Below are 112,163 nucleotides of genomic sequence, written 5' to 3' on the forward strand. Positions count from 1 at the left end.
TTTGGGGTCCAGTGTGGGTCCAGTTACTACTGATCAGCTGTGTCAAATGAGCTACTTGCCTGCTAGGCAACTCTGCTTCTGTATCTGCGAAACAGGGCTGATGATCTGACCTCCCCAGGGTGAGGATGAGCAATGAGGTGCAGAAAGATGTAGCATCAACCTGGGGGAACAGAAGATGCCTCATCCCCGGGTACCCCAGGGACCATCGGGGGGTCTGGGCTTCCCAGCTGGCTCAGTGGTAAAGAACCCGCCTGCCAATGAAGGAGATGCAGGTCCGATTCCTGGGTTACGAAGAGCCCCTGGAAAAGGAAATGGCAACCCATTCCAGTGTTCCTGCCTGGCAAATCCCATGGACAGAGAAGCCAGGTAGGCTACAGTCCATGGGGTTGCAAAAGAGTTGGACACGATTTAGCAATTAAACAATTTCGGGGCCTACCTTTCCTGGGATCAGCATCTCTCCTTTGGGGATTCTGTGTTGGCACAGAGGGTGGCAGGTTCCCCTGTTGGCAGCCTTCTCCCAGATTGGGAGTCAAGGAACTTGACTCGAATGTCATTCTCTCTCAGCAGGACCTAAATAAGCCATATCACCTCTCTAAAGCTCACTGGCTCTTTTGGCAAATAAGAGCACTTCATTAAGAGTCCTCCAGTTGATAACAACAGTAGTAATAATCACAATAGCTGCTTCTGTGTATTGCATGCTTACTCTGTGCCAAGCGCTCTGCTAAGCCCTTGACATTCAGGAGCCAATTTGATTCTCCATCAACCTTGAGAGGCAGGGTCTATGAATATAGACCCATTTTACAGATGAGGACCCTGAGGCACAGTGAAGTTCAGTATCTTTTTCAAGATACATGGCTGGTTAGTGGTGGAGGCAGAATTTGAGTCCGAGTATGCCCAGCACTTGCTCTTGACTGTTCCACAGCTAGGACAGTCTGGAATTCTGTGGGTTCCATGTTCACACGTCCCCACCATGCTGTGGCTTCAAAAGGGACAGCAGGGTAAGGATGAAGAACACAGGTGTACCTGGGCACTCACACCAAGCCAGCCTGCCTGGGTGTTTCCTTCAGTGGTTTAACTTTCACTCTATACCAGATCTTTTGCTCAACTCTTCATATGCATCATTTAGTTCTTAGGACAAACTTATCAGGTTAGTGCTATTCTACCCATTTCACAGAAAGGGAAGTTGAGGCCCAGCAAACTCAATGGCTTCCCCAAAGTCTTACAGGAAAATTCAAACCCAAGTCTGCCTAGTCCCTAAATGTGTGCTCTTTCCACCTGTCCCTTCCTCAACAAGATACCAGCCACACTGACCTATGCTCTCCCTCTCCTGTCTCCCCTAGCCTCCAGCTGCGGGGCCCCCATCTTCCAGCCCAACCTATCAGCCCGTGTGGTGGGAGGAGAGGACGCCATTCCCCACAGCTGGCCCTGGCAGGTAAGCTCACTGCAGCGGGCGTGGGAGGCAGGGTGGAGAGGGGCGTGGGGAGTGGGCCCCTGGGGGCTGACACGGCATCCTTCCACATCCCCCCCCCCCAGATCTCCCTCCAGTACCTCAAGGATAACACGTGGAGGCACACCTGTGGCGGCAGCCTGATCACCCCCAACCACGTGCTCACAGCTGCCCACTGCATCAGGTGAGCCGGAAGTCACCCAGACACCCCGCCCATTGCCCTTCCCGGGCACACACTCCAGACACCAGGACAAGCAGGCTACGCATATCCAGTAACTCAGTTGTCCATTTATTCATTCAATGAGTATTTAGTGAGCGCCTACTATGTGCCAGGGAACGTGGCAGTGAAAACACAGTTTGTGCTCTCAGGGAGCTTATTACATTCTAGTGGAAGACAGTGACAGGCCATCCAACAAGTAAATATGTAGCAAAATAAGTGGTAGTGAAGAAAAACAAAGAAGCAGGGAGAGGATAAGAAGTATGAGGGGTTCTATTTTAAATGACATGACCCGGGGAAGAGATCTCTGAAAAGGGCATGCTTGAGCCAAGATCTGAAGAAAATAAGGGAAGAGATCTCTGGTCTGGAAGTAAGGTGTCACAGGTGGAGAGAAGAGCCGATGCAAAGGTCCAGAGGAAGGAGTCCATTTGGTATGTTTGAGAAATAAAGTGGAAGCCAGTGTGGCAGGAGCGGATTGTGTGAGGGGAGAGGAGGAGGTGGCTAGAGAGGAATACAGGTGAGATAATGCAGGCCAGCAGCAGTGTGGACTAGTTCATCCTCACAGCATTCCTGGCAGGTGAGTTTTAAGATTATCTCCACCTTACAGGAGAGGAATTGAGGCCCAAGCCTGCCCACCCAGCAGTCAGAACGGACTTGACTCCAAGACCAGGGTCCTTACCCCGTGCCCTAGGAAGGGTCAATGGGGTGAACCATGCCTTCCCCCAAATGAGTCCCACAGTGATCCCGAAGCTGCATCACCAGAGCCCCAACTTCCCTCTCTACCCTGCCGACCAGTGGGTGTAGGACCCTGACTTGGCCCCCTTGCTCTGTCCAGCAACACTCTGACCTACCGTGTGGCCCTGGGGAAGAACAACCTGGAGGTGGAGGACGAGGCAGGCTCCCTCTACGTGGGTGTGGACACCATCTTTGTCCATGAAAAGTGGAACTCCTTCCTAGTTCGGTGAGTACCCAGCTAGCCATCACATGGCCCCTAGGGGCAGCTCAGAAGAAGAGGGGGTCCCTGAGATGGAGACAGAGCCTGTCCCTGAGCCCCATCCTCACCCTGAACGGCCCACAGATGATGACTTTACACAAAATAGCAAAATGCTAAGAGGAGACGGACACCCCTCCCATTCCCATCATTGACCAAGGGGCTCCAGAAAGTACACATGGAATAAGAATCACGGGGCCCCCATGGTATGTTACCTGAAGTCTGTCAGCCAGAGGATGAGCCAGCACTCCCCATTATTGATGCTTACTGTGCACCTGCCCGCATTGCAATAAGCACTTTACATGCCATCTCTTATTTAATCCTCACAACAGCCCGAGACAAGAACGCGAGGATCAGAGAGGTTAAGGAATGTGTCTCAGGTCACACAGCCCACTAAGTGGCAGAACCACAAGTCAAAGTCTACCTAGGGTTGTCCGCTTTCATTCGGGCAACACGGAAACATTAAAAATGGAATCTGCAAGTATTTTTACAGTCATAATTCCCAATTTGCTTTAGCTTAATTTCAGCTGATGCAGTGGTTCAATGACAGTGGCTCAGAAGGCTTCTGCTCTTGTCACTTCTCTGTTAAGGCTGTCGTGATGTGAAGACACAAGTAGGGGAAGAAGCTCCACGTACAGGGGCAGGCGATGGAACTAGAAAGCAGATCATTCGTTCCCCAGCATCTGTCCACCAGTAAAACCCGGCAGTCCGGGTTGTGTGACCCCTGGTCACCCTTGGCCTGACTCCCAGCTCCCAGGCCAGGCCTCTTGGCATTTGCTTGGTGCACCAGGCCCTCCTAGTATTCACCACCTCCACTTTGGATTCCAGCAATGACATTGCCCTTATCAAGCTGGCAGAGACCGTGGAACTGAGTGACACAATCCAGGTGGCCTGCATGCCAGAGGAGGGCTCCTTGCTGCCTCAGGACTACCCCTGCTATGTCACTGGCTGGGGCCGTCTCTACAGTGAGTATAGCCCCTGGCACATTACGAGCGCCTTCCTGGAGGAAGCAGCTCCCACAGTAAGCATGCCACCCACATCTGCCCACCAGCTTCCTTCCTGCCTTAACATTTTCGCATCTTCTTAAACTGTGTAATGATGGCTAATATTTATTAAGCACATGCCATGTGACAGACACGCCAAGTGCATATAAGGGATGCTATAAGGATTAAATGGACTAAAATTTGTCAAGGACTTAGAGCAGGGCTGGACATCTACTAAATGCCATGTAAGTGACTATTGAATCAATGAAACTAACCATTTTGGCATAGGAGATTAGATTATATACCAAGTATATTCCAGTGAATGGAATTCTCAAGTAAATTCCAGCTGAATTTAAAGGTTAAATGCAAATAAATGAACCTACAGAAGATTTAGAGGAAAATGGAGAGCAGTACTTGGAAAATTTGGGGCTGAGAAAAATCTTTTAACATGTGACTCCAAAGGTAGAGAACTACAAGGAAACCATTGGCAATTAAAACCCCAGAACATAAATTAAAGATAAATGGTAGTTATTTCTTGAGGGTTTTCTATGGGTTGGTTTTACCTTTCCGACCCTTTGAAGGGTCTCTAACCCAGTTTGGGACCATTGGCTCAGAGTCTTGCCTCTCAATAAAAGGCATGTGAGTATGTCCCTTAAAGTCTTGCCGGAATTTGCCTGGCCCGGCCCAGCCCCATTTAGCCCTCTGCTCCCTGAAGGCCTGGGGCCAGGGCTTCCTGGGCTGCCTGCCCAGTCACCACCCATTCTCTCTCCAGACAACGGCCCCATTGCCGCCGAGCTGCAGCAGGGCCTGCAGCCCGTGGTGGATTATGCCACGTGCTCCCAGAGAGACTGGTGGGGCACCACGGTGAAGGAAACCATGGTCTGTGCCGGGGGCGACGGAGTGATCTCAGCCTGCAACGTGAGTGTCCAGACTGCGCCTCAGCCCTAACGCAGAGGGCCAAGTGCCAGGGGCAGGGAGGAGAGCAAAGGAGTGAGAAGTGGGGAGACCCCATGAGGAGCCCTCTCCCTGGGGGGAGACTGAGTCCCAGTTGGGGTCAGGAGACTTAGGAAAAACTTGTCACTGTTCCCCTTCCCCTCCCCCACCAGCACTACCACCAGAGCATGAAAGCTGAATGTCAGTCTCTGGATCCGAGTTCCAGTCCCACCCCTTCATAGCTGCATAACCTTGGGCAGGCTGTTCAACCTCTCTGAACCCCAGTTTCCCCACTATAAAATGGAGCAACAGCAAGCACAGGGCTGCTGTGAGGACTAAATGAGTCTGACACATGTAGAAGAGACTTCATTCAAGTCTGGGCACACGTTCCGACATACCGTCAACTCCATTGGTCCAGGGAGACAGAGGATTCAGGGAATCTGACACAGAAGCAAGAAGCACCCAGGGAAATCAGAGACTGTCCCATTTTTAAACACAGGACCCTTTCCCCATTTCCACTTTCCTCACTTTCCAGGGTCCCCTACACAACTCCCAGCATCTTCACCTCTCTGGACAGCTCAGACTCAGGCAAGGGACACTGAGGCACAGAGAAGGTTCTCATCATCCCAAGATCACACAGCAAACCAAGACTCAATCTGATACTTTAGGGCTCCCCTAGGATAAAGGTCAAGTCACTCCCAAACCATATCTTATCTGCCTCCCTCACTATGGACAAGCTGAGGCCAAAACAGGAGGTACCAAGGCAGAGAGGCCAACTCCATGCCCCACTCTGACCCGACCCTGTGGCCCAAGCCTCCCTCTGACGCCCACCCCATCTGGTGCAGGGGGACTCGGGCGGTCCCCTGAACTGCCAAGCCGAGAACGGCAACTGGGATGTGCGAGGCATTGTCAGCTTCGGCTCCGGGCTGGGCTGCAACACCTTCAAGAAGCCGACGGTCTTCACCCGTGTGTCTGCCTACATCGACTGGATCAACGAGGTGGGTGCACCTCCCAGGCCTCCTTCCTCACTGCCCACCCCTCACCCCTCACTTGCCCTTCCTTCAGTTGTTCCTCTACTCATTCCTTCACTCATTCATTCATTCACCTGCTCAAGAAGTATTGATTGATTTTTACTGCACGCAGTCTTGAATCAGCTGCAGTAAAGGAAATGGCCATTGACTCCCCAACCCTTTGATCCATTTGCTTCAGGAAACACTTCTGTCCCAACCCTAGGCTCCCCATCAGGGCTCCCAAAGGTGAAATATGGCCCCAACACAGGAGAGGGGGTGGCATGGATGACTATCTGTCTTTTGAGGAGGGACAGGGGGTCACTTTGGGAGCAGGCAGTGTCCTGAGCCCACTTGCATGGTGGTGGGAAGTGCCGAGGGGGCCAACCCTGGGGGCAGAGGCAAGCCTGGCTCATTAAGGCCTGGTACTACCTGCTGTGCCCTCTTGTTCCTTACCCCCCGGCAAGACTCATGCCGCCCTGAGTCCCTCACTGTTCTCTGCTTCTCCAGAAACTGCAGCTGTGATTCATTCCCAGGAGCCCAGGCCACAAATCCCAACAACCACAATAAACCTCTCTCCCCCTCAAGCTGCCTGCTTTCTTTTTTTCTTTAATTTATTTATTTGGCTGCACTGGGTCTTAATTACAGCACTCGAACTCTTAGTTGCAGAATGTGGGATCTAGTTCCCTGACCAGGGATTGAACCTGGGCCCCCTGCGTTGGAAGCTCGGATTCTTAGCTCCTGGACCACCAAGGAAGTCCCCTGCCTTCATTCTTGATTCTCATGTCCCCTGCGGGTTCGGAAGCTCTCTGGGAGCTGCCCCTTCCACACCAAGGATGCAAAGAGAGGCCCCCTCATTCAGGCTGGTTTGGCCTTGAGGGGGAGCTGTTGGAGGTGCTGGGGGAGGAGGCTCTCCCAAGAGGCCACCTGGTGCCTGAGGGGACATGAGTTAAGGACACACCAGAGATTTGCACCCCCCCCAGCCCCGCCACCACACACACACACACATCTCATAAGCTGTGAACCACCACACCCTGGTCAAACAGCAATGGCTTCCACAGTAGTCACAGCAGGTCAGAGGTGGGCAAGCTTGCGCTGCACTAGACAGGCAGGGAAACTGAGGCCCAGAAAGGAAAAAGTTGAGCCTAGTCACAGGAAGAAACGACCAGTAATGCACAAAGAGGCTCAGTTTAGGCTCCTCTTGTCTTGAGGCCGCCTGGAGGGCACATGGGGTCAGAAAGGTGAGGGACCCAGTTTCAAGTTAGGTGGATCCAAGTGGGGCCCCTGACCCCCGACCACAGTGTCCCTAGTTTAGGGCACTCCTGAGGATCGCCAGGGCTCCTAGTCCAGGGCTGATCTAGGAGGGAGGTGCCCCCACCCCTACCTCTAAAGTCTTCCTAGGAAAACCCTCAACTAGGATACCTCTGGTTGGTCACTGAGTTGCCCAGTTTCCCCATCAGACTGGTTCCTGGAGGTGGGGACCATGACCTCCCACAAAGCCAAGCTCATTCTCAAAAAGTATTTACTCAACAAGCAATGGAGGCTACAAGAAGCCCAGCACCAACTCAGCCCTGGGAATCCAGGGAGAGTCCAAACAAGACCCCTGTTCTGCAGGAGACAGACCCATAAACAGATCATTGAGGTCACTGTATAAATGTGAAGGTAGGAATACAGTCCAGGAACACAGATAAGGGACACTTAAACCAGTGTCAGTTGGTGAGAGGAGTCCATGACAGCTTCCTAGAGGTGGTGATACCCCAGGCTGAGTCTTCACATTTGAACAGAACGTATCCAAGCACAGAAGATGTTGCTGGTTGCTTGACCCAAGGGCCCCCTGGTCCTGCTTGACCTCCTTCTTTTGCAGTTGTCTCTATATTGGAAGGTAGATGCACTAAACATTAATACTATTTGTCCCCAAGTCCCTTACGATTATAATAATGAAGTAATAACTAACACGTACTGAATATTTTGCTATGTGCCAGGCACTGTTCTATAGGCTTTACATGTATTACCTCACTTAATCCCCAAAACAATCCTAAGATATAGTCTATTAATATCATCCCCATTTCGCAGATGAAAAAACTGAGGCTAGAGATGTTTCATGACTTCCCAAGGTGATTTAACCAGAAGGTGATGGAGCTGGGATCCAGACTTTGTTAATCTGGCTCCAGAGCCCATGCTCTGGATCACCAAGCTCTACTGCCCTGTGATGAACATGAATGTGGATGTGATACCTAGAGCTAAAGCAGCCATTTTGTGGCCAAGAGAATTACAGAGATATAAGTTCATACATCATCAAGCTGCAGATCTGATGCCAGCAACCATTTTCTGAATATCAAGTTTTGTGGGAAAAAATAAATTTGCATTTGTTTTAAACACTGCAGTCAGGTTTTCCATAACTTGCAGCTCAGAACACACCTAACTGATACTCTTGGGGATATCATAAGGGGTCACTACTTTCCTGGCTAAGGGAAGGCCATGAGCAAAGTCATGGTGACTGCTCGGGAGGATCTCGAGGCAGCAGTTTCTGCTAGAGCATAAGGCACGGAACATGGATAGGGCGACCAATGGTCCTGGTACCATCCAAGAGCTTCACATACTCGACCTCATTTATACAATAATCTTGACAACCTTGATAATTATCCCCCTTTACAGATGAGGTAACTGAGGCTCAGAGGGGGTTTAAAAACTCACCGAAGGTCACACAGCTAGTAATGGGGCACCAGGACTTAAACTCAGGTGGTCTGACTCCAGAGTCTGTGTGACTAACAACCATGTAATTCTGCCATTAATCCCCAACTCTCAAGGATCCTCTCACACAGATTCCTCTAAAGGCCATGCCAGGGAGGGGTGGAGGCTGTGGGTGTGCTGACAATCCTGAGCAAAACTGGCAATTTTGAACTCAGATAGAAACCTGAGGAGAGAGTTATTGCTCACAGATGTTCACAAAGGCCTTCACCAGCTGTATCAGCTACTTCCAGCATTATTAATAGTGCTTGATAACAACCAACCACAAACTCTCAGTAGCATCCAAAGACAGGTATTTATTGCTCACACACTTGGGTTCAGCTGGGAGTCAGTTAGGTGGCTTATTTTGGCTAACTGCCGATTTTGGCTGGAAACACTCATATGTCTAGGGGTCAAGTCTGGTTTTGATTGGGGAAGCTCAGCTCCACAGGGCTCTCTCTCATCCTCCTCCCAGGAGCCCATTGCAAAATTGCAAGGCAAATGGCATGGATAAAGTGAGAGGTGAAGAATCAGAGCCATCCTGGAAGTCTCTCATACCCTCACATTATCTAAGACACAAATTAATAGCATGAAATATGGCAGAGCAGAAAGGAGGATATTTATTGGCTAACAAGCAGTGACAGCAGCTGAGTCACCTAACCTCTCCGAGACTCAGTTTCCCCATCTGTAAAATGGGCACATCTTCCACCTCCCTTTGGAAGCCAACAGAAGCTTGTGACAGGCGGCGTCATTACTACTACTGACCTCATACCTGGACCCCCAGTGGCACATCTCCCCTCTGCCTTTTATTCCTTAGGAGGGGGAGCTGTATTCCCAGCAGGCCCTGGTGGTCAGTCCCCTAAAACTCACTCATCAAGTAGGAGCACATATCTGCAAATGTTCACATGGTGATAGGCCAGGGGGCATGTAATGGCAGAGAATAAGCACAGAGCATCTTCCCAAGGCACCGATTTCCTATGAAGATTGTGTGGGAAGAAAAAAAATGCACGTTAAGATAAACCCAGCTGTGTGATGAAATAAGCTGCAAAATTCAGATCAAGCTTTCCAGGTGAAGAATGAAACTTCCCAGACATTTGCTGTTGTGACTGCCACATGCTAGACCCCAGATCATTAATCTACTGAACATCAGAGCCTGAAAAACAAATCTGTTTTGTAAATAAAGTTTTCCTGGAAAACAGCTATGCCTATTGGGCTGCTTTTTGCAATATAACAGCAGAATTGGATAGTTGTAACTGAGACCGTATGGCCAATAAGCCTAAAACATTTGCTGTCTGGTCATTTGTAGAAACAGGTTGCCAACCCCTGATCTCCTCAGATTCTTTGATGGTAAAGTTTGAATAATTCTGTGCTATTCTGATATCTGAGGTCAGCAGGTCTCAGGACTGAAGAGTGAACATTTTATTGCACATTGACAATTCTCAGTGTTCTAAGTGAATAAACTATTGTTTAACTCTAACAACAACCCTAAGAGCTGGATAAGATTTTTATTGTTCTATTTGATAGGTGAAGAAACTGAGTTAGAGATGAAACTTGCTCTAGCTCAGGTCTTCTCAAATTTTAACAAACAGGAGAATCACCTAAGTATCTTGTTAAACTGCAGACGCTGAATCAGTAGGTGTGGACACATGAGTCTGCATTTCTAACCAGATCCTAAGCTACGCTGGTCCAAACCACTCTGTGAGCAGTCAGGATCCAAACCAGAGTCACTACCCAGAAGCACGGGGCTGCAAACCCAAGTTTCTAACCCCTGGGCACTGGATTTCTCAGAGGAACCCTTATAAAGGAGTCCTAAATCTCATGAGAGTTCACGTCTGCACCTCCATGGCCCCACTGAGACCTCAAGGACAGCCCAGTTTAGAACTTCACAGATTGCCTGGTTGTCCATCAACATATAAATGGGGACTGAGCCCCAGTGGGAGGAAGTGGGCTATAAAACTCATCTGTTCTCCCAGCCTCCATTCCCTCTCCAGGAACCTGGATTACCTCCATCTGGAGCCTGGTACCCAGATTCAGGGGTAGGACTTGTCCTCCAGGTCCTAAACCTGTCCAATCCACACTTGCATCCCCTCTCCCACCACAACCATTGGTTCAGAGATGGTCATGTGACCTGAGGCAGGTCCAATCAGAGAGAGTTACAGGACTTCTGTGGGAACTACCAGGAAGCTCTCGCTCATTCCCTGATGGGTTTGAAGATGAGTGATGTGAAGCTACAGCAGCAAAATGGAGGGGGTGGTTTTGCTCTCTAGAATACGTTCAACAATGAGTAGAGACACTTCTGGTTGTCACAACTTGGAGGAGGAGGGAAGAGACTACTGGCATCTAGTGGGTGGGAACCAGGACTGCTGCTAAATATCCTTCAAGGCACAGGATTGTAGTTCACAGGATTCTGGGTCTCATAACAAAGAACCATCATCCAAAATGTCAATAGCGCCATAGTTGAGAAACCCTGGACCAGAGATTCTGTAACCCGCTTGTCCCCATAGGACAACCCGGAGCTCCTACAGGCCATGTAATGGAGCCTGAGAGTGGACTCTCACAGTGAAAAGCAGAGACAAAAGATAGAGATAACCTGAGTGCTGGGGACATCACCAGAGCCCTGGATCCAGCCATGCCTGAAACCAGCCCTGCTCCTGGGCTTTTCCACCTTGTGTCCCAGTGAATGATTCTTTGGCTTAAGCCTATTAGATGATGATTTTTGTCACTTCCAAACCCTCCCATAAATGTGATGAAATAGGCTGGGCATATGTCCTTCTCTGTGTTTCATTCATAAATAGCCCCAAGCCAGAGGACCTGTGTGACTTGCCCAAGGTCACACAGCAAGCCCATGGCATGTGCCAAACCAGTATTTGTTCAGTGACCTCCTACAGGAAAATCTTATTTTTATAGTAAAATAAACACAGATACATGGAACAGAATGGCATATTCACATTAATTCAAGATAAAATAGGAAATTTCAGAAATAGTTTGTTGTTGTAGTGACTGCTAGACTACAAACAAGAGTCCAAACTGTTAAAGAAGTTAGGGATGGAGTTGGGACTAGAACCCAGGTATTCTGACATCTAGTGCAATGGGATTCTACACCCCAGGCTCCCTCACCCTCCTCATGATTCTTGGCCAATTAAAAATTTTTCTCACCCATATGACAATCCTGTAATCCAGGCCTGGATTGTTATTTAGGAAACTCAGGCCCAATGACTTGTCTGTCCAAGCTATAACACTCAGTTCTGACTCAATGAGGACTTGAACTCAGGTCTTAACAGTTCAAGTCAAGTCCACTCTCTGCTCTGCTTTTCTGGCTGGGCAAAAGGTAGACCCTATGGTCACAGGGCAGGTCTGTCTCACCAGAGCCTGGCCTTCCTGGAACTGTGCTCTGACCATAAGCGAGGAGAATGAAGTTTTAAGGAAGAGCAAGAACGTCCATCAGGAGCCCTCACTCCTTTTTTCCACCCATGCACCCTGCTACCCACCAAACACAAGGGGCTTATTGCAGTACTAGGAGGACATCTGAAATGCCGCCTTCAGCATCCTCGAGTAAAGGAGCTTGGAAATCAGACCAGCCTATGTTGGAATCCCCCTTGTGCCACTTTAGAAGCTGTGTGATCTTGAGCAAGTTCACTTTACCTCTCTGAACCTCAGCTTCTTCATTTGAAATATGGGACCTTTTGCTAGATTTCATAAGACTTAGGTTAGGTAAGACATGTGAGTGTATCTGACATGTGTGTTGGGTGAGTGTCAGCCTCCTTTTCTAAGAAGTTCCTGCTTTGACCTCATTTGGAAGTTACTGGAGAAGTACAAACTGCTGTGGTCCTAGGAGGAGATGATAAATACTCTTGAGCCATCCCAATAAAGCCCTCCACAGCTGCCCATTCTGGGGCTGCCCAACCCCAGAATGAACCCTGAACCCTGCTGTTCAGGTCTAGTTTGTGCTTCTCCCACATAAGCACATTTTTCAAATCCTCACCACATCATTGCAAAACAGACTGGGCACGCATTTCTCCCCTTGTTTCATGGACGAGCAGGCTCCAGGCCTTGAGACTTCTGTGGCTTATCCTAGGCCACCCAGCAAGCCAAGGTATGGCCTAGAACAGGCTTCCTCAACCTCGGTGCCACTGACAATTGAGGGGGAATCGTTCCTCGTTGTAACAGGCTGTCCTGTGCCTTTGTGGGATATTTAGCAACATCTCTAGACTCTACCCACTAGATGTCAACAGTACCCTACCCCAAACCGTGACAACCAAAAATGTCTCTGGACATTACCAAATGTCCCGTTGGTGGATAATACCAGCACCATTGAGAATCACTGGCCTAGAACTGTTTGTTTAGCATGCAACCTAATGTTTTCTATGAAAACACAACTCCAAGGGCCAAAGTTTTTCTTCTTCTCATAACGTATAACTTAATCTGTTGAAAGCGGATAGAGCCCATATTTCAACATTCACATTTGGCATCTTTTTCCAAGTATTTCCAGGGTGTCAATTAGGGAAAATGGAAAAAGAATATTGGACACATGCCATTTTTCCATTGGGCTTTGAGAAAATCCCCATCTTGAATTTTCTTAGTATATCTCTGTCCGATAAGCCCACTCATAAAACCAGGGCCTTAGCCAGGGCCACACATATCGGACTCCTTACGGACACACCATGATCAGGGCCTTACTGCTGTCTACGTTGGTGGCTGGAGGTAAGCCCTGTCGCCCAGAAGCACTTTTCCAGCCTCCTGGTGGAACTGGGGATGGGACCTCCCTGCACCCACTGGGCTCAGTCCTGTGGTTGTAAGAAAGCTGGAGTGAAATTTCAGAAAAGTACAACAAAGGGTAGGACTCTACAGCCTGTAAGGATTCTTCCAGAACAGGGATTCTCTATGTGGGGGTTGGGAATTCAGGAAGTGTGGGGTAAATTGTTTGGGTCACTGCCTCCTGGGTTTACAACCCTTTCTCTTTCTACAGCTCTCAGCTGTGGGGTCCCCACTTACCCACCGCAACTGTCCAGAGTGATTGGAGGTGAAGATGCAAGGCCCAACAGCTGGCCCTGGCAGGTGAGTCCCCCATACTCTACTTCTTGCCTCCCTGTCCTTACATAGGTAACATCATAACATGTTATGATGTTAGATACATAACATCACCGCAGGGTCTATTGCACTGGCAAAAATGAGGATTGGTGGAGACTCAAAGGGGCAGATGGGGGAATTCAACAATAAAAAATACATTTCTGTGCCCTTGGTCAGCCTTGGGGGTGGAAGGAGAGGGGCCGTCTCTAACTCGGATAAAGAGCTGCCCTAGCCCACACCCATCCACACAAATTCACAAATACATTCTTTCTGTTAACCAATCAGATGCTTGCTTACAAATATACTGTTATCTGATGATCCATTCATCACTCTCTATGCAAATAGTCCTTGCTTTCAGGAACCAATCAGTGCTATTTTATGCAAATTAATTCTTGACTACAGGCAAATCAGTATTACCAATAAAGTAAATGCCTTCTTACCTTGAAATAATTCTAACAATAAGGTGACTAAAAATGCTGGGTGGGGCACAGGCACAAATTACTAGGACCTGTTAGTGGTAGGACTCATGAAAGAAATATGTTAGGCTTATACTGACATAAATAAATATAGTAAAATCTCTCTTATCTGACATGATTGGGATTGAATAATAGGTAAAGAACACGCCCGCCAATGCAGGAGACCTGGGTTCAATCCCTGGGTCAAGAAGATGCCCCAGAGAAGGAAATGGCAACCCACTCCAGTATTCTTGCCTGGGAAATCCCATGGACAGAGGAGCCTGGTGGGGCTACAGTCCATGGGGTTGCAAAGAGTCAGACATGACTTAGCAACTAAACAATGAATCAAAAGATTGGTTATAGATAAATTATTAGAAATCACACATATCCTTTAAACATTTACTTTAATTGAAAACTTGTAAATACACATTTAGTCACCAATCTATCTTATATAAATCATCCCCACAATATATCATCTGTAATTCCATTTCTTTAAAGTAGAGTAACTGACTATGAGATACTCAAGAAGCAATCTGACAGTCCTTCCAGATTGTGATGACCTTTTTTCCTCAATTTTTCAGTTTTTTCATCTATGCCTAATTCACAGCAATGTTTTAAAAGGCATGGTTATCTGGTCTCTTCCAAGCACTTACCTTAGTTTCCACGTAAACCACAACCATCTTTTAGAACTCATATTTCATTGGCTACATATTTAATTAATACACATAATTACAATATGAGTGCAACTGGCATACGCAGGTTTGGGAGCAGAAGGGTTGAGTGGGGTGAGTTTACAATGTAAGTGAGTGCTCAGAGTGCCCCATGCAGCCATCAGTAGGTTTCATGGAGGGAATGAAACATTCATTCATCTTCCCTTCAATTAGGAGAGCTTCAGTCATAGATAGTGACAGACAATTCATAATTTATGTATTGGATTGGCCACAAAATTCACTCAGATTTTTCTATAAGATGTTACCAAAAGAAAACCCAAACGAATTTTTTATCCAACCCAATACTTAGCTCTGTGTACTTCTGCCAGTTCTTCTACTTTTCTCACACTCCCACAATATATTTTTTCTGGGAAGTTGGAAGAGAGGCCCTATACCTCCCCCCTAAGTAGAGGTCACCCCTGTGCTGAGAATCAGTCAATGCTGCCTACCAAAGTATCTCCTCACCCTCTGGACCATTTGCTCCACCTCTGTACCACTTGCTGATACAAACGTATCCTTGCCTTGGGAACCAATTGATGCTAGTCTTAGAAGGGTCTCACTAGACTTCCTGCTTCTGCTTCCCTAGGAGATTTTTTTAATCAGGATGGGTGGGGACCAGGGTGAGGCAAACGAGGCACTCACTTTGGAGGCAAAAGTTAAGGAAGCACCACAAAACTCAGTAACCAAAATGATTTTTTAATGCAATGTTTTTTAAAAATCAAACTTTATCATAATGAACAAAATATCAAAATTTTAAACAAATATAATTTGCTCTGCATTGGCTGAGAGGTCTCTTCTGTTCCACACTCATCTCAAGATTATGATTCTAGGTCACAATCCACTAGACACAGGAAAATAAAGCGCTAGATGATTTAAAATTAAAGTAGGGTGTGTAGGACTTCACTGGTGGCCCAGTGTTTAAAACTCCTCATCTCCACTGTAGGGGGTGTGGATTCTATCTCCGGTCGGAGAATGAAGATCCCACATGCTGCAGGGCATAGCCAAAAAAAAAAGAAAAAGATAATAATAAAGTAGGATGTGTAAAGTTTCCACATAGATTCTGGAGCCAGACTATTCATGCTATGCCACATACTAGCTGTACAAGTGAAGCAACTCAATTTACCTTTCTCAGTGAGTAATATGAAAAATATATGGCACCGCTCATGATGTGGACCATGTTGTACAACTTTCTATTCACTGCCTTAGTTTATTCATCTGTAAAGTGGGGATAATAATAGCGCTTCATGAGATCACTGTGACTGTGATGTGAGCTTACTGACACTCTGAGCTCAGAACAGTGCCTGGTATATGGTAAGTGTTCAAATTATTAGACATTTAAAGTGTTAGCTATTATGATTATTAATCATCCCAAGAGCCCCAGACAAGCATTATAATCCCCATTTCCTAGACAAGGTAACTGGGGCTCAGAAAAGGTATATAATTGCCCTAAGTGACCCAGTTAGCCTGGGGGAAAGTGCAGCGTCAAATTTGGTTTAACCTTTGCTCTTGTGGCCACACTTTGCTGCCCACAAATTATATGTTTACACATTACTTCAAATTTTCACATCGGTAGGATGATTTCAGCCTATTTGGAGATTTTTGGGGTGGGGCATCCTTTTAGGTATCTTTGTAATTTTGTCTAATTTTAAGCACTGTTTTTAAAAAGTCAGTTAATCTAAGTCCCCTTAATGTGAGGCAAACAAGATGTCATGGGGATAATCAGAAATGATGTTTGGAGAAAGCAGCATCAGTCCTGCTTTCCCTCCACAGGAACCGTGGTCAGAGCAGGCCACGCTCTGCTGCCACCTCGCTCCTTTCTACTTGGCCTTGGCAGGGACTTCAAGGGGAAGGAAGTGGGACAGCTGCCACAGAGACCCAAATGGTGCCAAATGCAACTACCTTCAAGCTCCAACCCACACCTATTAAACTATCAAATCTAAGTGGAAACAAGTTTTTCCTTAAAAAAAAAAAAAGGTTTAGAGTCGTCAGGGGTAAAGTACACTTAAGTATTTTCATATTCCTATGAGTGGATTTAGTCTTCAAGGAAAAACTGAAGAGCAATAGGCGACAAGTTCAGCAAGAGAGACCAGACACTTGCCCTGCTGAGTCCATTTTCATTCATTCACTCATTTTCTGATTAACTCACTTGTTCAATTCATTAAGGACCCACTATGAGACAGGAACTGTTCTAGGCACCTGGAATACAGCAGTGGAAAGAAAATTCACAGAGCTTATATTAAAGTGGGAGAATGAGACTATCAGCCATTGAATGTGCAAATTCATAACATCAGGTGATGATAGACACTATGATGAAGAATAAAACAGGACAAGAGGAAAGAGCTGTGTGTGTCCATATGTGTGCATGGGTGTGTAAGGATATGCGTGTACACTTGTGTGGTCACAGAGAACCTCACAGGGAAAGTAACCTTGAACACAAACCTGCAGGAAGTGAAGGAGAAAGCTATGCTAATACTTTAGAGAAGAATAGTTCAGGCAGAAGGAATAGCAAATGTAAAGGCTCTGAGACAGAAATGGGCTTGTTGTGTTTCCAGAACCTCGTGGAGGTCAGTGTTGCTGGAGCAGAAAGGGGAGTGAGAGCCTGTAAGGTGAGGGTGGTCATGTAGAACCTTGTAGGGCATTGTACAGTTTGGGGTTTACATCGTATGAGAGTGGAAGCCACTGGCAGGTCAGAGCAGAGGAGAAACATAATTAAGCTCACATTTTAAAAGATCATTCTGCCCACTGTGTTGAGAAATGGGGTGAGGAAGGGGCCAGACCAAGATCAGGTACAATACATAGGAAGCTACAATAATAATCCAGGTGAGATGTGAAGATGATGGGGACCAGCAGTTGAGGTGGTAGGAGGGAGGCGTTCTGTCCACATATTCTGGAAGTAGCGCTGGTGGGATTTGCTGGTGGGTTCGAATGAGGCACATGAGAGAAAGAGAAGCATCAAACTCACTGCCAAGAGTTTTGGCCTGAACAGCAGGTACAGCTGGTTTGCCATTTACCAAGACAAGAAAATTTAAGGAAAGCACAGATTCAGGGAGTGAGCAGAAGGGATCAAAATTTTGCTTTACACATATTAAATTGGAGAAATATGTCCTGAAGAAATAGCTCCCAAGAAAGGAAAAATCCCAACAACTCGTGCTACAGAAAGATGTTCAAAACAATTCTTGGAATTCCCTGGCAGTCCAGTGATTAAGACTCCCCTCTTCAAATGCAAGGGGCGTGGCTTCCATCTCTGGTTGGGGAACGAAGATCGTACATGCCCTGCAGCACAGACAAAAAAAAATTTTTTTAACTAATTACTTCTTAATAGAGTTTTTATTTACATTTTTGACATTTTGTTCATCATAGATTTTTTGTGTTAGTTTTCTAAAGATTATTACAATGTTATGTAGCTGGATTAGCGTTTCTTCGTGCCCCCTTAGATTTTGCACCTGAGGCGAGTGTCTTGCTTGCTCAACTTCCCCTGCCCCCACTCCCAGGGCTGGGATGCTGCGAGCAGAGGGTCCAGCCCTTTCAGCTATGGGATCACCTGTGCTTCTTCCCAGGTCTCCCTGCAGTACAGCTCCAGTGGCCAGTGGCGTCACACCTGCGGAGGGTCTCTGATAGAACAAAATTGGGTCCTGACAGCAGCCCACTGCATCAGGTAATTGCTATTCCCCTGTCTCCCCGCCCGCTCACCCTACTAGCCAGCACTCGTCTCTCAGTTAGAGCCCAGATGGCCCAAACCACCCCATATAAAGGAGCATCGCACATAACCATTTCCTTGGCCAAGAAATATGCTCTCTTCGATCTACAGTTCAGTCTGTTGGTCAGGTGATAGACCCATATATATATATGGATTGACCGTCCTGTGCAGGGCACTGAGGGGGACTATGGGGAGGGAGGGGCCCATTTTCTGCCCTTTTGGGGCAAACTAGATATGGCCTCTGGATCTGGAACTGGGTTCACTTGAGCTACTTGAATGACTTCTTCATCTCAATACCATCACCCGCAAAAAAGCAGGTAACAGCGCTTGCAGTAGTTGTAGTTGGGATGCTCAGTCGTGTCTGATTCTCTGCAACTCCATGGACGGTAGCCTGCCAGGCTGCTCTTTCCATGGGATTTTCTAGGCACGAATACTGGAGTGGGTTACCATGTCCTTCTCCAGGGGACCTTCCCGATCAGGAATCGAATCCGTGTCTCCTGCATTGGCAGGCAGATTCTTTACCACTAAGCCACCGGGGAAGCATCCATGGGTATTCAGTGTGGATTCAATGAGATAATGCATTAAACGGGCCAGCATAGAGTAAGTGCTCAATAAAAGTGAAACTAACACCATTATAAAGGCCCACGGGGAAAGGAAAGGCTCTGTGACATCCATTGCTCACCTGTCCTCTTCCTTCCCTCCAGCCTCTGCTTAGCTTACCCAGGCTGGCGCTCACTGGAGTTTCCACTGGGCCAGTGCGACACTCTCATTGTCAGGGGTGGTCCCTTCTCTCTACCTAATTTACAAGTTCTATGAGGTGGTGGGGGAAATCACAGAGGTCTGGGATTCAGGAGTCCTGCTTCTAGCTCTGAGTTGACACTAATGAGCTGGAGAGTAAGACTTTGGACCAGTTAGTCCTTCCTAAGCCTCAGACTGGCTTCCTAGGTGATTCAAGGGTAAGGAATCCGCCTGCCAAGGCAGGAGACGCAGGAGATGCAGGTTTGACTCTTGAGTCAAGAAGATCTCTCCTGGGGAAGGAAATGGCAACCTACTGCAGTATTTTTGCCTGGAGAATCCTGTGGACAGAGGAGCCTGGCAGGCTACAGTCCATGGGGTCACAAAGAGTCAGACACAACTGAGCAACTGAGCACGCACACACGCATGCAAGCCTCAGGTTCCCCATTTAAAAACAGGAAATGAGTTAAACTAAAAAAAATGGCCTTGGGAACTTCTCTAGTGGTCCAGTAGTTAAGACCCTGTGTTTCACTGCAGGGGGCACAGGTTCTATCCCTGGTTAGGGAAGTTCTGCATGCCATATAGTTGTGGCCAAAAAAAGATAATAAAATTTAAAAATTAAAATAAAAAATGCCCTTTAAGTTAAATGACTGAGGTTATCTGTATCCATCTCACTTCCCCTATAGTAATATAGAGCTTATATTATTATAACTTTTATTTTATATTATAGTTTACAGTTGGTATAATGTAGTTGTAATTACTGTTTTGTTGTAGTTATTATGTTATGTTGTAACTAACCGATTGTCCCAAGGAAAGAAAAATTCCCAGTGCCAACTAGTGGCTCTTGGAGCAGGAGCTGGCTCGGGTCCCCCAGCACTGTCCAGAGCTTGGTGTCTAACTGGTACATTCATTGGGGTGTCCCAGCCCATAGGGCTCAGAGAGAGGAAAGGACAGCCCAGAGCTCACCTTCCCTGCCCGGCCCCCTCTCCCCCAGCTCCTCCAGAACCTACCGTGTGGTGGTGGGCCGGCAGAGTCTCTCCACCGTTGAGTCTGGCTCACTGACCGTCGCAGTCTCCAAGTCCGTGATACACGAGAAGTGGAACTCCAACCAGCTCGCCCAAGGGTGCGTTCTGTCTGGGTGCACTTTGGGGGTGGGTTGGCAGGGACACAGACTGGGGGCGGGCTATCTCACAGAAAGCAGTGGGTGCTGTCCCATCCTTTGCTCCTTCTGTAGGGAGGGGGGAGAGGTTCTCAGCCCCAAAGAGGCCTGTGCTGGCATGTGACTGGGGTGGCGGGGGGAACCTAGATCTCCTGCCAGTTAAGTCTACAGCGTTCCGGTCCACCCCACGCACTCACTGACCATGGGTTTATTCTGTGCCAAACCCTGAGGACACAGAGATGGGTCTACAGGCCCCACGACTGGGAGTGGAGTCCATGAACAGAGTGGGACATGGTCCTTCCTGCCTTCCTCCACCCTGTACCTCCTCCTAGCAAGATCTTTTAAAAACAAAGACTCCCTGATACCCTGCAAAGCAGCCTCGGTAACAGACACAGGAAGCTAGCCAAGGGTCCAGAGCTCTGCAAAACCCTAGTGATGGTTCCCTGACCAGCAGGGAGACTCTACTCCCCAACTCCTTAGACGAACACATGCCACCCCATGCTCACCCTGAGCCTTTGGTGACCATCCCCCCACCCATGTTCCACATACCACACAGGGTGCTTGACGCACAGAGATGCACAGGTCACCGCAGCAGCTCTCAGGGAGCCCATGGCCAGAAGTGTGGCTGCGAGGCTGTGCGGGGGGTGGTTAAGGAGCCTGCTGGCTTAGATATGAATAACGACCATGTGGCATTGTTGGCATCTCCTTACCAGGGACACAAAGTCATCTTCCATTTTCCTGCTTCCCCATCACCATCCTGGAACCTAGAAGTATCCATCATCCTCTCCCATCCCCCAAGAGCACGTCTGCAGTTCCAGAAGGGCCTTTAGAAAGAAGTACCCCAGCCATCTCTTCAAATTTGCGTAATTTAACCACACACAAGGCCTCTTCTGCAGCCCAAGATGCCACTCTTGAATGGCTGCCCAGAAAGCTCACTCACCAAATCTTCCAATGACTCTGCATTACAGCCCAGGAGAGAGCAAAGGATGCCCTGTGGCTGGAACTCCCTGCGCTCTTTCATCTGGGCAGCCTGCTGTGGTCCAGCACTGTTGACGGCTCACAAAGGATGCAAGGAGTCTGTGAGTCATAAGTCAGTCTCTGCCCCCAAAGGGACTAGTCAACTAGATGAAACACACAGACAAGGCATTGGAAAGCCATAAAACGACACGGAATGTGTCCAGAGAAGCTTTAAGACATGGGAAGGAGATGGCTGGGCAGAGAGTGGAAAGAGAGATTTTTAGCTACATATGGCCTCTCCATGTGGCCTTGGCTTCTTCATAGCACAGAGGTTAGGATCTAAGAAAAGAAATCTTGAAAGATCATACAGAAGCTTCATCTCATGTCATGACTTAGTCTCAGAAGTCACATGGTGTCACTTCCTAAACATCACAGGCCCCCCATCCCCAACCAGGGGGAAGAAACTGAGACCCCCAACTCTCAATGGACAAAGTGTCAACATCACATTGCAACAAGCACCAATAGGTGGGAGATCTCATTGCAGCCGTCATGGAAAATGTGATTGGCCAATCACTAAAGGTTTCCTAGACAAGGACATGAAATTCAGGGATAAATCTGACAGCAGACCTCAAGGTGGAAAAGAGAGTGAAAAATAAAGGCAAAAAGTCATTTCGGTCTGAACATCTGCTGTTTTCTAAACCAAACACAGGAAGTACAAGGCCAGCATGGACATCACCAAGCAATCATGGATTTATTCCCTTGCTGATCCTGGAAAGAACTTCAGAGTCCTTGTCAACACAGCCTGCCGGGCAGCCACAACAAATCCATCAGAGTGGACTTTGCAAGACAGACCTACTTGACCTCTCTGTTTTAAATAGTCCCCTGAAAGGCCTTTAGGAATTTAGGGCTTCAAGCTCCACCAGGGACAAAATACAGTCCTGGGGGGACTTCTCCAGTGGCCCAGTGGTGAAGACTCTGCCTTTCACTGCAGTGGGTATGGGTTCAATCCCTGGCAGGGGAACTAAGATTCCACATGCTGCTGAATGTGGCCAGAATTTTCTTTTTAAATGCAATCTTGGGGTTTAACCATAGCTGCTCCTGATCCCTCATAACCCCAACAGCAGGAAGATTCATCATCAATCCAGCCAGGGATGGGGTTCAGTGATCCCAGCTGGAGCTAGAATCAGAAATATAACTGGGACAGAACCAGTCAACCCTCTGGTTATGCTCTGCTTCTTTTCCAACCCAGGAACGACATTGCCCTGCTCAAACTGGCCAGCTCTGTCCCCCTGACTGACAAGATCCAGCTGGGCTGCCTGCCGCCTGCCGGCACCATCCTGCCCAACAACTACGTCTGCTATGTCACAGGCTGGGGAAGACTGCAGAGTAAGGGGGTGCTGGGAGCCCCATGGCTCCCAAGGGAGGGGCGATGTCACCCCGGTTGAGTCAGGGGTTTTCTCTCCGCTCATTATCCAAGGAGTCTGGAAGAAGTGCCTGCTGCCTTGGAGAAGAAGGATAGTGTAGACAGATAATGCCTTCCCAGGTGGCTCAGTGGGTCAAGAATCCACCTGCAATGCAGGAGACGAGATGCAGGAGACAAGCGTTCATCTCCAGGGTCGGGAAGATGCCCTGGAGGAGGGCATGGCAACCCACTCCAATACTTTTGCTGGAGAGTCCTATGGAGAGAGAAGCCTGGTGGGCTACAGGCCATAGGGTCGCATAGAGTTGGACACAACTAAAGCAACTGAGCCTGCACACATGCATGCACATAGACAGACAAGAATTCAGAATGCCTGGGTTCAAATCCCAGTTCCTCCACTTATTTGCTGTGTGGCCACCAGCAGATTGCTTAGCCTTTCCACGCTGAAGTTTCCTCATCTGTAAAATGTGGATAATAACAGGCTCTGTATCACAAGGTTGCGGATAATCCGTGGGAAGCACTTAGCCCAGTGCCTGGCACATGGTGCTCTGTGTTAGCTGTTGTCACTGTCGCCATGACTACATGACATCTGGCAGAGAAGTCCCTCCTATGGCCCAAAGCCAGGGCCTAAAATAGCATTCACTCCGTGACCTCAGGATTCTACAGCTCCACAAAGGTCCCTGGGGTCCTCATCAGAGTCTCCCCTTCCCATCTCAAACCCCACTCGTCATGTGCCACCTTACCGTGCCACTCATGACTACGTGTGGGTCTCCCTCTGACATAAGCTCTAAGGGTCAGAAATCCAATGACAGTAAGTCACCAAGAAGGAGCAGAGGACCTGCCCTCCCCTTGGGAAATCACCAGAGGTTTGGAAAATTCCAGGAAGGCCCATGCAAATAAGTGACTATTTTTTCTCATAATGACAAACCTGTAAGTGATATTTTTTTACAGAGGTACATCGACACACATACACTCAAATTGATATCACTCTCTTGCCTGGCTTATCTGCAGAAATAGGACCCACGGACACTTAGCAGAAGTGAGAAGTGGAGATGTATCTCTTACTTATTGAGATACAAATTCAGCCACTGGTTCATTTATCAGAAAACACCCAGGCAGACTGTATTTCACTGAAGGCAGCAAGAGCCAGGGAAGGGTCCAAGTGCTTGACTTTATTCCCAGCTATGTTGGCCACTAGCTGTGTAACCTCAGCTCATTGGCTTAGCTGGAGTCAGGTGTTCACCCCTGCACCAATCAGCAGTGGCCAATCAACTGTAGGCAAATTGGCTGCTTCCATGGCAACCTATGGCTGGAAGGAAGGAAGAGGGACCAGAGAAAAAGGGGCTGGGCAGAAATTTCAGTAGGTATCCCCTACTTGCTTTTTCCCTTTGTCCCTGTAACACCTTCTCTCTTGTCTCATGCAGCCAACGGAGCTCTTCCTGACATCCTGCAGCAGGGCGAGCTGCTCGTTGTGGACTATGCCACATGCTCCCAACCTAGTTGGTGGGGCAGCACTGTGAAGACCAATATGATCTGTGCTGGGGGAGACGGCGTGACCTCCAGCTGCAATGTGAGTCCAGGAAGTCACCCCCCCACCCCAACAAAATGGAGCTGAAGGTGGGGAGAGTCTTTCGGGGTCCTAGACTCTATCCTCACACCTGCTGGCAAAAGTGCTAGGAAGCAGCTTCACATGTTTGAGACCCTGATCTTTGTCCTTGCAGTCTCCAGAAAAGATGTTTTGAGATTCTCCTTGTAATAGTGTCTACCCTTTCACTGCTGGAAAGTCCTGCCTTGAGTCCCATTGAGGGCTCTCATTACTGTCACCACTCTTATTCTTTCCTCTGTGTAGAAAGAGAGACAAGGGGACCTATTTGCTGAGTCAAGACCTTTCTGAGATGATTTCAAGTTTATCTGTTGAATTAACCCCATTCATGATGGTTGCTTCAGGGTAGCTACCACACAGCCTTTCTAGACACACCATCTTAACCAACAGACTTGCTATGTGGTGGACTTTGCAACATGAGCACAAAGCAGGAAGGAGCCTCATGTGTCCTTCAGATCACACTGGAGACCTCTACTTTCTGCCCATGCAGACCGGCTCCCAGGAAACTCCCTCAGTGGGAGGAAACTCCCAATGGTGGTGGAGCGCATGAATTTCTAACTCAGGGACACATCTCAGCTCCTTCACTTACTGCCTGAACAACCTCAGACTGAGGGGTTTTTGCTTTTCTCTTCGGTGAAATGGTGTGTGTGTTAGTTGCTCAGTTGTGTCCAACTCTCTGTGACCAAGTGGACTATAGCCCTCCAGGCTCCTCTGTCCATGGGATTCTCCAGGCAAGAGTACTGGGATAGGTTGCCATTCCCTTCTCCAGGGGATCTTCCTGACCCAGGGATTGAACCCAGGTGTCCTCCATTGCAGGCAGATTCTTTACCATCTGAGCCACCAGGTAGCAATACTTACCTTGTAGATTTTTGTGAAGATGAAATGGAATAAGGCCTATAAAGTGCTCAGCACCATTCCAGGCACCCAGAAAGAGCAAGGGCTAGTTATGGTGCCATCTTGAGCTGTGACTGCAAGGGCTGGCCTCGGGGAACTTGGCGACCCACATGGAACAATATAAATACACTGCCAGTGTGTAAAACAAAGGCTCTGAAGAGCAGCCCCTGCCCCGCCCACCCCCCTGCCCAAGCCCCTAGGCCGCTCCTGACACAACTCTGCTCTTCCCCAGGGGGACTCCGGCGGGCCACTGAACTGCCAGGCAGATAATGGCCAGTGGCAGGTGCATGGCATAGTCAGCTTCGGGTCCTCCCTCGGCTGCAACTACTACCGCAAGCCCTCCGTCTTCACCCGGGTCTCCAACTACAATGACTGGATCAGTTCGGTAAGAACAGGACAAGCCGTGAGCCCCAGGGCCCTGCCCAGCCCCGGCCCAATGAGGGCCATGCCCACCTATGTTCCAAGAATCCCCTCCCTCCTCCTGAGAGCTAGAAAGTGCAGGCTTGGGCAGCCTCCACAGGGCTCCCCATGGGCCTTCACACTTTCTGTGTAAGTTGAGTGCAAGGCACATAGAGGATAGCTTTGTCCAAAGAGGTTGAAAATAAAGGTTACTCCTCCAGCACTAAGAGTAGTTTTCCTAGGATTCATGGAGTATTTTACTTTTCTTTATCTATGTGTAAGCCCAGACCCTACTGCCCAATGCTATATTTATCTGCAAAGCCCCAAACCCAATCATTTGAGTCCCCCACAGCCTTAATTGTTGGAAACTAGTCCTTCTAAAGGGGTTCCCCTATATTTTTAGCAGTTAAAGAGCAGTGTTAAACCTTAATGACCCCGATTAAGTGACACATAAGCATTAGTTACCTCCACCGTAACTGTACATTTAATTTTATGTAGAACCTCTGATGTAAAATATCATTGCAACTTTCTTAGATAATTACAGGAGAGGTAAGAGATTTTCAGAGGCAAAAAGACTTCTTCTTGAATTCAGGAAAAGAGAACCAAACCGTTTTTTAAAACAGCTGAATCACATGTTCTGGGGTTACATGTGTGCTGTGCTGTGCTGTGCTTAGTCGCTCAGTCGTGTCTGACTCTCTGCGACCCCATGGACTGTAGCCCACCAGGCTCCTCTGTCCATGGGTATTCCCCAGGCAAGAATACTGGAGTGGGTTTCCATGCCCTCCTCCAGGGGATCTTCCCAACCCAGGGATCGAACACAGGTCTCCTGCATTGCAGGCGGATTCTTTACCATCTGAGCCACCAGGGAAGCCTTGGTTATATATTCAAAAAGCCATATCTGTGTTAATGGGGAAAGATCTATTATAGGTTATTTTATAGCCCAAAGTAACAAGACTAATATATGTTATTTTATTAGCGGGTAGATAAAATTTTTCTAAATGTAATCAATGCTTGTTTATAGTGGTAGAATTTTTCATTAAAATCAAACAAGTTTAAAAAGTAATAAAAATAAAGCAAAGGGTCCCCCAGATGTTCTGTAGGGTGACCAGTCATCTCAGTTTGCCCTGGACTGGGAGGTTTCCTGGGATGCAGGACTTTGTGTTTCAGACCAAGACAGTCCAGGTAAATGGAGCTGAGTTGGTCCCACTACAACTGCGACTGTGTCCTGTGAGCTCAAAATCAGTTCCTCACAAACTTCCAAACCAGCTAAATTCCTATTTTTTTTTAAAAAACAATGGATAAACATTCATTTATAATGGAAACCAGAAAAAAATTGTATTAAAAAAAAAAAACAAGCACCAATCTTGGGAGCAGCCATGGATATAATCAATGGTAGGTGGAAACAGCCAAAGCATGGAGAGATGTCACAAGAAGGGCAGGCCTGGGGGGTACCTGGGGGAGGGATTAAGGTGTCGTGCCTGATGATGGATGTTTGGGAGAGGCGGGGAAGAGGAGGACACTGTGCTGATTGGGGTGCTGATTGGGGGCACTTTTACTTTTTTCCTTTCTTGTTTGCGCTGGTCTTCCTTGCTGTGCGCAGGCTTCCTCTAGTTTCAGTGAGCTGGGGCTACTCTCCCGTTGTGATGTGAGGGTTTCTCATTGCAGTGGTTCTCTTGTTGCAGAGCATGGGCTTCCATAGATGCGGCACATGGGTGTAGTTGCCTCTCGGCATGTGAATCTTCCTGGACCAGGGATCGAACCCATGTCCCCTTGCATTGGCGGGGGGCACAGCATTGCCACCACCTCAGTTTGCTCTTCTGTAAAATGGGACTTCTAGATCAAGACTCACTCACTCTTTTAGGAGCCAGAACAAGTGGGAGTTGTAGGGTCAGAGCTCTCAAAGACGGGAAAGTTGGCATCTGATTTCATTATTTTAAGTTGAATTTACAGAGAGCTGTTTAATTAAACCAAACCAACACTCCATTATAAAATCAAATATGACACCACAGCCGTGAGCATGCGGTCCCAGGAGGAGGACAGCACTGTCCAATGGGCAGTGTCAAAACAAGCAGGTGGCCGTCTCCGAGGTTTCCCATTAATACTTGCTGCTCCTTGCTCATTTGTCTGTCTGTTGGCGTATCTTTTGCCAACAAGTGGTTATAGGCACCAGAGGTTCCTCAAAAGTTTGTTAGAGAAAATGTAAAATCAAGAAGAGAGTGGCCATTAATTTACAAGATTTTTTTCAGTCAACTGGGGAAAAGCTATGATCTCGTCCTGGCAGAGGAAAACCCGAGTCCGACTTTGGAGGCGCCACCAGCATTTCAAAGGAGCCTGGCCCACGATGGATTAGATGGGAGGATAAGTAGGGTGTTTTCCAGCCAAATCTGAGGATGCTCTCCAGCCCCAGCTGCTGTGTGAGTCACCAGGCAGCTGGCCCTGGCAGCACCTTACTGGGAGCAATTGTCCTGTCTTCTGGTCCCAATATCAGCTGTTCCCAGCCACAGACACACGCATAACAGAGCAGGCCTCAGCTGAAAGCCTGATGTCAGAGGGAATCAACAAGGCTTGCGAGGCAGCTGGGCAGGGGTCCTGCGTTCCCGGGACAGCAGTCAGGGTAGGCACTTGTGCCCATGACAGATTCCAGGAGCAGCAGAGCCAAGCTGCCAGCTGTCCTCTGGGGGAGGCCACCCCGGCAACTGCAGAGGGGCCAGTGGGACCTTGCGGTGGTCCCAGCCCGGGGGGCACACCGTATGCAGCCCGGAGTTCCAAATCCAGACAGGTGACAAACAAGGTCAGGAGCTGCAAAGTTGACAGGAGACAGGTGGCCGGGGGCGTTCATCCTTTCAACAGATACCAAATGAATCATCAGTATTCACCAGCTTTATTTTTATTTCAGAAGGTAATACATACTCTTGGTAAAAAATATGAAAAGAATATAGGAGTGTATCAAGTCAAAAAGTAGACACCCTCACTTATATGACACCTGCAATCCCCCCATCCACACAACACTTGGTGTGTGGTCTTCTTGATTTACTTAGGTTCATCTATAAAACATTTATATATGTACATATAAACATGCTGTCTTCTAACCAAAAATAGGATTTTACTTCTCATACTGTTCTGCAACTTGGTTTTTTCACTTAACACCGTATCGCACTATACATGTGAGCCCATATATATCTATTCATTCTAAGTAAGATTCCATAGTATGAATATAATGAATGAAGCTTTCATCTCTTTTCCTATTTTCCCCTCTCACATGGCTGCAATGAACATCCTTGGACATACATCCTTGCACTGGTCAGTCTCTACGCTACACAGATCCTGCAGCATCAAAGGATCATGGAGCTGGCACATTAGAATGTTTAATACATGCCAAATAGCTTCTGAAAACGGGTTACAGCCCCTTCTATACTGCCTAACAGTGCCTGGCAAACAGCAGCAATTGTTAACAATTTCGGGTCTCTCAAATCTTTTGAGAAACAAATCACATCTACAAACATGCCCATGAGTTCCCAGCCCTACTCCACCTCCGCCCTGAAGCCCAAACTGAACTGCTGGCTAAGACTCCTTTTTTACAGGAAATCCATTTAAAGCTGTGATGACATCTTTTCTCCCAAGCACCATTAGAGCTCCTGGGGAGAGCTGCTTCAACTCCAGCTGCCTGATTCACACAGGCAGTGCAGAGTGGGGAGGGAGAAAGCTGGGAGTCTGCACACAAGGCTCTGCTCTGTTGAGTTAATCTGATTATTTTCTTGTGTGTCCTGCAGGTGATTGAAAATAACTAACCACCAGAAGTCCCTGGGACTGTTTCAGACTTGGAAAGGTCACAGGAGAAAAGTAACAATAAAGTGACAACTACTTGAATCACATCTTGGTGAGAGTCTTATTAGCAAACCCTACTCATGTCTAGGGCCCTGAAAGCAAGAAACAGGCTCGGGGTCTTTAAGCTGAATTTACAGGCTCAGCAAGTGGGTGGGGGATGGGGGGTACAAGGGTCCTGAAGCCAGGAAGACACAGGCTGGACTCAAGAAGGCCCAAGTCTGGCCGTGTCTCTCCACTGGTTAATTGTGTTCCGTGGACAAGTGATTTAACTTCCCCTAACACACGGCTCCCACCCCAGTCACTTCTTGGGATGGGGTAGGGGGTTCAAAAGAAATAAGAGCTAGGGAAATATTTCCCAAATATTTCCCAAAAAGCCACAGTCTCCTTTATATAAGAAACAATAAAAAGTTAGAGCAAAATAAGGGGGAAATGGGTGAAAGAGAGTCCATATTCACCTTTTTATTTTTTTAAAGAACACTGCAATATAAAAAAACTTGATAATTTTTAAAATTTCATTTAGGATTTATAGATTCTAGCTCTTCAGATTCTGGTAGCCCTAAACTGATCTAAGAGAGATGCTGGTTTGTTTGTAGCCAAAATTTCCTCAAGATCAGTGGTTCTCCAGTAGGGGTCTATGAGGAAGATTTGGCAATGTCTGAAGACACGTTTGGTTGTCAAGACTCAAGAGAGGTGGGTGGAGGCCAGGCTGCTCAACATCCCACAGTGCACAGGATGGCCCCACAACAAAGGATTCTCTGGCCCCAGTGTCAGCTGTGCCGAAGCTGAGAAGCCCTGATGTAGAGAAAACACAGGGGTCACAGGCCCCAGCCACTAGCCATGAATGGGTCACGGGCAAAAAGCCCCACGACGTCCACGGCATTCTGCTCCTCCTCCTCCATCGCTGGTCATCTGGCTCCAACTTGGAAGCTACTAGGACTGTCTGCCACCTGTGGGGAAAAAGCAGACCCCCTACAGGCTACAGAATCCTCCGATGGATATCGGCCACAGTTGTAGGAAAGTCCAGGCCTTAGCCACAGCCAGAGCTGGAGCAGGAAGGTTTCAGGGTGAACGGTAAGGCAGGGTGAGAGGTCCTGATCTCAGTATGTTTTAAAGAAAAGTTTTTTCCGGAGGAAATTAAAACAGCCCGGGATCTGTTTGTAAATTCCTTTCACTGAAACAGCATTAGCGACCTGTGAAAACACAACCACAGGGAGGCCTGTGAGCTCTCTCCACTGAAGGAAGAATTCCAAAGCGGGGCTGTGGGGAATGCGCACCAAGTCAGAACTTTAAAAACAACTCTAGGGACTTCCCTGGTGGTCCAGGAGTTAAGACTTCGCCTTCCACTGCAGGGGATGCAGGTTCGATCCCTGGTCAGGGAGCTAGGATCCCACATGGCTTGTGGCCAAAAAACCAAAGCAGAAAACAGAAGCAATGTTGTAACAAATTCAATAAATACTTTAAATATGGTCCACATCAAAAAAGTCTTTAAAAAAATAAAATAAAACAAAAAATAGCTCTGGCTGCAGCCTTCTTGAGTGTGTGTATGTGTATGCGTGTGCTGGGCAGGGGGTGGAGATAAGGAACAAGCATCTCAACTATAAGTTTAGAGAAGTCAAAATTCACCATAAAAATAACAAAATAATGCCATTTGCAGCAATATGGATAGACTTAGAGATAGTCATACTGAGTGAAGTCAAACAAAGACAAATACCATAAGTGAAGTGAAGTTGTTCAGTCGTGCCCGACTCTTTGTGACCCTGTGGACAGTAGCCTACAAGGCTCCTCAGTCCATGGAAATTTTCCAGGCAAGAGTACTGGAGTGGGTTGCCATTTCGTTCTCCAGAGGATCTTCCTGATCCAGGGACTGAACCCGGGTCTCCCGCATTGCAGGCAGATGCTTTACCGTCTGAGCCACCAGGGAAGCCCATATACGCACTACTATAAAATAATAACCAATAAGAGCCTACTGTATAGCACAGGGGACTCTACTTAATAGTCTGTGATGGCCTATGTGGGAAAAGAATCTAAAAAGAGTGGATAAATGTATGTGTAACTGATTCACTTTGCTGTTCACCTAAAATTATGAATAACACAACATTGTACACAACTATACTCCAATAAAAGTTTTCTAAAAAGAAAATTCAAAATTCAAAAATTCACAAAATTCAAGTCAGATTAAAAGGTCTACATGAAGAAAAGTTGAGAGAAGAGACCAGGCCCAGGAGTTGAGCACATTACTTAACCCTGATGGGCCCCCAACTGCCTGTGAGATTTTCTCCTCCACGGCCATGGCTCATGGCACCTCTGGAGTCCTGCCAGGGATGGCCCTGCACCTGCTTTTCTCCTCTCCTCTGCTCAGCAAAGCTGAGCCAGAGACTCCCCAGGAGAAGGAGTAGTCGGAGCCCTCACAGCCCCTTCTCGTGGCACAAAAAACCTGAGCAGAGCAGGAGGGGACCCCCCCACATGTTCTGAGCCCGTTGGAGGAGCAGCCACTCTGAGTGGGGCATTGTCCAGCCGTGCTTGGCTATTCTCACTGGGGCATCCCAAGTCGGGAGATACTAAAGGGATTCCTGATTCTTGAGGGTCAAGAGTAAAGACTACACAGAGGGGCTGCGGGTACAGGCCTGCAACCTGCCATCAGGGGCTGTGCTCGGGTACTGGGCCATCCCATGCTGGCAGTGAGGACTGGCTCCATCAGTGGGGAGTGTGAGAGGTGTCAGCCTGGCACCTCAGAGGCCAGAGAAGGCTGTCTTTGGCATAATGAGCAAATGTCACTGCAGGCAGCGTTGCTGTTCGTTGTTTTAGTCACTTAGTCGTGTCTAACTCTTCTCAAGCCCATGGACTGCAGCTTGCCAGGCTTCTCTGTCCATGGGATTCTCCAGGCAAGAATACTGGAGTGGTGTGCCATGCCCTCCTCCAGGAGATGTTCCTGATCCAGGGATCAAATCCGCATCTCCTACTGGCAGGCATATTCTTTACCACTGAGCCACCAGGGAAGCCCCACTACAGGCAGTAACGTCGTGCATTTACAGAAGCAAAAGCATCAACCCTCAGGGCAAGCCTTTGGCTTGCAGAAGAAATCTCTGGCTTGGGCTTGGGGCCCTGCTCACCCCCACCCTGGGGAGGACACACTGGCCCTCCAGCAGCCTCACCCTGAGGAGGAGGGTCTGAAGGTCCTCACAGTGAGCCCACTGCTCAAAAATGCTGTCCAGGGTCTCGATGTACCAGGAGCCGCTCTTGGTATCCCTCCAGGAGACAAAGCCTGCAGAAAGAGAAAGGCTGAGCTTCGCTGGGGAGCCACCCTCCCCACGCAGGTGGGCCCACCCCCAGACCTTGACTAATGTCCATAGCCCCCCAGAGCCTGCATCTCTGGGCTCTGCGTGATCTTATTTCATCCTCGCCACCACCCTGTGACTTTGGTTAGGGTTATTGTTTTCCCAACAAGGCAATCCAGTCTTGGAGAGGTCAAGTGAGTCTTCCAAGGGATAAGAAAGAAGGAAACAAACATTTGTCACACCTGCTGTGTGCCAGACACTGGGCTCAGCAGTGGGCCAGCCACCTTGTTAAAATCACCATGATGATCCCCAAGGTACAGTTAATATTCCCATTTTAAAGATGAGAAGACTGAGGCAGGGCCAGGACAAGGGTGAGGAGACTAAGGCATACCGAAACAAGGGTGCTTGCCTCCTTCCACTGTGCGTTCTAGGCACCTTGACTGCCTCACCCTGAGCTGAAGCTCAGAGAGGCAAAGTAACTTACTCAGGGTCACAGAGGCAACAAAGCGGCAGAACCAAGACTCACACCCAGGTCTTTCCTTCACAGCGCTGCTGCTTCCAGGGCAGATGAGGGGACTTGCCAGCTAGAAGGACGAGGTCTCTGGATCCGCTCACCTGGGAAGGTGGAGTAGGACACCAAGATGTCGCTGGGCGTGGGCAAACTAGACACGGCATCTGGCTCGTCAATGGAACGTGGGCCTTCCTGGAATGGGGTAGCATCCGTCTCAGGGTTGCTACTGGGGGTCTTATCTTCAGGGGAAGTGGACTCCACCTCAAACCCGTGGTCTTTCTGCTCTGCAGGAAGCGGAAACAGACACAAGTTGTCAGTGAGACACCCAGACCAGGGCTCCCACTTCTCCGAGCCACCAGCCCTGAGAGGCCTGATCCCCTCTGGAGCCAAGGGCCTAGTGCAGGGCCAACATGAGCAGGAAGCCTCAACAGGAGCTCCACTTTTACTAAAACAAAATTTTTACATGTTCATTCAATAAAGTGGGGGCAGGGGGGAGCAAGAATGCAGACATTTTAAAAACAGCAAAAGAAACCAGTTAGAAGGCATACACGTCAAAGAACTGGAAACAGGTGTTCAAACAAGAACTTATGTAGCAACGTTCATCATATTATTCACAGCATGCAAAAGGTAGAAACCACTCATGTGTCCAGGGACAGATGAATGGAGGTATAAACATCCAATAGAATATTACTCAAGCTTAAAAAGGGATGAAATACTGCATCATAATACAATGTGGATGGGCCTCCAGAGTAAACTTTCGCCAAATATCAAAGGCCACATGATATCCTGTTTATATGAAGTATCCAGAAGAGGCAAATCCAGAGAGAAGAAAGCAGATTAGCTGTTGTTAGGAGGGGGAATGGAGTGACTGCTATCGGGTATGCAGTTTCTCTGGGAGGAAAATGAAATGTTCTAGAATTAGATGGTGATGGTGTTCCCACAACATCATGACTGTACTGACAACCACTGAATTGAACAATTTTAAACAGTTAAAATGGCAAATTTTATTTTATGTCATTAAAGATCAAGTCACAGGCTTCCCTGCTGGCTCAGTGGTAAAGAATCAGTTTGCCAATGCAGGAGACACAGGTTCAATCCCCAGTCTGGGAAGATCCCACATGCAACTGAGCCCGTGCACCGCAACTATCGAGCCTGTGCTCTGGAATCCGGGATAACTTAACTACTGAAGTCCAGACACCCTAGAGCCCAGCTGTGCAACAAGAGAGGCCACCTCAATCAGAAGCCCATGCACCACAACTAGGGAGTGGTCCCCCACTCACTGCAACTGGAGAAAGCCTGTGTGCAGCTACAAAGACCCAGTACAGGCAAAAATGAAAAAATAAAAACTCAAGTCACATCAGGGAGTTCCCTGGAGGTCCAGTGGTTGAGTTACCACACTTGTATTGCAGGGGCAAGGGTTCGATCCCTGATGGAGGAACTAAGATCCCACAAGCTACACCACCAAAACGAGAGAAAGAAGGCACCTAAAAAGAGCTTCAGTAAAGACAGGCAGAGGGTGGAGGGGCCCAGAGGCTTCTGGAGCAGGCGGCTGTGACCCAGTCTCCCTTGCGAGAAGGGAGAACAGTCCTGCAGGGAGAAACGGCACCTATCAGGCAAGTCCCAGGGCAGGAGAGCGGGAGGGTTTGTGTGGCTGGATCCATGGTGGGTAATAGCAAGGAACGAGGGAGGTCATGGTTCATGGGACAGAGATAGGCCAGATGGCTCTGGAAACCCCACAATAATAACCCCCATGTCGACTGACCTCTCACCTGAAGCTCAGAAACGTGGTAATCTGTGATCTCACGGCTAATATGCAGGGGACCAGGACTCCAGCCTACATTCTTCTGGCTCTCAGCTACCCTGCTGCTTCCCATGGGGGCCCCCCAAGCCTGCACGGGGGGTTTCTTAGATCTGTGAAAACTGGACTGCAATCCCAGGTCACTGCTTCCAGTTGTCTTCTTGACCAAGATTCTGGAATCCAGCCTGGGTTCCAGGAATGACTTGAAGTGGAACAGGGAAGGGCACCTGGGACGGGAGCGTGGGGCTGTGGGTCCGCTCGGGGCAGCAGGGTGCAGTGGGGGAGGGGCACTTCAGTGAGGGGGATGCCACAGGAAGGGCTGAAGGCAACAGAGCGGGCAGAGGGGCTGCCTCTGAAAATGGAGCAGAGACGATGGGCTCTGGGAGGGGAGGATGGGGGACAGAGGAAGAAGGGGGCCAGACAGGGGATATCGGCTGTGCCTCGACTCACGCGTCATCCCCCTACAAATGTGAGGGGAAGACCTCACCTACGGGTCATGCAGGTAAGGCACTGCTTTCTTCTTAAGGAGCCTCACTGACTCAAAACCCCTGCGAGGAAGCCTGACTTCCCATGAGCATAAACACAGTGGGACGAGGAGCCATTCCCTCAGGACATAAAATCCACAACCACTGTCGTCCATGATTCCTCCTTTCTGGCCTCTCAGCGTGACCGCCAAAGTTCTGGGGGGGTCATGCCCAAACCTCAGGCCCCTCTGCTCTGGCCAAGGTCACCACACGGCTCACTCACTGACATTTCACACCAGAGCTACTGACTCTGAGGTGCGTTCTTCCACCTTGGTGCCCACGCTCTCTCTTAATGAAGGGGCAGATGACATTTAGAAGATTTTTAAATTGTTTTAAATTGCAACAACAGTGAATCTTAAAATAGCAGCACGAGTCACCAAAAGCCAGGGCAGACCAGTTCAGAGACATGTAACAACAGGACACCACCAGAGGCTGGCAGAGATCCGCAGCCTTTGGGTATTTCTGGTCTCAGCTGATGGTGGCGCCCTCACGTGGCCACAGCGTTAAACACATGATCCCACGGCATTAAAACACAAGGGGGCGAAGCAGGGACCGGAATTTCAAATGCCATGCGTGGTAAGTCGCTTCAGTCGTGTCCGACTCTGTGCGACCCCATAGATGGCAGCCCACCAGGCTCCCCCGTCCCTGGGATTCTCCAGGCAAGAACACTGGAGTGGGTTGCCATTTCCTTCTCCAATGCATGAAAGTGAAAAGTGAAAGTGAAGTTGCTCAGTCGTGTCCGACTCTTCGCGACCCCATGGACTGCAGCCTACCAGGCTCCTCCATCCATGGGATTTTCCAGGCAAGAGTACTGGAGTGGGGTGCCATCGCCTTCTCCGAATTTCAAAGGTGGCACCTTAATTACTGCTTTCCAGCTCAGGAGTTCTCCTGTTCTCAGTTAATTGTTTGGTTTAGTTTTTATTGGTGGAAGTCTACATTACTTCAAATTTTGCTCACAGATATTTTTATATGGTTTTATTTCAAAGTCAAACAATTAGAATGCACAAAAGATGCACGCATACTACGGGCGTTGTGTCAGGCAGGGGCCCAGCTGTAGGGCAGGTGGGACTACCCTCCCCTCAGAGGGCTGACCAAGGGATGAGGCCGTCTCAATACTAGGAGAAAGTGCTAAGGCAAGGGAAGAAGAGGGGCTACAGGAGAACAAGGGTCAGTGAACCCTGACTCTGTGCAAGGAAGGGGATATTCAGGGAAGACTTCCTGAAAGCAGTGACAATAAATTGTAACCAGAAGGATGGATGATTAAGAGTTGGCCAGGAGATAAGGCAGAGGGGTGGCACATAGGAAGGCTGAGGAGTAAGCCAGAGCCTGACATCCTAGGAAGCTTGAGCAGTGCTGGGGTGGGCACAGCATGCCAAGCGGGGGAGGCAAAGAGGTCAGGGCCAGTTCACCTGGAGATGACCTCATGTCCCATAATCCAGGACACACAATGTTCTTCTCTCTTCCCTTTTATTTTACAAGAAAACCAGGTAACAGTGAAGTGGGGCTCAGGTTTAAAATCAGGACATATAGCAAAGCTACAAACAATCTAAATAATCCTTAAAAATTACTGACTCCCTAATACCTAAGCCTTTAAGAATTCCAACAGTTAATCCGGCAGTGGCCTCCCTTTCTCTGTAACAGTGGCAGGGAGGCGGGTTGAAGGAGGTCAGGAGAATGACAGGAGGCAAGGAAAATGAAAGAAGTTTCCTCTTTCCTCTGCGTTGTTTTCACCAAGTCTGAGGTTCAAGTGGCCACAGTTGAATGATCCCCTGATGCTACAGCATCATGAGATGCAAACCTCTAAAAGTTGACAGAGTTCAGGCTACTCCAGCTAGATGGAGGTGCCACTTTCGGACAGCAGTGAGCATGTTTGGGACCCCCTGGATGCCTGGATCGACCTCTACTTTCCCACTAGCCTCATCGGCAGCGACACTGAGGACTGCTTACCTCCACCACAGGCCTGGATGAAGAAGAGCTTGGGCTTCCCTCCCAAGCTGGGGCAGCCAGTACCATTGAAAGTGTTCACAATTCTCTCGACGGACACAGGACATCCATCTGTGCCATAAACAGCCCCTGGGAACTGGAGGTGGCTGGCCTAGAAGACCAAGAACTCTGGTGACAAACCCAAGAAGTTACGGTAGGAATCCAATGGCCTGTTTGTGCAGAGGCATTGTGGGGACCAAGCATTTAGAAGGTTCCACTGGGGGCACAAGGCTGAGTGAAACACAGCAGGTTGGTCCTGGGCAGCCTCAATTCCAAGGGTCTCAAGCTCACATGCCTATAAGCACCAGATAGCCTAACTCAAGAACACTGGCCAGCTTCCTCTAGATTGGTTGTTCTCAAAGTGTGGTCCCTGGACCAGCAGCATCAGCATCACCTGGAAACTTACAAGACATGCAAATTCCCACCCAGATTTCCCAAATCAAACCTGGGTAGTGGGGACCAGAAATCTGGCCCTTCGGGTACCTCTGTTAAGCTACATTAAGAATGACTACTCTAAAGCAATTCCTCTTAAACTTTGTGTTTACAGGGGTCTTATCAAGGCACAGGCTCTGAATGAGAACCTAAATTCTCCTGAGCTGCCAGGCGATGCCCATGCTGCCGTCCAGGGGCCATGCTGTGAATGAAAGGACCAAAGTGGTGGCCCCAGCCCTGCATTTTGCTCTTTGAGGATAAGGGCCTGATGGGTCAGACCCTTGTGGTTTTTCAGGACAAGCTGAAAATCGTGACTTCCGTGCTACAGTTGCCAGTTTTGAAAACACTGTACAATCCACTGGGGTTGTTACCTCTGCTCTGTCCAGCCCCTCAACTCAAAAGATGAGGAAACTGAGGCCCAGAAAGGGGGAGAGCCTTGGCCACTATGACCCAGCACATTAGCGGTCAAGGCCAGAGTGGGTCCCAGCGTCCCAACTCACAGCCAGCAGCAAAGGGCCCGGAACAACATCCAGCAGGACCAAGACAGGAGCTGGGAGCTCTCGTAAGCTGTGCCCTGCTCGGAACAAAATCCAGCTTACCTTTTCCTGCCTCTCCCAGATGGTTTCTCCCAGGGTCACAGCCCTCCCACCCAGGCAGGAGGAGCACCCAACTCCTCAGAGGGCCAAATGGCTTCTGAGAAAACAGCAGGGGGTGGACAGGGCCCTGTGGCTCTTCCCACAAAGGCCAGGGTGTCTTGGATATAGGAAGGGACGAGGCTCCTGCAGGGCCTCTCAGGGCAGCCTTCCTGGCACCTGCTAGAGAAGGTGAGGCCACCTACCTGACAGCCGTGAGACAGGATGACCACCACGCAGCAGTCCAGAGCGCTGTGGTCCCGCCGCGCCAGCTGCATCAAAGCCTGGACCATTTGCTACAAGAGAGGGCCGTGGGTGAGCCTGACCACTGACGGCTCAGGCCCTCATCCTGGGCCAGTCCCCTGCTCCCAGGGCCAGCAGTGAAGTTAGGACAGTCACAGTGATCACAAGAGAAGATAGGGGAAGAGATGCTGGGCTAGACACTCTTTATCTACTCCTACAATGTCCCTGGTGGCTCAGATGGTAAACAATCTCCCTGCAATACAGGACACCTGGATTCAATCTCTGGGTCGAGAAGACTCTGCAGGAGGAAATGGCAACCCACTTCAGTATTCTTGCCTGGAGAATTCCATGAGCAGAGGAGCCTGGTGGGCTACAGTCCATGGAGTCACAAAGAGTCAGACATGACTGAGCGACTAACACTTACCTAACGCAACCCTAGGAGGTGAGCACAGTTCTCACTTTATAGACAGAGAAGCTCAGGCTCAGGAGTCACACGGGGAGTGGGGGAGTCAGTCCTCAACCTGAGTCTCTGAGTCTGGAGCTCTCGCTGATAACCACTGAGCCATACTGCCTCTTGCGGTCCTCCAGACTGAAGGGCTCGTCTTGGGGAGGCGCTGGCTTTCAGGGGCCCTCTTTAGGACACTACCCCATGAGCCCCCGTTTCTGTCCGTGCACAGGGCCCATACCTTGGCAGTCAGGTCACATTTCACCTCCACCGCAAACTGCAGCCGGTGGAAGCGTCGCTGCATCCTCTCACAGTCGATGTTGGAGCCCGTGCGGGCCCTGAGCCCCGACTCGTGGCAGAAGTTCACGTTGTTGATGATCAGGCAGTGGCCGCAGGGGTCTGCATTCAGGACGTAGGCCTGCCCAAGCAGAGGGAGCAGCGTAAACCAGGGTCTCGCTGCACTCCTCGGGAGAGAAGGCAACCCCCTGCGTCTCACCCATGGGAGGACAGTCTGGAGAGACGGGACAGAGCCCGCAGTCTGCCTCACTCTGAAGCGGGTGTCTGGCATCCACACCACACACATAGCTGTGTGACGGACGATCAGCTAAACCTGGGACAGAAGATTAGCTCCCCTCAGAGTACTCAGGATGGAACCGCTAGCTGAGAAATCCAGCTCCCCTAGACACTGGCCCCCAAAGGACCAACAGGTCGCCCAGGCCTGGAGAGTACTGACAATCGCGTGATCAGCTCTGCTGGCAGACTCCTGCCCAAGGCACCCTTGGAGAGTCTGAGGCCACTTCCTCTCAAGGTTCAGTGTTTCTCTAGTAATTCTCTCTCACAACAGCCTGGGTTTTTTTGCTGCTGTTGTTTATGGCACTCTACAATATTTACACTTATATATTTCTTTGTGTGACTAGTCTCCGCTAGGCTGATGGCTCCACGAGTGCTAGAAACTTGAGTGATTGGTTCCCAGGTGTCCTAGTGCGAAGTCCAGGCTGACACAGGGGAGTCACACAATAAATACTGAGACTGAGACAGGCAGTGGCTTGGTCCAGGGTAGGTGCCACAGCCGATTCTCATACTGACCCCTCCTTAGAGCTAACCCAACTTCACAGGTGAGGAAAGAGCAGGGTTAGACAGTCTGCTTCAGGAGAGCTGTACCAGGGGCAGGGCGCTGTAGGGGACCCAGGACTGAGCTGGGCTGAGCTCCTGGGGCTCCTGACACAGCTGCAGGAAGGACCTGGGAAGCAGAGAGCAGAAGAGCCAAAAGCCAACACAATCGGCCCCAAATGACATGAAGACTCACCAGATCGGCATTTCCCTTGGCTCTGTGCTGAGGACCTGGAGAGAGAAAGAGGGAAGACGTGAATGTCAGGATCCAACAGAGAAGGGACAGGGACCCTGTGAGGACACCTCCCACAGAAACGCAGAGGAGCAGGAGCTCAGGAACTCCCGGGGGCTGCTGGTGAAGTCAAGTGGCACAGCCACCTTGGGGAACTATTTAGAAGTTTCCAAGGGTTTCCCTGGTGGTACAGTGGATAAGAATCCACCTGCCAATGCAGGGGACACAGGTTTGATCCCTGGGATGCACCACAATGACTGAAGACCGTGCAATTAGAGCCTGTGCTCCGCAACAAGAGAAGCCACTGCAATGAGAAGCCCATGCACTGCAAGGAAGAGTAGCGCCTGCTCGCCTCAACTAGAGAAAGGCCACGCACAGCAACGAAGACCCAGCACAGCCAAAAATAAATAAATAATTTTTTTAAAGACATTAAAAAAAAAAAAAAAAGAAGTTTCCAATAAGGTTGAACACACACCTACTGTCTGACCAGCAACTCTACTCCCAAGTACAGAGCCAAGAGAAACGAGCACAGTGGGCACCAAACAACTTGGCCATGAATGATCATTAAAGCCTTATTCACACTCCCTGAACTAGAAACAACCCAAACATCCAGCAGCAAGTGGATGCGTAAGCCAATTGTGAGACAACTATACAAAGGGACACGACAGAGCTTAAAAAGGAAGGAGGTACATGCAACACCACAGAAAACTGCAAAACACCATTCCGAGTTTTTAAACAGCCAGCAGAGTGCATACGGTGTGGTTCCATTTATGTGAAATTCTAGAGCAGAGAGACATAGGGAAGCTCCAGGTCTGTTCCCTCTCTGTGGGATCCATGGAGCCCAGCACACAGTAAAGTGAAAGTCGCTCGGTCGTATCCAACTTTTTGCAGCCCCATGGTCTATACAGTCCATGGAATTCCAGCACACACCAAATACCTGAAGAATGAATAAATGATAAAGGTGTGATTTTTCTTTCCGTATCAAAAGAGTTTTCATTTCAATTAGCAAGAAGTCAACTGACCACCAGCCTACAAGGTTATGGGACTTTTTCTTTTTTAAATAAATAGACACTGACCATCACCCAGTCATGCCAGAGACTATACTCATGATCCAACCATAGTGCCATTCATCACTCAGAGCGGGCCTGGACCTTGTTAGGAGCTATTCTTTTGCCAGTTTAAAAATCATGCCATAAATGCATTCACATTCCATCTTTTAAATTAAAAACGGTTTTACCTATCCTGAAGACTCCCATTAGACCACAGATTTAATTCTTAAACAACTGCTCATTTCCAAAATTCCACTGCACTCCCAAAAATACCATTATCTACTACATATCCAGACATGAGAATTGGACCATAAAGCAGGCTGAGGACTGAAGAACTGATGCTTTTGAATTGTGGTGTTGGAGAAGACTCTTGAGAGTCCCTTGGACTGCAAGGAGATCAAACCAGTCAATCCTAAAGGAAATCAACTCTGAATATTCATTGGAAGGACTGATGTTGAAGCAGAAGCTCCAATACTCTGGCCACCTGATGCAAAGAGCCGACTCATTGGAAAAGACCCTGATGCTGGGAAAGATTGAGGGCAAAAGGAGAGGAGGCAGAAGAGGATGAAATTAGATACTGACTCAGTGGACATGAACCTGAGCAAACTTTGGGAGATAGTGAAGGACAGGGGAGCCTGGTGCGCTGCAGTCCGTGGGGTCACAAAGAGTCGGACACGACTTAGTGACTGAACAACAGCAGCAACCAATGCTGAAGAATGTGTTTATTTCCTGAACTGGCAGTAATGATCCACAAAGTGAGAGAGTAACACCATCAAAACGGCAGAATAAGAGTTTTCTACCACCTTCATTCTCCAATAGAACACTGATTTTTGACAATTACCCACAGATAAGAATGCCTTTATGGAAGTCCAAGAGTCTAGCAGAGAAGTTGTAGTATACCGATGGTGCAAAATTCTAATTACATAGGACACACTGAAGAATAAAGACTAGAGGAAATTGCTCCTTCTTCAAAGACAGCAACACAAGACTTTGAGGAATATGAAAAACTAAGGAAACAAGTACCACCAAAAACACACAATGGAAATCTATGATTTGCCCAATAAAGAATTCAAAACTGTTGTTAAGGAAGCTAAGTGAGCTATAAGAAAACATAGAAAGACAATATATATACCCAGAAGTGGAACTGCTGGATCATATAGTATTACTATTTTTTTTTTCAAGTATTAGGGCTTCCCAGGTGGCTCAGATGGTAAAGAATCCACCTACAATGCAGGAGACCTGGGTTCAGTCCCTGGGTTGGGAAGATACCTGAAGAAGGGAATGGCTACCCACTCTGGTATTCTGGCCTGGAAAATTCCATGGACTATATGGTCAATGGGGTCACAAAGAGTTGGACACGACTGAGCGACTTTCACTTTCACACCTGAAAGCTGCTGAGCAAGTAAATCGTAAATGTTCTCACCACATATACAAAAAAAAAGTGTTAGTTATGTGAGCTGATAGATGTGCTAACTAGCCTTAGTGTGGTCATTTTTCCATAATACATCCAAGTACGAATCATCACCTTAAACTTACACAATGTGCTATACATCAATTGTATCTCAATGAAGATGGAAAAATGTTTTGCAATTTTTACCTAAAAAAAAAAATCTACAAAGCAAAATGGTTGCTCTTGAGAGGTCCATAGGCCACAGCGACATGTAGAGGGAGTAAACTGAGAAAGGTACCAAAAGAAAGAGGTGGGGAGGGAGTTCCCTAGTGGTCCAGTGGTTGACATGAGTTCATTCCAGGAAGATCCCACATGCCTCGGGGCAACTAAGCCCATGTGCCAAAACTACTGAACCTCAAACCCTAGGGCCCATGCTCCGCAACAAGAGAAGTCACTGCAATGAGAAGAGCAGGCCTCACTTGCTGCAACTAGAGAAAGCCCGAGTGCAGCAAGACCCAGCACAGCCAAATAAGTAATTTTTTAAAAAAGAAAGAAAAGAGGTAAGGAAGGCTGTAGGCAGCAGTCACTGCACTAACAAAGGCAGGGAGGGGTTCTAGTCCCACACGGAGGATAGAGTAGTCAGATATAACATGCATGAAACCCATTTCTCCCAAAATGACAGCTTCCAAGGGGACAAGAAGCACATATGGGCAAGTGTGTCTGCAAAAGACTCAGTCATAGCCTGAGCATCACTGAGCACATGCCCAGGGCTCCAGCAGAGACAGAAGGCGGGAAACACACCCCCTCTGCTGCCCAAGGGAAGGAAGGGTAGATGTCCTAGTGCTGGGCCTAGGCAACACAAATCACACACAGAGCACTTCCCCGGTCATCCAGTGGCTGAGACTCCAAGCTCCCAATGCAAGGGGCCTAGGTTCGATCCCTGGTTGGGGAACTTGATCCCACATGATGCAACTAAAGATCCCACATGCCACACTCAGTAAAGTTAACCATTACTACTAATATTATTATCAGCATCCATACCATGGCAATGGCTAACTGGGCAACCATGAAACAGAAAGTGCTAGGTCTCCACATGCTGCCATGGAAACAAAGCCCTAAGAAAAAAATCACATGTGCATCAACAAGAGAATGGGTAAATAAACCATGGACGATTCAGAATAAGAACTACCTCGCAATGAAACAGAATTAACTTCTGATACACACAACAGCATGAGTGAATTTCACAAATATAATGATTGCAAGAGAAGCCAGACTCAAAGAGTACATAGGATTTCATTTGCACTGAAGTTCAAGGACAAGCAAAAGGGATCTGTGGCAATAGAGATCAAAATAGTGATTCCTTTGGAAGGGGGAAGAATGGGAATAGACTGGAAAGAAGTACAAGAGAGTCTTAAAGGACACCAGAATGCTCTATATGGTAATAATCTGGAGCATGGTTATCTGTGTGTTGCTGTTTGGTCGCCAAGTCATGTCCAGCTTTTTGCAGTCTCATGGACTGCAACCCGCCAGGCTTCTCCATCCATGGTGTCTCCCAGGCAAGAACACTGGAGTGGGTTGCCCAGGGATCAAATCCACGCCTCCTGCAGTGGCAGGCGGATTTTTTACCGCTGAGCCACCAGGGAAGCCCAATTGGTAAAAACCATCCAGCTGCAGCCTTTGGATTTATGTATTTTACTGGATGTAGCTTTGTGACCATAGGCAATTACTTCACCTCCCTGGGTCTTGGGTTCCTCATCAACAAGAATGGGTCTAATGATGCTCCGCCTCGCAGGGTTGTTGTGAGGAGAAGAGGTAAGGGTATGTACAGCACCTACTTGAGACAGACTCTAATAGACGCCTCCTTCCTGCCCCCAAGCCTGTGCTATTCCACTCAACTCACCTGGACCCAAAGGCAAATCACAAACACTAGATCGATCTGGAAACACTGATCAAAGCCCATGACATGAAAACCAGACTTCAACACATGCTTTTCAGAGGAGGGGCTCTCCTGAACCCCTACCGGAATATTCCACCCATCCCCCATGAGTACTCAGAAAGACAACATCAAAATTAAGTTTTGAAGCTCACACTACCCAGCTGTACCACTGGTCACTTGTCAATGACCACTTGGTACACCCACCCACCACCCTCTCTTGGTACTCACAGACATCAGTGAATCCTCTAGAACCAGTGTCCACTGGCCTGGGTACCTCTGGTCTAAGAACCTCAGGCCTGAGCTTGGCTGGCCAGAGCGCCTCCGGCCCCAGCACCACTGGAGCGAGTTTTCCTCGGCTCGGCTTTGATGGGTCCTGCTTCATCACTCTCAGCTCCTCTGGTTTGAGGCCCTCTGGTCCGAGCACCACCGGCTTGAGATCCAGGGGTCTGATGGCCTCCACATCCTGTTTTGCTGCTTGTCTGCTGGTCTTCAATAATGAAGCCAGAGTGTCCTGGCCTGTGTCCTCCAAGCAGGAGATGAACAAAGGAAGGGCCTGACTCCCTCGAGTCTCTAGATCTAGGATCAGCTGCCTGGCCTGATCGCGCCGAGATCCTGAACCTGCCCTCTGTTTGGAAAGAAAGACATGTCACTATTATCCACACACTTTGCTTTGATTCTCACTCTGACCCCCCAATTCCCATCTACCTAAGTCTAAACAATCAGGCACATGGGCAAAAATTGAGCCTGAGGTTACTCTGAGCACAGGCCACCTGCCAGTCTTCATTTATCTATTCAATCTCTATGTCAGGGATGTCTACTGTGTGCCCAGAATGGGCCAAGTGCTGAAAATGCAGGAGAGAACAGTCTGTCTTCATGGAGTGACTTCTAGTGGAGGATGTAAACAGGAGTTTCCCTGGTTGTCCAGTGGTTAGGAGTCTGCCTGCCAATGCAGGGGACACAGGTTCAATCCCTGGTCCAGGAACTAAGATCCCACATGCCACGGGGCAACTGAGCTTGCATGCCACAGTTACTGAAGCCCACATGCCCTAGAGCCTGTGCTCCACCACAAGAGAAGCCACTGCAATGAGAAGCCCATGCACTGCAACTGGAGAGTAGCCCTCACTTGCCACAACTAGAAAAAGTCCATGCATAACAAGAAGCCCGTGAACTGCAGGGAGAGGTCTCAGCCTGTGAGACCCAGTGCAGCCAAAAACAAAAACTGATAAATAATGGGGAAAGCAAAAAAAAGACAAGACAATGACACAGCAAAGACAGAAATGCCAGAAGGAAAATCACATGGGGCTGGAAGGGTACAGGTGCACTCAGCCCAGACTTGAGAAATCAGGGAAGCCTCCAGGAGGGGCTAGCTTGCCTGAGCCCCCAGAATACTAAGAAAGGAATAGTGAATTCAGAGAAATGGGAGATTAAGTTGGGCAGGAGAGAGATCTTTGCACAGCCATGCCAAGAAAGCTGTGAGAGCTACGTAAGAGCTTTAAGAAAGAAGTTACAGTGTCTGATCTGCCTTTTAAAAAACTCATCCTGGGGGCAAAGTGGACAGTGGCAGGGAGTGGCCACAGCCAAGTTAGGTGGTGGCAAAGACTTACAGCTGGAATGGAGAAAAGTCAGAGGACAGACAAAAGAAATAAGGAGGGGAAATCCACAAGACTTGGGCATAGATTGGGTGGACTGTGAAGTTGCAGGAGTGGTCGAGGTTGACAAGTGTCGGGATGGTGAGATCAGAGAAGGAGACAGGGAGCAGGAGGAAGATGCTGGTGCTGGTTCTCCTTTGAGGCCCAACTCTGGGCAAGTTCCACAGGGATAAGATACCACCCTGTTCGCAAATATCCTACAGCAGTGTGATCCAAGAGAATTTTTCATGACAATGGAAATCTTTATCTGAGCTGTCCAAAATGGCAGCCATTAGCCACATGTAGCTACTGAGCACTTGGGTCATGTGACTAAGAAACTGCCTTTTCTGGGTTCAATTTTAATTACTTATATTTACATTTAAATAGCCACATGTGACTAATGGACACTCCACTGAGTAGCACGTGCCTCAGTCAAGTCCAGCTCTTTGCAACCCTATGGACTGTAGCCTGCCATGAGATTTTTCAGGCAAGAATACTGGAGTGGGTTGCCATTTCCTTCTCCAGGGGGTCTTCTTGACCCAGGGATTGAACCTGTGTCTCTTATGTCTCCTGCACTGGCAGGTCATTTCTTTACCACTGGCACCACCTGGGAAGCTCCTTGAATAGCACATATTTGTACTATCACTGAGATGATTAATTTTCATTAGCAAAAGTTAGCTACATGACTACTTTTCTACAAGTAAGTTATGGGGTTTTGATTTCTCTCAATGTTTACAAACACTCACAGACACGTGTTAAATGCATCATTTCATTTAGTCCTCCTCAACAACCTTGTAAAGAGGTTAAATTACAATTACCCCCACCTTAAGTATGAAGGAAACTGAGTTTAAGAAAGTTGCTGCAACTTGCTAATATGTAATATGTCACAGAGCCAGGATGACAGCCCAGATCCACGTGGTTCTGTCATACTAGGAGTGGTAAAATGGTGGCTCATTGTTCATAACACATTCTTTAAAAATTCTGAATTTGTTACTAACATTTATTTTTAATTTTATATTGGAGTACATTTGATAATAATGTCTTAGTTTCAGGTATACAACAAAGTGATTCAGTTATACAAGTATCTATTCTTTTTCATGTACCAGACCACCTTACCTGCCTCCTGAGAAACCTGTAGGCAACAGTTAGAACCAGACATACAACGGAACTGGTTCAAAATTGGGAAAGGAATACATCAAGATTTATACGGCCACCCTGCTTATTTAAATTGTGTGCAGAGTACATCATGTGAAATGCCAGGCTGGAAAGCACAAGCTGGAATCAAGAGTGCCATGAGAAATTTCAACAAACTCAAATATGTAGATAATACCACTCTAATGGCAGAAAGTGAAGAGGACTAAAGAGCCTCTTGATGAAGGTGAAAGAGGAGAGTGAAAAAGCTGGCTTAAAACTCAACATTCAAAAAACTAAGATTATTGCATCCAGTCCCATCACTTCATGGCAAATAGATGGGGAAAAAATAGAAACAATGGCAGATTTTATTTTCTTGGACTCCAAAATCACTATGGACAGTGACTGCAGCCATGAGATTAAAAGATGCTTGCTCCTTGGGAAAAAAAAAATATGACAAATCTAGATAGCACATTAAAAAGCAGAGGTCTATAAAGTCAAAGCTATGGTTTTTCCAGTAGTCATGTATGGATGTGAGAATTGGACCGCAAAGAAGGCTGAGTGCCCAAGAATTGATGCTTTCAAACTGTGTTGCTGGAGAAGACTCTTGAGAGTCCCTTGGACTGTAAGATCAAACCAGTCAATCCTAAAGGAAATCAACCATGAATATTCATTGGAAGGACTGATGCTGAAGCTGAAACTCCGATACTGTGACCACCTGATGCAAAGAGCCAGCTCATTGGAAAAGATCCTGATGCTGGGAAAGATTGAAGGCAGGAGGAGAAGGAAGTGACAGAGGATGAGATGGTTGGATAGCATCACTGACTCAATGGACATGAGTTTGAACAAACTCCAGGATATAGTGAAGGACAGGGAAGCCTGGGGTGCTGTAGTCCATGCGGTCACAAAGAGTCAGACACAACTTAGCAACTGAACAACAATTCTTTTTCAAATTGGTTTTCCCTTTGGGTTATCACAGATTATTGAGCAGAATTCCCTGTGCTATATTTGCTAACATGTTAAATCAGGAAACAGGAATTCCCTGGTGATCCAGTGGTTAACATTCCTCACTTTCACTGAAAGGGCCTGGGTTCAACCCCTGGTCAGGAACTAAGATCCTGCAAGCCTCAGGGCGTGGCCAAAAAAACCAAAATAATTTCCCACTTGAAATGGCAACCCACTCCAGTATTCTTGCCTGGAGAATCCCATTGACAGAGGAGTCTGGGCTACAGTCCATGGGGTTCCAAAGGGACAGACATGACTGAGGGACTAACACTTTCACTTTTCTCAATATAAAAGATCTGGCAACACTGAGCCAGCATTCTTGTATATGATCATACTCAGCTGGAGTCGGAGGGCAGGGCAGAGGCTACCCATTCTAGTGCCCACCTATTGTGCCTCCAAGGACATTCAAGTTTATCACTCCTGTGAATGTTCCTGGTAGCAAGCATAAGGCCTCAAATTATTTCCACTCCTTAGTACACAGCAGATGCTCATCAAAGTTCTCTTAATATTATACATTGGTGACTTCCCATATGATATTTGTCCTATTAAAGACTTCCTCAGTGGTCAGGCCAAGTTCCTGGATGATGCAGAAACTGGCCTGCAAGCAGCCTACAGGGCGCTATGCAAGAGCCTCTAGGAAGCCACACATTCCCACTGTATCTCCTGGTAAGAAATACATCCTGTTCCCTCCTGACCTCACAGGCCTGTGATGAGGGTCCAATGTGACAAAGATATGACAGTGCTTTTAATGAGAACCTCAGGGACTTCCCTGGTGGTCCAGTGGTTGGGGATCCACCTGCCAATGCTGGGGACATGGGTTTGATTCCTGGTCCAGGAGGATCCCACATGCTGCAGGGCAACTGGACCCATGCTCTGCAACTACGGAGCCAGCAGTCTAGAGCCCTTGAGCTGCAACAAGAGAAGCCACTGAAATGAGAAGCCACTGCAACTAGAGAGTAGGCCCACTTGCCACAACTAGAGAGAGCCTGTGCATAGTAACAAAGACCCAGCACAGCCAAAAATAAATGCTTTTAAAGAGAACCTCAAATGTTTGATTTTATTATTCTCTTCATTATCTGCAGTAGGCCCCTCATCTCCAAACCCCTTAAAAGACACATAAAACATGAGGGGCTGGCCAAGGAGGACAGGGCAAAGACAGGTACCATCTGATGTGTCCTCATTCTGTGCCTGAAGCTTTTCTGTTTCACAACCCTTCTCTCTTTTAGCCCTCACGGCAGTATGACGTTTTTCCCATTTCACAGCATGGGAAACTGAGGCTCAAAGAGGGTACAATGCCAGGCAGTCAGACCTCCCTAGTGGGTGCTCTGAACCTCCACCTCCGTGCATGCTCAGAAGCTCAGTCATGTCTAACTCCTTGGGAACCCCATGGACTGCAGCCCACCAGGCTCCTCTGTCCACGTGATTTACCAGGCAAGAATACTGGAGTGGGTTCCTTCTCTAGGGGCTCTTCCCCAACCAGGGATCAAATCCATGTCTCCTGCCTTGGAGGTGGATTCTTTACCACTGAGCCACCTAAGAAGCCAGAACCTCCACCCCAGAGGAGGAAAAAACAGGTATGCCTCTAGACAGGCATCCAGCACTGCAGCAGCTCACAGGTGTACTCTGCTCGTGCAAGGCGTGTAATCGCTTTAGCAAACCCTCAGAAAGGTGTTCGGGGGTTGTTTGGTTCCTCTGGGAAATTTAGCAGGCTCGACGCCCTAGGGGAAAACGGGGTTCCCTCACGATGATTCCCCAAAGGGAAGGGGTACTGTGTGACACAGACCGGGGGAGACGCAACGGGAGGAGGCGAGGGCGGGAGCCGGGCCATTAAGTCACGATGTGGCTTCAGCAACCCTCTCCGCGAGGCCTCGCAGTCCCCAACTGTGACCTGAAGTCTGCGCTGCGCGGGAAGCTGGGGACCGTACCTGAATGTCCTCGATCATGTCGGGAGTGAAGAGCTCGCGGCTCAGTAGAGCGTCCCAAAGCGAGGCAACCTGCAGCTCACTGACCAGCCGCACCCGGTACCGCCGCAGGAGCAGCCGGTCAGCCTCGTCCATGGCGGAGAGACGGCAGGGACCCCTGTAGCCTCTGTCCGCTTCCGGGCTTCGGCCGCCGCGCCCCGCCTCTCCCCAGGACCTGCCTCCGCGATGCGCCCCGCCCCCATTCGCCCACGCCCCCCGGGTCCAACCGCCCCCAAGACCCACCTCCTCGTCACTGCACCGCTCCCAGGCCCCGCCACCCCGCTACATCCAGGCTATTCAGCTTCGTCCCCGGCGCCCCACCACACCTCTAGAGCCCGAACCTCCCCAGGATACACCCCCGCGCCGTTGTCAGGGGCTCGTAGCCAGGATTCTCTAGCACTTCGCTTTCTGGCGGCGCAGTGGTAAAGAAACCGCCTGCCAATGCAAGAGTCCCAGGTTCCATTCCTAGACTGGGAAGATCCCCTGGAGAAGGAAACGGCAACACACTCCAGCATTCTTGCCTGAAAAATTCCATGGACAGAGGAGTCTGGTGGGCTACAGCCCATGGGGTCGCAAAGAGATAAAGAGGCACGCACCATTCATAAACTCTAGGGGCGGGGTGTTGGGGGAGGGGGTCATATTTCTGCTAAGAATGTTGTGCCTGGAGCCATGGTCTGTCCCGCCCAGTTCAACCCGCTCCAGGACAACGTACCCCGCTAGCTCTGTCCCCTGTCCGCAGTGAAACTGAGTATCCTTTAGCTGCCGGGATCTCCTTGTTTACTGTTTACTGTTCCAAACTTGTCCGATCCAACCAAGCCCAACGTACAGTCCTCCATTCCCTTCTTCCCTAGCACCTCCCACAGCACCTCCCACAAGGAAAAAAAAAAGAGCAGAAATCTTGTCCTCTGAATTACCAGTTTGTATGGCTCATTTCCTCATTTTAAAAACTGCTCATACGTCAACTATATTTCAATATTTTAAAAAACCTTCTCACAAACAACATAAAAATATGAAAAAAAATCGCTGTTTGTTGAGCAATTGCTAAGTCCCAGCATTGTGCAAGCCATTTTACACTGTATTATCTAATTTCTCCCTGACTACAATCCTACAGGGAGATGAGATTCTTTTCCCCTGTTTTTCAGACATGGACGCTGGGGCTCTAGGAAGTGAAGTCACCATTCAAGATCACAGAGGTAGTAGTGGTAGAGGTTTAACTCTCAACCCAACTCAAAGTCCACTCGAAACTGGGAATCTACTTTAGAATATATTCTCTTGAGCAGCTAAACTTCAACCCCATTTACTCATTTATTCCAAGAATATTTACTGAGATCCTATCTATGCCAAGGTCTGTTAGAGGCACCAAGAATATAGAGGTGAACAAAAGAGACTTTAAAAGTCCTGCTTTTAGGTGCTTATATTCCAGTAGGAGAAGACAGGTGATAAACAGCATAAATAAATGAAAGATATAGTATGTTAGATAGTGATGAATGCAAAGGAAATAAAGCGTAAATAAGCAAGGCAGGAGAATATAAAATCTTTCTTTATATCCCCAAGGAATCTATGTCATTGGCTCACGGAAAGCTTATCACATTTACTTGTGCTTCTCCCCCATCGCCCTCCCCACCCAGCATCACCACACACATATCCTTTTCCCGTGGTTAGGACAGGATCTAGCACATTATCTAAAGTGGAAATCGCTTTTTTGGAAAATAGGATTAAGTGACCTGGATTCTAAGCCTTGGGCGAGTCTCTACCCCTCTCTGGGCCTCAGTCTCCTCCATCAGGATACGGAGGAGTTGAACTAGAAACGATCCCTAAGGTCCCTTCCAACTCTGACGCTCTCGGAGTCTAAGAATAGGGTTAAAGAGACTAGGGAACAGCGATAGCTTCCCCACCCTAGCAACTGCTGCTAGACAAGGGCCATCTCCTGGTAGAGGTGGAAATTCCTCCCTGAATCGGGGAGGTCTTTTGGCATCCCATCATGCATCGCAACTTTGCCTCTCTAGGAGGCACGTTTAGGCCTCCTTGATCACCATCTTCTCTTTGGATCCCGCCGGAGAGCGCTCCTCGTTCCTATGGCAACCGTGCCAGGTCCACGCGCAGACGGCGGGTGGCAAGGGTCAAAACAGATTCACAGAGTAGAAGACCTCGACTTGCTCTGTCCTCGCCTTTGGTGCACCGGGCCTTTAAGTATCACGTGACTACCCTCCGGCTCGTCCCTTCTCTTTCCCCTCCCCAGGCCCCGGCGAGCGCTGGTGTGGACCGGAGGCTCCCGGCCCGGCGGACTAACTGGAGCACGGACGCTGCAGCCGGTTAGGCCGGTGCCCTTTCCCGGTAACTCCTTCCCGGCGTGACGCGCGGAGCCGCGGACGCGGCGGGGCCGGGCAGGCTCAGGGATCTCCAGTCAGTTCTTCCTCGTTCCGGGTCCCCGCTGGGCCCGGGGAGAACCCGGAGCCTATAGGGCCAGACCCAGGGCTCTCGGGGGCGGCGAGGGATGCGGCTGTCTCCTGGAGGGTTGCGACGTTCGGCGGGAGCTCGAGGCGGGGCTCAGACCTAAGCATGTCTCTGGGAGCGTCTGCCTGGTCCTGGGGATACTGCCCGAGGGCGATACCTGCCTGTTGGGCAGGTTGTTTCCTCTCCTGAGGCTGGCACGGTCGAGCTGTCAGCAAAAGAACACAGCGCCGCGGCACTTGGGCTCTCTAAGTGGAGGCGACTGACACAGTTGAATAAGGCACTGGTTGCCCTGCATGGTAGAAAAAATAATGGTAATAAATACCGCTTATTGGCTGCTGACCCCGTGCTCAGTAAATCCTTTACCGTTTAACTCCCATGTCGAGCCTTTCAAGGTGGTATTATTTTCACCCATTTTATGAAGGAGGACACTGAGGCTTAGCAAATTTTAAGTAATTTGTCCAAGGTCATAAAGCGATGGAGGACAGATCCCAATGTTAGTCTGATTTCAGAGTCTATGTGCTTAACTAATAGCTACATCGCCTTCTCAGTTTTTAGTTTTTTTATGTGTATTTTGTACGACAGACTAGGTTATAGGTTGCCTTAACAAATAAGAAGCTTCTTTTTGTTTTAGGGTTTTATTCGGCATGCTTTCAGTCCTAAACTGTGGCCATCAGATTAGTCTAGTGAAGACTCCGAGGTAGCATTTAGACTCCCACTTGTCAGAATCCACACTGTTAGAGCTTTGCCTCCCTTAAGTAAGATATCACATTAGATGCTTGATCCTTAAGATGTTAGTGATTTGTGAGAAACCAAGATAAATATGGGGCTTCCCTGATGGCCCAGATGTTGAAGAATCTGCCTGCAATGCGGGAGACCTGGGTTCCATCACTTGGTTGAGAAGATCCCCTGGAGAATTCCGTGGACTGTATAGTCCATGGGGTCGCAGAGTTGGACAGGACTGAGCAACTTTCACACACAAGATAAATATGACCTTTGAAAAATCATTGTGTGATATCACAAAGATCATGATCCTGGAGTGAAAATATGTCCGTGCAATGGAGCACTACCTTGTTAACTTGACAGGATTACTTCCAAAATCCACAGTGAATTCAGTCACTACCTTCAGCGGAGATGGAGCTTTAACATTTGAAGACCATACCTGGTCTACAATCTTTGCCATTAATGCCCCTCTGATGGCAAACTAAAACTCTTCTCACCACTTTTTTTCATCTGAGGTCTCCACTTATAAGTACAGTATTGCTAGTGATTAAAGACAGCTTCCTGTTTTCCTGTTTGAATGGGCATGGTGACAGTAGAATTGGGGCATGTGAAGTTGTAACTCCAGTTTTATTTTAGAGTATTTCACTTTCATCCTTGTACTTATTTAACTCCCAAGAACATCGCAACTATCTTATTTTGTAGTTTTGCATATAGTAAATCTTAGGATTTCATGAATTTATTTAGCAAGTGCTCAGTAAGGGATTCTCTAACCACATATTTTAGGTTTAAACTATTATTGTCAGACAACTTCCCCGTTGGTCCAGTGGTTAAGGCTCTATGCTTCCTTTGCATGGGGTGCAGGTTCCATCCCTGGTTAGGGAGCTAAGATCCTACATACTGTGTGATGTGGCCAAAGAAATTTTGTAAATAAATAAAGATTAAACTGTTACTGTCATAATATGTGAAATAGTGTGTTAGAGATGTAGTTGCCTAGATTTCCCTATGTATGTTTGCTTGCGTTTGCTTACTATTTCTTCATCTCATTTGTTTTCATTCTAATCCAAGGATTTTGGAGAGTTGCTATCTTATTGCTCGTCTCTTCGTCTGTAATAGTTCTTATTTGTGATATTCAAAAATAGTAGCAAGGGTGTTCATTTAAGAAGATGGGGTCAGACAGCTTGGTACTTTTCCTGCAAAATATCTTTTGTTTTGTTTTTCATCTATACATCTTATACCTTTACATAAAAAGTCAGACTGTCCAGATTTCTACCACTGAAACTTACTGCCTCTTCAATCATTTCAGCTCTGGAAAGGAAGAGAAATGGAAGTGAAAAAGTTGAGCATTTCCTGGCAATTCTTGATAGTTCTGGTTCTGATCCTGCAAATTCTGTCTGCGTTGGATTTTGACCCATACAGAGTCCTAGGGGTCAGCCGAACAGCCAGTCAGGCTGATATTAAAAAGGCTTATAAGAAGCTCGCCCGGGAATGGTAGGTGAAACAAAGAAATAGAAGTTTAAAATAAGCTAAGCAGTTTTAGCAGGAGAATGAAGCCTAAATTATGGTTAGCTTTTATTTGTCTCTGTTTCTGTGTTCATTAAATATATAATATATGTTTGTCTAACATATTTTATATGGGAGAACGTATATTCATGTTATTCTATAATTTTTTAGAATCCAAAGCCCAGTTACTATGAAACCCCTTTTAGGAATTCTTTGGCTTAAAGAATTGCCTTGATACTATTTGCTTATTTAATATTACAGTAAGTAGGAGGGAACTTTAATTAATAAGTACATTTTAATATATATTATATAAATTATATATACATATATATAATCAACAATAGATAAGCTGCCCTTCCCATGATACATTATTCATAAAGTAACTCTTCATGAGTATCATTGCTAAAGGGAACACTTCCCAGTCCTATTCTCTAGATTAATTTCTAAGCTTAAAAAAAAATATTTATAGTAAGAGCTTTTTGCTCTCAATTTAAAGAGAATATTCAGGAACTGAGTACATTACTTAAAAAAAATTATCATATAGAAAAGTCTTAATTTTTACCTGTAGATGTTGTGTATGCTAGGGAATATGCCAGTGTTTGTGATTTAGCAGGAAAACAATGAATTTAAAGCTTATTTTGGACAAACATTATCAGTGCCGTGGACATGACAGAGTAGAAATGATGGATTATATAGCTGGAGGGGAGCCACAGGGGAAGGAAGGGACAGTGAAGACACAGGTGACAAAAGCTGGGTGAACCAACCAAGTAAGGAAAGAAAGTTAGGGATGGGAGCCATCACCACGCACCAACTGCGTGCTAGGCTCCAGGTTCTATACTGTTTTATCTCGTTTAAGCCTTATGATTACCCCCATGAGGGCAGATATTGCTGTCCCTGCTTTTTGGGTGAGCAACTAGGCTCAGAGTTGGGAAGTCTGTATTACCTCTGGGTTCCATAGGTTGACCTTCTGCACCAGCAGGTTTATTGCTGTTTTGTTCTTTAATCACTTGCCCATCTGGGCAGAAGTGAGAGTGAGTGGGTTAGTCTGGGTGGGTAGGAAGTTAACACAGCAGCAGAGCTGCCACGTGCAGATGACAGCGCAGGCTGTGCCTGACTCTGCCTGATACCATTATTCTTCAGTGAGAAGTGCATCTTAGTATCCAGTTGGTGGTGATAAAGGTGAAATGTAGTTTAAAATATACTTTTGAATGTTTTGAATACCTAACCATTTTAGACCATGTTCATATCATGAGATACCCAGAACTGAATACTAAAAATGAAGTCTCTGATTGTGCATGGCCTCTCCAGGGACTCTACAGCAAAGTCACTTACTTTACTACATCATTTCAGTCTCCTGCCTCTTTGTATTTAAAGCAAAATACATAAATCTACGATTAATTCATAAGGTAGCAACATTCTTTTTGACAGGGTATAGCCTTTGACAAAATTTTAAAAGCAAAAATGATAGCTTGGTTTTATGGATCCTATTAAAATGTATAGCTTTGACTTTTCTGTCTTCCAGAGCTGAAAAAGTTGTTACAATATTAATTAAATGAATCATATGCTTCACTTCCTTAATTAGATTCTCTTTAGGAGTATTATGTCACCATACATATAAACGAACTATCATCTAGTGAAAGTCTACAATTTTACTTTACCCTTATATTTTCACTGTACTATTATTTTCTGCTTTTTAGGCTCTGGTAATATTTTATCATTGAAACTGTTTGTTTCATTTCATAGTGGTTTCATATCCACTTGGCCCTCAAACAACATAGGTTTGAACTGAGCAGTTCATCTGAGCCCCCATGTTGTTCAAGGGTCACTTGTACACTGAAATATAGCAGTTTCCTTGTTTGACTTTTCAGAATGAGCTACTCCATGGGGAATGGTTAATTACTGAATTCGATTTGTAGCTTTCCTCTGCTGTTTTATCACTTAATAGTATTTCTTACCCTGCTCAGGGCTTCCCTGGTGGCTCAGTGGTAAAGAATCTTCCTGCAGTACAGGAGATGCAGGTTCTATCCCTGGGTCGGGAAGATCCCCTGGAGTAGGGGGGCTACCTACTCCAGCTTTCTTGCCTGGAGAATCGCTTAGACAGAGGAGCCTGGTGGGCTACAATCTATGGTGCTGCAAAGAGTCAAACACAACTGAGCGATTAATGCTTACCCTGTTCAAGAGCTTTCTCTTTGCTTGGTGAAACCATTTTAAATTCCTTTTTAATCTCAGAAAAATGACATTTCTCTCCCAATAATTGTTTTATAAGTACTTTTCTTGTGTCACCTACATCGACAAAATAACTCCTCCAACCCCAAGAAAAAGGCATCATAAAATTTGATTTGAAGCAAATGGGTACAACATGGTCAGTCCCCTAAACAGTAAATCGATTTGTCTGATACTTTATTATTTTTTTCTATCTTCATTTTTATTCCCTTAAAGGTAGCACCTTCGTTTTTATTCCCTATTGGTAGATGTCCAATGGATACCAAATACAAAATTTTCTTTACTTTGAAATTTAAAAGTTGCATGTTGTATTGTGGGCTTTCCTGGTGGCTCAGACAGTAAAGAATGTGCCTGCAATGCAGGAGACTGAGGTTCAATCCCTGGGTCAGGAAGATCCCCTGGACAAGGGAATGGCAACCCACTCCAGTATTCTTTTTTTTTTTCACTCCAGTATTCTTGTCTGGAGAATTCTATGGACAGAGGAACCTGGCGGGCTACAGTCCATGGGGTCACAAAGAGTCAGACATGACTGAGTGACTAACACTTTCACTTTCATTATATTGTAGTCTGAAATGTTGCTTATACACTGAACATAGCATTGGATGGTGCTTTCCTAGAGGTGAATTTATCCTTTTCTAAATGTTTTCAACTTTGCGGTATTTTCCCATAATCAGGAAAATATTCCTTATAAGCTGAAACTGTCTTGTGGTTTCCTGCCTGTCCCCAATTGGGCCTTGGCTTTCTCTGTTTCAGAATCTGTGGTTTTAATCCAGTCCCCATACTCTCTCTTCGGTTCAATCTCCTTAAAAGCCCCTTCTTCCCGTCTCTTCCCCCGCCTACCGAGTTCTGTATGTTAAATCTACATTTATGCAATTGCATGATTTTTATCCTCTTAGCCTTTGGCCTATGTTTGAATATTGAAAGCGCTTTTCTTTTTTCCTTTGGTCATCCGGAAACATATTTTGAAACCACCATCTTGTTTCCTTAAATCATTATTTTCATCACATTTAGCTGAGTTTTTTTCGCACTAATATTCATAACAAGATTAAATACTCAAGGGAGGAACAATGTTTAAATTCACCAGCCAACAATTTGAAGTTCCTTTATTTTTAGAGAAGTCAGAATATTATAATTCAAATATGTTCCTGCTAGAATAAGTTAGTCAAGTTGTAAATTTTTTTATTCAAATGTACTTGGTACTGTTTTTAGTAGTCATTTGCTTCCCAGTGGATTGTTTCTCTTTCCAGAACCTTTGCTAGAAGAAATTTACTAGAAGTTAGCAGTAGTGATTATTAAAAAAATAATCTCTGTAATAGAATCTCTTAATAAAATGAATATTGAAAAATCAGTTGGTATAAAACATTAATTTAGATGTTAAAGAGTTCTAAGGAAGTAAAACCCGGCCCCTACTTTCTAAGACTTTAAAATCGCCAAAGCTGAAATTGGTAAATGTAAGAATATTACAGAATAATATATGACAGCAAGATAGATACAGTTAATTGCCAGCTGTGTATAATAGCAAATGTTAGTTCCAATATTAGTTGAAAACACTTTGCATAAACTGTAGACTTTCCTCACGTTTTTAAAACATGTGACCTTGAAATCATTATCCATTTGTAAATAAAAGGCAATGAGGCAGAATGGAATAACCAGGATAATATTGAAAATTAAAACGTTCTAATTTGAGCATCAGCAACAAGATACTGTTTGGAACATGGTTATTACTAAACAGATTCATGGAGTATCCTAAAAACTGCTTTGTCCACCCGAGTTGTCAGAAGAAACACCTACATTGATATCATTCTAACATTGGGATGAAATGCTGCCATCCTGGGAAACGAAGTTGGTTCTTACTAATAAGTGACCTCAGCCTTGGGCTCCAGCAGTGTTCAGGAGCAGTGTAAAGACAGATACACATTCCACCCTTCCTCAGTGAAAGCCTGGAACACTATCTGGTGCTTTGAAAATGTGTCTGGTTAAAGCACTGTGGGAAGAAATTGCCTGTTTCACAGTTTTATTTACTGTAGTCATGTGAAGCAACTAATTGCTTCTCCCACTTATTTTTAAGGAATTGTTCTAGCAAAATGCCCTTCCATTTGCCTCTAATGTAGTGAACTCTGTGTACAAGGATGTTAATTAACCACATGTAAAACATTAAATCCACCGTCACCACCTGCCCATTTGTGTTTCAGGCATCCTGACAAAAACAAAGATCCTGGAGCAGAAGACAAGTTCATTCAAATTAGCAAGGCTTACGAGGTATTGTGTCAAACTTTGTGATGCTTGTATTGGCTTTTGTAAAATTTATCTTAGATGATCAGTTTTGTAAAGTCCTCTTGGAAAGGGTATGTTTCCCATGCCCTTGACCCAGTCTAAGTAGTGGTAGAGACAGCATTTTTGACCACATCCAATTTGTTGAAACCAGTGCCTACACACTCTACTCTTGGAGAAACTGCCCTGTTTTTAAGGCTTTAATTGGAATTTTAGAGTAACCCTGAATGTCTACTTCCTTATGTTACATGCTCAATTTGGCAGCACAGGAGATTCGGGTTTGATCCCTGGGTCGAGAAGATTCCCCTGGAAGAGGAAACAGCAACCCACTCCAGTATTCTTGCCTGGAGAATCCCATGGACACAAGGAGCCTGGTGGCCTACAGTCCATGGGGTTGCAAAGAGTCGGACATGACTTAGTGACTAAGCACATATGCATACTAGAAACTTATATTAAAGAAACATAGACCAGTTTGCCTGTATTTATTAAAGTGACTCAAGGTTCCAAATACATTTAAACATGAGGTTTTTAACAGTTTTCCAACATATCAGCTTGGAGAAGGCAATGGCACCCCACTCCAGTACTCTTGCCTGGAAAATCCCATGGATGGAGGAGCCTGGTAGGCTGCAGTCCATGGGGTCGCTAAAAGTCGGACATGACTGAGCGACTTCACTTTCACTTTTCACTTTCATGCATTGGAGAAGGAAATGGCAACCCACTCCAGTGTTCTTCCTTGGAGAATCCCAGGGACAGGGGAGCCTGGTGGGCTGCCGTCTATGGGGTCGCACAGAGTCGGACACAACTGAAGTGACTTAGCAGCAGTAGCAGCAACATATCAGCTTAAGTAAGTTGGTGTGGAATATGTAAGAAAGATAAGTCCATGGCTTCCTGATTTGTGTTAAGGTAATATTCTTCAACAGAAAGTGCTTAGCTCATGGAATGATGCTTCATCCTAAAATAGGTTCTTGAATTAGACTTCCAAGTTATTTCTCAGTAAAAGTCAGCTAACATACAATCACAGAATTCAATCCTATGGCTACTTTTTGCTGCTCACAACTTTTCATACATTCGTTTGAATGAATTATTCCAACTTAGATGATATATAAGTCAACATTCTCATGGCTGAGCCCTAATAGTCAAAGTTATGTTAAATTTAAGACTTCCCTGTCTATCCAGTGGTTAGGATTTCACACTCTCACTACCAAGTGCCTGAGTTCAGTCTCTAGTCAGAGAACTAAGATCCAGCCCCACAGCACAGCAAAAAAAAAAAAAGTTTTCTGATTTATTGATGTGTTTAGTATTACGATAGTTCAGAATCTTTAAAGCCAAGATGAGCCTGAGTAGCTAGCTACACAGTTGAAGTATTTTGGTCTTGAAATACTTAATTTTCTATTAAGAGAAGAGTGTCACAGTTGAGTGACTGCATTTAAAATATCAAATTGTGTTGTATCTTTACATTTATTTTCTTCCTTCAGAGGTGTTTACAGGAAAGTTCTTTATGTGGCCCTTTTTTTGCTGTTTTGTTTTCTGGATTTCTTATTTTCTTCCCCTTTCTTTGTAGATTCTTTCCAATGAAGAAAAGAGATCACATTATGACCACTATGGAGATGCTGGGGAGAGCCAGGGCTACCAGAAGCAACAGCAGCAGCGAGAGTATCGCTTCCGCCACTTCCACGAGAATTTTTATTTCGATGAATCTTTTTTTCACTTCCCTTTTAATTCCGAACGGCGGGACTCAATTGATGAGAAGTATTTATTGCACTTTTCACACTATGTGAATGAAGTGGTTCCAGACAGCTTCAAGAAACCCTACCTCATTAAGATCACCTCAGACTGGTGCTTCAGCTGTATCCACATTGAGCCTGTCTGGAAAGAAGCAGTTCAAGAACTTGAAGGTTTGGGTAAGAGCATTTTATTCCTCAGAAGACGTTTATATAAGAGAAGGTGACTTTTATGTCTCTTGAATTTTTGGGGATATTGGAGAGAAGGAACAGTTAGTGAGATTTCTCTTCAGAAATTCGTGGTGACTGGGGTTTTCCGGAGACACATTTTCAGAGGGGAAATGGGTAAGCCACTTCCATTCTGCATTACTAACTTGAAGTCTGTATAGTCTCCTGATATCTAGTTGAGGGCCTAATATAGAGGAGAAACTTGAAAATTATTGGTTGAACAGAGCAGCCCTCAAGTACCAGTCTTCGTGCTGGTAGGTTATCCTTATGGTATTTGTGAGTTCACTCTGTATATTAATTTGCTAGGGGACCCATAACAAAATACCATAGACAGGGTAGCTGAAACAGCAGAAATTTATTTTCCCATAGTGCTCAAGGTTAAAAGTTCAAGATCAAGGTGTCAACAGGTTTGCTGTCTTGTGAAGCCTGTCTTATTGGCTTGCAGGAGCCAGCTTGGTCTGTGTCTGTGTGTTTGGGTCTGGTATCTCATACTCTCTTTCTCTGACCCTGTGGTTAGTCACTCGTCATGTCCAACTCTTTGCAACCTCATGGACTATAGCCCATCAGGCTCCTCTGTTCATGGGATTCTCCAAGCAAGAATACTGGAGTGGGTTACCATGCCCTCCACCAGAGGATCTTCCCAACCCAGGGATGGAGCTCAGGTCTCCCTCAAGCCCCGTTTTAACTCGGTTACCCCTTTAAAGGCCCCATCTCCAAATATAATCACATTCAGAAGTACTGGGGATTAGAGGGTCAACCTGTGCATTTTGGGGGCAAATGGCTCTGCCTATAACAAATAATATTCTAATTGTCATAGGTTACCACTCTCCATCACAGATTAGCCTTTCTTTTGTTCAGAGATATCACTTAGCTCCAGGAAAATTTTAGTTATCCAGAGAGGGTATTTACTTTAATAACATAAAAGCTGGAATTACTGAATTAAATGTGTGTCTGTTTTATAGGCATTAGCAGGCCTACTTATATTTATTTTTTTTATTTTTGGCTGCACAATATGGCTTGTGGGATCTTAGTTTCCCAACCAGGGATAGAACCCACAACCCCTGTATTGGAAAGAGTCTTAACTACTGAACCATCAGGGAAGGCCCAGGTCTTTTTTTTCTTTTTAACATGGGTTTATTTGGCTGTGTTGGATCTTAATCGCAGCTCTTGGGCTTTTCGTTGCAGCACAGAGGCTCCAGAGCATGGAAGCTCAGTAGTTGCCCTGCACAGTCTTAGTTGCTCCACGCCATTTGAGATCTTAGTTCCCTGACCTGCGTCCCCTGCATTGGAAGGCAGATTCTTAACCACCAGGGAAGTCACTGGCACAGTGGTTCCCAGCCTTTTTGGCAAGCGGGACTGGTTTCATGGCAGACAGTTTTCCCATAGACTGAGAGAGAAGAAGCGAGGATAGTTTCAGGATGATTCAAGGGCATTACATTTATTGTGCACTTTTGAGCTTGTTTTCCTGCAACTGGATGATCCCATCTGGGGGTGATGGGAGAGCAGTGGGGAGCGATTGTAAATACAGATGAAGCTTTGCTTGCTTGCTCACCCACTGCTCACCTCCTGCTGTGCGGCCTGGTTCCTAACAGGCCACAAATCGGTACTGGTTCATACCGGTCCACAGCCTGGGGATTGGGAACCCCTGCCCTAGCAGACCTATTCTTGAGTAACTAGAAAGGGACTAACAGCCAGAGGGGCTGAGATGCCCGGGTTGCTCTGGAGAACATGCACCACTGAAAGTCACCAGTTCATTTATTCTGAAACAGAACATTTCAACCTGCTGTTCGGGGGCACTCAGGTGCTCAGATATGCCATAATGCTTTCCTGCAATGGAATCAAGAAGTTCTTAGAAGTTGAGGAACATGTGGTTTAGCACGTGGTCTCACATGTGGTGAGCAGCAGATTTTTGCTGTGGTGCCTCATGAATAAATGAGGGACCCAGGTCAGCTGTCAGATTGGACAGCTTCTTCATCACACAACACAGTCACACTTTGTGCCATGCGGGGTGATGTGCTAGAAACCATTTAACCTCTTCAGTCCAGAAGCTGACCTTAAGATCCCAGAGCAGAACGTAGACACTGGACCATTGCATAATTTAGAATGGTAATGCATGTACACCAAGGTCAGATCAGAGCCAACAGGTGAACTTACACGACGTGAGACAGCATAGCATAGTGATCACTGTCATGGCCACATGCCTTGGAGTCAGATGCACCAGTTTCCAGATCACAGATGTGTCATTTATAACACTTGGTGTCCTTGGACAGATTACTTAGCCTCAGTTTCTTCAGCTCTAAATTGGAGTTATGATGTCAAACCAACAGGATTGTTATGAATATTAAATGAGAAAAGCATATATTAAGTGCCTGATACATATTGAATACTTAAAGGTCCATCTAGTCAAGGCTATGGTTTTTCCAGTAGTCATGTATGGATGTGAGAGTTGGACTATAAAGAAAGCTGCGTGCAGAAGAATTGATGCTTTTGAGCTGTGGTGTTGGAGAAGACTCTTGAGAGGCCCTTGGACTGCAAAGAGATCCAGCCAGCCTATCCTTAAGGGAATCAGTCCTGAGTGTTCATTAGAAGGACTGATGTTGAATCTGAAACTCCAATATTTTGGCCACCTGATGCGAAGAGCTGACTCATTTGAAAAGACCATGATGTTGGGAAAGATTGAAGGCAGGAGGAGAAGGGGATGACAGAGGATGAGATGGTTAGATAGCATCACCGGCTCAATGGACATGAGTTTGGGTAAACTCCAGGAGTTGGTGATGGACAGGGAGTCCTGGCGTGGGAGAAGGGGGGCAAAATGGACTCTGCATTCTCACTTGAGCTACTGGTGGGCAGAGGATACAGGGAAGAGTTGAATTGGGAGAAGTTGTTCTGAATAATGATTGCGGTTTGGACTACCAAGCGTGATGACATGACACTAATAATATAAGCATAATAATCAGTGAAATATTGTTGCTGAACCACAAAAAGACACTGGGATTCTTGGCCTCCAGAGAAGAATTCAATCTGGCGCTAGAGACGGGGCTTGATCGCTCAGAGCTTTGTGTAATAAAGTTTTATTAAAGTATAAAGGATTTAGAGAAAGCTTCTGACATAGGCATCAGAAGTGGGCAGAAAGAGTACCCCCTTGCTAGTGTTAGCAATGGAATTATATACTCTCTAATTAGTTATTACAGTGAATCAAAAGAATGTCTGGAGGTTCTAAAGACCTCACTAAACCTACTCCCATAATTTACATTTTAAGATAATAGGATTAGCAAGAAAGTTTTTTCCAGAGACTGTCCTCAGGCAGGATACATTATTGTTACATAATCCTAAGGAATGTAGAGGGACAAAAAAGTTTGTCCTTTCTTCCTCCTTGAGAATTCCAGATCCCTCTCTCCTTGGGGACCCCTAGACTTCTTATCAACCTGCCTAGGAAATGACTGTTTCAGTAGCTTGTGTTATTACTGAATGTCAAGCACTAATGTAAGTGTCAACTCATAAACAACTATTTGAGGAGAGTGCTGTTGTCATCTCTCTTTTATAGAGATTTGGCTCATTTTGGTACCTCTTCCAAGGTCCCACAGTTGGTGTATGGCAGAGCTGGGATTCAAACCCAGGGAGACTGGCTCTGTAATCCACGTGGTGAACATGATGCTCTACTGCTTTTCAGGATCCTTAAATCTGTAATGATTGAAGGTCTTGCCATCCTTTGGGATTGTTGTACTCTATAATCCTAAATTAAGAAGTTTTTAAATCAATGAAATTAAAAAATGCTTGCTTCTTGGAAGGAAGGCTACAACAAACCTAGACAGCATATTAAAAAGCAGAGACATCACTTTGCCAACAAAGGCCCATATAGTCAAAAGCTATAGTTTTTCCAGTAGTCATGTATGGATGTGAGAGTTGAAACATAAAGAAGGCTGAGCACCAAAGAATTGATGCTTTTGAATTGTGATACTGCAGAAAACTCCTGAGAGTCCTTTGGACAGCTTAGAGATCAAATGAGTCAGTCCTGAAGGAAATCAACCCTGAATATTCATTGAAGGCTTGATGGTAAAACTGAAGCTCCAATACTTTGGCCACCTGATGTGAAAAGCCAACTCATTTGAAAAGACCCTAATGTGGGGAAAGATTGAAGGCAAAAGAAAAAAGGGGTGGCACAGGATAAGACGGTTAGATAGCATCACTGACTCAATGGACATGCAAACTTCAGGAGATAGTGGAGGACAGCATGCTATAGTCCATGGGTCGCAAAGAGTCCGACATGACTTAGCAACTGAACAACAAATAATCCTAATAAGTCAGGACTCAAAATGACAAGGATGGAAGAAGATGGATTTGGATTCATAGAAGTAATGTTTAAGAGTATTTAATCTGTTCCCGCACTTCACCTCCCAAGTCCCCTAGAAAGCGGATTTTGACTAAATGTATTAGATCAGTTTAGTTTTCCTCTTTGGATCATTCAGATTCGTTGCAGATCTTGGTTACAGTTGGGTTATACTGAGATGAGATCCTGACAATATCCATGGCCACTCCGAGCAAGGCAGTGTTATCCTTTAAGACAGTTACTGCAGAAAATGTTTCTATTCTGAGTTGACAGAAAAAGCAGACAGTCTTAAAGATTAACTGTGATCTAGGAAAGCCTGGACATTATCTCAAAATAACATAAAATGCCTGAATTGCAGTAAATGAAGGAAATGAAACAGTTCCACCCAGAGAAGAACTGTTGTAGCTATTTAGGTGGAATCTACAGTCATGCCATTTGGTAATAACTAGTGTGCAAAGGCAGACCACGTTTATAGACAGCCATGCTGTGGAGGAAGGCCCACAAATAGTCAGCTCTGCCCTTGACCTTGAGGATCTTACTCTTACTGGGAAGAGAAAACAGATACCCAGGAAATTCACAGCGGCCTCACACGTGCAAGTACAGAATAGTACAGTACTATAGGAGTAAGTAGAAAATGATAAGGAATTCATTCCATGTTCTCATTTAAGACATTTGTCTTGGGAATACCCTGGCAGTTCAGTGGTTAGGACTTGGCACTTTCACTGCCAAGGCCCAGGTTCAATCCCTGGCCAGGGAACTAAGATCCTGCAAGCCACATGGCACAGCCAAAAAAAAAAAAACTGTTTTCTTAATGGACCAAGTACTATATTACACTAATAAGTCTTTTTGTTTGCTTGTTTTGTTTTTTAGCATTTTACTTATTTTGCATTGTGCTAAATACTGTGGATTGTCTTTATTCCCAGAGTAACCCAATGAAAGAGAGACTATGATTATGCCTGTTTTACAGATGAGGAAAGTGAGGCTCAGGAAGGTTAAGGAACAAGTGAGGTCACACTGTTCATAACCCACAGTGTTAAGGTATGAACCCAAAAGTCTAACCCCAGAGTTCACTCTTAACCACTGTGCTGCACTGCTCAGAAATAAGTAAAACCTAGTCCTCACACCCAGGAAGCGCACGTAAGAGACAGACCTGAATCACCGCGGCATACACAGTGCCCCCTGGGAGGTGCCAACAGTTACCAGGGTATCAAGAAGATTGGTGTCTTGAAATCAGATGTCATTTTAGGGAAACCCAATTTGGATGATCATGCAGTATTTATCCACCATGAGACTTTTTATTTTAAAAGAATAATTTCTCTCTTTCAAGGAGTTATTCCTAAAAATAGCTAATTGTATGACAACTTCTTTTGTGTAGAAAAAGGGTCTGCTTAGATACTGGTTAAAGTTTGGTTTTATTTTCTCCTACTGAAACTCCATGTTCTTCATTTTGTGTTACTTCACATCATTTTGCATCTTAGTAGTTTATCGACAGATTTGTTTTTAGCCAGATTTGACAGTGTCGTGTTCTTCCAGTTGGCTCTGTACCATCCCTTTAGGCATATGGAAAAGTTGAAAGATGAATATCTGTATGCAAGAGAGAGGGAGATGAGAGAATTTCCCTAAAAGATGGGATACATATTTAAGATGGCATAATAAAAGCAAATATAATTTGATGCCTCAAAGTAGAGATCTTTAGTACTTTACAGAAAAAACTCTCTTACAAACTCAAAAAGAGGAGAAAGTATTTATATTTTAATTCCCCAGGATCTGCAAATTAGCCAGAAACATCGATCCATAGAAAAACCAAATGGTTCTGAAAAAAAGTGACATACACTTTGCCTTTCTTTTAAATGTGCAACTCAAATTTGTCTCGAGACTGGTGTGTCCTTGTCATCCAGCCAGGTTATGCTGACTCAAGATAAGAATAGATGAGCTGCGCTTCTGTTGGCCCAGCTGAGCTTGCTTTATGAACCCAGAACGTTGGAGTGTAAAGAGTTTGAAGGCAAGAAGAGTCATAAAAATGGTTGTGCACTGTGATTCAGAGACTAAGTCTTCACCAGTCCTCACAGTCATTTCCCAGCCTGAGTCTCAGGGAGAAAACAGTGCTGCCAACTTTTCTGACTCTTCCTTCCCAGCTTGGATGGGGAGCGAGGGACGGATTAGGGTCTGGACTTCAGAGAATTTTTGAATTCCTGTTATATTCTTAAATATCTTTTCAGGAGGAAAAATGCCACAACTTTAAATATCAAATGTGTATCATTCTTTATTCTACTCTAATTTATGTGATAATTAATCTATAGGAAAGAAATAGCATTCTTCCAGAATTTAGAAATGGGATGATAATATTAAGAATCGAAGTGCTTTGTAGAAATGATCCAAAGAAATAGCCTTTATAGGCTGAGAAAAGCTACAGTGAAGGTGATGTAGGTAATTCCAAGAACTCAGTGGTAATTTTAAGTAAGAGAAATGAAGCCGATCACTTGTATTCTGTTTTAACCAGAAAAAGCTATATTGATGGGAGTTTAGGAACGTTGTGGGGAAGATGACGTAAAGAGTGAGAGTGTGGCATGGTTTATCCCGCTCCATATAAGAGAGTTCTGTGGAGGTTATAATTTCACTCACATGACAGACGGTCTGTAGATCAGACTTCACATGGTCTAGATGAAATAGTACTTGATGATAATAGTTCTAATTAATTAGGCATCTGCAATATTACAGGCTCTGGGCTAGGTTCTTTTTTATATTGCCTTAACCAAAAAGTTTGTTTGGGTTTCCCATAACATCTCGTAGAAAAAGCAAAGTGAACTGTTTGGCCAACTCAGTGTGTCATTTAATCCTCACAACAATTTATCTTCATTATTCAAATAAGGAAACTGAAGCTCAGAGACATTAAATGACTTGCCTGAGATTGCACACCTAATGGGTAGCAGAGCTGGGGTTTGAATCTGGTTCTGACTTTGAATACTTTATTCAAAGTATTTACTTCATTTACTTGTTTTTAAAAAATTGAATGATGACTAAGTGGCAGGAACTATTCCAGATACTAAGGGTTATAAAGCAGTAAACAAAATGCCCCAAGCCCCTATGTTCATAGAGCTTATATTCTAGTGAAGAGACACAAAGAAACAAACAAAATACACAATCTGTCAGCTGGTTGGTAGAGTATGATTTAAAAAAAAAAAAAAAAAGGCTGGGCTCTAGGGAATGCCAGGGTGAGAGTCTTCAGTTTTAAATCAGGAAGCAATAAGACTTCCCTGGTGGTCCAGTGGTTAAGACTCCTTGCTTCCACTGCAGGGAACATGGATTTGATTCCTAGTTAGGAAACTAAGATCCCACTTGCCTCACGATGCAGCCAAAAAAAAAATCCAGCAGAAGAGGAAGATCTCACTGAGCAGGCATCCTGCAGGGGCTGAAAGAATGAGCTTCAAGAATATCGGAGGCGAGAGCGGGGTGAACAGCAATCTCAAAAGATCTCTTCAGTTTCCTTTGCTCTCCCAAGACTGCCTGCTTCTCCTGTCCTGATTCTGGGCCCACCAGCCACCATTCTGATTACTGATTCTAGTCCCAAAGTCTGGTACACTAAGCCCCTCTGAATAGTTACTGGAAAGGCATATTCTCCAGAATCAGTTTAATATGGTGGCTTCTGGCCTATATAGCAGTCCCTGGTAAGGTCATTGGTGGTGAGTCCATCTCTAAGAATTTGATCCCTCCAGCATTCAGAACCTAGTGGTAGAACCTACTGGGGATAGGAAGGAACTAGGCTTTGCGGTCAGCTGCAGGTCAGCTTTGAACCAGGGTTCAACTCTTGGTCCTACTGTACACTAACTGTGATTCCAGGAAGGTTTCCTCAGCCTCTCCAAGTGCCAGCTTGCTCATCCATTAAGATGACAATGCTTACCACTCGGGGTTTGCTGGTGTGAACAGTGATAACATCTTTAAAGCTGTAGGCATGCTGCCTAACTTGGAAAGGGCTCAAGACATGCCAAGTCAGCTGAAGGGGAACCTGCATGTGGGGAGAGCAGTTTTCAACATGGGAGCTGCTTGGTCTCATTGAGAAGGACTTGCAGTTGTTGAAGGAGTCAGCTACTCAGATGTCCAGAGATGTGCCCTCCAGGCAGAAGGACCAGCCAGCGCTGAAGCCAAAGGCAGGAACCTGCCAGTGTGTTTCAAGAAGAGCAGGGATACTAGGGGCTGGAGTAAGTGACCGTGAGGAGTGGGAGAGGAAGGGGGCCAATGGCCAAATCACAGAGGGTCTTGTCAGCCTTGGTGAAGACTGACTTTTATTCTGAGTGAAATGGGGAGTCTCTGCCAAATTTGGCAGAGGAGTGACATGATCTGTTGTTTATGTTTTAGAAGGGACCGAAATTTGGCAGAGGAGTGACATGATCTGTTGTTTATGTTTTAGAAGGGACCGTCTGGCCACCGTACTGAGAACAGAAAGTGTGGGGGGACAAGGAGAAACAAGACACCATTGGGGAGGTTATTACAGCAGCTTGGGGGAGAGAGAGAAAAATGACTGAGAGGGTACAGTGCAAGTGGAGAAAAACAGTTGAATTCCTACTTTATTTTGAAGACAGAACCAACTGGTCTTGCTGACAGACTGGATGTGGGGTGTGAGAGATGAGAGGAGTCGAAGATGACCCTTAAGACAAAAGTTCTGAGTAATAGGAAAGAACCACCATCGATGGAAATGGTGAAAGCCTGGGTGGAACAGGTCTGAGAAAGAAGATGAGGGGTTTGTTTTTGAAACTTAGAAGTCTGTTAGACATCCCAGGGAAAAAAGAATATTTACTGGCTATTAACATTTAATGTATCTCCAATGTTTAGCAAAGGATCTAGCCCTCCAAATATATTGTTTGAATGAAAGACAAGAAAAGTTATTCAAACACTAAGTGAAATAGGTATCAGATGATCCCATTTTATTTTATGTGTATACAAACACGCATACACACTTATTTGTATAAGAAATGATACAAACAGATACCAAAATATTAGCAGTAGTTATATGGGATATGGCCTAATGATTTTTACCTAATCTCTCTCTTTGAGAATATGTATAACATCTCTATAAAATAAAAGGGAGACATGCTCTGAAGAGTGAGAAGACTGATTCTAGCTTATCAACAAATCCTAGGGTTTTTTCAACCATTGCCAAGTCGATGAACCCTTGAATTGTTTACAGATGGTGTCCTTTATGGATAGGACCATTGTGGACAGGTTGTTCTTTTCTTTTGAAGTATTTCTTCTTGATCTACTCCCAAAAATAGAAACAACAGACTAAAAGATAAAAAGACTTGTAGCTCTTCTTAAACATTGCCAGATGGCTTTGCAGAAAAATTGAACCAATTTAGAATTTCAACAGTGAAGGGATGCTAGACAGTCTGTCGGGAAAGATATACCCTCCTACTAAGTCAGGATTTTAGTTTCACACCAGAAAATTACTTAGCAACACTTTTTCACCTGCCACGGGGGCATAAAAGGCCTTCATGAAGGTCTTTTGTATTTTTCAGGCGTAGGAATTGGCGTGGTCCACGCTGGGTACGAGCGACGCCTGGCCCATCACCTGGGAGCACACAGCACACCCTCAATCCTAGGAATCATAAATGGGAAGATCTCCTTCTTCCACAATGCAGTTGTCCGTGAGAACCTGTGGCAGTTTGTAGAGAGTCTGCTTCCAGGGAACTTGGTGGAGAAAGTAAGTATGTGGCTTAGAAGTAGTTTAAGAGCACCTAGGAGTGCTGGCTGCTCTGAACTTGGCCCATGGTCATCCTCAGACCTGAGTTTCATTTTGAGCAGGACAAGACACATATTAATTAATTGCTGAGACTAAATCATTTAAATGAAGTCTTCTAGAGGCTGAAAACTGAAATAGGTGAAGTAGAGAGACTGAAAGGATTATCCCTGTTACAACCACTGGGAAGACTGATGCTTTCATAGGAAGTCGCTCAGTTGTGTCCTACTCTTTGCGAACCCATGGACTATAGTCTGCCTGGCTCCTCCATCCTTGGGATTTCCCAGGCAAGAATACTGGAGTGGATTGGCATTTCCTTCTCCTTGGGATCTTCCTGGCCCGGGGATAGAACCCAGGTCTCCCGCATTGCAGGCAGACTCTACCGTCTGAGCCACCAGGAAAGCTTCCCTTTCCCTTCCTGTCATAGGAATCTGAGCCTAAAGTGAGAGTGCGTCTTATTTTCTCAACAAAAAGTTAGATCACAGCATAGGATGAAGAGTTTCTTTCCAGCTTCATGCATTTGTTCATTTGAAGATACTTTTCTTAAGAGAGTATTCAAATTAAGTTCTATTTGGTTATATATTTAAGGATCCTAGCTATTGAAAGCACTAGATTCCATGAAACCAGATGTTATTTTTGGAACTTTCAGAGCACATATGATGCAACAGTATGAATAAATTTCACAAACAAAAGACTGAGCTAGAGAAACTAGGCACAAGGAGTTCATACAAGCTAAACTATGATTTTTATATATTTAAGAAGCATTTTTCCCTCAGTTTCTTAGGTTAGAACAGGATTCTTATTTTGCTTAACTTGAAAATGATTCATATGTATACCTGTGGCTGATTCATGTTGATATTTGGCAGAAAACAACAAAATTTTATATAGCAATTATCCTTCAATTAAAAAATAAATTTTTTAAAAGAAAACGATTTTTGATTTAATAGTACCAAGAAGAGTTAAACACCCAGCTGTTTCCATCCTATTTCTACACAGTCTATCCCACCAGGATCATTACCCACAAAAGAAACATTTATTGGAGTTAGCTTGAAATTGTCAGAGTGCACTGTAGCCTCCTAAAACCATGACAGGCTGTCTTGGTAGGTCCTCAGACCTTTCCAAATACCTGTTGTATGTCGGGCACTATGCTAAGTACTGGGGATACTTCTCAAGAAGCTCCCAATCGAATGGGTGACCATTTCCATCCTATATGCAGAGTGTCCATCCTAGAGACTTGAGAAAGGCTTCCTGGCAGAAGTGACCCCTGTACTGAGTTTGCTGGGTGAGGAAAGTGAAGTAAGGAATGAGTTCCAGGCAGGCAGAGGTCTGGAACATGAGATAGCCTGCTTTGTATGAAGTAGTCATTAGTGAGTGGGAGAGGACAGGCTAAAGCGGTTAATGGGGAAGGAACCAGGGAATCTCACCATGAGAGTCTCCTTAAAGAGGCTTGGCCTGCAGGTGATGGAGCCATTGAAAGAGGCTGAGCAGTGGAGTGAAATGATCAGATTGAAGTTCTATATAGATCATTCTGGAGCACAGTTGAAAGATAAATTTTGACCTATGATAAAAATTTTCTAGAAAGTAATTTACTCATGTGTTTGTTTTCTCAGGATTATTTTAAGGCATAAACAGGGAAGCACATAAGTATCAATTCAGACTAACAACATTGGAAAGAAGTTATACTGTAAAAGTTTTTTTTAAAGTAGCAGTTCAGATGGCAATGAATGAAATTATGTGATATATAGGTGGGGTGGGCCCACTTATTTTTATTTAAGTCATTTTGAAAGAGCAGTTATTTCATTGTCTTCTAATAAACTAAAAAATCACCTATAACTAAGCAAACCAGCTTCAAAAGCTCAATTTTTTTATGATATGGTCAGTAATAATTTCAGAAAGATTATAATTTCAGTCTGTATGAGTTGGATCACATGAAAATATGAAATCAATATTTCTGTTCTTTTAATTAATTTTAGTTAAATGAAGGCAAAAAGATTAGTTGCCTGCATTTTTTATTTTTTACAAACCAGTCTTTTACCCTTATTTGATTGTGTTTATCTCCTAACTGGATTATAACTGTTAAGAATTAAATGTTGCAACTGACATCCTCTTTTCAATTCAAGGTTACAAATAAAAATTATGTCAGGTTCCTCTCTGGCTGGCAGCAAGAGAATAAACCACGTGTCCTCCTGTTTGACCAAATGCCCACCGTACCACTGCTCTACAAGGTACTTTAGGTGTCTGGGTAATGTTTCCTCTTATTTTGGTGATTTTCCTTTTTATAAGTAATAGCTCACCCCCATGAGAAATGTTTGAAGACCAGCAATTTGCCTTAAAGCACTGAACGCTGAGGACCTACTGATGCTGTTACTAGGCTAGCACTTTCCACACACACAGTAGCAGTTAATCTTCAGAAGAACCCAACAGTACAGATTATGATCCCTATTTTATAAACCAAAATACTGAAGTTTATATGGTTGTATAACCCACCCAAGGTCTCCCTGCAGTGGGTTGAACATTGACTCCTCTGAAGCCTGGTTCCAAACCTGCCCTCTGAATGATACTGTACTGCGCTTGCATGCCTCTGGTTATCACTGTGACAGGCGATGAGAGGAAAGTGCCGTTGGCATGGTCACGGCCATCTTACGTCCTTGGGGTTCAGGTTGTAGAGACGTGGATGGACCTAGAGTCTGTCATACAGAGTGAAGTAAGTCAGAAAGAGAAAAACAAATATATAGCAACGCATATATGTGGATTCTAGAAAAATAGTACAGATGAACCTAGTTCCAGGGCAGGAATAGAGATGCAGACATAGAGAATGGATGGGTGGACGTAGCGGGGGAAGGGGAGAGTGAGATGAATTGGGAGATTAGGTTTGAGATAAATACACTACCATGTGTAAAATAGGTAGCTTGTGGGAACTTGCTGTACAGCACAGGGAACTCAGCTTGATGCTCTGTGATGACCTAGAGGAGTGGGATTAGGGGTTGGGGAGGCGGAGGGACATCAAAGAGGGAGGGGATATATGTATACGCATAGCTGATTCACCTTGTTGTACAGCTCACAACATTATAAAACAGTTAAACTCCAGTTTAAAAAAATAAATAGTGGTTGGGGTACAGGTAATTCCCCAAACCTCTCACCCCCAGTACAGATCTCAGTAAGATGAATATCTTGCTCTGTCTGAAAAACAGAGTTAATTGTTATTCAGCTTTGTTGGTATAGTTTTCACACCTAAAGGACCATAGAATTCCTACAGGAGTACAAGGGTGTTGCAGCCTGAGTGGGCCCATAGAAGCTAGCATTCATCCACCCACTGATTAGAATGAGTCACACTTAATTTAGATGCTGTGCTACCAATTTCATTTCTTCTTCTCTGTTACCCCCTAACAGTTGACTGCTTTCGCGTACAAAGATTACTTGTCATTTGGATATGTGTACGTCGGTTTGAGAGGGGCAGAAGAGATGACAAGGCAATACAACGTCAATGTCTATACCCCCACCATCCTGATCTTTAAAGAAAACATCCACAGGCCTGCAGACGTCATCCAGGTACGTGGGTGTCGCCTTGTTTCAACATGGCCCTCCCGTTTTCTCTCAAGGTGTCATACACAAATAAATAGCAAAGTAGAGCAGAGTAGGGGAGGAGAAGAAACTAGTTTTAATCTCTTTCTTTAGGGACTTCCCTGGCAGTCCAGTGGGTAAGACTCTGAGCTTCCGCTGCAGGGGGCACAGGTCTGACCCCTAGTCAGGGAACTAAGATCCCTTATGCCTTGTGGTGCAGCCTAAATGAATAAATAAAATAAAGCTTTCAAAAATCTCAGCCCTGTCTGTTGTATGTCAGACGGTATGCTAAGTACTGAGGATACTTCTCAAGCAGCTCTCAATCTAATGGGTGACTGTTTCCTTCTATGAAGGAAATTCTTAAAGTCATAGAGTTTAAAAATGAGTTGTTTAAAAAATATGATTTGGTACTATTCTGCTTACAAAGATAATCTTTTGACAGAAAGTAGAATGGTGGTGGCCAGAAGTTAGAGGAAGAAGAAATAGGGAGTTAGTGTGTAAGGGGCACAATTTCACTTTGGGAAGGCGAAAAAGTTCTGAAGATGGATGGCGGATGATGGTTGCAGAGCAGCGTGAATGGTTAATGCCACAGACTCATACGCTTGAAAATGGTTAAAATGGTAATTTTATGTACTCTGTAACCACAAAAACAGAACAATAAATAATAGTCATCTTTGACCGCTAAAAAGCTCCTATTTGAAAAAATCAACAATCTTATTCTAAAACAAGTTATAAAAATCATTTTAAGGCTTCAGTATAGAACAGTAATTAAAAGGAATAAGAAAAAAATACTCTTTCATTTCATACCATTAATCCCTTGGAAGGTTTTAGTTTTATAATTTAATATTCAAAAGTGGGTAGGTGTTGAATTGTGAGGAGAGCTTTTAAAAAGACTTTCATTGTACTGAGATCTTGCAAGTGAGTAAAAGTTATTTGATCTTGCTCCAAAATATATACATTAAAATCACTGAGAAAAAAAATGTATACACTAACTCAAAGAACATACAGTGACTATTCATCTGATCTTAAGATAGGAAAGGGCTAAAAGTGTTGGGAAAAATCTTACTGGGAAAATCTTAATAACTTAATTATAAGCTTTACATTTTTATAGAAAGACTTAAATTTTTTGACCAAACAATAAGGGAAATATTTCAACCAATATAAAAGGAATTATTATCTCTCATTTCTAATGAGCTTCTTCTAATCAAAGAAATCAACCCCAGACTTCTTGAGAATAACCATTTAATGAGTACAGAGTTTTCTTTTGGGATGATGAAAATGTCTGTAACTAGATAATCGAGGTAAGGGTTACACAACACTGTGAATGCACTAAAATGCCACTGAGTTACACACTAAAATGGTTAATTTCATGTTATGTTACTCTTATCCTAGGTTAAATTTTCCCCCCAAAATGGGTGAAGCAGATGAATAAAATCTTGAGAAAAGATTCAAGTTACTAATAAACACTTGGCTTTTTTTTTTAGGTATGTATTTATTTATTCGGCTGTGCTGGGTCTTCATTGCAGCATGCAGGATCTTTAGTTGCAACTTTAGTGTGGGATCTAGATTCCCTGACCAGGAATCAAACCCAGGGCCCCTGCCTTCAGAACGCAGAATCTCAGCCACTAGATCACCAAGGAGATCTCAATAAACACTTTAAAAAAGTAAATCTCACTAATAATCAGAGAAAAGCAATTTACATTTCTTTCTCTCATCAAATTGTTAACGATTTTTAAAGTAAAAATACGCAGTAGAGTTGAAGGTACAGAGAAACTGGCACTTCTCTGCCTTGTCTTGCTGGAAGAAGCTTCAAAAATTTTCAGGAAAAAAAAAGTTTTCAGAAAAGTGATTGGGTGATAAAATATCAACTGCCTAGCAAAACAGCACTCCTGAGTACCTGCTGTGTGCCAAACACTGCTCTGTGTACTGAGGGTACAGCCCTGAACAAAATCAGCAGAATTCCCTGTCCTGGGTTCTAGTGGGGATAACAATCATTATGACACACTCTGTCAGGGTATATTATATAGTGATGTGTGCTAAAGAAAAAAATAAAACGGGAGAGGAATGCAGGGAATTAGGGGAAAGGGCTCACATTTTTAAGGTGGACCAGCCAAGAAGGGCCTCATTAAAATGGTGACACTTGAGTAAAGAATTGAGGGAGACAAGATTACCTTTTAGGACTCTATCCTAAAGGAATAGGAACTCAGGCAAAGAATTACATACAGAGATGTTAAATATCATTCATAATACCAAAAATGAGGGGGAAATATAAACATCCAACAGTAGGGTAATTATTGATACCTCCCAGATGTGCGTACTCAGTCATTCAGTTGTGTCCAATTCTGCAACCCCATGGGCTGTAGTCTGCCAGCCTTCTCTGCCTGTAGAATTTTCCAGGCAAAAATACTGTAGTGGGTTGCCATTTCCTTCTCCAGGGATCCTCTCGACCCAAGTATTGAACCCCAGTCTCCTGCTACTCCTGCATTGGCAAGCAGGTTCTTTACCACTAAGCCACCTGGGAAGCCCCACATCCCGAATAGGAACTATTATATAGCCATTTAAAATGGCAGTTTGCTTGGACTTCTTTGGTAGTCCAGTGGTTAAGAATTCATCTTGCAATGCAAAGGTTACAAGTTCGATCCCTGGTCAGGGAACTTAAGATCCCACATGCCGCAGAGCAACTAAACCTATATACTCTGGAGCCCATGAGACACAACTAGAGTCCGTGCACCCCAAGAAAAAATCCTGTGTGAGGCAACCAAGATCTGATGCAGCCGAAATAAATGAATAAATAAAAATTTTTTTTTTTTTTTTTTTTTAGTTTTTACATGTGTCCATTTTATTGATTGCTGGGAATAGAGCTTATTGAGAATACACTGACATGCATTTGAGGGGAGAAATTAACGAAACCTGAAAAAATAAAAATTTTTTAAATAAAAGTTAAATAAAAAATAAAATGGCAATTTGAGAATAATTAATGATGGGGATAATTTTCATAACATAATATTAACAAGCAGGATGCAAAATTGTATATGCTGTTTATAATACACTGTTCTCAACTTTGTAAAGTGAATATTATTTCAGTGTTTGGGTTTCTAAAAATCCCTATAATGAACACATATTTTTTAATGTTACTTTTAAAAAATCAACAAGAGCCCTTTGATAGTTTCTCTTCTAAGAGGCTAGAGTGAAGAGAAAGAGATATTCTATAAAAATCCTTTATTTCATTCATTCAATACATTCATTGCCTGCTTGCTGAGCACTAAATACAGAACAGCTCTGACATCCAGAGTTAGTCTTTGTCCTGAGTCTTTATCAGGCTCAGAGTCGGGGGAGGAGAAAGACCTAAAGGCAGTTTTCATCCACTGTAGTAGGTGTCTCCCTTAGATGCAGGTGCACTCTGGGTGCCATGGGAAGGAGGAAGGTAACCTCAGACTGTGAGACTAAGGTAAGGAGCCAGACAGGGAGAGTGGATAGTAAGGGAAGAAGAGCAGGTTTAAAAAGAAGACAATGAGTTCAGTTGTGGACATAAGAATTAAAACTAAAAAAAAAAAAAAGAATTAAAACTGCTTAGGAGCTCCTTGGCAGTCCAGTGGCTAAGACCTTGCACTCCCAATGCAGGGCACCTAGGTTCAATCCCTGATCTGGGAACTAGTTCCCACATGCCAAAAGTAAAGATCCCACATGCCACAACAAAGATAGAAGATCCCATGTGCCACAACTAAGACCCAGTGCGGCCAAATAAATAGATAAATATTTTTAAAAAGGAAAGAAAGAAAGAACTGCCTTTAGGAAATCTAAGGGGAGGTGTGCCTCCTTAGATTTCCTAAGGAGGCAGGGATCTAGATCTGAGGAAAGGCAGAAGGTGATCTCCCAGGCATCGTATGTTATGTAAGGAGAGGAGGGAGCCAACGATGAAACTCTGAACAACAACCAGCAAATAAAAATGAGGGGGTGCCTGACGGCAGCTAAGCAGGAGCCAAGAGAGCGAGTCAGGAAGCAAGCAAACACCAGTTGTGGAAGAGAGGAAGGTCATCTCAATCCAAGATTAATCTATAAGATTTCCTAAATTGCTTTCTAGTAATACATGTACCCTTGAGAATTGTTATCTGCTTATTCCCTGGGGAAAATTATAAATCAAATACATTAATAAAATTACCAGAACAATGGATGCTTTACCAATTTGCTCTTTTATTTTCAATAATCGTATTTATTTTCATTTATGCATTTTTGGCTGCTGCACTGCATCGTCACTATGGTGGCTTCTCTTGTTGCAGAGCACAGGTTCTAGAGCACACAGGCTTCAGTGCTTATGGTGTGGGGACCCAAATACCCACGGCATGTGGAATCTTCCCAAATCAGGAATTGAACCCATGTCCCCTGCATTGGCAGGTGGATTCCTAACCACCAGACCACTGGAAAGTCCCCAGTTTTTTCTTTATGAATATAAAAATGCATTCTTAACATAAACTGAGTCCTTGCAATGACGAGAGGCTTAGTGTAACACTGGTAGCACTGGTGGTTTCTCTTGGCTCGAGGTAATTTGTTTCTGTTTCCTGTATCATGTATGGCAACATGAGAATGGGTTTATTCATGCTTCTGTCGATGGATGTGTGAACATTTGCATCGTGAAATGAGATGGGACATGTCCTCCCTTCTTCCCGTCTCAGAAAGACTTTACAGAAGATTAGATTGTCTTCCTTTAAGGTCTGGTCAAAACCACCTACAAAGCCATCTCAGCCTGAATTTGTGTTTAAGGAAATATTTTTGACTACTGACTCATTTTCTTTAATGGTTCATAGTACTATTTTTTCTTTTTTTCAAGTATTGTTTTATTTTTCCTAGAGATTTTTCTGTTTCACCTAAATTTTCAAATTTAAATATACATAATATACATATATATGTGTACACTTTTTTTTTAGTTTCGGCAACATAGGTTGTGATTCCTCCGCATCATCCTTGGTAATGGTTAACCTGTGCTTTCTCTCTTTATTTTCATGATTGGTTTTACCAGACGTGTGTCAATTTTATTAGCTCCAAAGAATGAATGTTGGTTTGTTCTTACATTTTTATTTTGCTTTATTGATTTCTATTTTTCTCTTTATTATTTCCTTCTTTCTACTTTTGTGTTTTTCTGTAACTTCGTGATAGGGATATCTAGTTCATCAATTTCTTTTCTATTACATTCATTTTTTAATACTTATTTGTTTTATTCTTTGGTCTTCATTGCAGCAGGTGGGATTTTTCACTGCGGCGCCCAGACTCCAGAGCACATTGGCTCTGTAGTTTGCAGCACGTCGGCTCAGTTGATGGGCCCCAAGGGCTTAGTTGCTCCACAGCATGTGCGATCTTGGTGCCCCGACCAGGGATCGAACCCACGTCCCCTGCATTGGGAGGCAGGTTCTTAACTACTGGAACACGAGGGGGGTCCCCTGTTGTTCCCTGGAGTAGGAAATGGCAACCCACTCCACTATTCTTGCCTGGAAAATTCCACTGGACAGAGGAGCCAGATGGGCTACTACAGTCCATGGAGCTGCAAAGAACTGGACAGGAGTGAGCAACTGAGCACATACACACTCCAAATACTACTTTATCTGCATCCCAAAGTTTTGATAAATAATATTTTCACTGATCACTCCAAATTAAAAATATTTTCTTATGTCTGATATGCTCTCTTCTCAGATCAAGAAGTTGCTCAGAGTTTCTTAATTTCTAAGCACAAAGCAATTTTCTAGTTCATATCTTGTGTTGATGTCTTGATTAATTGTGGTCAGAGAACCTGGTATACATAATTTCAGTTCTTTGAAATATATGAAAATTAATAATAAGAAAGTGGTCATCATACAGTTTTGTAGTCCATCTTTTATACTCAATAACATTGCTACTTTGAAGTTTATTTTTAATTACTCAGTTTACTATAAATCTCGAATGGAAGTAAATTTGCCTAAAAATTCAAAATTATTGACTTTTTCAATCTGCCAGCATAAAACAGTCTACAGAAGTTCCCTGAGCACTTGATTTTTCCTTTGACCTGAAATAGTTGCATCATTGCTTTCAGCCCCACATTGTTGGGAAAATACCACATGTTTATTTGTTCAGACAGGTCTAACTTTCTTGGTTTTATGCTTTAGCCAGGCTCAGCCATATTTTTATTAAACTGTAAGTCAAGCCCATTCTCAGTGAGAAAACTGAGTAAGAATCAACTGTCTCTTGGTTTTTCTCCAGGCCCGAGATATGAAGAGACAGGTCATTGATGACTTTATCACCCAAAACAAGTATCTCTTGGCAGCCAGGCTCACCAGCCAGAAGTTGTTCCATGAACTCTGCCCTGTGAAACGATCTCACCGACAAAGGAAGTAAGGACTGAAGGCCTTGCCCCTGCTCATCATGTCACATGTTACTGAAAGGCAGTTAAACATTGACCCTGGGACAGTCTGAATCTATGCTTCACGTTGCAAACAGATGAACATAGATGAACAGCTATGATAATAGAGGGGTATGTCAGTCCAGGGCACTTTAGGACCAAATGATTGTGCCAGAGAAGATCCCCCTGAGAGCTGAGCCCTGAAGAGTGAGTAGGTTCTGCCAGGTGTCAGGGACAGCCTGTGAAGCTCGGTGAAGCAGTGTGAAGAGGGAGAATGCTGCTGTTGCTACCAGAGTGCCCCACACAGGGCAGACCCCTGCAGATCTGGGAGAGGAGCCAGGTAAATGACTGAACAGTAGGGCAGTGAGGGTGCTGAGGAAATGGTAAAATAATTAGCTGGGCATGGCATGGCTGAGGCATCCTCATGCGTACACAGCATCTGAAAAGTCGGGAAAGACAGGGAAAACACTTCTTATAGCTCTTTCAGATTAAGGAGCCAGTGCCTTTAAATTTAGGGCTATTTCATCTGTGAAAGGTATCTGAATATGAAAGGAAACCATTTTGATCACATTATTTGAAAATACAACTAAAATACTTTTTAAAATAGGAACCATCCCCTATGTTTCCAGACTTTTCAGATTCCTTTATAGACTAAGATTTAATTAAATATAAGGAAGATGATCCTGGACTTTGAGGATTATTATTTATACAGCCTTCAAAAAATATCCCAGTCCACACACTCCTCCCCTTTGTTTCCACCCCCACCCTAGCCAGGCCAGTGTCACCTCTCGCCGAGGCCACCGTGTTGCCTCCTACCCTCCTCTGCCTCCACTCCACTCTCACACCCTCGGTCAGTTCTCCACGGCAGCCAGTGATCGTCCTCCTCACACTGTGAATTGGAGTGAGTCCCCCTCCGTCTCTGGGTCTTTGCACTTGCAATGCTCTTGGCCTGGAGCGCTCTGACCTCACTTCCTCTTGTGGCACCTCATTCACGTCTCTGCTCCAGCGTCACCTTCCCAGATGACATTTCCCTGAGCAGCCTGTCTGATGGAGCATGACTCCCAACCCACCCTGCATGCTTTCCCCTTCACTTTTTTTTCCCGTAACACTTAGCACTACTTGTCATGATCTTCCTGCCTATCTATCTGTTTTTTTGTCTGCCCTCCCCACTGGAATATAAGTTCCACAAGGGCAAGAACAGGGCTTCCCAGGTGGCTCAGTAGTGAAGAATTCGCCTGCCAAAGCAGGAGACACGGTTTGATCCCTCAATCAGAAAGATCCCCTGGAGGAAGAAATGGTAACCCACTCCAGTAATCTTGCCTGGGGAATCCCGTGGACAGAGGAGCCTGGTGGGCTACAGTCCATGGAATCGCAAAGAGTCGGACACAACTGAGTGACTGAGCATAAGGGCAAGAACATTGTCTTATCTGGCATCATCTAGTAAGTGCTAAGTAGTATCTTGGAGAAAGAATGCCTGATTTGAATGATTAGATGAATTTGCCATTGGAACCACAGCATAGGAAGCCCTTCAGAATGAGGCCCAGTGGCCCTGGCCTGAGATAGGGTTAACCAGCCCTGCCTGAAGTGGAAGAACTAGAACAGGTGCCTTCTGCAAGGCCCTTCTGCATCAGCTGTTCAGTGACTGTTGCCTTCAAGGGCATTTCCAAATGTTGTAAAGTTTGATGTGGGGAGAGCATCCATGGAATCGCAGTCCATGTTTAGACTTTAGTTTACTAACTAAACTTTAGTTTAGTTTAGAAAGAAGCAGGTCCTTAATGCCTTGAACATCTTATCTCATTGGCGACCCTCATGCAGCTTTGGTTTCTAAAATGTGCTGGTTTTCTCTGTGAATGACTTCTCCTCTCCTTCACCTTCACTTGCCATTCAGGTTCTAGCCATGGCCTCGGGGATTAGTTACATAGTCTTTTCTTTTGTTGACGTGCAGGTACTGTGTGGTTTTACTGACCGCTGAGGCTACTAAGTTGAGCAAACCCTTCGAGGCATTCCTGTCCTTTGCCCTGGCAAACACACAGGACACCGTGAGGTTCGTGCACGTCTACAGCAATCGGCAGCAGGAATTTGCCAGCACCTTACTGCCAGACACGTTTCAAGGGAAATCAGCGGTGAGTCGTGGGTTCTCTCCTGGTCCCAAGCTCTTCACAAGCATGTGGCACTTAATTCCATGTTCGCCTTCCTTAAGAGTTTTGAATATAGAGTCCAGGAAATCCAGAAATCTCTGAAGCCTGTTTTGTTTTTTTTCTGAGTGCTTGGAAACCATTTGACCTGTTTTTTGGCCCTGTCCTGTGGCATGTGGGATCTTAGTTCCCCAACCAGGGATCAAACCTGTGCCCACTGCATTGGAAGTGCAGAGTCTTAGCCACTAGACCACCAGGGAAGTCCCTGAAAGCACTCTTAAACTAGTCTCTTATCCTGCTGATTTCACCTCCTAACTTTTCAACCTTGGACCTTCACAAAAGGCATCTTTCCTCTGGTAAAGATTAAAGAGCATCCCCAGTCCCTTTCACCTGTCTTTCCCCTGTGCAGGTCAAGTCTTACGGTATCTAGTTTGTAGAATCTCCCTTAGGCAACCATTAATATGCTTTTCAGTGTCTCCCTCATGTACTTCTGCTTCTTTTATTTCATCCTAATTGACCTTACCCTTCCTTTCCTCCCTTGTCATCACTCTGCACAGAAGCATGAAATTCTTTGTCATTTTCATCATCTTGGTAATCATGGGAAGTGCAATTTGCTCAGTCATGTCCAACTTTTTGTGACCCCATAGGCTATACAGTCCGTGGGATTCTGGAGTGGGTAACCTTTCCCTTCTCCAGGGGATCTTCCCAAACCAGGGATTGAACCCAGGTCTCCCCCGTTGCAGGCAGATTCTTTACCAGCTGAGCAACAAGGGAAGCCCAAGAATACTAGAGTGGGTAGCCTATCCCTTCTCCAGTGGGTCTTCCCAAACCAGGAATCAAATCAAGGTCTCCTGCATTGCAGGCAGATTCTTTACCTACTAAACTGATTTTCATAGGAAAATCTCTGGAAAAAAAAAAAAGGTTTGCTTTATTATAACATTAAGTCAGGGACTTCACTAGTGGTCCAGTGACTAAGACTCTGTGCTCCCAGTGCAGTGAGCCCAAGTTTGATCCTTGGTCAGGGAACTGGATCCCACAAGCCACAACTAGGGTTTGCATGCTGCAACTAAGACCCAGCAGAGCCAAATAAATAAATAAATAAATGTTAAAAAAAATTAGAAGTTACAGAACAAAATCTATTGAGAAGAAAGAGCTTTAACTTTTAACAAAGTTAACTTTGAAAAGTCACCATAAAACTAATTTCTTTTGTCAGAAAAGTGGAAATCTCTTGCAGATATGGTATACTCATTCATATCTGTGCTTGAGCTTCACTAGACCCTTTTTTCCATCATCTCTGGGGGAAAAAAACCAACAGTAATTTCCCATTCTCTTGAGAATTCTAATGGTTTTTCACCTCTTTTTCTCCCAGGTGTCTATCTTAGAAAGGCGCAACACGGCAGGGCGGGTGGTGTATAAAACCCTGGAGGATCCCTGGACTGGGAGTGAGAGTGACAAATTCATCCTTTTGGGTTATCTGGACCAACTGCGGAAAGACCCAGCTCTTCTGTCGTCGGAAGCTGTGCTCCCTGACTTGACCGATGAACTTGCCCCTGTAAGCATGCGGCCCAGGCGAGTGGGCGCTGGGCAGGGCTCCCGAGCTCTCAGAGCTGCAGTGCCCTGTCGGGGATGGGGGGCTTCTCCCTCCAGGGCTCAGGGTCCAGTCCTGACCCCTTTTCTCCTTCCACAGATTTTTCTTCTTCGGTGGCTCTACTCTGCTTCTGACTACATCTCAGACTGCTGGGACAGCATATTTCACAACAACTGGTAGGAATATTGCCAGATTGAATTTCTCTTGCTGTTACTTACCAGGACTGCTGTTTTTCATTTGAAAAAAGGTCCACTCTTTGATTTCAGTGTAGACTCCATCTGGGCAGGTGGAAGAGTGTTTCCATATTTTCAAAGAATATTCCCCTTTCTCTGTCTTTCAATAACTTCCCTTTTGTAATATTTGCTGTTTTGACCCTTTCCCATAGGTTGGGAAAGAAAGGATCACCCCAGCTTCCCTTCCAGATAACAGAACCTGGGACCGCGCTCCTCACCAGAGCACCTTGGTGCCCAGCACAGGGCTGACGCACATGTAGTCCAGTGAATCGAGACACAAACGAACCAGTGAATTAATCAGAGAGGGCAAGGGCACTCCCACCACCCCCTCCCCAATGAGACCACGAGCTCCTGAGGCCAGACCACGTTCCACCCACGTCTGTGCTTCCTGGCCACCAGCCCAGCTCCCGAAAAACAGCAGGCCTTTGATGGGTGTCTGCAGGTGAATAAAATTTCAGAACACCTAGAGGAGCTCTTAGAGAAGTCAACTTTCTTCTCCCTACTGTACCCCTCTGGGCCATATCTGAATTAGTCTGACCAAAAAAAAAAAAAAGATCAAAATAAAAGAAGTAATTCCACAGACTTTCTAGTCAACTCATATTACCCTTGATGTCAGAATATTCCTCCATGTTCACAGCTTAAATCCTTTGTTACCCCTCTTGTCGTTTCCTTCTGCAGAATCCATTCAGCACAGTCTGAGGCACAAAGTCAAACTTTTTAAATAGGTGATCTGTGAATTAGAACACTGAGGAAAATAATCTCTACTTTTACCACTACTGCAAAAAAATCCTCTATTTGTATGAAATTAGAAAATGTTTATTGATGTGAAAGCTTTTTGGTTTGGGGTTATGTAGAGGTTTTTTGAGCCAGAGAGAAGAAACCTGAAACCATTAACTGGCACGTCACAGCGGCCCGCGTAGCACTGACCAGAGCTTGTGAACTTCATTTCAGGCGGGAAATGATGCCCCTTCTGTCCCTGGTTTTCTCTGCCCTCTTCATCCTCTTTGGCACTGTCATTGTTCAAGCTTTCAGGTAAGACCCCCGCCCCTGGCTCCTCAGTGCTGCGTCTGAAGGGTGAGGCCTACACGTCCTCAGCTGTTTTTCTGTAAAATCTCTTTTTCTTCAGTGACTCAAATGAGGAGCGAGAGTCCAGCCCTCCAGATAAAGAGGAAGCCCGTGAGAAGACAGGGAAGACGGAGCCAAGCTTCACCAAGGAGCCCAGCAGGTTGTTCTCACCAGATGCCAGCCCCTCCCCTTCAGCAGCAGCCCCACAGACCGCAGAGGCTGATAAAGCAGAATCCGAGTGTCTAGCACAGCTAAGAACTCTGGCTCCGCTCCTTGTGTGAGATGTGGATTTAGGGAAGAATCACTGCTAATGACGGCTTCCTAGGTGGCTCAGTGGTTAAGAATCCACCTGCCAGTGCAGGAGACTCAGACTTAATCCCTGGGTCAGGAAGATCTTCTGTAGGAGGAAATGGCAGCCCACTCCAGTATGCTTGCCTGGGAAATCTCATGGACAGAGGAGCCTGGCGGGCTACAGTCCTTAGGGTCACAAAGAGTCAGACACGACTAGCACACACACCGCTGATGAGCGTTGACTAAGACCGTGGAGGCATCTAGACACACGTCTAGTTATCTTCTCCTGGGTACCCTCAGTTTCTCAATCTCAGGTTTAATAATGAAGGCAGGAAGCAGAGAAGCATGTCAGGTAGATGCTAGATGAGCCAGGAGCAGAGAGAAATCGCTGTGTTGACAGCATTCATCCTGTACTAAAGCCACAGGTGTGTGGTAATACCTGCAAGGCTATTTGTAGGCTGGGATAGCCAGATCGGGTCAGTCCCGCCCTGCCCCAGTATATAGGCTCAAGGATAGTTAATAATGTACCTAGTCTGGCTAGAACATAGCAATTTCTTCCACTTATTCCTTTTAAAAATAATGGCATCCCCCTGTCCTCTAAGATCTTAATTCCTCAATATTTCTCCACAGCAAGATTCCTAAAAAAGGCTTTGTGGAGGTAACAGAACTCACAGATATAACATACACCAGTAACTTGGTACGCCTGAGGCCAGGCCACATGAACGTGGTTCTCATCCTGTCCAATTCCACCAAGACCAGCCTGCTGCAGAAATTCGCTCTGGAGGTCTACTCATTCACTGCGTGAGTTCCCCTGTGCTCTGGAGAGGGGGCAGGATGGAATGTGTGGGAGGAGGAGGGGCGAGCAGGCACACCTGGGTGAGCCAGGCCGGGGGCGGGGCGGGGGGCGGGTGTGGCTGGAGAGGCTCTATCCAGGCAGCATGGCGTTGGTTGTTACCTGTCCAGCCCCAGGATCCATCCAAGCCATCATGCAGGGACCTTTCTTCCCCCTGACTGTCAGTTCTGAACAGAAGAGCTTGAACTTAGTCTCCCCTGAACTCTTTCAGGAAACTGTTCTCTGGTTCTTGTATTTTCCTGAAGCCCGACCCTGAGAGTGACACCCAGCAGGGAACTGGAAATGGGTGAGGGGCTGCTGCCACCTTGTAGAAACCCTCCAGGCCCCGCAGAACTCCTTCATTTCTTCAGACCCTACCTAACACAAAGCCTTTTCCTATTGTTTGAAATCTGACTGAGAATCTTAAGTTCCCTGTGATTAAATGTGCCCAGAAGTACCCTAAATCCTCATTCTGTCCTTCCTCCAGGAGCAGCTGCCTACACTTTTCCTTCCTGAGTCTAGATAAACACAGAGAATGGCTCGAATACTTATTAGAATTTGCTCAAGACGCGGCCCCAATCCCAAACCAGTACGACAAGCATTTCATGGAGCGTGACTACACAGGCTACGTGCTGGCTCTGAATGGCCACAAGAAATACTTCTGCCTCTTCAAGCCCCAAAAAGCGGTGGAAGAGGAGGAAGCCATGGGGCCGTGCGGTGACTTTGACTCCTCCCTCCATCTGGGTGAGTGTCGAGGGAAGTCTTCCTCTGGCCTCGGACCCAGGCCCATCAAAGGAAAATTGAGCAAGCTGTCCTTATGGATGGAACGGCTACTGGAAGGCTCCTTACAGAGGTTTTATATCCCGTCATGGCCTGACCTAGACTGACAGGGTTTCAAAAAAGAGACTCGAACTCTTCAGACTTTTTAACAGGCCCCTGTGAACAGGTATTTTTCAGGACTCATACCATCACAATGGACAGAGTATAGATTTTAGATTATTCTTCCAGAACAATGGCTAGAAGAATCTTTCCTTTGTGCTGTCCTAACCTAGGAGTGAAAAACACCACACGTTGACTTCCCCGGATCAGAATATTTTCCTTTGGGTCTTTTTTTCCTCATTTGAATGCCACACTATTTAAAACAGACTGTTCCTTCCCTCTTCCTTTGTCGTCTCTGCCATGTGCTCGCCCCACCCTTCCCTGTCCCATCTCTGTATCTCTGTGCTGGGCCCTGCAGCAGAGGTGGGGGGCGCCTCTCAAGCCAGTTGTGCTTGGGAGGTCACCTGCCTCCCCCACCCGGCCTGGGCTGTGCTTCTGCCCCAGCGCTTGGTCTTCCATTGGCACAGCCCACCTCAGCTCCTGGGCCCTGTGTCTGCGTCTCGAAAGAGGCCTAGTTCCAAGCAATCCTACATTAATGATTTCTCTGGTAGTGAATAGCTAAAACTATATTTGGGGGGCATCCCCCTACAACGGGCATCCCCCTAAACTTGTCAGCCACAGTTTTAAAGGTTAGGGATGAGTGGGGGCTCTGCCTTTCAGTTCAGTTTTCTTCCCAAGACAAAAGAGGGGCAGGCTGGGCAGGGCCTGAGGCAGCACCTCTCTGAGCACCCCATCGGCTGCCTCCCAAGCACTAAAGTGTCCTCGGACGGATCCACACGGCAAGAAGTACTGTAATGACCTTGAGCCATTTACCTGTATGTTTTCAGATGCCTTTCTGCCTCTGTCAGTTCTAGGGTATGGGTATTAGGAGCCATAACTTGTAATCATGTTCTCAGAACGTAGAGATAAGCTGCCATAAGCCAGTAGATGTTCAACTGAAGAAACGTCACTCCCGCTGTGAGTCAGGCTCAAGGAACCTCTTCCCTCCAGTGGTGTCTCCTCATTAGAATACCAGACATGTCTGGTTATCAGACATGTCTTTGTATCAAGGTACTTAAAATTTCTCAGCAGTTGTATTTGAACCCTATTACCCCGATAGTGCTGTATCTTCAAGTCCTCTTTCATGACAAGTGAGCCAAGACACATTCTAGACTCCTGTTTTGCTCACTTTGAGCTTCTGGCCTATATTTCAGTGTCTCATCTTAATTGTTTTCACTCTCAACAACTGCTTCACCAGTAACAGGATCAAACCTGTCTCAGCACCCCAGCTTCCTGGGTTCCGGTGAACCATGGACTCCAGGCGGGATTCTACCAGCCAGTTAGAGAGCTTTCCTTTTCTTTTTAGAGCAAACTGCCTGGAGTTTGGACAACCTCAAAGAGTTCAAATGTCAAAGCAAATTGTCCTTTTGTAAAGTGAAGGCTCAAAATCAGTGATGGGACGAAATAGGTTAATAACTGCTATTTTCTTTAATCATAATTGCTTTAAACTAAGCCATTTGGATTGAGTGACAGTGGCAAGTAATAAATTGAGTCCAGAAATTCTTGTAGTTTTCATGGAATCTATAGCTTTATTTAAAAAAAAAAAATGAAATCACTGCCAGGCTTTATTTTTTCTGCATGATCCTCTGAAAATGGGTGTTTGTTTTGATTGCCCTATCGCACGGCACCTGGCCCAGGTGGGACTCATCAAGGAATTCATTTTTGGCTCTGTGATGCAAAATTATTTTCTGCATCTCCCCTGGCCAAGTTGCTTATATGAGGAGTGGTTTGGTTCAATGGTAAGTTTTTCTTTTTTTAGTTTCTGATACTAATGGGATTCCTGACCTTAATTTCTGAAAACCGAAACACCCCAGATCTGTTCATTTTCAAAAATTTTATTAAAAAGCATGTTCAGACTGCTGCACCTTTCATTTGCACAAAGAAAGGAAAGCAATAATAACGAAAACATTCCCAGGAAATATTTCAGTCCAAAAAACATCATCTAGAGATCTGTTTGGGGACTGGTAGATAATGTCCCCCAAGAGGACACTGAGAAGCTTTTATTTTAAACTGACCTTGACTCTTGACTACGTAAGCCTTTCCTCCTGAATGTTGTTTCCACAAGTTTGTTTACTTCCGTGTCAAATGTATGAGCCACCATCTTGCTCAGCTGATGCTAGTGTTTCTCTTTGTCACATATGTAAATCAAACAGACCCAATTTTGGCTTTAAGTTAACTTCTTGGTCTTCGGGTATCTTGGAACTGACAACACTGATGTTGTTAGAGGCAGGTTTTTCTGGTTGGTACAGTTTATGCCTCATGTTTACCAGATGTGACAGTCACTGGCCTAAAACAAGCCTTTGTAGACACATGCACTCATTTAAAAAATATTTTCTCATTAGGCCCAGGTGTCGGTGGCACAGTCTGTCTAACGTAGAGTTCATCAGCTCCAACCAAGCAACGTGTCAGTAAGCAAGCCTGCCCTAACTCCCATGAGGCACCACAGTCTTGCTGCCATCACTGACTAACCATAAAAATTTGGCTGTGGTTTTGAAATAATGGGTTGATTTCCTCCTCATTCAGTACATACATTTTTCCTGATATAAAAAGAAATGGGATCTGACTGTGTTTTAAGTGGTTTGTGTTATTTGGGGCAAAGGATTAGGAGCAAACACGCAAACATTTTTTCCTAAGTGAAATTACTGAAAAGCTGATGCAGAACAACTTGACAGATGCAATGCTGCTCACATCCAAATACCTGACCTTGTCCCTGGAAAAGAAACGCAGCCTGGCAGCTGCTGAATCTCTCTGTTCAGTGTGTCAAGGAAGATGATTATACTTGCAAGACAGACCTGAAAAGAAGGTGAATATTTTGCACTTTTTGATACTCTTAGGAACAAATAACTTATTCGGCAAATGGTGTCTTTTTTATGTTGTTTTTGTTTTGTATTGTGAAACAGGCACTGAAGCTGATGTTATTTTGTTTTAAGAATCTTACAGACTGGAAACAGAAATAAACTATTTTAATGTGTGATGATTACGGGTAGCTCTTATGTCACGAGGTGATGATTTGACCGTGGACACATGATCAGCAGAATCAAATCTGCATGTTACTCAATACATGCTTAAGATCATCACGCCTTCACTGCAGATTTTGGGTACTGCTGTCCTAGAGGGTGGGTCAGCTTGAAGAGAAGATAATGTAGCACAGGCTTAGAGGGAGTAAGTTAAGGAAGAGTATAAACAGCCCTTCCGAGGCCAGCTCATGTCACCTGGTTTAGAAGGCATTCCTGCATCTTCCTGGGGTTTTGAGTGGGAAGTCTCTTTGTTAAGGATCTGCACATTCTTTTCCTTTCACACTTTGTTTGATGTTCACAGAAGCCCTAAAACCAAGGTGCAGTCCTAGGCTCCTCAGAGTAGGGGCTATATTTGAAAGGAAGATACTATAGAAATCTGGAATGTTTCTACAGTATAATTTCATAGGATTTTTTCATTTCATCCCTCCAAATTGTAAATAAACTTCATTCTCCATCCCTTTGCCCTTTATTCTCCATCACCATTCTTCAAAGGAAAAAACAGCACAAGTGCATCTTTTTTTTTTAAGTTAATTCAAACTCCTGAGGAATATTGGCTGTTTGGATTCGAGTTTCACCGAATGCCCTGATGGTACAGCCACCAATGACGTTTTTAGCAGAATGTTTTATTGGCATCAGCTCTTCAGTTCTCAGATTTTGCTTGCACACAAGTGCTTCTGGAGAGTTATCATCTGTGCAAGCTGTTGTTTCATCTTGAAGAATCACAGGACAAGGTTCAGGCGACTGTCACTTTGGGGAGAACACACAGCATCTCAAACAGCAGGTTAGCTGCCACCAGGGCTGTGTTTCCTGCAAAGAGGTGAAAGCCAAGCATGAGCAGTGCGCAGACCACTGCCTTAGGTCAGCGTCCTGCCTGTGCTACCTGACCACCCCCTGGACATGCTTTGCCCAGCATTCTCTCCATCCAGCACCATTCAGAAATAGTATTTTAAAATTCAGAAGGCTCTGTTTACTCTGAGAACAGATTTCCCCAAAGGAAAACCTATCATCATGGTGTGTATTGTATTTATTATCTACCCTCTGAATCTAATAGGTCCAAGTCTGTAAACTGCTACATTAAAATTATTGGGATGGCATCTGCTTTGAATTTCTCTCCTAAACCAGCTGACTCTCCCAGTGTATTAATATTTATAAATATCATTTGTGCCTTGAGAATTCACTTTTCAATGAAATATCGAAGGTGAATGGCACTGTGCCACCCCATCACTGAACTGCAGGCTGGTTTCTCTTCTGCTGATGGGTGGGGCCAGCTAGTAATCCTTAGCCACCTCCCAGGGGTTCTGTTAGAGTTCATTAGCTCACATCTGTACAGTGTGTGTTAATAGGTTTATTTTCTTCACTGTAGGATGTACTCAGTAGGTTCCCAAGTTGTCTAAAAGGACCCATCCATCTACTTACTAATTAGAGGAAGACAGTTTGAACTAGCAGCTGCCTACAGGTCACACTTATCTCCCTTACTCACCAGAAGGATCGTAGGGTGGTGAAACTTCCACGAGGTCACAGCCCACCACATTCAGGCCTTGACAACCCCGGATGATCTCCAGAGCCTGTCCAAGATCAAGTTTGAGTTGTCCACAATGGTAACCACTGACAACGGAAAGCCACCCATAGAGGCCTCCGTGGATGTCTCCCAACCCAGACCCCCCCTTCGACTTGAAACTGTCGCTCTCCCTCAATTAACATTCACTCCCATCCAGGCAGCAGTCCTCATTTTTGGCACCAGGGACAGTTTCATGGAAGACAACCTCAGAGGTGGTGAAAGGCCCCTCTAAGGTGGACACACTTAGCTCAAAGACCTGACTGAGCAGAGGAGCAGGGGGAGGGTGGCCCAGGCAGAGAGAAAGATGTGTGCAGAGGCGCCATGATGGAAGAAGTACTGTAGTTAGAAGACAGGATAAGTGAGGGGGTGGTTGGAAGAGCATCACTTTGCCTCCATTTTGCAGGTGAAAAGCTGAAAGGATGCAAAGCAGAGGGATGGAGTGTGTTCTAGAAAACTGGCAGGAACCAGGAAAGGCTTTGAGAGAGGCAGGTATGACCATCCTCCTTTCTGAGAGGATAGAAGATAATCAGTTCGGTTCAAGCAGTCTTCATTCATTTACTCCAATATCTGTGAGTACCTCCTACTTATATGTCAGACATGATCCTCAGTTCCAAGAAGAGTGAACAGAACAAAGGTCCACCCCCTGGAGCTTTCCTTCCGGTTATAACCACACCCCAATTCTGCCTCCCTGTGTGTATGCTGAGCACACCTATGAGAGCTTTATTTGAGGATTTCCAAAATTCTTGAACTACCTTGGGAGGTGGTTCATCCCACTGCATATTTTTTAAATTGAACCCCCCCAAAAATAAAGTTTGGAGTCTTAACAGGGGGTACTACAATACTGTCCCCATGGACAGGTGACCAGAGGCAGAAAGACCAAATAACAGACTGTTATTATATCCCAGAAGAGAAAGGAGGGCCCTTGCCAAGATCAGTTGCTCATCAGTAAGGGGAAATCCAAACCTGTGATCAGCCCCGAGAACAATAAAGGCCCAAGTGCTCTGATTTTAAAATCCCATCTGATTCCTGAAGGCTCAATTCAAGTTCCAGGAAAGTGGGAGACTCAGTGTCCTCACCCCAAAGCTGTGTCACTGGTGGAGTTCCTCACCTGACTAGGAGTAAGACCAGCAATTTCAGGTGTCCCTGTGCCTGGCGCGTAAGCAGGGTCCAAGCCATCAATATCAAAGCTGATATAAATGGGTCTGCCTCCCATCTGCTGCCTCACTTCCCCCATCAAAGGAACCAGTGACTTCAGCCAGCAGTCTTCAGCCAGGACCACCCGGAAGCCCTGGAAAGGTAGAAATTGGGGCAGAAGGTTGACACTTGGACCTGGAGTATTTACAAGGCATTGTCTATGGGCCCACTGTATTCTCAGCTTACGTGCACCTCACATTTGATCCTCAGTCTCCATGAGGAGGGAACTGTCATCCCAAGATCAGACCCATTGACTTGTGTCTGGACCTCCTTGGCTCTTTTCCAAGCCAGCAACATCTAAGGGCTTGGTTTGTTTCTGCTTGTCTCCCTTCCCCAGCGATAAGGCCTCATCTGCCTCATCAACTAGCACCCTTGCTCCTCTCTGCTCCACATGATGCAAACTCAGCTTCCATCCCCACTTTGTGAACTTGATCAGCAAAACCCCATTGAATCCATAGCTGCCATCGATTAGCTGATGGAGAGGAAGGCAGTGTGAGGGGCTGGGGACAGCAGGGGGGGCTTTCGGTCTGTCACCTGGCTCCGGCTGTATCTGTAGGTATCCAAGGTCGTGGAAGAGCCCCGGATGCCGATCTGCACCACACGCTTGCAGTCCAGGAGTCCCTCATCCACGCACCGGCGGAAGGGGGTCCCGTGATAGAGCTTCTCCCCGAGGGCCTTGTCAGCCGTGTCCATGTGAGCGTCCACGTGCACCAGCCCCACAGGACCATGCCTGTTGACAACAGGGCAGCTCAGAGGCCAGGCCTCCCGGTGGGGCCTGAACACAGCAACCCTCCAGGCCACCAAAACCTAGTGACAACTCACAGCCATAGAGGGAGGGAAATCTGGCATCAATTACCAGCCTTGCAACTGGCTTCTGACTTCAAATCCCTGAGCATCTCGGAAGAAAAATAAGCTCAGAGGAATCAGGCAGAAAATAGTCATGTGCTTTAGCTGACCCTCTCTACCTCTCACCCAGAATTTTCTTTACTTAAAGACAGAGAGTGCTGGTAGGATGAGAAGATAGGGTGGTGGTTCAGGTGAGCTTGTGTGAAAGCTCAGCAAATCAACACCACCCTTTCTTCAACCGCAGTACCAAGAAGCAGCTCCCCCACTCCCAGCTCTCTATAATTTCCATCAACCCTTCCAGGCACCCAAAATAAACAGACAATCCAAATCCATGCCAGGCTAACATATCTTCAAGAAAAGACTTGGGCCTACCCACCCCCGGCCAGAAGGCTACCCACACATCTCTCCTCAATTCTGGAGCAGCATCACCTCCGCCCATCTGTCTCTTTCTCAAAGTAACCAAAATTAGTCAATGCCTGGTAGACTTTCACTACTGGAAAAATCCATCTCCTCAACTTCTGGGAAAGGGGGCCTTTCAGGAAAAAACAGGGCCTCCCCTCAGCAAGAAACACCACAGTGCTTGTCAGTATTTGTATTGGGCCTTTGAAGCAAAACAGAAACTAAAGTTAACTGGGGTTGTGTATTTCAGTAAAGGCTCATCTTCCAAAAACAGAGGCAAATGCTGAGCCTGCATAACAGAGCAGATCTAGGGCAAGTGAGGGTGGCCAAGGCGTTAATAATAAATTGTCTTGGCTCCCAGCTGGTGACTGACAGACACACCTGGAGCTCGACATTAATTTTGATCCATAGAAGCAACTCAGTGGGGAATTTTCTATCACCCCCAGTAACCTGAGCCAGCAGAAGTCACCTGACGCCCTCTAGCAGCAAACAACTCATTCTCCAGCTCCTGAATTTTGAAACCTCGCTTGGGCTCCGCCTTTTGGGACTTACTTTTCTGCTATCGCTTGCAATATAGGATAGGTGATTGTATGATCTCCACCTTCAAAGAGAAAAAAAAAAAAGAAGAAAACTTGTAATATGGATTTGGAATAAGGTTTGAGGACCATGTATCACCTAGAACCATCTTCAGTTTGCCCAATTCTGCCACCTTTTCAATTAGACTGGAAGAACTATAACCATAGCTAAAATAAGATCTTGCTGCTATTCAGTGATTAAAAAACGGCCACTAAATGTCTGACATTACATTGTCATTTAAAAGAGAAAATTAAGGGACTTCCCTGGGGTCCAGTGGTTAAGACTCCGTGCTTCCAATGCCAGGGGTCTTGGGTTCAATCCCTGGTTGGGTAACTAAGATCCCACATACTACATGGTGTGGACAAAGAGTAAAAAAAAAATAAAATTTAAAAAATAAGAGAAAATTAAGGCTTATAAATTAAGCCTTAATATAGTCAAAGCTATGGTTTTTCCAGTAGTCATGTGTGGATATGAGAGTTGGACCATAAAGAAGGCTGAGTGCCAAAGAATATATGCTTTAAAACTATGGTGCTGGAGAAGACTCTTGAAAGTCCCTTGGACACCAAGGAGATCAAACCAGTCAATCCTAAAGGAAATCAACCCTGAATATTTGTTGGAAGGACTGATGCTGAAGCTGAAGCTCCAATCCTTTGGCCACCTGATGCAAAGAGCCAACTCATTGGAAAAGACCTTGATGCTGGGAAGTTAGAAGGCAGAAGGAGAAGGGGATGACAGAGGATGAGATGGTTGGATGGCATCGCTGACTCAATGGAGTGAATTTGAGCAAGCAGCAGTCCATGGGGTTGCAAGATTTGGATACAACTGAGCGACTGAACAACAACAAAATTAAGGCTTATGGGGAAAATGGTCAGAACCAGCTCTGCCCAGGTAAACTTTCTGCAGTGACATACATGCTCTGTATCTGCATTGACCAACATGGTGGGCCCTAGCCATTGGCTATGGAAATGTGGTTCATGCAACTGAGGAACTGAATGATTATTTTATTGCAATTCAAACAGCCACCTATGGCTAGGGGCTACCACACTAGACAGCACAGGCCTAGAAAAGTATTACCATTGATAATTATTAATAATAACAAAAGCTATTATAATTGAAGCTTAAAACCTGCCAGTCACAAACCTGGGCACTTTATATGCACCTTAGTTATATGCCTCTGACACAATATAAGAAGGTAGGTGGTGGTGGTACTGTTCCCATTTTACAGATAAGGGAATGAAGCATGAATAGTTAGTGAAAGGTAGAGCTGAGATTTCAAACCATGACAGCCAGAAACTCCACTCCTTACCACTGTGCTTTGCAGGCTAGGCCCTCTTATTTGACAAAAATAAATTTGGAGGGACTTCCCTGGTGGTCCAGTGGTTAAAACTCCGAGCTTCTACTGCAGGGGACACAGGTGTGATCCTTGGTTGGGGAACAAAGATCCACATGCCAAATGGTGCACCCAGTAAAATAAACAGGGCTTCCCTGTTGGCTCAGTAGTAAAGAATCTGCCTGCCAACACAGGAGACATGGGTTCAATCCCTGGTCTGGGAAGATCCCATATGCCATGGAGCAACTAAGCCCTTGTGCCACAACTATTGAGTCTATGCTCCAGAGCCCAGGACTCACAACTACTGAGCCCACGTGCTGCACCTACTGAAGCCCATGCTCCCTAGAGCCCGTGCTCCGAAACGAGAGAAGCGACAAGAGAAGCCACCGCAGTGAGAAGCCTGTGTACCACAACTAAGAGTAGTCCCTGCTCACTGCTGTTACAAAAAAGCCCATACAGCAACGAAGACTCAGCACAGCCAATAAAGACATAAAATTATTTTTTAATTCCAACTGGATATTTAGAAAAAGGTACAATTTTGACTATTTGTGAACCGAAGGAGAAACTCTGCAGTGATAGGGGAACATGATGGAGGGGGAGGATCAGAGGAAAGTTGTCCTATAGATTAACAGAGACGCTGATGAGAGAAAAAAAGGCCCCCTTGCAGGTCTCGCAAATTAAGTCATTAAACAACATCCTTGAAATAGTTAAAAGAAAGAAAGTGAAAAGTGAAAGTGAAGTCGCTTAGTCGTGTCTGACTCGTTGCGACCCCATGGACTGTAGCCTATCAGGCTCCTCAGTCCATGGAATTTTCCAGGCAAGAGTACTGGAGTGGGTTGCCATTTCCTTCTCCAGGGGATCTTCCCAACCCAGGGATTGAACCTGGGTCTCCCGCACTGCAGGCAGACGCTTTACCGTCTGAGATTATCCTGCTAGCTCCACAATAATTAAATAGTTAAAAAGTCACAACTAAGCCCCTGCAAGCAGCTTTCCTCAGGCACAAGATCAAGGGTTGGGAGAAGGTGAGGTGGGTAAAGGCACTTGCCAAGATTGAAGGAATAAATTGAAGGATGCATAATTGAAGGAACACTAAAAAAAAACAAACAAACAGTAATTGGGAAATTCCCTGGTGGTCCAGTGGTTAGGACTCCACACTTGCAGGGAACCAGATTCAATCCCAGGTTGGGGAACTAAGACCCTGCAAGCTGCAAGGCCATAAGAAAAAAGAGAGAGAACTACTCAGTCATCAAGATAAATACTATTTTAATGTAATATTTAAAAAAATCAAAATCAGTGCAAGAAAAAGAATCCATGATAACATTTTTAAAAGATAGGATCAGTAATTGTGCTATTCTGAGCCATACTGGAGCATGAGGCAAAAAGGGAAAATCAGTTGTGCATATTGTTGGCTTTTTAGGAACCCCTTAAATTTTGCACTAAGGTAAATGCCTCACTGGCTTCCCCCTCGCCCATCTCTGTCATCATACTAGTCCAGAAAATGTAAATATCCTCTCCCCAGGGGCTAAAATAAATGAACTAAAAATGTTCCCTTTCCTTCTGTCCCCATATTCACAGTGGTTTGCCCTGGAGAAGTAACTGTACTCCAGCTCACGATAAATAAACCCTAAGCTCAGAGAACTACACTGGCCTTGCAGCTGCCATTACCCAAGGTCAGAGGAACACAGCCGGCTGCTACGATTTTCTGATAGTCCGCTCGAATCAGGCGGCAGCTGTCCTGAAGGTTGTAAAGATTGACATTCACATCGCCTAGGTCTGCAACCCTGAGGAACTGGAAGGGAACAGCTCCTGTGCTAGGATTGGTGGTCCTAAGCAGCACCGATTCTTCTCGGATCCGTCGAGGTCCAAACCTGGAAGAGGAAGAATCACTCTATGAGCCATCCCTAAAGGTTTAGAAGCTCTCCCTGGGCCAGAGCTTCCCAGGCTCTGTGCTGGGGCTGAATGAATCTTTGTTGCAGGGCTGGGGTACATCCTATACATTGTAGCAACCCTGGTCCTTGCCCACTAGATACCAGTAGCACCTCTTCCCACATGTTGCCATAACCAAAAATGCCTACAGGCTCTGCCAAATGTGGCCGTTGTGGGGAGAGACATACCCCTATCCTCCCGCAGAGAACCACTCAAAAGTTCAAAGCTCAGTCATGTCTGACTCTTTGTGACCCCATGGACTGTAGCTCATCAGGCTCCTCTGTCCATGGGATTTTCCAGGCAAGAATACTGGAGTGGGTTGCCATTCCCTTCATCCAGGGCATCTTCCTGACCCAGGGATCGAACCAGGGTCTCCTGCACTGCAGGAAGACTCTTTACCATCTGAGCCACCAGGAAAGTCCCTGGGAACCACTGATCTGACCTATATAGTGAAGAGATTAAAGGCACAGACTTAGAAGCCCACGCATCACCAATTTACTAAATGGCATCAGAATAAAGCCACTAATTTACTTTAATGGCATTAAATTTCTTAATCTCTCTGAGCTTCAGTTTCCTAATCTGTACAGTAATAATGACATTTACCTTACTCTGCTGGTATAAGTAAATTGCACTCAGTAGGCATTTAATAACAGGTGGCACTAATAGATCAGTAGTCAGCTGGAATATTGCTGAGCTGAGTCAGAAATGGCTCGTGTTCAACAATTGGGAAAATCAGTTTTACTGCCTCTAACTTAATCTTAGTGCTTTCGGTAAGATTGGCTTCAGATGGTAAAGAATCCACCTGCCAAAGCAGGAGACTCGGGCTGGATCGCTGGATTGGGAAGATCCCCTTGAGAAGGGAATGGCAATCCACGCCAGTATTCTTGCCTGGAGAATCCCACGGACAGCGGAGCCTGACAGGCTACAGTCCATGGGGTAGCAAAAGAGTCTGACAGGACTTCAGAACTTAATCTTTAAAAAACTGCCTTAGTAGGTGGGCTTCACTGGCGGGCCAGTGGTTAAGACTCTGTGCTTTCACTGCAGGGGGCACCCGTTCCATCCCTGGGCAGGAAAATAAGATCCAGCATGCCACCTTGGCGCGGCCAAAAAAACCTGCCTTTTTTTGAGCAAATTTTGGAGTCAGGTGATATCTAGAGGTTTTGGGAAAGGGCAGCCAGCTTCTGTTCTCAATTTAACGTCCCCTGCTTTTGTAAACCGGAAGTACCCCTGCCACCATCCCAGCTAGGCCAGGGAATGGAGAAGGCTCGGTCTCTAAACTCCCTCTTTCTTTAAATGGGTGACACACGTGCTGAGCCCTTGGGATTACTTGAGGCAACCCGACCTGCTTCCCTGCTCCCAAAGGATACTTTGGGGCCAAACTCTGACTTCCAACTCCACTCTGGGTGAGCGAAAGCGCCTCTCCATGAGTTTTGTATGCACGGTGGCCGCCAGGCTGCCCGACACATGTCCCCGAATCCTGTGGCCTTACCTCGCCCCAGGCCGGTTGGAGGTCCCAATGTCCAGCGGTACCCCGACGAAGGCGGCGTCCAGCCCCTCTGGAGTGGCCTGCACCGGCAGCCTCATCATGGAGCAGATGCCCACAGACCGGGCCACGAACTCGGAACTAGGGGGTTGGTTCCGGGGGGCGTCGGAAGCCTGGCGGCTCAAGCGGCGGCTGGGGTCGCAGAGTCCTGCGACCAGACGCACTCGGCCCCCGGGAACCAGCCTCCGCGAGCCCCCGCGACCCCCCAGGCCCCTGGCGCAGGTGGACGCCAGCAGCCGCAGCATCCCGCCTGCTTGCCCTCCCCGCTGGTCCCCGCAGCAGCCAGAGCCCCAGCCGCTCGGGCTCAAAGTGCAGGGGCGCCCTGGGATCACGGGCAGGGGAGGGGCTCCAGGGACCCGGCCGCTCGCTTCCCTTCACCCTTTTCTGAACTTTGGCCGCTAGCTCTTTCGGTAAATAGAACTAGTCCCGCGGTTCCCCGCTGACGTCCAGTGCATTGCCCCTAGTGGGTATGCGCCCCCCAGAATCCGGCCCTTGGCAGTTTCCTCTCCCAGGGTAATACTTTTAAAACCTGAAAGACATGAAGGGGAAAGACCTTTCTCTAAGCCAGAGAAATTGGAGCTTTTTTAAGTACCAAGAAATGTCTGGATGGGAGTCTCAGGAAGCAGAAAGTCTTTCTTAAATAACCTTTTCTAAAAAGGACTTAGAGGCCAGTGCGTGCCCAGTCGTGTCAGCCAGGCTCCTCTGTCCATGGAATTTTCCAGGCGAGAATACTGGAGTGGGTTGCCATTTCTTACTCCAGGGGATCTTCCCCACACAGGGATTGAACTTTAGTCTCTGTATTTTCTGCATTGCCAAGCGGATTCTTTACCATTACACCACCTGGGAAGCCCCTGAGAGGTGAGCCCACTGGTTAAAAAAAAGTTAGATTTGTAATGAAGTTATGGTGCCATTGGATGGTGTTATATATTTTTAATCTCTAGAAGTTGAGATTAAATGGGAAAGACTGGAATTTGCATTAAATTGGCCCCTTTAAATAAAATCACACATTAGGGATTCCCTGGCAGTCCAGTGGTTAAGACTCTGCAAAATCCATACTGAGGACCCAGCCATTTCCTTTTCCAGGGGATCTTCCTGATCCAGGGATCGAACCTATGTCTCCTGCATTGGTAGGCGGGTTCTTTACCACGGTGCCCTAAGGGAAGCCCCTACATATACATATACATATACATATACATATACATATACATATACTCTTTTAGATTCTTTTCGAATATAGGTCATTCAGTTCAGTTCAGTTCAGTTCAGTCGCTCAGTCATGTCCAACTCTTTGCGACCCCATGAATCACAGCACGCCAGGCCTCCCTGTCCATCACCAACTCCCGGAGTTCACTCAAACTCATATCCATCAAGTCGGTGATGCCATCTAGCCATCTCATCCTCTGTCATCCCCTTTTCCTCCTGCCCTCAATCCCTCCCAGCATCAGAGTCTTTTCCAATGAGTCAACTCTTCGCATGAGTTGCCAAAGTACTGGAGTTCCAGCTTTAGCATCAGTCCTAAATAACACCCAGGACCAATCTCCTTTAGAATGGACTGGTTGGATCTCCTTGCAGTCCAAGGGACTCTCAAGAGTCTTCTCCAACACCACAGTTCAAAAGCATCAATTCTTCGGCGCTCAGAGTATTAAGTAGAGTTCCCTGTGCTATATAGTGTGTGCGTGCTCAGTTGCTTTAGTCGTGTCTAACTCTTTTCGACCCCGTGGGATTCTCCAGGCAAGAATACTAGAATGGATTGCCATTTCCTCCAAGGGATACTCCCAACCTAGGGATCAAATTCACATCTCCTGCGTCTCCTGCACCGCAGGCAGAGTCTTTACCACTGAGCCACAGGGGAAGCCTGTGCTACACAGTATAGGTTCTTCTTAGTTTAACACATTTTTGCCCAGATTCTACAACTATTTCTTTCACATGGCTTGTCCTGAACATATCATTTTACCTTTTTTTTTTTCATTCTCCTCACAAATATTTGCATGCCTATTATTTGCTAAGCACTATGCGACAACGACTCCAACCTCTCCATCATTCGCTACTGCTGAACACGCCTGTCCTTTAAACTTTCTGCAGGGGTCTCTCTGATAGGTGTGCCCCTGCTCGCTCGCCTGCTCTCTGATGGCTCCTTCTCTGATGGCAATCTCTTCCAATATTAAGATAAACATTTTCACCCGGATTTCCCTGGCGGCTCAGACGGTAAAGCATCTGCCAACAATCTGGCAGTCCTGGGTTTGATCCCTGGGTCGGGAAGATCCCCTGGAGAAGGAAATGGCAACCCACTCCAGTACCCTTGCCTGGAGAATCTCATGGATGGAGGAGCCTGGTGGGCTACAGTCCATGGGGTTGCACAGAGTTGGACATGACTAACCGACTTCACTTTTACTTTTTTTCACTTTCACCTAAGGCTTCCCACGTGGTGCAATGGTAAAGAATCTGCCTGCCATTTCAGAAGAGGCAAGAGACATAGGTTTGATCCCTGGGTGGGGAAGATCCCCTGGAGGAAGAAATGGCAACCCACTCCACTATTCTTGCCTGGAAAATTCCATGGACAGAGGCCTGGAGGGCTACAGTCCTTGGGGTTGCAAAGAGTCAGAACCTAGGGGCAGATAATTCACAACCCAGATCCTAGCCCTGGGCTCCAGGTACCCATTTGCTAACTCCCTGGATGTTTGGGGGATGGATTTTTTGTTTGTTTGTTTGTTTGTTTGTTTTATTTGGCTGTACCTGGTCTTAGTTGTGGCCTGCAGGAACTTTAGTTGCAGCATTCGAACTCCTAGTTAAAAAAAAAATCCTGGGTCCACTAGTAGTGTATCCTCAATCATCATTGAAAGTGAAAGTCTCTCAGTAGTCTCTGACTCTATGTGACTATACAGTCCATGGAATTCTCTAGGCCAGAATACTGGAGTACTGGAGTAGGTAGCCTTTCCCTTCTGCAGGGGATCTTCCCAAACCAGGGATTGAACCCAGGTCTCCCCCATTGCAGGCAGATTCTTTACCAGTTGAGCCACAAGGGAAGCCCAACAATACTGAAGTGAGTAGCCTATCCCTTCTCCAGAGGATCTTCCCGACCCAGGAATCAAACCAGGGCCTCCTACATTGCAGGTAGATTTTTTACCAACGTTGGCAGAAGACAAAACTCATCCCCATCCCCTGTAGGTCTGGGGGCCTTCCTCAAAGTAGCCTTCCATGAAGCACAATATTTCTTTGGTGTTTCATGTTTGATCTTGCAGATTTGTGCAAGGTTTTCATTCCGTTTGATAACGCATGTTTATTTTAACATAAAAATATTTTATTTATTTTTCTTGGCCACAAAGCTTGTAGGATCTCAGTTCCCCAGTCAGGGATTGAACTCACACCCTCAGCAGTGAAAGCACAGAGTCCTAAACACTGGACCACCAGGGAATTCCCAAATACTTTATATTATTTACCAGTTAAATTTTCCCCAGGGAGTTCTCTGGTGGACTCATGGTTAGGATTCTGGGCTTTCACCCCAGGGCTTGGGTTCAATCCCTGATTCAGGAACTGAGATCCTGCAAGTCTTGAGGGGCAGCCAAAAAACAAGAAAACAAAAAAATTTCCCCCAAAACTTTCAAGTAAAGCTGTCACTCCAGTAATTCATCATTTAACCCAGCCCACCAGTGTGTACCTCCTTGAGGCACCCCAGTCAGGAAAGGGTGGACTTAACATAAGTCAACCTGAGCAACTTACTCTTCTAAATCTATTTCCTACTCTGTAAAATGGGAAGATAATTTTTAGTGGATGTTCTTATGAGGGATAAATGAGGTCCACTGTGAAAGCACTGTAAGCCATGCATCGATAAATAACAGGTAGTGTCATCATTGTCTGTTCTGTTTCCTCTGCTGCAGAGTTTCCCAACCATGGTCATTGCACACGGGTGTATTGCAATTGGGTTACAGGTGAAATACAACATAAAGATCCCATGGCTCTTGGGCCTGCCAGCTAGAACAGCCTCTTGGTACATGCAACCCATGGGGAGAGCTCCCCTTGGGATAATCCAAGCAAAGCAGAGTGTGACATCCTGCCTAGCAATCACCACAAGTAGGCAGAAGGTCAGCAGTATTTGCTGCTTGCCATGTGTTACCACTTGGACATCAACTTCAGAGGCCAGAGCAGCACAGTGCCTTGCTGCACATTACAGACAAGGGTCCAGGGCCCTGCTAGAGGAAGTGAGTTCCAGGGGCCAAGTAGGAGGAGCTCCAACCCACGGTGGTCAGGGATGGAGGGGCAAGGAGACTTGGAGGACTCCGGCCAGAGCAGCTCGAGAGGGCTGACCCAAATCTGTCTTCACATGGTATCAGATATTTCTGTCCATTTGGGGCTGGTGTGCAAGCAGTGTCCAAGCTAACTTCAGGGTGGCTGCTTTAACAATGCTTATAGGCAAAGGCTGGTGGCTCAGACAGTAAAGAATCTGCCTGCAGTGCAGGAGACCTGAGTTCGATCCATGGGTTAGGAAGATCCCCTGGAGAAGGGAATGGCAACCCTCTTCAGTATTCTTGGCTGGAAAATCCCATGGACAGAGGAGCCTGGTGGGCTACAGTCCATGGGGTCGCAAAGAGTTGAACACAACTGAGTGACTAAGCACACATAGGCAGGGTTAACGTGAAAAATACTTAACATCTGAGATGGCGCAGACATTGCCAATCAGAACAGGTGCCAGCTAACCGTTAACAGTGAATACTAGTACATACTAGGTGGGTATCAGCCCTGAAGGAATGTGCTTTAAAACAGAGCTGTGCCATTATTTTTAATATTTATTTATTTGGCTGAGCCAGGCTGTAGATGCGGCAGGCTGGATCTTTAGTTCCTGTACATGGGATCTAATTCTCTGACCAAGGATCAAACTGGGCTCCCTGTAACCAGCCCCCACCGAAACACAAGGGAAATCCCAGGTGTCATTATTTGTAAATGTTTGACATGAAACAGTTTGACTGGATTCAAGATACACTAATGGAATCACAAGAAATTTCAATTGACAATTTTAACGAAAGAAAATAAGACATTTCTTTAACTGTTTTAACTTTTATACATTTTTTAATGTTGAAATTTCATTTTAAATTTTATTATCTATTTGAGTAATTATTCATGGCTGTCAAGAACTTAAAGACATCCTTCTGGAAAAGTTCTGGTCATTATTGCAAGTAGCTATTTTAAGCTTAAAACCTGATACTGAAAAGTTACATTCATGGGTGGGGGGTGGGAAGGAGGCTCAAGAGAGAGGGGATATATGTATACATATAAAAAGCCTCTTGATGAAAGTGAAAGAGGAGAGTGAAAAAGTTGGCTTTAAGCTCAACATTCAGAAAACTAAGATCATGGCATCCGGTCCCATCACTTCATGGGAAATAGATGGGGAAACAGTGGAAACAGTGTCAGACTTTATTTTGGGGGGCTCCAAAATCACTGCAGATAGTGATTGCAGCCATGAAATTAAAAGATGCTTACTCCTTGGAAGGAAAGTCATAACCAACCTAAATAGCATATTAAAAAGCAGAGACATTACTTTGCCAACAAAGATCCATCTAGTCAAGGCTATGGTTTTTCCAGTCATGTATGGATGTGAGAGTTGGACTGTGAAGAAAGCTGAGCACCAAAGAATTGATGCTTTTGAACTGTGGTGTTGGAGAAGACTCTTGAGAGTCCCTTGGACTGCAAGGAGATCCAACCAATCCATTCTAAAGGAGCTCAGTCCTGGGTGTTCATTGGAAGAACTGATGCTAAAGCTGAAACTCCAATACTTTGGCCACCTCATGCGAAGAGCTGACTCATTGGAAAAGACCCTGATGCTGGGAGGGATTGGGGGCAGGAGGAGAAGGGGACAACAGAAGATGAGATGGCTGGATGGCATCACCGACTCAATGGACATGAGTTTGAGTGAACTCCAGGATTGGTGATGGACAGGGAGGCCTGGCATGCTGTGATTCATGGGGTCTCAAAGAGTCGGACACGACTGAGCAACTGAACTGAACTGAACTGAACTGATAGCTGACTCACATTGCTGTACAGCAGAAACCAACACAATATTGTAAAGCAGTTATCTTCCAATTAAAAATAAATTTCAAAAATAATAAAAATAGTTACATCCAAAAGAAAATTTTTAAATAAAATAAGAGAAAAAATAGTTACATTCACAGAAGAAAGTGAAAATTTGGAATGTATTTTATTTGGAAACTTTATATCAGCTCAACGTTTAATGCTGTCCTTAATAATTTTATTTTTCAAATCATAATTATACAGTATGTGCTGTTGTTGTTGTTCAGTCTGTAAGTTATGTCTGACTCTTTGCAACCCCATGAACTGCACCACACCAGGCTTCCCTGTCCTTCACTGCCTCCTGGAGCTTGCTCAAACTCATGTCCATTGAATCGGTGATGCCATCCAACCATCTCATCCTCTGTCACCCGCTTCTCCTCCTGCCCTCAATCTTTCCCAGCATCGGTCTTTTCCAATGAGTTGGCTCTTCACAGCAGGTGGCCAAAGTATTGGAGCTTCAGCTTCAGTCCTTCCAATGAATAGTCAGAATTGTTTTCTTCTAGGAATGACTGGTTTGATCTCCAAAAGATATAATTTTTTTTTACCAAATCCCATATAGATACCCCTGAATCCCTCCTCCACTTACCTCCCCTTTACTTCAGTGGAACATACAAATTGTATAATTTTCTTTTTTTTTTTTATTTTGGAGTATATTTGATGAACAATGTTGTATTAGTTTCAAGTGTACAGCAAAGTGATACAGTTATACATATACATGTATCCTTTTTCAAATGCTTTTCCCATTTTGGTTGTTAAAATTGTATAATTTTCTATGTATGCCATGACAGGGAAAAGATTCCAAAGCACTGTTCTAGTAAATTATAAGTTCTGATGTCTCCTTCTTCCTTTTGGCTGGCCTCCAAGGGCAGTGCTTTGTAAAAACCCAGTAATATAATGTATGTTTGGTTTGCTGAGTGACTGACTGAATGACTGAACAGATCTTCTGGAAGCCATAGAAAGCAGCTCTGGGGTGATTAATATTTCAGTCAAAAAACAATCACAGCAGCCAAAGCGTGTAAGGAAAACACCATGTACGTTTGAGCTGCCTGCGTGGATTTCCTTTGGCCTAGCAAATGATGCAAGGGTTACACAGATGTCCACATTGAACTTGTCTGTGCTTGTGGAGGCTCACCAATGACCCTGCAGCAACTCCAGCTTCCCGGAGACACCTGGCTGGAGCTTTCTGGGACACTCCACTCACCTTGTTACGTCATCAGCGTTCATCTTGACCTTCCTTGTCCTCTGCCTCTAAAGAAAATCACAGATAATTTTGAAAATGTTCAGAATGCTTTTAATAAAATTTGTCCAAATCTCCACTCTTCCCTTTATTTTACCTATATTGTTACATACAACAATGCTTCATGGAATACTTTACAAACTCACAATGGAGTTACCTCCATTGTTGGAATACAGAAAAGAATATCTACTATTTGAACACGAGATTGGTTGTTCTGTCTCTCTATTCAGCTTCTTGAATGGAAGCTTGATTAATCTGACCACTTTTATCCAGATGTCAAGTAAAGTGGCCCCTCTCTGTCTTTCTAGTCCAAAATGAGGCTCCTAAGGCAAAAGAAGGGGAGACAAAGCAATATATATCTGTTGTGCGGTTTCAAAGTCAAGCCAGGAGAGGGCGCAGAAAACTTCCGCTTAATCATTTAACAGGAGAATTCAGGAAATGGACAGAGCTCTCATTCAATCACTCAATCAGGTAACACATGGCTTAAGTCATTTAGTCAAGCAGGTTTCCTCCAGACACCTCAACAATTTGATAATACAACAGGCTATCTTAATATACTCTTCAGACCGTTTGATTTACTATTGGAGGATAACTGTTTTACAATATTCTGTTAGTTTCTGCTGTACAACAAAATGAATCATATAATATGACTGACTATATATATATATATATCCCCTCTCCCTCTTGAGCTTCCCTCCCACCCCCAGCCCCCATCCCACCCTTCTAGGTCATCAGAGATCACTGAGCTGAGCTCCCTGTGCTGTAGAGTCAGCTTCCTGAGCTTGCATGCTCAGCTGTTCAGTCATGTCTGACTCTTTGCATCCACATGGACTGTAGCCCACCAGGCTCCTCTGTGTGTGGGATTTTCCAGGCAAGAATACTGGAGTGGGTTGCCATTTCCTCCTCTAGGGGTTCTTCCTGACCCAGGGATCGAACCATGTCTCTTGCATTGGCAGGTGTATTCTTTACCACTGAGCCACTTGGGAAGTTCATTCAGTCACTTCTCGCTAGCTATCTATTTTACACACGGTAGTGTATATATGTCAAAGCTACTCTCCCAATGCACCATTTGATTTCTGTCTTAAAGAAAATGTTTAGATTTTTTCAAAGCCCCAGCTAGTCTCCAGTGCATTTTTAGATGGCATTCTTCTTTGCCTAAGGAAGTCAGCTGACTCTGAATAGCTCCTCTTCATCTGCAGGGTGGGGACTGTAAAAGCTAACTAACCTTTTCAGGCTTCCTGATGATGATGTAGATCTAAAAGTATATCATCAACCTGGTTCTTAGAGAGAAAGGCACTAAATAAATGCAGGGGCTGATTATTAATTATAAACTATATACTCTGGGTATATAGATCTGACTCAAGTTATTAGTGAGGCTAAACACTCAATAATTCACGGCTGAAGGGAATTCCAGAAAAACATCTACTTCTGCTTCATTGACTACTCTAAAGCCTTTGACTGTATGGAGTACAACAAACTGGAAAATATTTAAAGAGATGGGAATACCAGACCACTTAACCTGCCTCCTGAGAAACCTGTATGCATGTCAAGAAGCAACACTTAGAACCAGTCATGGAACAACTGAGTGGTTCAGAACTAGGAAAGGAGTAGGACAAGACTGTATATCATCACCCTGCTTATTTAACTTCCATGCAGAGTACTTCATGCAAAATGTCTTGGCTGGATGACTCACAAACTGGAATCAAGATTGCCTGGAGAAATATCAAAAACCTCAGATATGTAGATGACACCACCCTTATGGCAGAAAGCAAAGAGGAACTAAAGAGCCTCTTGATGAGGGTGAAAGAGGAGAGTGAAAAAGCTGGCTTAAAACTCAACATTCAAAAAACAAAGACCATGGCACCCAGTCCCATCACTTCATGGCAAGTGAGTGAAGTGAGTGAAAGTCGCTCAGTCGTGTCCCTCTTTGTGACTCCATGGACTGTAGCCTGCCAGGCTCCCCTGTTCATGGGATTCTCCAGGCAAGAATACTGGAATGGGTGACTGTTCCCTTCTCCAGGGGATCTTCCCAACCCAGGGATCAAACCCAGGTCTCCCACATTGCAGGCAGATTCTTTACTACCTGAGCAACCAGAGAAGCTCAAGAATACTGGAGTGGGTAGCCTATCCCTTCTCCAGGGGAACTTCCAGACCTGGGAATCGAACTGAGTTATCGTGCATTGCAGGCAGATGCTTTACCAGTTGAGCTACCCAGGAAGCTCATGGCAAATAGAAGGGAAAAAAGTGGAAACAGTGACAGATTTTATTTTCTTGGGCTCCAAAATCACTGTGGATGGTGACTGCAGCCATGAAATTAAAAGATGCTTGCTCCTTGGAAGGAAAGCTGTGACAAACCTAGACAGTGTATTAAAAAGCAGAGACATCACTTTGCCGAAAAAAGCTATGGTTTTTCCAGTAGTCATGTATGGATATGAGAGTTGGACCATAAAGAAGGCTAAGAGCCAAAGAACTGATGCTCTTTTTTTTAACTGATGCTTTTGAACTGTGGTGCTGGAGAAGACTCTTGAGAGTCCCTTGGACTGCAAGGAGATCAAACCAGTCAATCCTAAAGGAAATCAACCCTGAATATTCATTGGAAGGACTGATGCTGAACCTGAACCTCCAATCCTTTGGCCACCTGATGCGAAGAGCCAACTCATTGGAAAAGACCCTGATGCTGGGAAGACTGAGGGCAGGAGGAGAAGTGGGCAACAGAGGTCGAGATGGTTGGATGGCATCACGGACTCAATGGATAAGAGTTTCAGCAAACTCTGGGAGAGAGTGAAGGACAAGGGAAACCCGGTGTGCTGTATTCCATGGTGTCACAAAGAGTTGGACATGACTTAGGGGCTGAACAACAACCAAAGGGACTATAGCTTAAAATTGAGGTTCTAAAGTGACACAGAGCTCTAGGACACATGGGAAAATGCTGTTTAGACAAATGTATGAACCAACTCATGCCAGGTAACTCATCCCAGGAGAACATCCTCATATATGTGTTTGGAGGATAAAGATCAATGCTTGAAGTTCAGATGAGATCTCCTACAAATAAAGTATGTATGATACAAAATCAGTGTTATGATAAAGTATTCTGTTTCATGATGACTTGCTTTTACATCCTAACTTCCTTCTGAATTCAACATGTGCTATATTTTATCTCACTTGTACTTCCAATTATTCTATAAAATAAATAAGATATATTACTTTATATTTGATAAGGAAAGTGGGGTGGTAAGCCAGTGATGTCACTGTTTATTACAAAGCAACTTCCTCCCTAGGATCCCAAATTAGAGATGATCTTACATGTCAAAGGTTTCAGTCAGAGTAGCTGGGAGGGAGAGTGTTTCATCATTTATTGGATAGCTCAGAGGATAAAAGGATTCCCCTGTATTGACATTATTTCCATAGCTTGGAATGGGGCTTGTTTCAGAGCTCCACTTTTGACACTTAAGATCCAGACTCCAAATATTCACTTCATTACTTAAACTTGGTTTCTGGAACAATGTGTGTGTTAGTCGTTCAGTCGTGTCTGACTCTTTGTGACCCACTGGACTGTAGCCTGCCACACTCCTCTGTCCATGGGATCTTTCAGGCAAGGATACTGGAATGGGTTGCAACTAACACACATGCTTACAGATACATACAGCTGTTTCACTTTCTGTACAGTAGAAACTAACACAACACTTGTAAAGCAACTATACTCCAATAAAAATTTTAAAAAATAAAAAGTGTCTCTATCCTCCTTTCAAACAATAGAAAAAAATTTAATGCCAATTACTCCTCTCTTCCGGAACAATAGCCAGT

The 112,163-nt window shown here is 45.6% G+C and overlaps 5 protein-coding genes, 1 long non-coding RNA gene and 2 other non-coding genes across 11 annotated transcripts; 4 read left to right on the top strand and 4 right to left on the bottom strand.

The window, feature by feature from the left end:
• Positions 1-355: 355 nt before the first annotated feature.
• On the top strand, positions 356-6,165 carry CTRC (chymotrypsin C). 2 transcript variants are annotated; one of them, XM_006072793.4, is made up of 7 exons: positions 367-1,432; positions 1,534-1,631; positions 2,500-2,625; positions 3,484-3,620; positions 4,411-4,556; positions 5,417-5,569; positions 6,089-6,165. In XM_006072793.4, the coding sequence occupies exons 1-7, from the start codon at positions 1,259-1,261 to the stop codon at positions 6,101-6,103; spliced, it is 849 nt and encodes a 282-aa protein (XP_006072855.3). In that variant the 5' UTR covers positions 367-1,258; the 3' UTR covers positions 6,104-6,165. The 2 variants fall into 2 exon arrangements, with proteins under 2 accessions (XP_044798791.2, XP_006072855.3); XM_044942856.2 differs by lacking the exon at positions 6,089-6,165 and having other exon boundaries at positions 356-1,432; positions 5,107-5,556.
• A 6,709-nt stretch (positions 6,166-12,874) lies between these two features.
• Positions 12,875-29,268, top strand: LOC102411682 (chymotrypsin-like elastase family member 2A). Its single transcript, XM_006072790.3, has 8 exons — positions 12,875-13,006; positions 13,272-13,360; positions 18,095-18,192; positions 19,964-20,092; positions 22,335-22,471; positions 23,930-24,075; positions 25,235-25,387; positions 29,172-29,268. The coding sequence occupies exons 1-8, from the start codon at positions 12,967-12,969 to the stop codon at positions 29,187-29,189; spliced, it is 810 nt and encodes a 269-aa protein (XP_006072852.1). The 5' UTR covers positions 12,875-12,966; the 3' UTR covers positions 29,190-29,268.
• On the bottom strand, positions 17,268-22,306 carry LOC123333677. Its single transcript, XR_006551121.2, has 2 exons — positions 19,980-22,306; positions 17,268-17,810 (listed from the first exon to the last, which is right to left on the bottom strand). It is a non-coding gene; the product is annotated as an uncharacterized LOC123333677 (long non-coding RNA).
• On the bottom strand, positions 28,266-50,724 carry CASP9 (caspase 9). Of its 2 annotated transcripts, none has more exons than XM_006072791.4 (9): positions 50,476-50,720; positions 45,015-45,411; positions 40,376-40,410; positions 39,311-39,487; positions 38,588-38,677; positions 37,282-37,429; positions 33,117-33,296; positions 32,379-32,488; positions 28,266-30,416 (listed from the first exon to the last, which is right to left on the bottom strand). In XM_006072791.4, exons 1-9 carry the CDS (start codon positions 50,605-50,607, stop codon positions 30,324-30,326), a joined length of 1,362 nt encoding a protein of 453 aa, XP_006072853.3. In that variant the 5' UTR covers positions 50,608-50,720; the 3' UTR covers positions 28,266-30,323. The 2 variants fall into 2 exon arrangements, 1 of the variants encoding a protein (XP_006072853.3); XR_006551120.2 differs by having other exon boundaries at positions 30,352-30,416; positions 33,028-33,296; positions 50,476-50,724.
• Positions 50,725-52,512: 1,788 nt separating this feature from the next.
• On the top strand, positions 52,513-91,647 carry DNAJC16 (DnaJ heat shock protein family (Hsp40) member C16). Of its 2 annotated transcripts, none has more exons than XM_006072787.4 (15): positions 52,513-52,845; positions 54,989-55,173; positions 59,601-59,667; positions 61,241-61,580; positions 71,466-71,650; positions 73,807-73,911; positions 75,077-75,235; positions 81,473-81,603; positions 83,557-83,734; positions 85,116-85,298; positions 85,434-85,510; positions 86,519-86,599; positions 86,694-86,792; positions 87,554-87,724; positions 88,243-91,647. In XM_006072787.4, the coding sequence occupies exons 2-15, from the start codon at positions 55,007-55,009 to the stop codon at positions 88,640-88,642; spliced, it is 2,343 nt and encodes a 780-aa protein (XP_006072849.3). In that variant the 5' UTR covers positions 52,513-52,845; positions 54,989-55,006; the 3' UTR covers positions 88,643-91,647. The 2 variants fall into 2 exon arrangements, with proteins under 2 accessions (XP_006072849.3, XP_006072848.3); XM_006072786.4 differs by lacking the exon at positions 52,513-52,845 and adding an exon at positions 52,870-53,276.
• Positions 66,641-66,712, top strand: TRNAE-UUC. Its single transcript has one exon. It is a non-coding gene; the product is annotated as a tRNA-Glu (tRNA).
• On the bottom strand, positions 83,934-84,006 carry TRNAG-UCC. Its single transcript has one exon. It is a non-coding gene; the product is annotated as a tRNA-Gly (tRNA).
• A 418-nt stretch (positions 91,648-92,065) lies between the features above and the next one.
• AGMAT (agmatinase) lies at positions 92,066-108,370 on the bottom strand. The gene is made up of 8 exons (XM_006072788.4): positions 108,324-108,370; positions 101,009-101,591; positions 99,259-99,461; positions 96,240-96,288; positions 94,977-95,172; positions 94,357-94,536; positions 93,171-93,255; positions 92,066-92,497 (listed from the first exon to the last, which is right to left on the bottom strand). The coding sequence occupies exons 2-8, from the start codon at positions 101,305-101,307 to the stop codon at positions 92,424-92,426; spliced, it is 1,086 nt and encodes a 361-aa protein (XP_006072850.1). The 5' UTR covers positions 101,308-101,591; positions 108,324-108,370; the 3' UTR covers positions 92,066-92,423.
• Positions 108,371-112,163: the final 3,793 nt, after the last annotated feature.

Source organism: Bubalus bubalis, chromosome 5 (assembly GCF_019923935.1).
Source record: "Bubalus bubalis isolate 160015118507 breed Murrah chromosome 5, NDDB_SH_1, whole genome shotgun sequence".
In the NCBI taxonomy this organism is placed as follows: Eukaryota; Metazoa; Chordata; class Mammalia; order Artiodactyla; family Bovidae; genus Bubalus; species Bubalus bubalis.

Bases quoted from the DNA above. Each gene is read 5' to 3' on its own strand.
- CASP9 (XM_006072791.4), bottom strand. From the start codon at position 50,607: ATGGACGAGGCTGACCGGCTGCTCCTGCGGCGGTACCGGGTGCGGCTG. The intron at 33,297-37,281 runs GTAAGCAGTCCT...CGCTTCCTGCAG, and splicing joins CATCCAGGCCTGTGGTGGAG to AGCAGAAAGACCACGGGTTT. The intron at 32,489-33,116 runs GTGAGCGGATCC...CTCTTTCTGCAG, and splicing joins GTCCTACTCCACCTTCCCAG to GCTTTGTCTCCTGGAGGGAT.
- CTRC (XM_006072793.4), top strand. From the start codon at position 1,259: ATGTGTGCTCTTTCCACCTGTCCCTTCCTCAACAAGATACCAGCCACA. The intron at 1,632-2,499 runs GTGAGCCGGAAG...TGCTCTGTCCAG, and splicing joins ACAGCTGCCCACTGCATCAG to CAACACTCTGACCTACCGTG. The intron at 2,626-3,483 runs GTGAGTACCCAG...TTTGGATTCCAG, and splicing joins TGGAACTCCTTCCTAGTTCG to CAATGACATTGCCCTTATCA.
- AGMAT (XM_006072788.4), bottom strand. From the start codon at position 101,307: ATGCTGCGGCTGCTGGCGTCCACCTGCGCCAGGGGCCTGGGGGGTCGC. The intron at 93,256-94,356 runs GTGAGGAACTCC...GATCTTGGACAG, and splicing joins CTGGTCTTACTCCTAGTCAG to GCTCTGGAGATCATCCGGGG. The intron at 92,498-93,170 runs GTGAGTAAGGGA...ACCTCTTTGCAG, and splicing joins ACCACCCTACGATCCTTCTG to GAAACACAGCCCTGGTGGCA.
- LOC102411682 (XM_006072790.3), top strand. From the start codon at position 12,967: ATGATCAGGGCCTTACTGCTGTCTACGTTGGTGGCTGGAG. The intron at 13,007-13,271 runs GTAAGCCCTGTC...CTCTTTCTACAG, and splicing joins GTCTACGTTGGTGGCTGGAG to CTCTCAGCTGTGGGGTCCCC. The intron at 18,193-19,963 runs GTAATTGCTATT...CCTCTCCCCCAG, and splicing joins ACAGCAGCCCACTGCATCAG to CTCCTCCAGAACCTACCGTG.
- DNAJC16 (XM_006072786.4), top strand. The intron at 86,793-87,553 runs GTTGTTCTCACC...ATTTCTCCACAG, and splicing joins TTCACCAAGGAGCCCAGCAG to CAAGATTCCTAAAAAAGGCT. The intron at 87,725-88,242 runs GTGAGTTCCCCT...TCCTTCCTCCAG, and splicing joins GAGGTCTACTCATTCACTGC to GAGCAGCTGCCTACACTTTT.